The following is a 144,179-nucleotide window of genomic DNA, read 5'->3' on the forward strand; positions in this document are numbered from 1 at the left end:
TCTGGCCAATTAACAGAAACTCGGGCTAACGGACAGAAACTCTGGTCAACTAACAGAAAATGTGGCTAACTAACAGAAACGTTGGCTACATGACAGAAACTCTGGCCAACTAACAGAAACTCTGGCCAACTAACAGAAACTCTGGCCAACTAACAGAAACTCTGGCCAACTAACAGAAACTCTGGCTAACGGACAGAAACTCTGGTCAACTAACAGAAAATGTGGCTAACTAACAGAAACTTTGGCTACATGACAGAAACTCTGGCTAACAGAAACTCTGTTCAACTAACAGAAACTCTGGCTACATGACAGAAACTCTGGCTAACTAACAGAAACGTTGGCTACATGACAGAAACTTTGGCTACATGACAGAAACTCTGGCTAACAGAAACTCTGTTCAACTAACAGAAACTCTGGCTAACAGAAACTCTGGCTACATGACAGAAACTCTGGCTAACTAAAAGAAACGTTGGCTACATGACAGAAACTCTGGCTAACTAACAAACGTTGGCTACATGACAGAAACTCTGGCTAACTAACAGAAACGTTGGCTCCATGACAAAAACTCTGGCTAACTAACAGAAACGTTGGCTACATGACAGAAACTCTGGCTAACTAACAGAAACATTGGCTACATGACAGAAACTCTGGCTAACTAACAGAAACGTTGGCTCCATGACAAAAACTCTGGCTAACTAACAGAAACTATGGCCAACTAACAGAAACGTTGGCTACATGACAGAAACTCTGGCTAACAGAAACGTTGGCTACATGACAGAAACTCTGGCTAACTAACAGAAACATTGGCTACAAAACAGAAACTCTGGCCAACTAACAGAAACTCTGGCTAACTAACAAACGTTGGCTACATGACAGAAACTCTGGCCAACTAACAAAAAATCTGGCTAACTAACAGAAACGTTGGCTACATGACAGAAACTCTGGCTAACTAACAGAAACGTTGGCTACATGACAGAAACTCTGGCCAACTAACAGAAACTCTGGCCAACTAACAGAAACTCTGGCTAACGGACAAAAACTCTAGTCAACTAACGGAAAATGTGGCTAACTAACAGAAACTTTGGCTACATGACAGAAACTCTGGATAACTAACAGAAACGTTGGCTCCATGACAGAAACGTTGGCTACATGACAGAAACTCTGGCTAACTAACAGAAACGTTGGCTACATGACAGAAACTTTGGTCAACTAACAGAAAATGTGGCTAAGTAACAGAAACTTTGGCTACATGACAGAAACTCTGGCTAACTAACAAAAAATCTGGCTAACTAACAGAAACGTTGGCTACATGACAGAAACTCTGGCTAACTAACAGAAACGTTGGGTACATGACAGAAACTCTGGCCAACTAACAGAAACTCTGGCCAACTAACAGAAACGTTGGCTACATGACAGAAACTCTGGCTAACAGAAACGTTGGCTACATGACAGAAACTCTGGCTAACTAACAGAAACATTGGCTCCATGACAGAAACTCTGGCTAACTAACAGAAACGTTGGCTACATGACAGAAACTCTGGCTAACTAACAGAAACGTTGGCTACATGACAGAAACTCTGGCTAACTAACAAACGTTGGCTACATGACAGAAACTCTGGCCAACTAACAGAAAATGTGGCTACATGACAGAAACTCTGGCTAACAGAAACTCTGTTCAACTAACAGAAACTCTGGCTACATGACAGAAACTCTGGCTAACTAACAGAAACGTTGGCTACATGACAGAAACTCTGGCTAACTAACAGAAACGTTGGCTACATGACAGAAACTCTGGCCAACTAACAGAAACGTTGGCTACATGACAGAAACTCTGGCTAACAGAAACTCTGTTCAACTAACAGAAACTCTGGATACATGACAGAAACTCTGGCCAACTAACAGAAACGTTGGCTACATGACAGAAACTCTGGCTAACAGAAACTCTGTTCAACTAACAAAAAATGTGGCTAACAGAAACTTTGGCTACATGACAGAAACTCTGGCTAACAGAAACTCTGTTCAACTTACAGAAACGTTGGCTACATGACAGAAACTCTGGTCAACTAACAGAAAATGTGGATAAGTAACAGAAACTTTGGCTACATGACAGAAACTCTGGCTAACAGAAATTCTGTTCAACTAATAGAAACTCTGGCTACATGACTGAAACTCTGGCTAACTAACAGAAACTCTGGCTACATGACAGAAACTCTGGCTAACTAACAGAAACGTTGGCTACATGACAGAAACTCTGGCTAACAGAAACTCTGTTCAACTAACAGAAACTCTGGATACATGACAGAAACTCTGGCTAACTAACAGAAACGTTGGCTACATGACAGAAACTCTGGCCAATTAACAGAAACTCGGGCTAACGGACAGAAACTCTGGTCAACTAACAGAAAATGTGGCTAACTAACAGAAACGTTGGCTACATGACAGAAACTCTGGCCAACTAACAGAAACTCTGGCCAACTAACAGAAACGTTGGCTACATGACAGAAACTCTGGCCAATTAACAGAAACTCGGGCTAACGGACAGAAACTCTGGTCAACTAACAGAAAATGTGGCTAACTAACAGAAACGTTGGCTACATGACAGAAACTCTGGCCAACTAACAGAAACTCTGGCCAACTAACAGAAACTCTGGCCAACTAACAGAAACTCTGGCTAACGGACAGAAACTCTGGTCAACTAACAGAAAATGTGGCTAACTAACAGAAACTTTGGCTACATGACAGAAACTCTGGCTAACAGAAACTCTGTTCAACTAACAGAAACTCTGGCTACATGACAGAAACTCTGGCTAACTAACAGAAACGTTGGCTACATGACAGAAACTTTGGCTACATGACAGAAACTCTGGCTAACAGAAACTCTGTTCAACTAACAGAAACTCTGGCTAACAGAAACTCTGGCTACATGACAGAAACTCTGGCTAACTAAAAGAAACGTTGGCTACATGACAGAAACTCTGGCTAACTAACAAACGTTGGCTACATGACAGAAACTCTGGCTAACTAACAGAAACGTTGGCTCCATGACAAAAACTCTGGCTAACTAACAGAAACGTTGGCTACATGACAGAAACTCTGGCTAACTAACAGAAACATTGGCTACATGACAGAAACTCTGGCTAACTAACAGAAACGTTGGCTCCATGACAAAAACTCTGGCTAACTAACAGAAACTATGGCCAACTAACAGAAACGTTGGCTACATGACAGAAACTCTGGCTAACAGAAACGTTGGCTACATGACAGAAACTCTGGCTAACTAACAGAAACATTGGCTACAAAACAGAAACTCTGGCCAACTAACAGAAACTCTGGCTAACTAACAAACGTTGGCTACATGACAGAAACTCTGGCCAACTAACAAAAAATCTGGCTAACTAACAGAAACGTTGGCTACATGACAGAAACGTTGGCTACATGACAGAAACTCTGGCCAACTAACAGAAACTCTGGCCAACTAACAGAAACTCTGGCTAACGGACAAAAACTCTAGTCAACTAACGGAAAATGTGGCTAACTAACAGAAACTTTGGCTACATGACAGAAACTCTGGATAACTAACAGAAACGTTGGCTCCATGACAGAAACGTTGGCTACATGACAGAAACTCTGGCTAACTAACAGAAACGTTGGCTACATGACAGAAACTTTGGTCAACTAACAGAAAATGTGGCTATGTAACAGAAACTTTGGCTACATGACAGAAACTCTGGCTAACTAACAAAAAATCTGGCTAACTAACAGAAACGTTGGCTACATGACAGAAACTCTGGCTAACTAACAGAAACGTTGGGTACATGACAGAAACTCTGGCCAACTAACAGAAACTCTGGCCAACTAACAGAAACGTTGGCTACATGACAGAAACTCTGGCTAACAGAAACGTTGGCTACATGACAGAAACTCTGGCTAACTAACAGAAACATTGGCTCCATGACAGAAACTCTGGCTAACTAACAGAAACGTTGGCTACATGACAGAAACTCTGGCTAACTAACAGAAACGTTGGCTACATGACAGAAACTCTGGCTAACTAACAAACGTTGGCTACATGACAGAAACTCTGGCCAACTAACAGAAAATGTGGCTACATGACAGAAACTCTGGCTAACAGAAACTCTGTTCAACTAACAGAAACTCTGGCTACATGACAGAAACTCTGGCTAACTAACAGAAACGTTGGCTACATGACAGAAACTCTGGCTAACTAACAGAAACGTTGGCTACATGACAGAAACTCTGGCCAACTAACAGAAACGTTGGCTACATGACAGAAACTCTGGCTAACAGAAACTCTGTTCAACTAACAGAAACTCTGGATACATGACAGAAACTCTGGCCAACTAACAGAAACGTTGGCTACATGACAGAAACTCTGGCTAACAGAAACTCTGTTCAACTAACAAAAAATGTGGCTAACAGAAACTTTGGCTACATGACAGAAACTCTGGCTAACAGAAACTCTGTTCAACTTACAGAAACGTTGGCTACATGACAGAAACTCTGGTCAACTAACAGAAAATGTGGATAAGTAACAGAAACTTTGGCTACATGACAGAAACTCTGGCTAACAGAAATTCTGTTCAACTAATAGAAACTCTGGCTACATGACTGAAACTCTGGCTAACTAACAGAAACTCTGGCTACATGACAGAAACTCTGGCTAACTAACAGAAACGTTGGCTACATGACAGAAACTCTGGCTAACTAACAGAAACGTTGGCTACATGACAGAAACTCTGGCTAACAGAAACTCTGTTCAACTAACAGAAACTCTGGATACATGACAGAAACTCTGGCTAACTAACAGAAACGTTGGCTACATGACAGAAACTCTGGCCAATTAACAGAAACTCGGGCTAACGGACAGAAACTCTGGTCAACTAACAGAAAATGTGGCTAACTAACAGAAACGTTGGCTACATGACAGAAACTCTGGCCAACTAACAGAAACTCTGGCCAACTAACAGAAACGTTGGCTACATGACAGAAACTCTGGCCAATTAACAGAAACTCGGGCTAACGGACAGAAACTCTGGTCAACTAACAGAAAATGTGGCTAACTAACAGAAACGTTGGCTACATGACAGAAACTCTGGCCAACTAACAGAAACTCTGGCCAACTAACAGAAACTCTGGCTAACGGACAGAAACTCTGGTCAACTAACAGAAAATGTGGCTAACTAACAGAAACTTTGGCTACATGACAGAAACTCTGGCTAACTAACAGAAACGTTGGCTACATGACAGAAACTTTGGCTACATGACAGAAACTCTGGCTAACAGAAACTCTGTTCAACTAACAGAAACTCTGGCTAACAGAAACTCTGGCTACATGACAGAAACTCTGGCTAACTAAAAGAAACGTTGGCTACATGACAGAAACTCTGGCTAACTAACAAACGTTGGCTACATGACAGAAACTCTGGCTAACTAACAGAAACGTTGGCTCCATGACAAAAACTCTGGCTAACTAACAGAAACGTTGGCTACATGACAGAAACTCTGGCTAACTAACAGAAACATTGGCTACATGACAGAAACTCTGGCTAACTAACAGAAACGTTGGCTCCATGACAAAAAGTCTGGCTAACTAACAGAAACTATGGCCAACTAACAGAAACGTTGGCTACATGACAGAAACTCTGGCTAACAGAAACGTTGGCTACATGACAGAAACTCTGGCTAACTAACAGAAACATTGGCTACAAAACAGAAACTCTGGCCAACTAACAGAAACTCTGGCTAACTAACAAACGTTGGCTACATGACAGAAACTCTGGCCAACTAACAAAAAATCTGGCTAACTAACAGAAACGTTGGCTACATGACAGAAACGTTGGCTACATGACAGAAACTCTGGCCAACTAACAGAAACTCTGGCCAACTAACAGAAACTCTGGCTAACGGACAAAAACTCTAGTCAACTAACGGAAAATGTGGCTAACTAACAGAAACTTTGGCTACATGACAGAAACTCTGGATAACTAACAGAAACGTTGGCTCCATGACAGAAACGTTGGCTACATGACAGAAACTCTGGCTAACTAACAGAAACGTTGGCTACATGACAGAAACTTTGGTCAACTAACAGAAAATGTGGCTAAGTAACAGAAACTTTGGCTACATGACAGAAACTCTGGCTAACTAACAAAAAATCTGGCTAACTAACAGAAACGTTGGCTACATGACAGAAACTCTGGCTAACTAACAGAAACGTTGGGTACATGACAGAAACTCTGGCCAACTAACAGAAACTCTGGCCAACTAACAGAAACGTTGGCTACATGACAGAAACTCTGGCTAACAGAAACGTTGGCTACATGACAGAAACTCTGGCTAACTAACAGAAACATTGGCTCCATGACAGAAACTCTGGCTAACTAACAGAAACGTTGGCTACATGACAGAAACTCTGGCTAACTAACAGAAACGTTGGCTACATGACAGAAACTCTGGCTAACTAACAAACGTTGGCTACATGACAGAAACTCTGGCCAACTAACAGAAAATGTGGCTACATGACAGAAACTCTGGCTAACAGAAACTCTGTTCAACTAACAGAAACTCTGGCTACATGACAGAAACTCTGGCTAACTAACAGAAACGTTGGCTACATGACAGAAACTCTGGCTAACTAACAGAAACGTTGGCTACATGACAGAAACTCTGGCCAACTAACAGAAACGTTGGCTACATGACAGAAACTCTGGCTAACAGAAACTCTGTTCAACTAACAGAAACTCTGGATACATGACAGAAACTCTGGCCAACTAACAGAAACGTTGGCTACATGACAGAAACTCTGGCTAACAGAAACTCTGTTCAACTAACAAAAAATGTGGCTAACAGAAACTTTGGCTACATGACAGAAACTCTGGCTAACAGAAACTCTGTTCAACTTACAGAAACGTTGGCTACATGACAGAAACTCTGGTCAACTAACAGAAAATGTGGATAAGTAACAGAAACTTTGGCTACATGACAGAAACTCTGGCTAACAGAAATTCTGTTCAACTAATAGAAACTCTGGCTACATGACTGAAACTCTGGCTAACTAACAGAAACTCTGGCTACATGACAGAAACTCTGGCTAACTAACAGAAACGTTGGCTACATGACAGAAACGTTGGCTACATGACAGAAACTCTGGCCAACTAACAGAAACTCTGGCCAACTAACAGAAACTCTGGCTAACGGACAAAAACTCTAGTCAACTAACGGAAAATGTGGCTAACTAACAGAAACTTTGGCTACATGACAGAAACTCTGGATAACTAACAGAAACGTTGGCTCCATGACAGAAACGTTGGCTACATGACAGAAACTCTGGCTAACTAACAGAAACGTTGGCTACATGACAGAAACTTTGGTCAACTAACAGAAAATGTGGCTAAGTAACAGAAACTTTGGCTACATGACAGAAACTCTGGCTAACTAACAAAAAATCTGGCTAACTAACAGAAACGTTGGCTACATGACAGAAACTCTGGCTAACTAACAGAAACGTTGGGTACATGACAGAAACTCTGGCCAACTAACAGAAACTCTGGCCAACTAACAGAAACGTTGGCTACATGACAGAAACTCTGGCTAACAGAAACGTTGGCTACATGACAGAAACTCTGGCTAACTAACAGAAACATTGGCTCCATGACAGAAACTCTGGCTAACTAACAGAAACGTTGGCTACATGACAGAAACTCTGGCTAACTAACAGAAACGTTGGCTACATGACAGAAACTCTGGCTAACTAACAAACGTTGGCTACATGACAGAAACTCTGGCCAACTAACAGAAAATGTGGCTACATGACAGAAACTCTGGCTAACAGAAACTCTGTTCAACTAACAGAAACTCTGGCTACATGACAGAAACTCTGGCTAACTAACAGAAACGTTGGCTACATGACAGAAACTCTGGCTAACTAACAGAAACGTTGGCTACATGACAGAAACTCTGGCCAACTAACAGAAACGTTGGCTACATGACAGAAACTCTGGCTAACAGAAACTCTGTTCAACTAACAGAAACTCTGGATACATGACAGAAACTCTGGCCAACTAACAGAAACGTTGGCTACATGACAGAAACTCTGGCTAACAGAAACTCTGTTCAACTAACAAAAAATGTGGCTAACAGAAACTTTGGCTACATGACAGAAACTCTGGCTAACAGAAACTCTGTTCAACTTACAGAAACGTTGGCTACATGACAGAAACTCTGGTCAACTAACAGAAAATGTGGATAAGTAACAGAAACTTTGGCTACATGACAGAAACTCTGGCTAACAGAAATTCTGTTCAACTAATAGAAACTCTGGCTACATGACTGAAACTCTGGCTAACTAACAGAAACTCTGGCTACATGACAGAAACTCTGGCTAACTAACAGAAACGTTGGCTACATGACAGAAACTCTGGCTAACTAACAGAAACGTTGGCTACATGACAGAAACTCTGGCTAACAGAAACTCTGTTCAACTAACAGAAACTCTGGATACATGACAGAAACTCTGGCTAACTAACAGAAACGTTGGCTACATGACAGAAACTCTGGCCAATTAACAGAAACTCGGGCTAACGGACAGAAACTCTGGTCAACTAACAGAAAATGTGGCTAACTAACAGAAACGTTGGCTACATGACAGAAACTCTGGCCAACTAACAGAAACTCTGGCCAACTAACAGAAACGTTGGCTACATGACAGAAACTCTGGCCAATTAACAGAAACTCGGGCTAACGGACAGAAACTCTGGTCAACTAACAGAAAATGTGGCTAACTAACAGAAACGTTGGCTACATGACAGAAACTCTGGCCAACTAACAGAAACTCTGGCCAACTAACAGAAACTCTGGCTAACGGACAGAAACTCTGGTCAACTAACAGAAAATGTGGCTAACTAACAGAAACTTTGGCTACATGACAGAAACTCTGGCTAACTAACAGAAACGTTGGCTACATGACAGAAACTTTGGCTACATGACAGAAACTCTGGCTAACAGAAACTCTGTTCAACTAACAGAAACTCTGGCTAACAGAAACTCTGGCTACATGACAGAAACTCTGGCTAACTAAAAGAAACGTTGGCTACATGACAGAAACTCTGGCTAACTAACAAACGTTGGCTACATGACAGAAACTCTGGCTAACTAACAGAAACGTTGGCTCCATGACAAAAACTCTGGCTAACTAACAGAAACGTTGGCTACATGACAGAAACTCTGGCTAACTAACAGAAACATTGGCTACATGACAGAAACTCTGGCTAACAGAAACGTTGGCTCCATGACAAAAACTCTGGCTAACTAACAGAAACTATGGCCAACTAACAGAAACGTTGGCTACATGACAGAAACTCTGGCTAACAGAAACGTTGGCTACATGACAGAAACTCTGGCTAACTAACAGAAACATTGGCTACAAAACAGAAACTCTGGCCAACTAACAGAAACTCTGGCTAACTAACAAACGTTGGCTACATGACAGAAACTCTGGCCAACTAACAAAAAATCTGGCTAACTAACAGAAACGTTGGCTACATGACAGAAACTCTGGCTAACTAACAGAAACGTTGGCTACATGACAGAAACTCTGGCCAACTAACAGAAACTCTGGCCAACTAACAGAAACTCTGGCTAACGGACAAAAACTCTAGTCAACTAACGGAAAATGTGGCTAACTAACAGAAACTTTGGCTACATGACAGAAACTCTGGATAACTAACAGAAACGTTGGCTCCATGACAGAAACGTTGGCTACATGACAGAAACTCTGGCTAACTAACAGAAACGTTGGCTACATGACAGAAACTTTGGTCAACTAACAGAAAATGTGGCTAAGTAACAGAAACTTTGGCTACATGACAGAAACTCTGGCTAACTAACAAAAAATCTGGCTAACTAACAGAAACGTTGGCTACATGACAGAAACTCTGGCTAACTAACAGAAACGTTGGGTACATGACAGAAACTCTGGCCAACTAACAGAAACTCTGGCCAACTAACAGAAACGTTGGCTACATGACAGAAACTCTGGCTAACAGAAACGTTGGCTACATGACAGAAACTCTGGCTAACTAACAGAAACATTGGCTCCATGACAGAAACTCTGGCTAACTAACAGAAACGTTGGCTACATGACAGAAACTCTGGCTAACTAACAGAAACGTTGGCTACATGACAGAAACTCTGGCTAACTAACAAACGTTGGCTACATGACAGAAACTCTGGCCAACTAACAGAAACTCTGGCCAACTAACAGAAACTCTGGCTAACGGACAGAAACTCTAGTCAACTAACAGAAAATGTGGCTAACTAACAGAAACGTTGGCTCCATGACAGAAATGTTGGCTACATGACAGAAACTCTGGCTAACTAACAGAAACTTTGGCTACATGACAGAAACTCTGGCTAACTAACAAAAAATCTGGCTAACTAACAGAAACGTTGGCTACATGACAGAAACTCTGGCTAACTAACAGAAACGTTGGCTACATGAAAGAAACTCTGGTCAAATAACAGAAAATGTGGCTACATGACAGAAACTCTGGCTAACAGAAACTCTGTTCAACTAACAGAAACTCTGGCTACATGACAGAAACTCTGGCTAACTAACAGAAACGTTGGCTACATGACAGAAACTCTGGCTAACTAACAGAAACGTTGGCTACATGACAGAAACTCTGGCCAACTAACAGAAACGTTGGCTACATGACAGAAACTCTGGCTAACAGAAACTCTGTTCAACTAACAGAAACTCTGGATACATGACAGAAACTCTGGCTAACTAACAGAAATGTTGGCTACATGACAGAAACTCTGGCTAACTTACAGAAATGTTGGCTACATGACAGAAACTCTGGCCAACTAACAGAAACGTTGGCTACATGACAGAAACTCTGGCTAACAGAAACTCTGTTCAACTAACAAAAAATGTGGCTAACAGAAACTTTGGCTACATGACAGAAACTCTGGCTAACAGAAACTCTGTTCAACTTACAGAAACGTTGGCTACATGACAGAAACTCTGGTCAACTAACAGAAAATGTGGATAAGTAACAGAAACTTTGGCTACATGACAGAAACTCTGGCTAACAGAAATTCTGTTCAACTAATAGAAACTCTGGCTACATGACAGAAACTCTGGCTAACTAACAGAAACTCTGGCTACATGACAGAAACTCTGGCTAACTAACAGAAACGTTGGCTACATGACAGAAACTCTGGCTAACTAACAGAAACGTTGGCTACATGACAGAAACTCTGGCTAACTAACAGAAACGTTGGCTACATGAGAGAAACTCTGGCCAACTAACAGAAACTCTGGCCAACTAACAGAAACTCTGGCTAACGGACAGAAACTCTGGTCAACTAACAGAAAATGTGGCTACATGACAGAAACTCTGGCTAACAGAAACTCTGTTCAACTAACAGAAACTCTGGCTAACAGAAACTCTGGCTACATGACAGAAACTCTGGCTAATTAACAGAAACGTTGGCTACATGACAGAAACTCTGGCTAACTAACAAACGTTGGCTACATGACAGAAACTCTGGCTAACTAACAGAAACGTTGGCTACATGACAGAAACTCTGGCTAACTAACAGAAACGTTGGCTACATGACAGAAACTCTGGCTAACTAACAAACGTTGGCTACATAACAGAAACTCTGGCCAACTAACAGAAAATCTGGCCAACTAACAGAAACTCTGGTCAACTAACAAAAAATGTGGCTAACTAACAGAAACTTTGGCTACATGACAGATACTCTGGCTAACAGAAACTCTGTTCAACTAACAGAAACTCTGGCTACATGACAGAAACTCTGGCTAACTAACAGAAACGTTGGCTACATGACAGAAATTCTGGCTAACTAACAGAAACGTTGGCTACATGACGGAAACTTTGGCTACATGACAGAAACTCTGGCTAGCAGAAACTCTGTTCAACTAACAGAAACTCTGGCTAACTAACAGAAACGTTGGCTACATAACAGAAACTCTGGCTAACTAACAAACGTTGGCTACATGACAGAAACTCTGGCCAACTAACAAAAAATCTGGCTAACTAACAGAAACGTTGGCTACATGACAGAAACTCTGGTTAACTAACAAACGTTGGCTACATGACAGAAACTCTGGTCAACTAACAGAAAATGTGGCTAAGTAACAGAAACTTTGGCTACATGACAGAAACTCTGGCTAACTAACAAACGTTGGCTACATGACAGAAACTCTGGCCAACTAACAAAAAATCTGGCTAACTAACAGAAACGTTGGCTACATGACAGAAACTCTGGCTAACTGACAGAAACTCTGGCTACATGACAGAAACTCTGGCTAACTAACAGAAACGTTGGCTACATGACAGAAACTCTGGCTAACTAACAGAAACGTTGGCTACATGACAGAAACTCTGGCTAACTAAAAGAAACGTTGGCTACATAACAGAAACTCTGGCTAACTAACAGAAACGTTGGCTACAAAACAGAAACTCTGGCCAACTAACAGAAACTCTGGCTAACTAACAAACGTTGGCTACATGACAGAAACTCTGGCTAACTAACAAACGTTGGCTACATGACAGAAACTCTGGCCAACTAACAGAAACTCTGGCCAACTAACAGAAACTCTGGCTAACGGACAGAAACTCCTGTCAACTAACAGAAAATGTGGCTAACTAACAGAAACTTTGGCTACATGACAGAAACTCTGGCTAACTAACAGAAACGTTGGCTCCATGACAGAAACGTTGGCTCCATGACAGAAACGTTGGCTACATGACAGAAACTCTGGCTAACTAACAAAAAATCTGGCTAACTAACAGAAACGTTGGCTACATGACAGAAACTCTGGCTAACTAACAGAAACGTTGGCTACATGACAGAAACTCTGGCTAACAGAAACTCTGTTCAACTAACAGAAACTCTGGCTACATGACAGAAACTCTGGCTAACTAACAGAAACGTTGGCTACATGACAGAAACTCTGGCTAACTAACAGAAACGTTGGCTACATGACAGAAACTCTGGCTAACTAACAAACGTTGGCTACATGACAGAAACTCTGGTCAACTAACAGAAAATGTGGCTAAGTAACAGAAACTTTGGCTACATGACAGAAACTCTGGCTAACAGAAACTCTGTTCAACTAACAGAAACTCTGGCTAACAGAAACTCTGGCCAACTAACAGAAACTCTGGCTAACGGACTAAAACTCTGGTCAACTAGTAGAAAATGTGGCTAACTAACAGAAACTTTGGCTACATGACAGAAACTCTGGCTAACTAACAGAAACGTTGGCTCCATGACAGAAACTCTGGCTAACTAACAGAAACGTTGGCTACATGACAGAAACTCTGGCTAACAGAAACTCTGTTCAACTAACAGAAACTCTGGCTACATGACAGAAACTCTGGCTAACTAACAGAAACGTTGGCTACATGACAGAAACTCTGGTCAACTAACAGAAAATGTGGCTAAGTAACAGAAACTTTGGCTACATGACAGAAACTCTGGCTAAAAGAAACTGTTCAACTAACAGAAACTCTGGCTACATGACAGAAACTCTGGCTAACAGAAACTCTGGCTACATGACAGAAACTCTGGCTAACTAACAGAAACGTTGGCTACATGACAGAAACTCTGGCTAACTAACAGAAACGTTGGCTACATGACAGAAACTCTGGCTAACCAACAGAAACGTTGGCTACATGACAGAAACTCTGGCCAACTAACAGAAACTCTGGCTAACGGACAGAAACTCTGGTCAACTAACAGAAAATGTGGCTAACTAACAGAAACGTTGGCTACATGACAGAAACTCTGGCCAACTAACAGAAACTCTGGCCAACTAACAGAAACTCTGGCCAACTAACAGAAACTCTGGCTAACGGACAGAAACTCTGGTCAACTAACAGAAAATGTGGCTAACTAACAGAAACTTTGGCTACATGACAGAAACTCTGGCTAACAGAAACTCTGTTCAACTAACAGAAACTCTGGCTACATGACAGAAACTCTGGCTAACTAACAGAAACGTTGGCTACATGACAGAAACTTTGGCTACATGACAGAAACTCTGGCTAACAGAAACTCTGTTCAACTAACAGAAACTCTGGCTAACAGAAACTCTGGCTACATGACAGAAACTCTGGCTAACTAAAAGAAACGTTGGCTACATGACAGAAACTCTGGCTAACTAACAAACGTTGGCTACATGACAGAAACTCTGGCTAACTAACAGAAACGTTGGCTCCATGACAAAAACTCTGGCTAACTAACAGAAACGTTGGCTACATGACAGAAACTCTGGCTAACTAACAGAAACATTGGCTACATGACAGAAACTCTGGCTAACTAACAGAAACGTTGGCTCCATGACAAAAACTCTGGCTAACTAACAGAAACTCTGGCCAACTAACAGAAACGTTGGCTACATGACAGAAACTCTGGCTAACAGAAACGTTGGCTACATGACAGAAACTCTGGCTAACTAACAGAAACATTGGCTACAAAACAGAAACTCTGGCCAACTAACAGAAACTCTGGCTAACTAACAAACGTTGGCTACATGACAGAAACTCTGGCCAACTAACAAAAAATCTGGCTAACTAACAGAAACGTTGGCTAACGGACAGAAACTCTGGTCAACTAGTAGAAAATGTGGCTAACTAACAGAAACTTTGGCTACATGACAGAAACTCTGGCTAACTAACAGAAACGTTGGCTCCATGACAGAAACTCTGGCTAACTAACAGAAACGTTGGCTACATGACAGAAACTCTGGCTAACAGAAACTCTGTTCAACTAACAGAAACTCTGGCTACATGACAGAAACTCTGGCTAACTAACAGAAACGTTGGCTACATGACAGAAACTCTGGCTAACTAACAGAAACGTTGGCTACATGACAGAAACTCTGGCTAACAGAAACTCTGTTCAACTAACAGAAACTCTGGCTACATGACAGAAACTCTGGCTAACTAACAGAAACGTTGGCTACATGACAGAAACTCTGGCTAACTAACAGAAACGTTGGCTACATGACAGAAACTCTGGCCAACTAACAGAAACGTTGGCTACATGACAGAAACTCTGGCTAACCAACAGAAACGTTGGCTACATGACAGAAACTCTGGCCAACTAACAGAAACTCTGGCTAACGGACAGAAACTCTGGTCAACTAACAGAAAATGTGGCTAACTAACAGAAACGTTGGCTACATGACAGAAACTCTGGCCAACTAACAGAAACTCTGGCCAACTAACAGAAACTCTGGCTACATGACAGAAACTTTGGCTACATGACAGAAACTCTGGCTAACAGAAACTCTTTTCAACTAACAGAAACTCTGGCTAACAGAAACTCTGGCCAACCAACAGAAACTCTGGCCAACTAACAGAAACTCTGGCTAACGGACTAAAACTCTGGTCAACTAGTAGAAAATGTGGCTAACTAACAGAAACTTTGGCTACATGACAGAAACTCTGGCTAACTAACAGAAACGTTGGCTCCATGACAGAAACTCTGGCTAACTAACAGAAACGTTGGCTACATGACAGAAACTCTGGCTAACAGAAACTCTGTTCAACTAACAGAAACTCTGGCTACATGACAGAAACTCTGGCTAACTAACAGAAACGTTGGCTACATGACAGAAACTCTGGTCAACTAACAGAAAATGTGGCTAAGTAACAGAAACTTTGGCTACATGACAGAAACTCTGGCTAACAGAAACTCTGTTCAACTAACAGAAACTCTGGCTAACAGAAACTCTGGCCAACTAACAGAAACTCTGGCCAACTAACAGAAACTCTGGCTAACGGACTAAAACTCTGGTCAACTAGTAGAAAATGTGGCTAACTAACAGAAACTTTGGCTACATGACAGAAACTCTGGCTAACTAACAGAAACGTTGGCTCCATGACAGAAACTCTGGCTAACTAACAGAAACGTTGGCTACATGACAGAAACTCTGGCTAACAGAAACTCTGTTCAACTAACAGAAACTCTGGCTACATGACAGAAACTCTGGCTAACTAACAGAAACGTTGGCTACATGACAGAAACTCTGGTCAACTAACAGAAAATGTGGCTAAGTAACAGAAACTTTGGCTACATGACAGAAACTCTGGCTAACTAACAGAAACGTTGGCTACATGACAGAAACTCTGGCTAACTAACAGAAACGTTGGCTACATGACAGAAACTCTGGCTAACCAACAGAAACGTTGGCTACATGACAGAAACTCTGGCCAACTAACAGAAACTCTGGCTAACGGACAGAAACTCTGGTCAACTAACAGAAAATGTGGCTAACTAACAGAAACGTTGGCTACATGACAGAAACTCTGGCCAACTAACAGAAACTCTGGCCAACTAACAGAAACGTTGGCTACATGACAGAAACTCTGGCTAACAGAAACGTTGGCTACATGACAGAAACTCTGGCTAACTAACAGAAACATTGGCTCCATGACAGAAACTCTGGCTAACTAACAGAAACGTTGGCTACATGACAGAAACTCTGGCTAACTAACAGAAACGTTGGCTACATGACAGAAACTCTGGCTAACTAACAAACGTTGGCTACATGACAGAAACTCTGGCCAACTAACAGAAACTCTGGTCAACTAACAGAAAAGGTGGCTAACTAACAGAAACGTTGGCTACATGACAGAAACTCTGGCCAACTAACAGAAACTCTGGCCAACTAACAGAAACTCTGGCTAACGGACAGAAACTCTGGTCAACTAGTAGAAAATGTGGCTAACTAACAGAAACTTTGGCTACATGACAGAAACTCTGGCTAACTAACAGAAACGTTGGCTCCATGACAGAAACTCTGGCTAACTAACAGAAACGTTGGCTACATGACAGAAACTCTGGCTAACAGAAACTCTGTTCAACTAACAGAAACTCTGGCTACATGACAGAAACTCTGGCTAACTAACAGAAACGTTGGCTACATGACAGAAACTCTGGCTAACTAACAGAAACGTTGGCTACATGACAGAAACTCTGGCTAACTAACAGAAACGTTGGCTACATGACAGAAACTCTGGCTAACTAACAGAAACGTTGGCTACATGACAGAAACTCTGGCCAACTAACAGAAACTCTGTTCAACTAACAGAAACTCTGGCTAACAGAAACTCTGGCCAACTAACAGAAACTCTGGCTAACGGACTAAAACTCTGGTCAACTAGTAGAAAATGTGGCTAACTAACAGAAACTTTGGCTACATGACAGAAACTCTGGCTAACTAACAGAAACGTTGGCTACATGACAGAAACTCTGGCTAACTAACAGAAACGTTGGCTACATGACAGAAACTCTGGCTAACCAACAGAAACGTTGGCTACATGACAGAAACTCTGGCCAACTAACAGAAACTCTGGCTAACGGACAGAAACTCTGGTCAACTAACAGAAAATGTGGCTAACTAACAGAAACGTTGGCTACATGACAGAAACTCTGGCCAACTAACAGAAACTCTGGCCAACTAACAGAAACTCTGGCCAACTAACAGAAACTCTGGCTAACGGACAGAAACTCTGGTCAACTAACAGAAAATGTGGCTAACTAACAGAAACTTTGGCTACATGACAGAAACTCTGGCTAACAGAAACTCTGTTCAACTAACAGAAACTCTGGCTACATGACAGAAACTCTGGCTAACTAACAGAAACGTTGGCTACATGACAGAAACTTTGGCTACATGACAGAAACTCTGGCTAACAGAAACTCTGTTCAACTAACAGAAACTCTGGCTAACAGAAACTCTGGCTACATGACAGAAACTCTGGCTAACTAAAAGAAACGTTGGCTACATGACAGAAACTCTGGCTAACTAACAAACGTTGGCTACATGACAGAAACTCTGGCTAACTAACAGAAACGTTGGCTCCATGACAAAAACTCTGGCTAACTAACAGAAACGTTGGCTACATGACAGAAACTCTGGCTAACTAACAGAAACATTGGCTACATGACAGAAACTCTGGCTAACTAACAGAAACGTTGGCTCCATGACAAAAACTCTGGCTAACTAACAGAAACTCTGGCCAACTAACAGAAACGTTGGCTACATGACAGAAACTCTGGCTAACAGAAACGTTGGCAACATGACAGAAACTCTGGCTAACTAACAGAAACATTGGCTACAAAACAGAAACTCTGGCCAACTAACAGAAACTCTGGCTAACTAACAAACGTTGGCTACATGACAGAAACTCTGGCCAACTAACAAAAAATCTGGCTAACTAACAGAAACGTTGGCTACATGACAGAAACTCTGGCTAACTAACAGAAACGTTGGCTACATGACAGAAACTCTGGCCAACTAACAGAAACTCTGGCCAACTAACAGAAACTCTGGCTAACGGACAAAAACTCTAGTCAACTAACAGAAAATGTGGCTAACTAACAGAAACTTTGGCTACATGACAGAAACTCTGGATAACTAACAGAAACGTTGGCTCCATGACAGAAACGTTGGCTACATGACAGAAACTCTGGCTAACTAACAGAAACGTTGGCTACATGACAGAAACTTTGGTCAACTAACAGAAAATGTGGCTAAGTAACAGAAAGTTTGGCTACATGACAGAAACTCTGGCTAACTAACAAAAAATCTGGCTAACTAACAGAAACGTTGGCTACATGACAGAAACTCTGGCTAACTAACAGAAACGTTGGCTACATGACAGAAACTCTGGCCAACTAACAGAAACTCTGGCCAACTAACAGAAACGTTGGCTACATGACAGAAACTCTGGCTAACAGAAACGTTGGCTACATGACAGAAACTCTGGCTAACTAACAGAAACATTGGCTCCATGACAGAAACTCTGGCTAACTAACAGAAACGTTGGCTACATGACAGAAACTCTGGCTAACTAACAGAAACGTTGGCTACATGACAGAAACTCTGGCTAACTAACAAACGTTGGCTACATGACAGAAACTCTGGCCAACTAACAGAAACTCTGGCCAACTAACAGAAACTCTGGCTAACGGACAGAAACTCTAGTCAACTAACAGAAAATGTGGCTAACTAACATAAAACTTTGGCTACATGACAGAAACTCTGGCTAACTAACAGAAACGTTGGCTCCATGACAGAAACGTTGGCTACATGACAGAAACTCTGGCTAACTAACAGAAACGTTGGCTACATGACAGAAACTTTGGTCAACTAACAGAAAATGTGGCTAAGTAACAGAAACTTTGGCTACATGACAGAAACTCTGGCTAACTAACAAAAAATCTGGCTAACTAACAGAAACGTTGGCTACATGACAGAAACTCTGGCTAACTAACAGAAACGTTGGCTACATGAAAGAAACTCTGGTCAAATAACAGAAAATGTGGCTACATGACAGAAACTCTGGCTAACAGAAACTCTGTTCAACTAACAGAAACTCTGGCTACATGACAGAAACTCTGGCTAACTAACAGAAACGTTGGCTACATGACAGAAACTCTGGCTAACTAACAGAAACGTTGGCTACATGACAGAAACTCTGGCCAACTAACAGAAACGTTGGCTACATGACAGAAACTCTGGCTAACAGAAACTCTGTTCAACTAACAGAAACTCTGGAAACATGACAGAAACTCTGGCTAACTAACAGAAATGTTGGCTACATGACAGAAACTCTGGCTAACTAACAGAAACGTTGGCTACATGACAGAAACTCTGGCCAATTAACAGAAACTCGGGCTAACGGACAGAAACTCTGGTCAACTAACAGAAAATGTGGCTAACTAACAGAAACGTTGGCTACATGACAGAAACTCTGGCTAACTAACAGAAACGTTGGCTCCATGACAGAAACTCTGGCTAACTAACAGAAACGTTGGCTACATGACAGAAACTCTGGTCAACTAACAGAAAATGTGGCTAACTAACAGAAACGTTGGCTACATGACAGAAACTCTGGCTAACTAACAGAAACGTTGGCTCCATGACAGAAACTCTGGCTAACTAACAGAAACGTTGGCTACATGACAGAAACTCTGGCTAACTAACAGAAACGTTGGCTACATGACAGAAACTCTGGCCAACTAACAGAAACTCTGGCTAACAGAAACTCTGTTCAACTAACAGAAACTCTGGCTACATGACAGAAACTCTGGCTAACTAACAGAAACGTTGGCTACATGACAGAAACTCTGGCTAACAGAAACTCTGTTCAACTAACAGAAACTCTGGCTACATGACAGAAACTCTGGCTAACTAACAGAAATGTTGGCTACATGACAGAAACTCTGGCCAACTAACAGAAACGTTGGCTACATGACAGAAACTCTGGCTAACAGAAACTCTGTTCAACTAACAGAAACTCTGGATACATGACAGAAACTCTGGCTAACTAACAGAAACGTTGGCTACATGACAGAAACTCTGGCCAATTAACAGAAACTCGGGCTAACGGACAGAAACTCTGGTCAACTAACAGAAAATGTGGCTAACTAACAGAAACGTTGGCTACATGACAGAAACTCTGGCCAACTAACAGAAACTCTGGCCAACTAACAGAAACGTTGGCTACATGACAGAAACTCTGGCTAACAGAAACGTTGGCTACATGACAGAAACTCTGGCTAACTAACAGAAACATTGGCTCCATGAGAGAAACTCTGGCTAACTAACAGAAACGTTGGCTACATGACAGAAACTTTGGCTAACTAACAGAAACGTTGGCTACATGACAGGAACTCTGGCCAACTAACAGAAACTCTGGCTAACAGAAACTCTGTTCAACTAACAGAAATTCTGGCTACATGACAGAAACTCTGGCTAACTAACAGAAACGTTGGCTACATGACAGAAACTCTTGCTAACTAACAAACGTTGGCTACATGACAGAAACTCTGGCCAACTAACAGAAACGTTGGCTACATGACAGAAACTCTGGCCAACTAACAGAAACTCTGGCCAACTAACAGAAACTCTGGCTAACGGACAGGAACTCTGGTCAACTAACAAAAAATGTGGCTAACAGAAACTTTGGCTACATGACAGAAACTCTGGCTAACAGAAACTCTGTTCAACTTACAGAAACTCTGGCTACATGACAGAAACTCTGGCTAACTAACAGAAACGTTGGCTCCATGAAAGAAACTCTGGCTAACTAACAGAAACGTTGGCTACATGACAGAAACTCTGGCTAACTAACAGAAACGTTGGCTACATGACAGAAACTCTGGCCAACTAACAGAAACTCTGGCTAACAGAAACTCTGTTCAACTAACAGAAACTCTGGCTAACAGAAACTCTGTTCAACTAACAGAAACTTTGGCTACATGACAGAAACTCTGGCTAACTAACAGAAACGTTGGTTCCATGACAGAAACGTTGGCTACATGACAGAAACTCTGGCTAACAGAAACTCTGTTCAACTAACAGAAACTCTGGCTAACAGAAACTCTGGCTACATGACAGAAACTCTGGCTAACTAAAAGAAACGTTGGCTACATGACAGAAACTCTGGCTAACTAACAAACGTTGGCTACATGACAGAAACTCTGGCTAACTAACAGAAACGTTGGCTCCATGACAAAAACTCTGGCTAACTAACAGAAACGTTGGCTACATGACAGAAACTCTGGCTAACTAACAGAAACATTGGCTACATGACAGAAACTCTGGCTAACTAACAGAAACGTTGGCTCCATGACAAAAACTCTGGCTAACTAACAGAAACTATGGCCAACTAACAGAAACGTTGGCTACATGACAGAAACTCTGGCTAACAGAAACGTTGGCTACATGACAGAAACTCTGGCTAACTAACAGAAACATTGGCTACAAAACAGAAACTCTGGCCAACTAACAGAAACTCTGGCTAACTAACAAACGTTGGCTACATGACAGAAACTCTGGCCAACTAACAAAAAATCTGGCTAACTAACAGAAACGTTGGCTACATGACAGAAACTCTGGCTAACTAACAGAAACGTTGGCTACATGACAGAAACTCTGGCCAACTAACAGAAACTCTGGCCAACTAACAGAAACTCTGGCTAACGGACAAAAACTCTAGTCAACTAACGGAAAATGTGGCTAACTAACAGAAACTTTGGCTACATGACAGAAACTCTGGATAACTAACAGAAACGTTGGCTCCATGACAGAAACGTTGGCTACATGACAGAAACTCTGGCTAACTAACAGAAACGTTGGCTACATGACAGAAACTTTGGTCAACTAACAGAAAATGTGGCTAAGTAACAGAAACTTTGGCTACATGACAGAAACTCTGGCTAACTAACAAAAAATCTGGCTAACTAACAGAAACGTTGGCTACATGACAGAAACTCTGGCTAACTAACAGAAACGTTGGGTACATGACAGAAACTCTGGCCAACTAACAGAAACTCTGGCCAACTAACAGAAACGTTGGCTACATGACAGAAACTCTGGCTAACAGAAACGTTGGCTACATGACAGAAACTCTGGCTAACTAACAGAAACATTGGCTCCATGACAGAAACTCTGGCTAACTAACAGAAACGTTGGCTACATGACAGAAACTCTGGCTAACTAACAGAAACGTTGGCTACATGACAGAAACTCTGGCTAACTAACAAACGTTGGCTACATGACAGAAACTCTGGCCAACTAACAGAAACTCTGGCCAACTAACAGAAACTCTGGCTAACGGACAGAAACTCTAGTCAACTAACAGAAAATGTGGCTAACTAACAGAAACGTTGGCTCCATGACAGAAATGTTGGCTACATGACAGAAACTCTGGCTAACTAACAGAAACTTTGGCTACATGACAGAAACTCTGGCTAACTAACAAAAAATCTGGCTAACTAACAGAAACGTTGGCTACATGACAGAAACTCTGGCTAACTAACAGAAACGTTGGCTACATGAAAGAAACTCTGGTCAAATAACAGAAAATGTGGCTACATGACAGAAACTCTGGCTAACAGAAACTCTGTTCAACTAACAGAAACTCTGGCTACATGACAGAAACTCTGGCTAACTAACAGAAACGTTGGCTACATGACAGAAACTCTGGCTAACTAACAGAAACGTTGGCTACATGACAGAAACTCTGGCCAACTAACAGAAACGTTGGCTACATGACAGAAACTCTGGCTAACAGAAACTCTGTTCAACTAACAGAAACTCTGGATACATGACAGAAACTCTGGCTAACTAACAGAAATGTTGGCTACATGACAGAAACTCTGGCCAACTAACAGAAACGTTGGCTACATGACAGAAACTCTGGCTAACTAACAGAAACGTTGGCTACATGACAGAAACTCTGGCCAACTAACAGAAACGTTGGCTACATGACAGAAACTCTGGCTAACAGAAACTCTGTTCAACTAACAGAAACTCTGGATACATGACAGAAACTCTGGCTAACTAACAGAAATGTTGGCTACATGACAGAAACTCTGGCTAACTAACAGAAACGTTGGCTACATGACAGAAACTCTGGCTAACAGAAACTCTGTTCAACTAACAAAAAATGTGGCTAACAGAAACTTTGGCTACATGACAGAAACTCTGGCTAACAGAAACTCTGTTCAACTTACAGAAACGTTGGCTACATGACAGAAACTCTGGTCAACTAACAGAAAATGTGGATAAGTAACAGAAACTTTGGCTACATGACAGAAACTCTGGCTAACAGAAATTCTGTTCAACTAATAGAAACTCTGGCTACATGACAGAAACTCTGGCTAACTAACAGAAACTCTGGCTACATGACAGAAACTCTGGCTAACTAACAGAAACGTTGGCTACATGACAGAAACTCTGGCTAATTAACAGAAACGTTGGCTACATGACAGAAACTCTGGCTAACTAACAAACGTTGGCTACATGACAGAAACTCTGGCTAACTAACAGAAACGTTGGCTACATGACAGAAACTCTGGCTAACTAACAGAAACGTTGGCTACATGACAGAAACTCTGGCTAACTAACAAACGTTGGCTACATAACAGAAACTCTGGCCAACTAACAGAAAATCTGGCCAACTAACAGAAACTCTGGTCAACTAACAAAAAATGTGGCTAACTAACAGAAACTTTGGCTACATGACAGATACTCTGGCTAACAGAAACTCTGTTCAACTAACAGAAACTCTGGCTACATGACAGAAACTCTGGCTAACTAACAGAAACGTTGGCTACATGACAGAAATTCTGGCTAACTAACAGAAACGTTGGCTACATGACGGAAACTTTGGCTACATGACAGAAACTCTGGCTAGCAGAAACTCTGTTCAACTAACAGAAACTCTGGCTAACTAACAGAAACGTTGGCTACATAACAGAAACTCTGGCTAACTAACAAACGTTGGCTACATGACAGAAACTCTGGCCAACTAACAAAAAATCTGGCTAACTAACAGAAACGTTGGCTACATGACAGAAACTCTGGTTAACTAACAAACGTTGGCTACATGACAGAAACTCTGGCCAACTAACAGAAACTCTGGCTAACGGACAGAAACTCTAGTCAACTAACAGAAAATGTGGCTAAGTAACAGAAACTTTGGCTACATGACAGAAACTCTGGCTAACTAACAAACGTTGGCTACATGACAGAAACTCTGGCCAACTAACAAAAAATCTGGCTAACTAACAGAAACGTTGGCTACATGACAGAAACTCTGGCTAACTGACAGAAACTCTGGCTACATGACAGAAACTCTGGCTAACTAACAGAAACGTTGGCTACATGACAGAAACTCTGGCTAACTAACAGAAACGTTGGCTACATGACAGAAACTCTGGCTAACTAACAGAAACTTTGGCTACATAACAGAAACTCTGGCTAACTAACAGAAACGTTGGCTACAAAACAGAAACTCTGGCCAACTAACAGAAACTCTGGCTAACTAACAAACGTTGGCTACATGACAGAAACTCTGGCTAACTAACAAACGTTGGCTACATGACAGAAACTCTGGCCAACTAACAGAAACTCTGGCCAACTAACAGAAACTCTGGCTAACGGACAGAAACTCCTGTCAACTAACAGAAAATGTGGCTAACTAACAGAAACTTTGGCTACATGACAGAAACTCTGGCTAACTAACAGAAACGTTGGCTCCATGACAGAAACGTTGGCTACATGACAGAAACTCTGGCTAACTAACAAAAAATCTGGCTAACTAACAGAAACGTTGGCTACATGACAGAAACTCTGGCTAACTAACAGAAACGTTGGCTACATGACAGAAACTCTGGCTAACAGAAACTCTGTTCAACTAACAGAAACTCTGGCTACATGACAGAAACTCTGGCTAACTAACAGAAACGTTGGCTACATGACAGAAACTCTGGCTAACTAACAGAAACGTTGGCTACATGACAGAAACTCTGGCTAACTAACAAACGTTGGCTACATGACAGAAACTCTGGCCAACTAACAAAAAATCTGGCTAACTAACAGAAACGTTGGCTTCATGACAGAAACTCTGGCTAACTAACAAACGTTGGCTACATGACAGAAACTCTGGCCAACTAACGGAAACTCTGGCCAACTAACAGAAACTCTGGCTAACGGACAGAAACTCTAGTCAACTAACAGAAAATGTGGCTAACTAACAGAAACTTTGGCTACATGACAGAAACTCTGGCTAACTAACAGAAACGTTGGCTCCATGACAGAAACGTTGGCTACATGACAGAAACTCTGGCTAACTAACAGAAACGTTGGCTACATGACAGAAACGTTGGTCAACTAACAGAAAATGTGGCTAAGTAACAGAAACTTTGGCTACATGACAGAAACTCTGGCTAACTAACAAAAAATCTGGCTAGCTAACAGAAACGTTGGCTACATGACAGAAACTCTGGCTAACTAACAGAAACGTTGGCTACATGACAGAAACTCTGGTCAACTAACAGAAAATGTGGCTAAGTAACAGAAACTTTGGCTACATGACAGAAACTCTGGCTAACTAACAGAAACGTTGGCTACATGACAGAAACTCTGGCTAACTAACAGAAACGTTGGCTACATGACAGAAACTCTGGCCAACTAACAGAAACGTTGGCTACATGACAGAAACTCTGGCTAACAGAAACTCTGTTCAACTAACAGAAACTCTGGATACATGACAGAAACTCTGGCTAACTAACAGAAATGTTGGCTACATGACAGAAACTCTGGCTAACTAACAGAAACGTTGGCTACATGACAGAAACTTTGGTCAACTAACAGAAAATGTGGCTAAGTAACAGAAACTTTGGCTACATGACAGAAACTCTGGCTAACTAACAAAAAATCTGGCTAACTAACAGAAACGTTGGCTACATGACAGAAACTGGCTAACTAACAGAAACGTTGGCTACATGACAGAAACTCTGGTCAACTAACAGAAAATGTGGCTAAGTAACAGAAACTTTGGCTACATGACAGAAACTCTGGCTAACAGAAACTCTGTTCAACTAACAGAAACTCTGGCTACATGACAGAAACTCTGGCTAACTAACAGAAACGTTGGCTACATGACAGAAACTCTGGCTAACTAACAGAAACGTTGGTTACATGACAGAAACTCTGGCCAACTAACAGAAACGTTGGCTACATGACAGAAACTCTGGCTAACAGAAACTCTGTTCAACTAACAGAAACTCTGGATACATGACAGAAACTCTGGCTAACTAACAGAAATGTTGGCTACATGACAGAAACTCTGGCTAACTAACAGAAACGTTGGCTACATGACAGAAACTCTGGCCAATTAACAGAAACTCGGGCTAACGGACAGAAACTCTGGTCAACTAACAGAAAATGTGGCTAACTAACAGAAACGTTGGCTACATGACAGAAACTCTGGCTAACTAACAGAAACGTTGGCTCCATGACAGAAACTCTGGCTAACTAACAGAAACGTTGGCTACATGACAGAAACTCTGGCTAACTAACAGAAACGTTGGCTACATGACAGAAACTCTGGCCAACTAACAGAAACTCTGGCTAACAGAAACTCTGTTCAACTAACAGAAACTCTGGCTACATGACAGAAACTCTGGCTAACTAACAGAAACGTTGGCTACATGACAGAAACTCTGGCTAACAGAAACTCTGTTCAACTAACAGAAACTCTGGCTACATGACAGAAACTCTGGCTAACTTACAGAAATGTTGGCTACATGACAGAAACTCTGGCCAACTAACAGAAACGTTGGCTACATGACAGAAACTCTGGCTAACAGAAACTATGTTCAACTAACAGAAACTCTGGATACATGACAGAAACTCTGGCTAACTAACAGAAACGTTGGCTACATGACAGAAACTCTGGCCAATTAACAGAAACTCGGGCTAACGGACAGAAACTCTGGTCAACTAACAGAAAATGTGGCTAACTAACAGAAACGTTGGCTACATGACAGAAACTCTAGCCAACTAACAGAAACTCTGGCCAACTAACAGAAACGTTGGCTACATGACAGAAACTCTGGCTAACTAACAGAAACGTTGGCTACATGACAGAAACTCTGGCTAACTAACAGAAACGTTGGCTACATGACAGAAACTCTGGCCAACTAACAGAAACGTTGGCTACATGACAGAAACTCTGGCTAACAGAAACTCTGTTCAACTAACAGAAACTCTGGATACATGACAGAAACTCTGGCTAACTAACAGAAATGTTGGCTACATGACAGAAACTCTGGCTAACTAACAGAAAATGTGGCTAAGTAACAGAAACTTTGGCTACATGACAGAAACTCTGGCTAACTAACAAAAAATCTGGCTAACTAACAGAAACGTTGGCTACATGACAGAAACTGGCTAACTAACAGAAACGTTGGCTACATGACAGAAACTCTGGTCAACTAACAGAAAATGTGGCTAAGTAACAGAAACTTTGGCTACATGACAGAAACTCTGGCTAACAGAAACTCTGTTCAACTAACAGAAACTCTGGCTACATGACAGAAACTCTGGCTAACTAACAGAAACGTTGGCTACATGACAGAAACTCTGGCTAACTAACAGAAACGTTGGTTACATGACAGAAACTCTGGCCAACTAACAGAAACGTTGGCTACATGACAGAAACTCTGGCTAACAGAAACTCTGTTCAACTAACAGAAACTCTGGATACATGACAGAAACTCTGGCTAACTAACAGAAATGTTGGCTACATGACAGAAACTCTGGCTAACTAACAGAAACGTTGGCTACATGACAGAAACTCTGGCCAATTAACAGAAACTCGGGCTAACGGACAGAAACTCTGGTCAACTAACAGAAAATGTGGCTAACTAACAGAAACGTTGGCTACATGACAGAAACTCTGGCTAACTAACAGAAACGTTGGCTCCATGACAGAAACTCTGGCTAACTAACAGAAACGTTGGCTACATGACAGAAACTCTGGCTAACTAACAGAAACGTTGGCTACATGACAGAAACTCTGGCCAACTAACAGAAACTCTGGCTAACAGAAACTCTGTTCAACTAACAGAAACTCTGGCTACATGACAGAAACTCTGGCTAACTAACAGAAACGTTGGCTACATGACAGAAACTCTGGCTAACAGAAACTCTGTTCAACTAACAGAAACTCTGGCTACATGACAGAAACTCTGGCTAACTTACAGAAATGTTGGCTACATGACAGAAACTCTGGCCAACTAACAGAAACGTTGGCTACATGACAGAAACTCTGGCTAACAGAAACTATGTTCAACTAACAGAAACTCTGGATACATGACAGAAACTCTGGCTAACTAACAGAAACGTTGGCTACATGACAGAAACTCTGGCCAATTAACAGAAACTCGGGCTAACGGACAGAAACTCTGGTCAACTAACAGAAAATGTGGCTAACTAACAGAAACGTTGGCTACATGACAGAAACTCTAGCCAACTAACAGAAACTCTGGCCAACTAACAGAAACGTTGGCTACATGACAGAAACTCTGGCTAACTAACAGAAACATTGGCTCCATGACAGAAACTCTGGCTAACTAACAGAAACGTTGGCTACATGACAGAAACTCTGGCTAACTAACAGAAACGTTGGCTACATGACAGAAACTCTGGCTAACTAACAGAAACGTTGGCTACATGACAGGAACTCTGGCCAACTAACAGAAACTCTGGCTAACAGAAACTCTGTTCAACTAACAGAAACTCTGGCTACATGACAGAAACTCTGGCTAACTAACAGAAACGTTGGCTACATGACAGAAACTCTTGCTAACTAACAAACATTGGCTACATGACAGAAACTCTGGCCAACTAACAGAAACGTTGGCTACATGACAGAAACTCTGGCTAACTAACAAACGTTGGCTACATGACAGAAACTCTGGCCAACTAACGGAAACTCTGGCCAACTAACAGAAACTCTGGCTAACGGACAGAAACTCTAGTCAACTAACAGAAAATGTGGCTAACTAACAGAAACTTTGGCTACATGACAGAAACTCTGGCTAACTAACAGAAACGTTGGCTCCATGACAGAAACGTTGGCTACATGACAGAAACGTTGGCTACATGACAGAAACTTTGGTCAACTAACAGAAAATGTGGCTAAGTAACAGAAACTTTGGCTACATGACAGAAACTCTGGCTAACTAACAAAAAATCTGGCTAACTAACAGAAACGTTGGCTACATGACAGAAACTCTGGCTAACTAACAGAAACGTTGGCTACATGACAGAAACTCTGGTCAACTAACAGAAAATGTGGCTAAGTAACAGAAACTTTGGCTACATGACAGAAACTCTGGCTAACTAACAGAAACGTTGGCTACATGACAGAAACTCTGGCTAACTAACAGAAACGTTGGCTACATGACAGAAACTCTGGCCAACTAACAGAAACGTTGGCTACATGACAGAAACTCTGGCTAACAGAAACTCTGTTCAACTAACAGAAACTCTGGCTACATGACAGAAACTCTGGCTAACTAACAGAAACGTTGGCTACATGACAGAAACTCTGGCTAACTAACAGAAACGTTGGCTACATGACAGAAACTCTGGCTAACTAACAGAAACGTTGGCTACATGAAAGAAACTCTGGCCAACTAACAGAAAATGTGGCTAACTAACAGAAACGTTGGCTACATGACAGAAACTCTGGCTAACTAACAGAAACGTTGGCTCCATGACAGAAACTCTGGCTAACTAACAGAAACGTTGGCTACATGACAGAAACTCTGGCTAACTAACAGAAACGTTGGCTACACGACAGAAACTCTGGCTAACTAACAGAAATGTTGGCTACATGACAGAAACTCTGGCTAACTAACAGAAACGTTGGCTACATGACAGAAACTCTGGCCAATTAACAGAAACTCGGGATAACGGACAGAAACTCTGGTCAACTAACAGAAAATGTGGCTAACTAACAGAAACGTTGGCTACATGACAGAAACTCTGGCTAACTAACAGAAACGTTGGCTACATGACAGAAACTCTGGCCAATTAACAGAAACTCGGGCTAACGGACAGAAACTCTGGTCAACTAACAGAAAATGTGGCTAACTAACAGAAACGTTGGCTACATGAAAGAAACTCTGGCTAACTAACAGAAACGTTGGCTCCATGACAGAAACTCTGGCTAACTAACAGAAACGTTGGCTACATGACAGAAACTCTGGCTAACTAACAGAAACGTTGGCTACATGACAGAAACTCTGGCCAACTAACAGAAACTCTGGCTAACAGGAACTCTGTTCAACTAACAGAAACTCTGGCTACATGACAGAAACTCTGGCTAACTAACAGAAACGTTGGCTACATGACAGAAACTCTGGCTAACTAACAGAAACGTTGGCTACATGAAAGAAACTCTGGCTAACTAACAGAAACGTTGGCTCCATGACAGAAACTCTGGCTAACTAACAGAAACGTTGGCTCCATGACAGAAACGTTGGCTACATGACAGAAACTCTGGCTAACTAACAGAAACGTTGGCTACATGACAGAAACTTTGGTCAACTAACAGAAAATGTGGCTAAGTAACAGAAACTTTGGCTACATGACAGAAACTCTGGCTAACTAACAAAAAATCTGGCTAACTAACAGAAACGTTGGCTACATGACAGAAACTCTGGCTAACAAACAGAAACGTTGGCTACATGACAGAAACTCTGGTCAACTAACAGAAAATGTGGCTAAGTAACAGAAACTTTGGCTACATGACAGAAACTCTGGCTAACTAACAGAAACGTTGGCTACATGACAGAAACTCTGGCTAACTAACAGAAACGTTGGCTACATGACAGAAACTCTGGCCAACTAACAGAAACGTTGGCTACATGACAGAAACTCTGGCTAACAGAAACTCTGTTCAACTAACAGAAACTCTGGATACATGACAGAAACTCTGGCTAACTAACAGAAATGTTGGCTACATGACAGAAACTCTGGCTAACTAACAGAAACGTTGGCTACATGACAGAAACTTTGGTCAACTAACAGAAAATGTGGCTAAGTAACAGAAACTTTGGCTACATGACAGAAACTCTGGCTAACTAACAAAAAATCTGGCTAACTAACAGAAACGTTGGCTACATGACAGAAACTCTGGCTAACTAACAGAAACGTTGGCTACATGACAGAAACTCTGGTCAACTAACAGAAAATGTGGCTAAGTAACAGAAACTTTGGCTACATGACAGAAACTCTGGCTAACAGAAACTCTGTTCAACTAACAGAAACTCTGGCTACATGACAGAAACTCTGGCTAACTAACAGAAACGTTGGCTACATGACAGAAACTCTGGCTAACTAACAGAAACGTTGGTTACATGACAGAAACTCTGGCCAACTAACAGAAACGTTGGCTACATGACAGAAACTCTGGCCAACTAACAGAAACTCGGGCTAACGGACAGAAACTCTGGTCAACTAACAGAAAATGTGGCTAACTAACAGAAACGTTGGCTACATGACAGAAACTCTGGCTAACTAACAGAAACGTTGGCTCCATGACAGAAACTCTGGCTAACTAACAGAAACGTTGGCTACATGACAGAAACTCTGGCTAACTAACAGAAACGTTGGCTACATGACAGAAACTCTGGCCAACTAACAGAAACTCTGGCTAACAGAAACTGTGTTCAACTAACAGAAACGTTGGCTACATGACAGAAACTCTGGCTAACAGAAACTCTGTTCAACTAACAGAAACTCTGGCTACATGACAGAAACTCTGGCTAACTAACAGAAATGTTGGCTACATGACAGAAACTCTGGCCAACTAACAGAAACGTTGGCTACATGACAGAAACTCTGGCTAACAGAAACTCTGTTCAACTAACAGAAACTCTGGATACATGACAGAAACTCTGGCTAACTAATAGAAACGTTGGCTACATGACAGAAACTCTGGCCAATTAACAGAAACTCGGGCTAACGGACAGAAACTCTGGTCAACTAACAGAAAATGTGGCTAACTAACAGAAACGTTGGCTACATGACAGAAACTCTAGCCAACTAACAGAAACTCTGGCCAACTAACAGAAACGTTGACTACATGACAGAAACTCTGGCTAACAGAAACGTTGGCTACATGACAGAAACTCTGGCCAACTAACAGAAACTCTGGCTAACAGAAACTGTGTTCAACTAACAGAAACTCTGGCTACATGACAGAAACTCTGGCTAACTAACAGAAACGTTGGCTACATGACAGAAACTCTGGCTAACAGAAACTCTGTTCAACTAACAGAAACTCTGGCTACATGACAGAAACTCTGGCTAACTAACAGAAATGTTGGCTACATGACAGAAACTCTGGCCAACTAACAGAAACGTTGGCTACATGACAGAAACTCTGGCTAACAGAAACTCTGTTCAACTAACAGAAACTCTGGCTACATGACAGAAACTCTGGCTAACTAACAGAAACGTTGGCTACATGACAGAAACTCTGGCTAACTAACAGAAACGTTGGTTACATGACAGAAACTCTGGCTAACAGAAACTCTGTTCAACTAACAGAAACTCTGGCTACATGACAGAAACTCTGGCTAACTAACAGAAACGTTGGCTACATGACAGAAACTCTGGCTAACTAACAGAAACGTTGGTTACATGACAGAAACTCTGGCCAACTAACAGAAACGTTGGCTACATGACAGAAACTCTGGCCAACTAACAGAAACTCGGGCTAACGGACAGAAACTCTGGTCAACTAACAGAAAATGTGGCTAACTAACAGAAACGTTGGCTACATGACAGAAACTCTGGCTAACTAACAGAAACGTTGGCTCCATGACAGAAACTCTGGCTAACTAACAGAAACGTTGGCTACATGACAGAAACTCTGTTCAACTAACAGAAACGTTGGCTACATGACAGAAACTCTGGCCAACTAACAGAAACTCTGGCTAACAGAAACTGTGTTCAACTAACAGAAACTCTGGCTACATGACAGAAACTCTGGCTAACTAACAGAAACGTTGGCTACATGACAGAAACTCTGGCTAACAGAAACTCTGTTCAACTAACAGAAACTCTGGCTACATGACAGAAACTCTGGCTAACTAACAGAAATGTTGGCTACATGACAGAAACTCTGGCCAACTAACAGAAACGTTGGCTACATGACAGAAACTCTGGCTAACAGAAACTCTGTTCAACTAACAGAAACTCTGGATACATGACAGAAACTCTGGCTAACTAATAGAAACGTTGGCTACATGACAGAAACTCTGGCCAATTAACAGAAACTCGGGCTAACGGACAGAAACTCTGGTCAACTAACAGAAAATGTGGCTAACTAACAGAAACGTTGGCTACATGACAGAAACTCTAGCCAACTAACAGAAACTCTGGCCAACTAACAGAAACGTTGACTACATGACAGAAACTCTGGCTAACAGAAACGTTGGCTACATGACAGAAACTCTGGCCAACTAACAGAAACTCTGGCTAACAGAAACTGTGTTCAACTAACAGAAACTCTGGCTACATGACAGAAACTCTGGCTAACTAACAGAAACGTTGGCTACATGACAGAAACTCTGGCTAACAGAAACTCTGTTCAACTAACAGAAACTCTGGCTACATGACAGAAACTCTGGCTAACTAACAGAAATGTTGGCTACATGACAGAAACTCTGGCCAACTAACAGAAACGTTGGCTACATGACAGAAACTCTGGCTAACAGAAACTCTGTTCAACTAACAGAAACTCTGGATACATGACAGAAACTCTGGCTAACTAACAGAAACGTTGGCTACATGACAGAAACTCTGGCTAACAGAAACTCTGTTCAACTAACAGAAACTCTGGCTACATGACAGAAACTCTGGCTAACTAACAGAAATGTTGGCTACATGACAGAAACTCTGGCCAACTAACAGAAACGTTGGCTACATGACAGAAACTCTGGCTAACAGAAACTCTGTTCAACTAACAGAAACTCTGGCTACATGACAGAAACTCTGGCTAACTAACAGAAACGTTGGCTACATGACAGAAACTCTGGCTAACTAACAGAAACGTTGGTTACATGACAGAAACTCTGGCTAACAGAAACTCTGTTCAACTAACAGAAACTCTGGCTACATGACAGAAACTCTGGCTAACTAACAGAAACGTTGGCTACATGACAGAAACTCTGGCTAACTAACAGAAACGTTGGTTACATGACAGAAACTCTGGCCAACTAACAGAAACGTTGGCTACATGACAGAAACTCTGGCCAACTAACAGAAACTCGGGCTAACGGACAGAAACTCTGGTCAACTAACAGAAAATGTGGCTAACTAACAGAAACGTTGGCTACATGACAGAAACTCTGGCTAACTAACAGAAACGTTGGCTCCATGACAGAAACTCTGGCTAACTAACAGAAACGTTGGCTACATGACAGAAACTCTGGCTAACTAACAGAAACGTTGGCTACATGACAGAAACTCTGGCCAACTAACAGAAACTCTGGCTAACAGAAACTGTGTTCAACTAACAGAAACTCTGGCTACATGACAGAAACTCTGGCTAACTAACAGAAACGTTGGCTACATGACAGAAACTCTGGCTAACAGAAACTCTGTTCAACTAACAGAAACTCTGGCTACATGACAGAAACTCTGGCTAACTAACAGAAATGTTGGCTACATGACAGAAACTCTGGCCAACTAACAGAAACGTTGGCTACATGACAGAAACTCTGGCTAACAGAAACTCTGTTCAACTAACAGAAACTCTGGATACATGACAGAAACTCTGGCTAACTAATAGAAACGTTGGCTACATGACAGAAACTCTGGCCAATTAACAGAAACTCGGGCTAACGGACAGAAACTCTGGTCAACTAACAGAAAATGTGGCTAACTAACAGAAACGTTGGCTACATGACAGAAACTCTAGCCAACTAACAGAAACTCTGGCCAACTAACAGAAACGTTGACTACATGACAGAAACTCTGGCTAACAGAAACGTTGGCTACATGACAGAAACTCTGGCCAACTAACAGAAACTCTGGCTAACAGAAACTGTGTTCAACTAACAGAAACTCTGGCTACATGACAGAAACTCTGGCTAACTAACAGAAACGTTGGCTACATGACAGAAACTCTGGCTAACAGAAACTCTGTTCAACTAACAGAAACTCTGGCTACATGACAGAAACTCTGGCTAACTAACAGAAATGTTGGCTACATGACAGAAACTCTGGCCAACTAACAGAAACGTTGGCTACATGACAGAAACTCTGGCTAACAGAAACTCTGTTCAACTAACAGAAACTCTGGATACATGACAGAAACTCTGGCTAACTAACAGAAACGTTGGCTACATGACAGAAACTCTGGCCAATTAACAGAAACTCGGGCTAACGGACAGAAACTCTGGTCAACTAACAGAAAATGTGGCTAACTAACAGAAACGTTGGCTACATGACAGAAACTCTAGCCAACTAACATAAACTCTGGCCAACTAACAGAAACGTTGGCTACATGACAGAAACTCTGGCTAACAGAAACGTTGGCTACATGACAGAAACTCTGGCTAACTAACAGAAACATTGGCTCCATGACAGAAACTCTGGCTAACTAATAGAAACGTTGGCTACATGACAGAAACTCTGGCTAACTAACAGAAACGTTGGCTACATGACAGGAACTCTGGCCAACTAACAGAAACTCTGGCTAACAGAAACTCTGTTCAACTAACAGAAACTCTGGCTACATGACAGAAACTCTGGCTAACTAACAGAAACGTTGGCTACATGACAGAAACTCTTGCTAACTAACAAACGTTGGCTACATGACAGAAACTCTGGCCAACTAACAGAAACGTTGGCTACATGACAGAAACTCTGGCTAACTAACAGAAACGTTGGCTACATGACAGAAACTCTGGCCAACTAACAGAAACTCTGGCTAACAGAAACTCTGTTCAACTAACAGAAACTCTGGCTAACAGAAACTTTGTTCAACTAACAGAAACTCTGGCCAACTAACAGAAAGTCTGGCTAACTAACAGAAACGTTGGCTCCATGACAGAAACGTTGGCTACATGACAGAAACTCTGGCTAACTAACAGAAACGTTGGCTCCATGACAGAAACGTTGGCTACATGACAGAAACTCTGGCTAACTAACAGAAACGTTGGCTACATGACAGAAACTTTGGTCAACTAACAGAAAATGTGGCTAACTAACAGAAACGTTGGCTACATGACAGAAACTCTGGCTAACTAACAGAAACGTTGGCTACATGACAGAAACTCTGGTCAACTAACAGAAAATGTGGCTAAGTAACAGAAACTTTGGCTACATGAAAGAAACTCTGGCTAACAGAAACTCTGTTCAACTAACAGAAACTCTGGCTACATGACAGAAACTCTGGCTAACTAACAGAAACGTTGGCTACATGACAGAAACTCTGGCCAACTAACAGAAACGTTGGCTACATGACAGAAACTCTGGCTAACAGAAACTCTGTTCAACTAACAGAAACTCTGGCTACATGACAGAAACTCTGGCTAACTAACAGAAATGTTGGCTACATGACAGAAACTCTGGCCAACTAACAGAAACGTTGGCTACATGACAGAAACTCTGGCTAACAGAAACTCTGTTCAACTAACAGAAACTCTGGCTACATGACAGAAACTCTGGCTAACTAACAGAAACGTTGGCTACATGACAGAAACTCTGGCTAACTAACAGAAACGTTGGTTACATGACAGAAACTCTGGCTAACAGAAACTCTGTTCAACTAACAGAAACTCTGGCTACATGACAGAAACTCTGGCTAACTAACAGAAACGTTGGCTACATGACAGAAACTCTGGCTAACTAACAGAAACGTTGGTTACATGACAGAAACTCTGGCCAACTAACAGAAACGTTGGCTACATGACAGAAACTCTGGCCAACTAACAGAAACTCGGGCTAACGGACAGAAACTCTGGTCAACTAACAGAAAATGTGGCTAACTAACAGAAACGTTGGCTACATGACAGAAACTCTGGCTAACTAACAGAAACGTTGGCTCCATGACAGAAACTCTGGCTAACTAACAGAAACGTTGGCTACATGACAGAAACTCTGGCTAACTAACAGAAACGTTGGCTACATGACAGAAACTCTGGCCAACTAACAGAAACTCTGGCTAACAGAAACTGTGTTCAACTAACAGAAACTCTGGCTACATGACAGAAACTCTGGCTAACTAACAGAAACGTTGGCTACATGACAGAAACTCTGGCTAACAGAAACTCTGTTCAACTAACAGAAACTCTGGCTATATGACAGAAACTCTGGCTAACTAACAGAAATGTTGGCTACATGACAGAAACTCTGGCCAACTAACAGAAACGTTGGCTACATGACAGAAACTCTGGCTAACAGAAACTCTGTTCAACTAACAGAAACTCTGGATACATGACAGAAACTCTGGCTAACTAATAGAAACGTTGGCTACATGACAGAAACTCTGGCCAATTAACAGAAACTCGGGCTAACGGACAGAAACTCTGGTCAACTAACAGAAAATGTGGCTAACTAACAGAAACGTTGGCTACATGACAGAAACTCTAGCCAACTAACAGAAACTCTGGCCAACTAACAGAAACGTTGACTACATGACAGAAACTCTGGCTAACAGAAACGTTGGCTACATGACAGAAACTCTGGCCAACTAACAGAAACTCTGGCTAACAGAAACTGTGTTCAACTAACAGAAACTCTGGCTACATGACAGAAACTCTGGCTAACTAACAGAAACGTTGGCTACATGACAGAAACTCTGGCTAACAGAAACTCTGTTCAACTAACAGAAACTCTGGCTACATGACAGAAACTCTGGCTAACTAACAGAAATGTTGGCTACATGACAGAAACTCTGGCCAACTAACAGAAACGTTGGCTACATGACAGAAACTCTGGCTAACAGAAACTCTGTTCAACTAACAGAAACTCTGGATACATGACAGAAACTCTGGCTAACTAACAGAAACGTTGGCTACATGACAGAAACTCTGGCCAATTAACAGAAACTCGGGCTAACGGACAGAAACTCTGGTCAACTAACAGAAAATGTGGCTAACTAACAGAAACGTTGGCTACATGACAGAAACTCTAGCCAACTAACATAAACTCTGGCCAACTAACAGAAACGTTGGCTACATGACAGAAACTCTGGCTAACAGAAACGTTGGCTACATGACAGAAACTCTGGCTAACTAACAGAAACATTGGCTCCATGACAGAAACTCTGGCTAACTAATAGAAACGTTGGCTACATGACAGAAACTCTGGCTAACTAACAGAAACGTTGGCTACATGACAGGAACTCTGGCCAACTAACAGAAACTCTGGCTAACAGAAACTCTGTTCAACTAACAGAAACTCTGGCTACATGACAGAAACTCTGGCTAACTAACAGAAACGTTGGCTACATGACAGAAACTCTTGCTAACTAACAAACGTTGGCTACATGACAGAAACTCTGGCCAACTAACAGAAACGTTGGCTACATGACAGAAACTCTGGCCAACTAACAGAAACTCTGGCTAACAGAAACTCTGTTCAACTAACAGAAACTCTGGCTAACAGAAACTCTGTTCAACTAACAGAAACTCTGGCCAACTAACAGAAACTCTGGCTAACTAACAGAAACGTTGGCTCCATGACAGAAACGTTGGCTACATGACAGAAACTCTGGCTAACTAACAGAAACGTTGGTTCCATGACAGAAACGTTGGCTACATGACAGAAACTCTGGCTAACTAACAGAAACGTTGGCTACATGACAGAAACTTTGGTCAACTAACAGAAAATGTGGCTAACTAACAGAAACGTTGGCTACATGACAGAAACTCTGGCTAACTAACAGAAACGTTGGCTACATGACAGAAACTCTGGTCAACTAACAGAAAATGTGGCTAAGTAACAGAAACTTTGGCTACATGAAAGAAACTCTGGCTAACAGAAACTCTGTTCAACTAACAGAAACTCTGGCTACATGACAGAAACTCTGGCTAACTAACAGAAACGTTGGCTACATGACAGAAACTCTGGCCAACTAACAGAAACGTTGGCTACATGACAGAAACTCTGGCTAACAGAAACTCTGTTCAACTAACAGAAACTCTGGATACATGACAGAAACTCTGGCTAACTAACAGAAATGTTGGCTACATGACAGAAACTCTGGCTAACTAACAGAAACGTTGGCTACATGACAGAAACTCTGGCCAATTAACAGAAACTCGGGCTAACGGACAGAAACTCTGGTCAACTAACAGAAAATGTGGCTAACTAACAGAAACGTTGGCTACATGACAGAAACTTTGGCTAACTAACAGAAACGTTGGCTCCATGACAGAAACTCTGGCTAACTAACAGAAACGTTGGCTACATGACAGAAACTCTGGCTAACTAACAGAAACGTTGGCTACATGACAGAAACTCTGGCTAACAGAAACTCTGTTCAACTAACAGAAACTCTGGCTACATGACAGAAACTCTGGCTACATGACAGAAACTCTGGCTAACTAACAGAAACGTTGGCTACATGACAGAAACTCTGGCTAACAGAAACTCTGTTCAACTAACAGAAACTCTGGCTACATGACAGAAACTCTGGCTAACTAACAGAAACGTTGGCTACATGACAGAAACTCTGGCTAACAGAAACTCTGTTCAACTAACAGAAACTCTGGCTACATGACAGAAACTCTGGCTACATGACAGAAACTCTGGCTAACTAACAGAAACGTTGGCTACATGACAGAAACTCTGGCTAACAGAAACTCTGTTCAACTAACAGAAACTCTGGCTACATGACAGAAACTCTGGCTAACTAACAGAAACGTTGGCTACATGACAGAAACTCTGGCCAACTAACAGAAACGTTGGCTACATGACAGAAACTCTGGCTAACAGAAACTCTGTTCAACTAACAGAAACTCTGGCTACATGACAGAAACTCTGGCCAACTAACAGAAACTCTGGCCAACTAACAGAAACGTTGGCTACATGACAGAAACTCCGGCTAACAGAAATGTTGGGTACATGACAGAAACTCTGGCTAACTAACAGAAACGTTGGCTACATGACAGAAACTCTGGCTAACTAACAGAAACGTTGGCTACATGACAGAAACTCTGGCTAACTAACAGAAACTCTGGCTGACAGAAACTCTGTTCAACTAACAGAAACTCTGGCTACATGACAGAAACTCTGGCTAACTAACAGAAACGTTGGCTACATGACAGAAACTCTTGCTAACTAACAAACGTTGGCTACATGACTGAAACTCTGGCCAACTAACAGAAACTCTGGCCAACTAACAGAAACTCTGGCCAACTAACAGAAACTCTGGCTAACGGACAGGAACTCTGGTCAACTAACAGAAAATGTGGCTAACAGAAACTTTGGCTACATGACAGAAACTCTGGCTAACAGAAACTCTGTTCAACTAACAGAAACTCTGGCTACATGACAGAAACTCTGGCTAACTAACAGAAACGTTGGCTACATGACAGAAACTTTGGCTACATGACAGAAACTCTGGCTAACAGAAACTCTGTTCAACTAAAAGAAACTCTGGCTACATGAGAGAAACTCTGGCTAACAGAAACGTTGGCTACATGACAGAAACTCTGGCTAACTAACAGAAACGTTGGCTCCATGACAGAAACTCTGGCTAACTAACAGAAACGTTGGCTCCATGACAGAAACTCTGGCTAACTAACAGAAACGTTGGCTACATGACAGAAACTCTGGCTAACTAACAGAAACGTTGGCTACATGACAGAAACTCTGGCTAACAGAAACTCTGTTCAACTAACAGAAACTCTGGCTACATGACAGAAACTCTGGCTACATGACAGAAACTCTGGCTAACTAACAGAAACGTTGGCTACATGACAGAAACTCTGGCTAACAGAAACTCTGTTCAACTAACAGAAACTCTGGCTACATGACAGAAACTCTGGCTAACTAACAGAAACGTTGGCTACATGACAGAAACTCTGGCCAACTAACAGAAACGTTGGCTACATGACAGAAACTCTGGCTAACAGAAACTCTGTTCAACTAACAGAAACTCTGGCTACATGACAGAAACTCTGGCCAACTAACAGAAACTCTGGCCAACTAACAGAAACGTTGGCTACATGACAGAAACTCCGGCTAACAGAAATGTTGGGTACATGACAGAAACTCTGGCTAACTAACAGAAACGTTGGCTACATGACAGAAACTCTGGCTAACTAACAGAAACGTTGGCTACATGACAGAAACTCTGGCTAACTAACAGAAACTCTGGCTGACAGAAACTCTGTTCAACTAACAGAAACTCTGGCTACATGACAGAAACTCTGGCTAACTAACAGAAACGTTGGCTACATGACAGAAACTCTTGCTAACTAACAAACGTTGGCTACATGACTGAAACTCTGGCCAACTAACAGAAACTCTGGCCAACTAACAGAAACTCTGGCCAACTAACAGAAACTCTGGCTAACGGACAGGAACTCTGGTCAACTAACAGAAAATGTGGCTAACAGAAACTTTGGCTACATGACAGAAACTCTGGCTAACAGAAACTCTGTTCAACTAACAGAAACTCTGGCTACATGACAGAAACTCTGGCTAACTAACAGAAACGTTGGCTACATGACAGAAACTCTGGCAAACTAACAGAAACGTTGGCTACATGACAGAAACTTTGGCTACATGACAGAAACTCTGGCTAACAGAAACTCTGTTCAACTAAAAGAAACTCTGGCTACATGAGAGAAACTCTGGCTAACAGAAACGTTGGCTACATGACAGAAACTCTGGCTAACTAACAAATGTTGGCTACATGACAGAAACTCTGGCTAACTAACAGAAACGTTGACTCCATGACAGAAACTCTGGCTAACTAACAGAAACGTTGGCTACATGACAGAAACTCTGGCTAACTAACAGAAACGTTGGCTACATGACAGAAACTCTGGCTAACTAACAGAAACTCTGGCTAACAGAGACTCTGTTCAACTAACAGAAACTCTGGCTACATGACAGAAACTCTGGCTAACTAACAGAAACGTTGGCTACATGACAGAAACTCTGGCTAACTAACAAACGTTGGCTACATGACCGAAACTCTGGCCAACTAACAGAAACTCTGGCTAACGGACAGAAACTCTGGTCAACTAACAGAAAATGTTGCTAACTAACAGAAACTTTGGCTACATGACAGAAACTCTGGCCAATTAACAAACTCGGGCTAACGGACAGAAACTCTGGTCAACTAACAGAAAATGTGGCTAACTAACAGAAACGTTGGCTACATGACAGAAACTCTGGCCAACTAACAGAAACTCTGGCTAACAGAAACTCTGTTCAACTAACAGAAACTCTGGCTAACTAACAGAAACGTTGGCTACATGACAGAAACTCTGGCTAACTAACAAACGTTGGCTACATGACAGAAACTCTGGCCAACTAACAAAAAATCTGGCTAACTAAGACAAACGTTGGCTACATGACAGAAACTCTGGCTAACTAACAAACGTTGGCTACATGACAGAAACTCTGTCCAACTAACAGAAACTCTGGCCAACTAACAGAAACTCTGGCTAACGGACAGAAACTCTAGTCAACTAACAGAAAATGTGGCTAACTAACAGAAACTTTGGCTACATGACAGAAACTCTGGCTAACTAACAGAAACGTTGGCTACATGACAGAAACTTTGGTCAACTAACAGAAAATGTGTCTAAGTAACAGAAACTTTGGCTACATGACAGAAACTCTGGCTAACTAACAAAAAATCTGGCTAACTAAATGAAACGTTGGCTACATGACAGAAACTCTGGCTAACTAACAGAAACGTTGGCTACATGACAGAAACTCTGGCTAACTAACAGAAACGTTGGCTACATGACAGAAACTTTGGCTACATGACAGAAACTCTGGCTAACAGAAACTCTGTTCAACTAAAAGAAACTCTGGCTACATGAGAGAAACTCTGGCTAACAGAAACGTTGGCTACATGACAGAAACTCTGGCTAACTAACAAATGTTGGCTACATGACAGAAACTCTGGCTAACTAACAGAAACGTTGACTCCATGACAGAAACTCTGGATAACTAACAGAAACGTTGGCTACATGACAGAAACTCTGGCTAACTAACAGAAACGTTGGCTACATGACAGAAAGTCTGGCTAACTAACAGAAACTCTGGCTAAGAGAAACTCTGTTCAACTAACAGAAACTCTGGCTACATGACAGAAACTCTGGCTAACTAACAGAAACGTTGGCTCCATGACAGAAACTCTGGCTAACTAACAGAAACGTTGGCTACATGACAGAAACTCTGGCTAACAGAAACGTTGGCTACATGACACAAACTCTTGCCAACTAACAGAAACTCTGGCTAACAGAAACTCTGTTCAACTAACAGAAACTCTGGCTAACTAACAGAAACGTTGGCTACATGACAGAAACTCTGGCTAACAGAAACGTTGGCTACATGACACAAACTCTTGCCAACTAACAGAAACTCTGGCTAACAGAAACTCTGTTCAACTAACAGAAACTCTGGCTAACTAACAGAAACGTTGGCTACATGACAGAAACACTGGCTAACTAACAAACGTTGGCTACATGACAGAAACTCTGGCCAACTAACAAAAAATCTGGCTAACTAACAGAAACGTTGGCTACATGACAGAAACTCTGGCTAACTAACAAACGTTGGCTACATGACAGAAACTCTGTCCAACTAACAGAAACTCTGGCCAACTAACAGAAACTCTGGCTAACGGACAGAAACTCTAGTCAACTAACAGAAAATGTGGCTAACTAACAGAAACTTTGGCTACATGACAGAAACTCTGGCTAACTAACAGAAACGTTGGCTCCATGACAGAAACGTTGGCTACATGACAGAAACTCTGGCTAACTAACAGAAACGTTGGCTACATGACAGAAACTTTGGTCAACTAACAGAAAATGTGTCTAAGTAACAGAAACTTTGGCTACATGACAGAAACTCTGGCTAACTAACAAAAAATCTGGCTAACTAACAGAAACGTTGGCTACATGACAGAAACTCTGGCTAACTAACAGAAACGTTGGCTACATGACAGAAACTTTGGCTACATGACAGAAACTCTGGCTAACAGAAACTCTGTTCAACTAAAAGAAACTCTGGCTACATGAGAGAAACTCTGGCTAACAGAAACGTTGGCTACATGACAGAAACTCTGGCTAACTAACAAATGTTGGCTACATGACAGAAACTCTGGCTAACTAACAGAAACGTTGACTCCATGACAGAAACTCTGGATAACTAACAGAAACGTTGGCTACATGACAGAAACTCTGGATAACTAACAGAAACGTTGGCTACATGACAGAAAGTCTGGCTAACTAACAGAAACTCTGGCTAACAGAAACTCTGTTCAACTAACAGAAACTCTGGATACATGACAGAAACTCTGGCTAACTAACAGAAACGTTGGCTCCATGACAGAAACTCTGGCTAACTAACAGAAACGTTGGCTACATGACAGAAACTCTGGCTAACTAACAGAAACGTTGGCTACATGACACAAACTCTTGCCAACTAACAGAAACTCTGGCTAACAGAAACTCTGTTCAACTAACAGAAACTCTGGCTAACTAACAGAAACGTTGGCTACATGACAGAAACTCTGGCTAACTAACAAACATTGGCTACATGACAGAAACTCTGGCCAACTAACAAAAAATCTGGCTAACTAACAGAAACGTTGGCTACATGACAGAAACTCTGGCTAACTAACAAACGTTGGCTACATGACAGAAACTCTGGCCAACTAACATAAACTCTGGCTAACGGACAGAAACTCTAGTCAACTAACAGAAAATGTGGCTAACTAACAGAAACTTTGGCTACATGACAGAAACTCTGGCTAACTAACAGAAACGTTGGCTCCATGACAGAAACGTTGGCTACATGACAGAAACTCTGGCTAACTAACAGAAACGTTGGCTACATGACAGAAACTTTGGTCAACTAACAGAAAATGTGGCTAAGTAACAGAAACTTTGGCTACATGACAGAAACTCTGGCTAACTAACAAAAAATCTGGCTAACTAACAGAAACGTTGGCTACATGACAGAAACTCTGGCTAACTAACAGAAACGTTGGCTACATGACAGAAACTCTGGTCAACTAACAGAAAATGTGGCTAAGTAACAGAAACGTTGGCTACATGACAGAAACTCTGGCTAACTAACAGAAACGTTGGCTACATGACAGAAACTCTGGCTAACTAACAGAAACGTTGGCTACATGACAGAAACTTTGGTCAACTAACAGAAAATGTGTCTAAGTAACAGAAACTTTGGCTACATGACAGAAACTCTGGCTAACTAACAAAAAATCTGGCTAACTAACAGAAACGTTGGCTACATGGCAGAAACTCTGGCTAACTAACAGAAACGTTGGCTACATGACAGAAACTTTGGCTACATGACAGAAACTCTGGCTAACAGAAACTCTGTTCAACTAAAAGAAACTCTGGCTACATGAGAGAAACTCTGGCTAACAGAAACGTTGGCTACATGACAGAAACTCTGGCTAACTAACAAATGTTGGCTACATGACAGAAACTCTGGCTAACTAACAGAAACGTTGACTCCATGACAGAAACTCTGGATAACTAACAGAAACGTTGGCTACATGACAGAAACTCTGGCTAACTAACAGAAACGTTGGCTACATGACAGAAAGTCTGGCTAACTAACAGAAACTCTGGCTAACAGAAACTCTGTTCAACTAACAGAAACTCTGGCTACATGACAGAAACTCTGGCTAACTAACAGAAACGTTGGCTCCATGACAGAAACTCTGGCTAACTAACAGAAACGTTGGCTACATGACAGAAACTCTGGCTAACAGAAACGTTGGCTACATGACACAAACTCTTGCCAACTATCAGAAACTCTGGCTAACAGAAACTCTGTTCAACTAACAGAAACTCTGGCTAACTAACAGAAACGTTGGCTACATGACAGAAACTCTGGCTAACTAACAAACGTTGGCTACATGACAGAAACTCTGGCCAACTAACAAAAAATCTGGCTAACTAACAGAAACGTTGGCTACATGACAGAAACTCTGGCTAACTAACAAACGTTGGCTACATGACAGAAACTCTGTCCAACTAACAGAAAATGTGTCTAAGTAACAGAAACTTTGGCTACATGACAGAAACTCTGGCTAACTAACAAAAAATCTGGCTAACTAACAGAAACGTTGGCTACATGACAGAAACTCTGGCTAACTAACAGAAACGTTGGCTACATGACAGAAACTCTGGCTAACTAACAGAAACGTTGGCTACATGACAGAAACTTTGGCTACATGACAGAAACTCTGGTTAACAGAAACTCTGTTCAACTAAAAGAAACTCTGGCTACATGAGAGAAACTCTGGCTAACAGAAACGTTGGCTACATGACAGAAACTCTGGCTAACTAACAAATGTTGGCTACATGACAGAAACTCTGGCTAACTAACAGAAACGTTGACTCCATGACAGAAACTCTGGATAACTAACAGAAACGTTGGCTACATGACAGAAACTCTGGCTAACTAACAGAAACGTTGGCTACATGACAGAAAGTCTGGCTAACTAACAGAAACTCTGGCTAACAGAAACTCTGTTCAACTAACAGAAACTTTGGCTACATGACAGAAACTCTGGCTAACTAACAGAAACGTTGGCTCCATGACCGAAACGTTGGCTACATGACAGAAACTCTGGCTAACTAACAGAAACGTTGGCTACATGACAGAAACTTTGGTCAACTAACAGAAAATGTGTCTAAGTAACAGAAACTTTGGCTAACTAACAAAAAATCTGGCTAACTAACAGAAACGTTGGCTACATGACAGAAACTCTGGCTAACTAACAGAAACGTTGGCTACATGACAGAAACTTTGGTCAACTAACAGAAAATGTGTCTAAGTAACAGAAACTCTGGCTAACTAACAAAAAATCTGGCTAACTAACAGAAACGTTGGCTACATGACAGAAACTCTGGCTAACTAACAGAAACGTTGGCTACATGACAGAAACTCTGGCTAACTAACAAACGTTGGCTACATGACAGAAACTCTGGCCAACTAACAAAAAATCTGGCTAACTAACAGAAACGTTGGCTACATGACAGAAACTCTGGCTAACTAACAAACGTTGGCTACATGACAGAAACTCTGGCCAACTAACAGAAACTCTGGCCAACTAACAGAAACTCTGGCTAACGGACAGAAACTCTAGTCAACTAACAGAAAATGATGCTAACTAACAGAAACTTTGGCTACATGACAGAAACTCTGGCTAACTAACAGGAACGTTGGCTCCATGACAGAAACTCTGGCTAACTAACAGAAACGTTGGCTACATGACAGAAACTCTGGCTAACTAACAGAAACGTTGGCTACATGACAGAAACTCTGGCTAACTAACAGAAACGTTGGCTACATGACAGAAACTTTGGCTACATGACAGAAACTCTGGTTAACAGAAACTCTGTTCAACTAAAAGAAACTCTGGCTACATGAGAGAAACTCTGGCTAACAGAAACGTTGGCTACATGACAGAAACTCTGGCTAACTAACAAATGTTGGCTACATGACAGAAACTCTGGCTAACTAACAGAAACGTTGACTCCATGACAGAAACTCTGGATAACTAACAGAAACGTTGGCTACATGACAGAAACTCTGGCTAACTAACAGAAACGTTGGCTCCATGACCGAAACGTTGGCTACATGACAGAAACTTTGGTCAACTAACAGAAAATGTGTCTAAGTAACAGAAACTTTGGCTACATGACAGAAACTCTGGCTAACTAACAAAAAATCTGGCTAACTAACAGAAACGTTGGCTACATGACAGAAACTCTGGCTAACTAACAGAAACGTTGGCTACATGACAGAAACTCTGGCTAACTAACAGAAACGTTGGCTACATGACAGAAACTTTGGCTACATGACAGAAACTCTGGCTAACAGAAACTCTGTTCAACTAAAAGAAACTCTGGCTACATGAGAGAAACTCTGGCTAACAGAAACGTTGGCTACATGACAGAAACTCTGGCTAACTAACAAATGTTGGCTACATGACAGAAACTCTGGCTAACTAACAGAAACGTTGACTCCATGACAGAAACTCTGGATAACTAACAGAAACGTTGGCTACATGACAGAAACTCTGGCTAACTAACAGAAACGTTGGCTACATGACAGAAAGTCTGGCTAACTAACAGAAACTCTGGCTAACAGAAACTCTGTTCAACTAACAGAAACTCTGGCTACATGACAGAAACTCTGGCTAACTAACAGAAACGTTGGCTCCATGACAGAAACTCTGGCTAACTAACAGAAACGTTGGCTACATGACAGAAACTCTGGCTAACAGAAACGTTGGCTACATGACACAAACTCTTGCCAACTATCAGAAACTCTGGCTAACAGAAACTCTGTTCAACTAACAGAAACTCTGGCTAACTAACAGAAACGTTGGCTACATGACAGAAACTCTGGCTAACTAACAAACGTTGGCTACATGACAGAAACTCTGGCCAACTAACAAAAAATCTGGCTAACTAACAGAAACGTTGGCTACATGACAGAAACTCTGGCTAACTAACAAACGTTGGCTACATGACAGAAACTCTGGCCAACTAACAGAAACTCTGGCCAACTAACAGAAACTCTGGCTAACGGACAGAAACTCTAGTCAACTAACAGAAAATGATGCTAACTAACAGAAACTTTGGCTACATGACAGAAACTCTGGCTAACTAACAGGAACGTTGGCTCCATGACAGAAACGTTGGCTACATGACAGAAACTCTGGCTAACTAACAGAAACGTTGGCTACATGACAGAAACTTTGGTCAACTAACAGAAAATGTGTCTAAGTAACAGAAACTTTGGCTACATGACAGAAACTCTGGCTAACTAACAAAAAATCTGGCTAACTAACAGAAACGTTGGGTACATGACAGAAACTCTGGCTAACTAACAGAAACGTTGGCTACATGACAGAAACTCTGGCTAACTAACAGAAACGTTGGCTACATGACAGAAACTTTGGCTACATGACAGAAACTCTGGTTAACAGAAACTCTGTTCAACTAAAAGAAACTCTGGCTACATGAGAGAAACTCTGGCTAACAGAAACGTTGGCTACATGACAGAAACTCTGGCTAACTAACAAATGTTGGCTACATGACAGAAACTCTGGCTAACTAACAGAAACGTTGACTCCATGACAGAAACTCTGGATAACTAACAGAAACGTTGGCTACATGACAGAAACTCTGGCTAACTAACAGAAACGTTGGCTACATGACAGAAAGTCTGGCTAACTAACAGAAACTCTGGCTAACAGAAACTCTGTTCAACTAACAGAAACTTTGGCTACATGACAGAAACTCTGGCTAACTAACAGAAACGTTGGCTCCATGACAGAAACGTTGGCTACATGACAGAAACTCTGGCTAACTAACAGAAACGTTGGCTACATGACAGAAACTTTGGTCAACTAACAGAAAATGTGTCTAAGTAACAGAAACTTTGGCTACATGACAGAAACTCTGGCTAACTAACAAAAAATCTGGCTAACTAACAGAAACGTTGGCTACATGACAGAAACTCTGGCTAACTAACAGAAACGTTGGCTACATGACAGAAACTCTGGCTAACTAACAGAAACGTTGGCTACATGACAGAAACTTTGGCTACATGACAGAAACTCTGGCTAACAGAAACTCTGTTCAACTAAAAGAAACTCTGGCTACATGAGAGAAACTCTGGCTAACAGAAACGTTGGCTACATGACAGAAACTCTGGCTAACTAACAAATGTTGGCTACATGACATAAACTCTGGCTAACTAACAGAAACTTTGACTCCATGACAGAAACTCTGGATAACTAACAGAAACGTTGGCTACATGACAGAAACTCTGGCTAACTAACAGAAACGTTGGCTACATGACAGAAACTCTGGCTAACAGAAACGTTGGCTACATGTCACAAACTCTTGCCAACTAACAGAAACTCTGGCTAACAGAAACTCTGTTCAACTAACAGAAACTCTGGCTAACTAACAGAAACGTTGGCTACATGACAGAAACTCTGGCTAACTAACAAACGTTGGCTACATGACAGAAACTCTGGCTAACTAACAGAAACGTTGGCTACATGACAGAAAGTCTGGCTAACTAACAGAAACTCTGGCTAACAGAAACTCTGTTCAACTAACAGAAACTTTGGCTACATGACAGAAACTCTGGCTAACTAACAGAAACGTTGGCTCCATGACCGAAACGTTGGCTACATGACAGAAACTCTGGCTAACTAACAGAAACGTTGGCTACATGACAGAAACTTTGGTCAACTAACAGAAAATGTGTCTAAGTAACAGAAACTTTGGCTACATGACAGAAACTCTGGCTAACTAACAAAAAATCTGGCTAACTAACAGAAACGTTGGCTACATGACAGAAACTCTGGCTAACTAACAGAAACGTTGGCTACATGACAGAAACTCTGGCTAACTAACAAACGTTGGCTACATGACAGAAACTCTGGCCAACTAACAAAAAATCTGGCTAACTAACAGAAACGTTGGCTACATGACAGAAACTCTGGCTAACTAACAAACGTTGGCTACATGACAGAAACTCTGGCCAACTAACAGAAACTCTGGCCAACTAACAGAAACTCTGGCTAACGGACAGAAACTCTAGTCAACTAACAGAAAATGATGCTAACTAACAGAAACTTTGGCTACATGACAGAAACTCTGGCTAACTAACAGGAACGTTGGCTCCATGACAGAAACTCTGGCTAACTAACAGAAACGTTGGCTACATGACAGAAACTCTGGCTAACTAACAAAAAATCTGGCTAACTAACAGAAACGTTGGCTACATGACAGAAACTCTGGCTAACTAACAGAAACGTTGGCTACATGACAGAAACTCTGGCTAACTAACAGAAACGTTGGCTACATGACAGAAACTTTGGCTACATGACAGAAACTCTGGTTAACAGAAACTCTGTTCAACTAAAAGAAACTCTGGCTACATGAGAGAAACTCTGGCTAACAGAAACGTTGGCTACATGACAGAAACTCTGGCTAACTAACAAATGTTGGCTACATGACAGAAACTCTGGCTAACTAACAGAAACGTTGACTCCATGACAGAAACTCTGGATAACTAACAGAAACGTTGGCTACATGACAGAAACTCTGGCTAACTAACAGAAACGTTGGCTCCATGACCGAAACGTTGGCTACATGACAGAAACTTTGGTCAACTAACAGAAAATGTGTCTAAGTAACAGAAACTTTGGCTACATGACAGAAACTCTGGCTAACTAACAAAAAATCTGGCTAACTAACAGAAACGTTGGCTACATGACAGAAACTCTGGCTAACTAACAGAAACGTTGGCTACATGACAGAAACTCTGGCTAACTAACAGAAACGTTGGCTACATGACAGAAACTTTGGCTACATGACAGAAACTCTGGCTAACAGAAACTCTGTTCAACTAAAAGAAACTCTGGCTACATGAGAGAAACTCTGGCTAACAGAAACGTTGGCTACATGACAGAAACTCTGGCTAACTAACAAATGTTGGCTACATGACAGAAACTCTGGCTAACTAACAGAAACGTTGACTCCATGACAGAAACTCTGGATAACTAACAGAAACGTTGGCTACATGACAGAAACTCTGGCTAACTAACAGAAACGTTGGCTACATGACAGAAAGTCTGGCTAACTAACAGAAACTCTGGCTAACAGAAACTCTGTTCAACTAACAGAAACTCTGGCTACATGACAGAAACTCTGGCTAACTAACAGAAACGTTGGCTCCATGACAGAAACTCTGGCTAACTAACAGAAACGTTGGCTACATGACAGAAACTCTGGCTAACAGAAACGTTGGCTACATGACACAAACTCTTGCCAACTATCAGAAACTCTGGCTAACAGAAACTCTGTTCAACTAACAGAAACTCTGGCTAACTAACAGAAACGTTGGCTACATGACAGAAACTCTGGCTAACTAACAAACGTTGGCTACATGACAGAAACTCTGGCCAACTAACAAAAAATCTGGCTAACTAACAGAAACGTTGGCTACATGACAGAAACTCTGGCTAACTAACAAACGTTGGCTACATGACAGAAACTCTGGCCAACTAACAGAAACTCTGGCCAACTAACAGAAACTCTGGCTAACGGACAGAAACTCTAGTCAACTAACAGAAAATGATGCTAACTAACAGAAACTTTGGCTACATGACAGAAACTCTGGCTAACTAACAGGAACGTTGGCTCCATGACAGAAACGTTGGCTACATGACAGAAACTCTGGCTAACTAACAGAAACGTTGGCTACATGACAGAAACTTTGGTCAACTAACAGAAAATGTGTCTAAGTAACAGAAACTTTGGCTACATGACAGAAACTCTGGCTAACTAACAAAAAATCTGGCTAACTAACAGAAACGTTGGGTACATGACAGAAACTCTGGCTAACTAACAGAGACGTTGGCTACATGACAGAAACTCTGGCTAACTAACAGAAACGTTGGCTACATGACAGAAACTTTGGCTACATGACAGAAACTCTGGTTAACAGAAACTCTGTTCAACTAAAAGAAACTCTGGCTACATGAGAGAAACTCTGGCTAACAGAAACGTTGGCTACATGACAGAAACTCTGGCTAACTAACAAATGTTGGCTACATGACAGAAACTCTGGCTAACTAACAGAAACGTTGACTCCATGACAGAAACTCTGGATAACTAACAGAAACGTTGGCTACATGACAGAAACTCTGGCTAACTAACAGAAACGTTGGCTACATGACAGAAAGTCTGGCTAACTAACAGAAACTCTGGCTAACAGAAACTCTGTTCAACTAACAGAAACTTTGGCTACATGACAGAAACTCTGGCTAACTAACAGAAACGTTGGCTCCATGACAGAAACGTTGGCTACATGACAGAAACTCTGGCTAACTAACAGAAACGTTGGCTACATGACAGAAACTTTGGTCAACTAACAGAAAATGTGTCTAAGTAACAGAAACTTTGGCTACATGACAGAAACTCTGGCTAACTAACAAAAAATCTGGCTAACTAACAGAAACGTTGGCTACATGACAGAAACTCTGGCTAACTAACAGAAACGTTGGCTACATGACAGAAACTCTGGCTAACTAACAGAAACGTTGGCTACATGACAGAAACTTTGGCTACATGACAGAAACTCTGGCTAACAGAAACTCTGTTCAACTAAAAGAAACTCTGGCTACATGAGAGAAACTCTGGCTAACAGAAACGTTGGCTACATGACAGAAACTCTGGCTAACTAACAAATGTTGGCTACATGACATAAACTCTGGCTAACTAACAGAAACTTTGACTCCATGACAGAAACTCTGGATAACTAACAGAAACGTTGGCTACATGACAGAAACTCTGGCTAACTAACAGAAACGTTGGCTACATGACAGAAACTCTGGCTAACAGAAACGTTGGCTACATGTCACAAACTCTTGCCAACTAACAGAAACTCTGGCTAACAGAAACTCTGTTCAACTAACAGAAACTCTGGCTAACTAACAGAAACGTTGGCTACATGACAGAAACTCTGGCTAACTAACAAACGTTGGCTACATGACAGAAACTCTGGCCAACTAACAAAAAATCTGGCTAACTAACAGAAACGTTGGCTACATGACAGAAACTCTGGCTAACTAACAAACGTTGGCTACATGACAGAAACTCTGGCTAACTAACAGAAACGTTGACTCCATGACAGAAACTCTGGATAACTAACAGAAACGTTGGCTACATGACAGAAACTCTGGCTAACTAACAGAAACGTTGGCTACATGACAGAAAGTCTGGCTAACTAACAGAAACTCTGGCTAACAGAAACTCTGTTCAACTAACAGAAACTTTGGCTACATGACAGAAACTCTGGCTAACTAACAGAAACGTTGGCTCCATGACAGAAACGTTGGCTACATGACAGAAACTCTGGCTAACTAACAGAAACGTTGGCTACATGACAGAAACTTTGGTCAACTAACAGAAAATGTGTCTAAGTAACAGAAACTTTGGCTACATGACAGAAACTCTGGCTAACTAACAAAAAATCTGGCTAACTAACAGAAACGTTGGCTACATGACAGAAACTCTGGCTAACTAACAGAAACGTTGGCTACATGACAGAAACTCTGGCTAACTAACAGAAACGTTGGCTACATGACAGAAACTTTGGCTACATGACAGAAACTCTGGCTAAAAGAAACTCTGTTCAACTAAAAGAAACTCTGGCTACATGAGAGAAACTCTGGCTAACAGAAACGTTGGCTACATGACAGAAACTCTGGCTAACTAACAAATGTTGGCTACATGACAGAAACTCTGGCTAACTAACAGAAACGTTGACTCCATGACAGAAACTCTGGATAACTAACAGAAACGTTGGCTACATGACAGAAACTCTGGCTAACTAACAGAAACGTTGGCTACATGACAGAAAGTCTGGCTAACTAACAGAAACTCTGGCTAACAGAAACTCTGTTCAACTAACAGAAACTTTGGCTACATGACAGAAACTCTGGCTAACTAACAGAAACGTTGGCTCCATGACAGAAACGTTGGCTACATGACAGAAACTCTGGCTAACTAACAGAAACGTTGGCTACATGACAGAAACTTTGGTCAACTAACAGAAAATGTGTCTAAGTAACAGAAACTTTGGCTACATGACAGAAACTCTGGCTAACTAAGAAAAATCTGGCTAACTAACAGAAACGTTGGCTACATGACAGAAACTCTGGCTAACTAACAGAAACGTTGGCTACATGACAGAAACTTTGGCTACATGACAGAAACTCTGGCTAACAGAAACTCTGTTCAACTAAAAGAAACTCTGGCTACATGAGAGAAACTCTGGCTAACAGAAACGTTGGCTACATGACAGAAACTCTGGCTAACTAACAAATGTTGGCTACATGACAGAAACTCTGGCTAACTAACAGAAACGTTGACTCCATGACAGAAACTCTGGATAACTAACAGAAACGTTGGCTACATGACAGAAACTCTGGCTAACTAACAGAAACGTTGGCTACATGACAGAAAGTCTGGCTAACTAACAGAAACTCTGGCTAACAGAAACTCTGTTCAACTAACAGAAACTCTGGCTACATGACAGAAACTCTGGCTAACTAACAGAAACGTTGGCTCCATGACTGAAACTCTGGCTAACTAACAGAAACGTTGGCTACATGACAGAAACTCTGGCTAACAGAAACTCTGTTCAACTAACAGAAACTCTGGCTAACTAACAGAAACGTTGGCTACATGACAGAAACTCTGGCTAACTAACAAACGTTGGCTACATGACAGAAACTCTGGCCAACTAACAAAAAATCTGGCTAACTAACAGAAACGTTGGCTACATGACAGAAACTCTGGCTAACTAACAAACGTTGGCTACATGACAGAAACTCTGGATAACTAACAGAAACGTTGGCTACATGACAGAAACTCTGGCTAACTAACAGAAACGTTGGCTACATGACAGAAAGTCTGGCTAACTAACAGAAACTCTGGCTAACAGAAACTCTGTTCAACTAACAGAAACTTTGGCTACATGACAGAAACTCTGGCTAACTAACAGAAACGTTGGCTCCATGACAGAAACGTTGGCTACATGACAGAAACTCTGGCTAACTCACAGAAACGTTGGCTACATGACAGAAACTCTGGCTAACTAACAGAAACGTTGGCTACATGACACAAACTCTTGCCAACTAACAGAAACTCTGGCTAACAGAAACTCTGTTCAACTAACAGAAACTCTGGCTAACTAACAGAAACGTTGGCTACATGACAGAAACTCTGGCTAACTAACAAACGTTGGCTACATGACAGAAACTCTGGCCAACTAACAAAAAATCTGGCTAACTAACAGAAACGTTGGCTACATGACAGAAACTCTGGCTAACTAACAAACGTTGGCTACATGACAGAAACTCTGGCTAACTAACAGAAACGTTGACTCCATGACAGAAACTCTGGATAACTAACAGAAACGTTGGCTACATGACAGAAACTCTGGCTAACTAACAGAAACGTTGGCTACATGACAGAAAGTCTGGCTAACTAACAGAAACTCTGGCTAACAGAAACTCTGTTCAACTAACAGAAACTTTGGCTACATGACAGAAACTCTGGCTAACTAACAGAAACGTTGGCTCCATGAGAGAAACGTTGGCTACATGACAGAAACTCTGGCTAACTCACAGAAACGTTGGCTACATGACAGAAACTCTGGCTAACTAACAGAAACGTTGGCTACATGACACAAACTCTTGCCAACTAACAGAAACTCTGGCTAACAGAAACTCTGTTCAACTAACAGAAACTCTGGCTAACTAACAGAAACGTTGGCTACATGACAGAAACTCTGGCTAACTAACAAACGTTGGCTACATGACAGAAACTCTGGCCAACTAACAAAAAATCTGGCTAACTAACAGAAACGTTGGCTACATGACAGAAACTCTGGCTAACTAACAAACGTTGGCTACATGACAGAAACTCTGGCTAACTAACAGAAACGTTGACTCCATGACAGAAACTCTGGATAACTAACAGAAACGTTGGCTACATGACAGAAACTCTGGCTAACTAACAGAAACGTTGGCTACATGACAGAAAGTCTGGCTAACTAACAGAAACTCTGGCTAACAGAAACTCTGTTCAACTAACAGAAACTTTGGCTACATGACAGAAACTCTGGCTAACTAACAGAAACGTTGGCTCCATGACAGAAACGTTGGCTACATGACAGAAACTCTGGCTAACTCACAGAAACGTTGGCTACATGACAGAAACTTTGGTCAACTAACAGAAAATGTGTCTAAGTAACAGAAACTTTGGCTACATGACAGAAACTCTGGCTAACTAACAAAAAATCTGGCTAACTAACAGAAACGTTGGCTACATGACAGAAACTCTGGCTAACTAACAGAAACGTTGGCTACATGACAGAAACTCTGGCTAACTAACAGAAACGTTGGCTACATGACAGAAACTTTGGCTACATGACAGAAACTCTGGCTAAAAGAAACTCTGTTCAACTAAAAGAAACTCTGGCTACATGAGAGAAACTCTGGCTAACAGAAACGTTGGCTACATGACAGAAACTCTGGCTAACTAACAAATGTTGGCTACATGACAGAAACTCTGGCTAACTAACAGAAACGTTGACTCCATGACAGAAACTCTGGATAACTAACAGAAACGTTGGCTACATGACAGAAACTCTGGCTAACTAACAGAAACGTTGGCTACATGACAGAAACTTTGGCTACATGACAGAAACTCTGGCTAACAGAAACTCTGTTCAACTAAAAGAAACTTTGGCTACATGACAGAAACTCTGGCTAACTAACAGAAACGTTGGCTCCATGACAGAAACGTTGGCTACATGACAGAAACTCTGGCTAACTCACAGAAACGTTGGCTACATGACAGAAACTTTGGTCAACTAACGGAAAATGTGTCTAAGTAACAGAAACTTTGGCTACATGACAGAAACTCTGGCTAACTAACAAAAAATCTGGCTAACTAACAGAAACGTTGGCTACATGACAGAAACTCTGGCTAACTAACAGAAACGTTGGCTACATGACAGAAACTCTGGCTAACTAACAGAAACGTTGGCTACATGACAGAAACTTTGGCTACATGACAGAAACTCTGGCTAAAAGAAACTCTGTTCAACTAAAAGAAACTCTGGCTACATGAGAGAAACTCTGGCTAACAGAAACGTTGGCTACATGACAGAAACTCTGGCTAACTAACAAATGTTGGCTACATGACAGAAACTCTGGCTAACTAACAGAAACGTTGACTCCATGACAGAAACTCTGGATAACTAACAGAAACGTTGGCTACATGACAGAAACTCTGGCTAACTAACAGAAACGTTGGCTACATGACAGAAAGTCTGGCTAACTAACAGAAACTCTGGCTAACAGAAACTCTGTTCAACTAACAGAAACTTTGGCTACATGACAGAAAGTCTGGCTAACTAACAGAAACGTTGGCTCCATGACAGAAACGTTGGCTACATGACAGAAACTCTGGCTAACTAACAGAAACGTTGGCTACATGACAGAAACTTTGGTCAACTAACAGAAAATGTGTCTAAGTAACAGAAACTTTGGCTACATGACAGAAACTCTGGCTAACTAACAAAAAATCTGGCTAACTAACAGAAACGTTGGCTACATGACAGAAACTCTGGCTAACTAACAGAAACGTTGGCTACATGACAGAAACTCTGGCTAACTAACAGAAACGTTGGCTACATGACAGAAACTTTGGCTACATGACAGAAACTCTGGCTAACAGAAACTCTGTTCAACTAAAAGAAACTCTGGCTACATGAGAGAAACTCTGGCTAACAGAAACATTGGCTACATGACAGAAACTCTGGCTAACTAACAAATGTTGGCTACATGACAGAAACTCTGGATAACTAACAGAAACGTTGGCTACATGACAGAAACTCTGGCTAACTAACAGAAACGTTGGCTACATGACAGAAAGTCTGGCTAACTAACAGAAACTCTGGCTAACAGAAACTCTGTTCAACTAACAGAAACTCTGGCTACATGACAGAAACTCTGGCTAACTAACAGAAACGTTGGCTACATGACAGAAACTCTGGCTAACTAACAAACGTTGGCTACATGACCGAAACTCTGGCCAACTAACAGAAACTCTGGCTAACGGACAGAAACTCTGGTCAACTAACAGAAAATGTTGCTAACTAACAGAAACTTTGGCTACATGACAGAAACTCTGGCTAACAGAGACTCTGTTCAACTAACAGAAACTCTGGATACATGACAGAAACTCTGGCTAACTAACAGAAATGTTGGCTACATGACAGAAACTCTGGCTAACTAACAGAAACGTTGGCTACATGACAGAAACTCTGGCCAATTAACAAACTCGGGCTAACGGACAGAAACTCTGGTCAACTAACAGAAAATGTGGCTAACTAACAGAAACGTTGGCTACATGACAGAAACTCTGGCCAACTAACAGAAACTCTGGCCAACTAACAGAAACGTTGGCTACATGACAGAAACTCTGGCTAACAGAAACGTTGGCTACATGACAGAAACTCTGGCTAACTAACAGAAACGTTGGCTCCATGACAGAAACTCTGGCTAACTAACAGAAACGTTGGCTACATGACAGAAACTCTGGCTAACTAACAGAAACGTTGGCTACATGACACAAACTCTGGCCAACTAACAGAAACTCTGGCTAACAGAAACTCTGTTCAACTAACAGAAACTCTGGCTAACTAACAGAAACGTTGGCTCCATGACAGAAACGTTGGCTACATGACAGAAACTCTGGCTAACTAACAGAAACGTTGGCTACATGACAGAAACTTTGGTCAACTAACAGAAAATGTGGCTAAGTAACAGAAACTTTGGCTACATGACAGAAACTCTGGCTAACTAACAAAAAATCTGGCTAACTAACAGAAACGTTGGCTACATGACAGAAACTCTGGCTAACAGAAACTCTGTTCAACTAACAGAAACTCTGGCTACATGACAGAAACTCTGGCTAACTAACAGAAACGTTGGCTACATGACAGAAACTCTGGCTAACTAACAGAAACGTTGGCTACGTGACAGAAACTCTGGCCAACTAACAGAAACGTTGGCTACATGACAGAAACTGGCTAACAGAAACTCTGTTCAACTAACAGAAACTCTGGATACATGACAGAAACTCTGGCTAACTAACAGAAATGTTGGCTACATGACAGAAACTCTGGCTAACTAACAGAAACGTTGGCTACATGACAGAAACTCTGGCCAATTAACAGAAACTCGGGCTAACGGACAGAAACTCTGGTCAACTAACAGAAAATGTGGCTAACTAACAGAAACGTTGGCTACATGACAGAAACTCTGGCCAACTAACAGAAACTCTGGCTAACAGAAACTCTGTTCAACTAACAGAAACTCTGGCTACATGACAGAAACTCTGGCTAACTAACAGAAATGTTGGCTACATGACAGAAACTCTGGCTAACAGAAACTCTGTTCAACTAACAGAAACTCTGGCTACATGACAGAAACTCTGGCTAACTAACAGAAACGTTGGCTACATGACAGAAACTCTGGCCAACTAACAAAAAATCTGGCTAACTAACAGAAACGTTGGCTACATGACAGAAACTCTGGCTAACTAACAGAAACGTTGGCTACATGACAGAAACTCTGGCTAACTAACAGAAACGTTGGCTACATGACAGAAACTCTGGCTAACAGAAACTCTGTTCAACTAACAGAAACTCTGGATACATGACAGAAACTCTGGCCAATTAACAGAAACTCGGGCTAACGGAAAGAAACTCTGGTCAACTAACAGAAAATGTGGCTAACTAACAGAAACGTTGGCTACATGACAGAAACTCTGGCTAACTAACAGAAACATTGGCTCCATGACAGAAACTCTGGCTAACTAACAGAAACGTTGGCTACATGACAGAAACTCTGGCTAACTAACAGAAACGTTGGCTACATGACAGAAACTCTGGCCAACTAACAGAAACTCTGGCTAACAGAAACTCTGTTCAACTAACAGAAACTCTGGCTACATGACAGAAACTCTGGCTAACTAACAGAAACGTTGGCTACATGACAGAAACTCTGGCTAACTAACAAACGTTGGCTACATGACCGAAACTCTGGCCAACTAACAGAAACTCTGGCTAACGGACAGGAACTCTGGTCAACTTACAGAAAATGTGGCTAACAGAAACTTTGGCTACATGACAGAAACTCTGGCTAACAGAAACTCTGTTCAACTAACAGAAACTCTGGCTACATGACAGAAACTCTGGCTAACTAACAGAAACGTTGGCTACATGACAGAAACTCTGGCTAACTAACAGAAACGTTGGCTACATGACAGAAACTTTGGCTACATGACAGAAACTCTGGCTAACAGAAACTCTGTTCAACTAAAAGAAACGTTGGCTACATGACAGAAACTCTGGCCAATTAACAGAAACTCGGGCTAACGGACAGAAACTCTGGTCAACTAACAGAAAATGTGGCTAACTAACAGAAACGTTGGCTACATGACAGAAACTCTGGCTAACAGAAACGTTGGCTACATGACAGAAACTCTGGCTAACTAACAGAAACATTGGCTCCATGACAGAAACTCTGGCTAACTAACAGAAACGTTGGCTACATGACAGAAACTTTGGCTACATGACAGAAACTCTGGCTAACAGAAACTCTGTTCAACTAAAAGAAACTCTGGCTACATGACAGAAACTCTGGCTAACTAACAGAAACGTTGACTCCATGACAGAAACTCTGGATAACTAACAGAAACGTTGGCTACATGACAGAAACTCTGGCTAACTAACAGAAACGTTGGCTACATGACAGAAACTCTGGCTAACTAACAGAAACGTTGGCTCCATGACAGAAACGTTGGCTACATGACAGAAACTCTGGCTAACTAACAGAAACGTTGGCTACATGACAGAAACTTTGGTCAACTAACAGAAAATGTGGCTAAGTAACAGAAACTTTGGCTACATGACAGAAACTCTGGCTAACTAACAAAAAATCTGGCTAACTAACAGAAACGTTGGCTACATGACAGAAACTCTGGCTAACTAACAGAAACGTTGGCTACATGACAGAAACTCTGGTCAACTAACAGAAAATGTGGCTAAGTAACAGAAACTTTGGCTACATGACAGAAACTCTGGCTAACAGAAACTCTGTTCAACTAACAGAAACTCTGGCTACATGACAGAAACTCTGGCTAACTAACAGAAACGTTGGCTACATGACAGAAACTCTGGCTAACTAACAGAAACGTTGGCTACATGACAGAAACTCTGGCCAACTAACAGAAACGTTGGCTACATGACAGAAACTGGCTAACAGAAACTCTGTTCAACTAACAGAAACTCTGGATACATGACAGAAACTCTGGCTACCTAACAGAAATGTTGGCTACATGACAGAAACTCTGGCTAACTAACAGAAACGTTGAATACATGACAGAAACTCTGGCCAATTAACAGAAACTCGGGCTAACGGACAGAAACTCTGGTCAACTAACAGAAAATGTGGCTAACTAACAGAAACGTTGGCTACATGACAGAAACTCTGGCTAACTAACAGAAACGTTGGCTCCATGACAGAAACTCTGTTCAACTAACAGAAACTCTGGCTACATGACAGAAACTCTGGCTAACTAACAGAAACGTTGGCTACATGACAGAAACTCTGGCTAACAGAAACTCTGTTCAACTAACAGAAACTCTGGATACATGACAGAAACTCTGGCTAACTAACAGAAACGTTGGCTACATGACAGAAACTCTGGCCAATTAACAGAAACTCGGGCTAACGGACAGAAACTCTGGTCAACTAACAGAAAATGTGGCTAACTAACAGAAACGTTGGCTACATGACAGAAACTCTGGCCAACTAACAGAAACTCTGGCCAACTAACAGAAACGTTGGCTACATGACAGAAACTCTGGCTAACAGAAACGTTGGCTACATGACAGAAACTCTGGCTAACTAACAGAAACATTGGCTCCATGACAGAAACTCTGGCTAACTAACAAACGTTGGCTACATGACAGAAACTCTGGCTAACGGAAACTCTGTTCAACTAACAGAAACTCTGGCTACATGACAGAAACTCTGGCTAACTAACAGAAATGTTGGCTACATGACAGAAACTCTGGCTAACTAACAGAAACGTTGGCTACATGATAGAAACTTTTGCTACATGACAGAAACTCTGGCTAACAGAAACTCTGTTCAACTAAAAGAAACTCTGGCTACATGAGAGAAACTCTGGCTAACTAACAGAAACGTTGGCTACATGACAGAAACTCTGGCTAACTAACAAATGTTGGCTACATGACAGAAACTCTGGCTAACTAACAGAAACGTTGACTCCATGACAGAAACTCTGGATAACTAACAGAAACGTTGGCTACATGACAGAAACTCTGGCTAACTAACAGAAACGTTGGCTACATGACAGAAACTCTGGCTAACTAACAGAAACTCTGGCTAACAGAAACTCTGTTCAACTAACAGAAACTCTGGCTACATGACAGAAACTCTGGCTAACTAACAGAAACGTTGGCTACATGACAGAAACTCTGGCTAACTAACAGAAACTCTGGCTAACAGAAACTCTGTTCAACTAACAGAAACTCTGGCTACATGACAGAAACTCTGGCTAACTAACAGAAACGTTGGCTACATGACAGAAACTCTGGCTTACTAACAAACGTTGGCTACATGACCGAAACTCTGGCCAACTAACAGAAACTCTGGCTAACGGACAGAAAGTTTGGTCAACTAACAGAAAATGTTGCTAACTAACAGAAACTCTGGCTACATGACAGAAACTCTGGCTAACTAGCAAAAACGTTGGCTACATGACAGAAACTCTGGCTAACTAACAGAAACGTTGGCTACATGACAGAAACTTTGGCTACATGACAGAAACTCTGGCTAACAGAAACTCTGTTCAACTAACAGAAACTCTGGCTACATGACAGAAACTCTGGTCAACTAACAGAAAATGTGGCTAAGTAACAGAAACTTTGGCTACATGACAGAAACTCTGGCTAACAGAAACTCTGTTCAACTAACAGAAACTCTGGCTACATGACAGAAACTCTGGCTAACTAACAGAAACGTTGGCTACATGACAGAAACTCTGGCTAACTAACAGAAACGTTGGCTACATGACAAACTCTGGCTAACAGAAACTCTGTTCAACTAAAAGAAACTCTGGATACATGACAGAAACTCTGGCTAACTAACAGAAATGTTGGCTACATGACAGAAACTCTGGCTAACTAACAGAAACGTTGGCTACATGACAGAAACTTTGGCTACATGACAGAATCTCTGGCTAACAGAAACTCTGTTCAACTAAAAGAAACTCTGGCTACATGAGAGAAACTCTGGCTAACTAACAGAAACGTTGGCTACATGACAGAAACTCTGGCTAACTAACAAACGTTGGCTACATGACAGAAACTCTGGCTAACTAACAGAAACGTTGGCTCCATGACAGAAACTCTGGCTAACTAACAGAAACGTTGGCTACATGACAGAAACTCTGGCTAACTAACAGAAACGTTGGCTACATGACAGAAACTCTGGCTAACTCACAGAAACTCTGGCTAACAGAAACTCTGTTCAACTAACAGAAACTCTGGCTAGATGACAGAAACTCTGGCTAAGTAACAGAAACGTCGGCTACATGACAGAAACTCTGGCCAACAAACAGAAACTCTGGCCAACTAACAGAAACTCTGGCTAACGGACAGAAACTCTGGTCAACTAACAGAAACTTTGGCTACATGACAGAAACTCTGGCTAACAGAAACTCTGTTCAACTAACAGAAACGTTGGCTACATGACAGAAACTCTGGCTAACAGAAACGTTGGCTACATGACAGAAACTCTGGCTAACTAACAGAAACGTTGGCTACATGACAGAAACTCTGGCTAACTAACATAAACGTTGGCTACATGACAGAAACTCTGGCCAACTAACAGAAACTCTGGCTAACAGAAACTCTGTTCAACTAACAGAAACTCTGGCTACATGACAGAAACTCTGGCTTACTAACAGAAACGTTGGCTACATGACAGAAACTCTGGCAAACTAACAGAAACTCTGGCCAACTAACAGAAACTCTGGCTAATGGACAGGAACTCTGGTCAACTAACAGAAAATGTGGCTAAGTAACAGAAACTTTGGCTACATGACAGAAACTCTGGCTAACAGAAACTCTGTTCAACTAACAGAAACTCTGGCTACATGACAGAAACTCTGGCTAACTAACAGAAACGTTGGCTACATGACAGAAACTCTGGCTAACTAACAAACGTTGGCTACATGACCGAAACTCTGGCCAACTAACAGAAACTCTGGCTAACGGACAGAAAGTTTGGTCAACTAACAGAAAATGTTGCTAACTAACAGAAACTCTGGCTACATGACAGAAACTCTGGCTAACTAGCAAAAACGTTGGCTACATGACAGAAACTCTGGCTAACTAAAAGAAACGTTGGCTACATGACAGAAACTTTGGCTACATGACAGAAACTCTGGCTAACAGAAACTCTGTTCAACTAACAGAAACTCTGGCTACATGACAGAAACTCTGGTCAACTAACAGAAAATGTGGCTAAGTAACAGAAACTTTGGCTACATGACAGAAACTCTGGCTAACAGAAACTCTGTTCAACTAACAGAAACTCTGGCTACATGACAGAAACTCTGGCTAACTAACAGAAACGTTGGCTACATGACAGAAACTCTGGCTAACTAACAGAAACGTTGGCTACATGACAAACTCTGGCTAACAGAAACTCTGTTCAACTAAAAGAAACTCTGGATACATGACAGAAACTCTGGCTAACTAACAGAAATGTTGGCTACATGACAGAAACTCTGGCTAACTAACAGAAACGTTGGCTACATGACAGAAACTTTGGCTACATGACAGAATCTCTGGCTAACAGAAACTCTGGTCAACTAAAAGAAACTCTGGCTACATGAGAGAAACTCTGGCTAACTAACAGAAACGTTGGCTACATGACAGAAACTCTGGCTAACTAACAAACGTTGGCTACATGACAGAAACTCTGGCTAACTAACAGAAACGTTGGCTCCATGACAGAAACTCTGGCTAACTAACAGAAACGTTGGCTACATGACAGAAACTCTGGCTAACTAACAGAAACGTTGGCTACATGACAGAAACTCTGGCTAACTCACAGAAACTCTGGCCAACTAACAGAAACTCTGGCTAACGGACAGAAACTCTGGTCAACTAACAGAAACTTTGGCTACATGACAGAAACTCTGGCTAACAGAAACTCTGTTCAACTAACAGAAACGTTGGCTACATGACAGAAACTCTGGCTAACAGAAACGTTGGCTACATGACAGAAACTCTGGCTAACTAACAGAAACGTTGGCTACATGACAGAAACTCTGGCTAACTAACAGAAACGTTGGCTACATGACAGAAACTCTGGCTAATGGATAGGAACTCTGGTCAACTAACAGAAAATGTGGCTAAGTTACAGAAACTTTGGCTACATGACAGAAACTCTGGCTAACAGAAACTCTGTTCAACTAACAGAAACTCTGGCTACATGACAGAAACTCTGGCTAACTAACAAAAACGTTGGCTACATGACAGAAACTCTGGCTAACTAACAGAAACGTTGGCTACATGACAGAAACTTTGGCTACATGACAGAATCTCTGGCTAACAGAAACTCTGTTCAACTAACAGAAACTCTGGCTACATGACAGAAACTCTGGTCAACTAACAGAAAATGTGGCTAAGTAAAAGAAACTTTGGCTACATGACAGAAACTCTGGCTAACAGAAACTCTGTTCAACTAACAGAAACTCTGGCTACATGACAGAAACTCTGGCTAACTAACAGAAACGTTGGCTACATGACAGAAACTCTGGCTAACTAACAGAAACGTTGGCTACATGACAGAAACTCTGGCTAACTCACAGAAACTCTGGCTAACAGAAACTCTGTTCAACTAACAGAAACTCTGGCTAGATGACAGAAACTCTGGCTAAGTAACAGAAACGTTGGCTACATGACAGAAACTCTGGCCAACTAACAGAAACTCTGGCCAACTAACAGAAACTCTGGCTAACGGACAGAAACTCTGGTCAACTAACAGAAACTTTGGCTACATGACAGAAACTCTGGCTAACAGAAACTCTGTTCAACTAACAGAAACGTTGGCTACATGACAGAAACTCTGGCTAACAGAAACGTTGGCTACATGACAGAAACTCTGGCTAACTAACAGAAACATTGGCTCCATGACAGAAACTCTGGCTAACTAACAGAAACGTTGGCTACATGACAGAAACTCTGGCTAACTAACAGAAACGTTGGCTACATGACAGAAACTCTGGCCAACTAACAGAAACTCTGGCTAACAGAAACTCTGTTCAACTAACAGAAACTCTGGCTACATGACAGAAACTCTGGCTAACTAACAGAAACGTTGGCTACATGACAGAAACTCTGGCAAACTAACAGAAACTCTGGCCAACTAACAGAAACTCTGGCTAACGGACAGAAACTCTGGTCAACTAACAGAAAATGTGGCTAACTAACAGAAACGTTGGCTACATGACAGAAACGTTGGCTACATGACAGAAACGTTGGCTACATGACAGAAACTCTGGCTACATGACAGAAACTCTGGCTAACTAACAGAAACGTTGGCTACATGACAGAAACTTTGGCTACATGACAGAATCTCTGGCTAACAGAAACTCTGTTCAACTAAAAGAAACTCTGGCTACATGAGAGAAACTCTGGCTAACTAACAGAAACGTTGGCTACATGACAGAAACTCTGGCTAACTAACAAACGTTGGCTACATGACAGAAACTCTGGCTAACTAACAGAAACGTTGGCTCCATGACAGAAACTCTGGCTAACTAACAGAAACGTTGGCTACATGACAGAAACTCTGGCTAACTAACAGAAACGTTGGCTACATGACAGAAACTCTGGCTAACTCACAGAAACTCTGGCTAACAGAAACTCTGTTCAACTAACAGAAACTCTGGCTAGATGACAGAAACTCTGGCTAAGTAACAGAAACGTTGGCTACATGACAGAAACTCTGGCCAACTAACAGAAACTCTGGCCAACTAACAGAAACTCTGGCTAACGGACAGAAACTCTGGTCAACTAACAGAAAATGTGGCTAACTAACAGAAACTTTGGCTACATGACAGAAACTCTGGCTAACAGAAACTCTGTTCAACTAACAGAAACTCTGGCTACATGACAGAAACTCTGGCTAACAGAAACGTTGGCTACATGACAGAAACTCTGGCTAACTAACAGAAACATTGGCTCCATGACAGAAACTCTGGCTAACTAACAGAAACGTTGGCTACATGACAGAAACTCTGGCTAACTAACAGAAACGTTGGCTACATGACAGAAACTCTGGCCAACTAACAGAAACTCTGGCTAACAGAAACTCTGTTCAACTAACAGAAACTCTGGCTACATGACAGAAACTCTGGCTAACTAACAGAAACGTTGGCTACATGACAGAAGCTCTGGCTAACTAACAGAAACGTTGGCTACATGACAGAAACTCTGGCTAACTCACAGAAACTCTGGCTAACAGAAACTCTGGCTAACTAACAGAAACGTTGGCTCCATGACAGAAACTCTGGCTAACTAACAGAAACGTTGGCTACATGACAGAAACTCTGGCTAACTAACAGAAACGTTGGCTACATGACAGAAACTTTGGCTACATGACAGAAACTCTGGCTAACAGAAACTCTGTTCAACTAACAGAAACTCTAGCTACATGACAGAAACTCTGGCTAACTAACAGAAACGTTGGCTACATGACAGAAACTCTGGTCAACTAACAGAAAATGTGGCTAAGTAACAGAAACTTTGGCTACATGACAGAAACTCTGGCTAACAGAAACTCTGGCTACATGACAGAAACTCTGGCTAACTAACAGAAACTCTGGCTACATGACAGAAACTCTGGCTAACTAACAGAAACGTTGGCTACATGACAGAAACTCTGGCTAACTAACAAACGTTGGCTACATAACAGAAACTCTGGCCAACTAACAGAAACTCTGGCCAAATAACAGAAACTCTGGCTAACGGACAGAAACTCTGGTCAACTAACAGAAAATGTGGCTAACAGAAACTTTGGCTACATGACAGAAACTCTGGCTTACAGAAACTCTGTTCAACTAACAGAAACTCTGGCTACATGACAGAAACGCTGGCTAACTAACAAACCTTGGCTACATGACAGAAACTCTGGCTAACTAACAGAAAATGTGGCTAACTAACAGAAACTTTGGCTACATGACAGAAACTCTGGCTAACTAACAGAAACGTTGGCTCCATGACAGAAACTCTGGCTACATGACAGAAACGTTGGCTACATGACAGAAACTCTGGCTAACTAACAGAAACGTTGGCTACATGACAGAAACTTTGGCTACATGACAGAAACTCTGGCTAACTAACAGAAACGTTGGCTCCATGACAGAAACTCTGGCTAACTAACAGAAACGTTGGCTACATGACAGAAACTCTGGCTAACTAACAAAAACGTTGGCTACATGACAGAAACTTTGGCTACATGACAGAAACTCTGGCTAAAAGAAACTCTGTTCAACTAACAGAAACTCTAGCTACATGAAAGAAACTCTGGCTAACTAACAGAAACGTTGGCTACATGACAGAAACTCTGGTCAACTAACAGAAAATGTGGCTAAGTAACAGAAACTTTGGCTACATGACAGAAACTCTGGCTAACAGAAACTCTGTTCAACTAACAGAAACTCTGGCTACATGACAGAAACTCTGGCTAACTAACAGAAACTCTGGCTACATGACAGAAACTCTGGCTAACTAACAGAAACGTTGGCTACATGACAGAAACTCTGGCTAACTAACAAACGTTGGCTACATAACAGAAACTCTGGCCAACTAACAGAAACATTGGCTACATGACAGAAACTCTGGCCAACTAACAGAAACTCTGGCCAACTAACAGAAACTCTGGCCAACTTACAGAAACTCTGGCCAACTTACAGAAACTCTGGCTAACGGACAGAAATCTGGCTAACTAACAGAAACTTTGGCTACATGACAGAAACTCTGGCTAACTAACAGAAACTTTGGCTACATGACAGAAACTGGCTAACTAACAGAAACGTTGGCTACATGATAGAAACTCTGGCTAACAGAAACGTTGGCTCCATGACAGAAACTCTGGCTAACTCACAAAAACGTTGGCTACATGACAGAAACTCTGGCTACCTAACAGAAACGTTGGCTACATGACAGAAACTCTGGCTAACTAACAAACGTTGGCTACATAACAGAAACTCTGGCTAACTAACAGAAACTCTGGCTACATGACAGAAACTCTGGCTAACTAACAGAAACGTTGGCTACATGACAGAAACTCTGGCTAACTAACAAACCTTGGCTACATGACAGAAACTCTGGCCAACTAACAGAAAATGTGGCTAACTAACAGAAACTTTGGCTACATGACAGAAACTCTGGCTAACTAACAGAAACGTTGGCTCCATGACAGAAACTCTGGCTAACTAACAGAAACGTTGGCTACATGACAGAAACTCTGGTCAACTAACAGAAAATGTGGCTAAGTAACAGAAACTTTGGCTACATGACAGAAACTCTGGCTAACAGAAACTCTGTTCAACTAACAGAAACTCTGGCTACATGACAGAAACTCTGGCTAACTAACAGAAACTCTGGCTACATGACAGAAACTCTGGCTAACTAACAGAAACGTTGGCTACATGACAGAAACTCTGGCTAACTAACAAACGTTGGCTACATAACAGAAACTCTGGCCAACTAACAGAAACTCTGGCCAAATAACAGAAACTCTGGCTAACGGACAGAAACTCTGGTCAACTAACAGAAAATGTGGCTAACAGAAACTTTGGCTACATGACAGAAACTCTGGCTTACAGAAAGTCTGTTCAACTAACAGAAACTCTGGCTACATGACAGAAACTCTGGCTAACTAACAAACCTTGGCTACATGACAGAAACTCTGGCCAACTAACAGAAAATGTGGCTAACTAACAGAAACTTTGGCTACATGACAGAAACTCTGGCTAACTAACAGAAACGTTGGCTCCATGATAGAAACTCTGGCTAACTAACAGAAACGTTGGCTACATGACAGAAACTCTGGCTAACTAACAGAAACGTTGGCTACATGACAGAAACTTTGGCTACATGACAGAAACTCTGGCTAAAAGAAACTCTGTTCAACTAACAGAAACTCTAGCTACATGACAGAAACTCTGGCTAACTAACAGAAACGTTGGCTACATGACAGAAACTCTGGTCAACTAACAGAAAATGTGGCTAAGTAACAGAAACTTTGGCTACATGACAGAAACTCTGGCTAACAGAAACTCTGTTCAACTAACAGAAACTCTGGCTACATGACAGAAACTCTGGCTAACTAACAGAAACTCTGGCTACATGACAGAAACTCTGGCTAACTAACAGAAACGTTGGCTACATGACAGAAACTCTGGCTAACTAACAAACGTTGGCTACATAACAGAAACTCTGGCCAACTAACAGAAACTCTGGCCAAATAACAGAAACTCTGGCTAACGGACAGAAACTCTGGTCAACTAACAGAAAATATGGCTAACAGAAACTTTGGCTACATGACAGAAACTCTGGCTTACAGAAACTCTGTTCAACTAACAGAAACTCTGGCTACATGACAGAAACTCTGGCTAACTAACAAACCTTGGCTACATGACAGAAACTCTGGCCAACTAACAGAAAATGTGGCTAACTAACAGAAACTTTGGCTACATGACAGAAACTCTGGCTAACTAACAGAAACTTTGGCTACATGACAGAAACGTTGGCTACATGACAGAAGCTCTGGCTAAAAGAAACTCTGTTCAACTAACAGAAACTCTAGCTACATGACAGAAACTCTGGCTAACTAACAGAAACTTTGGCTACATGAAAGAAACTCTGGCTAACAGAAACTCTGTTCAACTAACAGAAACTCTGGCTACATGACAGAAACTCTGGCTAACTAACAGAAACTCTGGCTACATGACAGAAACTCTGGCTAACTAACAGAAACGTTGGCTACATGACAGAAACTCTGGCTAACTAACAAACGTTGGCTACATAACAGAAACTCTGGCCAACTAACAGAAACTCTGGCCAACTAACAGAAACTCTGGCTAACGGACAGAAACTCTGGTCAACTAACAGAAAATGTGGCTAACAGAAACTTTGGCTACATGACAGAAACTCTGGCTAACAGAAACTCTGTTCAACTAACAGAAACTCTGGCTACATGACAGAAGCTCTGGCTAACTAACAGAAACGTTGGCTACATGACAGAAACTCTGGCTAACAGAAACTCTGTTCAACTAAAAGAAACTCTGGCTACATGAGAGAAACTCTGGCTAACTAACAGAAACGTTGGCTACATGACAGAAACTCTGGCTAACTAACAAACGTTGGCTACATGACAGAAACTCTGGCTAACTAACAGAAACGTTGACTCCATGACAGAAACTCTGGCTAACTAACAGAAACGTTGGCTACATGACAGAAACTCTGGCAAACTAACAGAAACGTTGGCTACATGACAGAAACTCTGGCTAACTAACAGAAACTCTGTTCCACTAACAGAAACTCTGGCTACATGACAGAAACTCTGGCTAACTAACAGAAACGTTGGCTACATGACAGAAACTCTGGCTAACTAACAAACGTTGGCTACATGACAGAAACTTTGGCTACATGACAGAATGTCTGGCTAACAGAAATTCTGTTCAACTAACAGAAACTCTGGCTACTTGAAAGAAACTCTGGCTAACTAACAGAAACGTTGGCTACATGACAGAAACTCTGGTCAACTAACAGAAAATGTGGCTAAGTAACAGAAACTTTGGCTACATGACAGAAACTCTGGCTAACAGAAACTCTGTTCAACTAACAGAAACTCTGGCTAACTAACAGAAACGTTGGCTACATGACAGAAACTCTGGCTAACAGAAACTCTGGTCAACTAACAGAAAATATGGCTAACAGAAACTTTGGCTACATGACAGAAACTCTGGCTTACAGAAACTCTGTTCAACTAACAGAAACTCTGGCTACATGACAGAAACTCTGGCTAACTAACAAACCTTGGCTACATGACAGAAACTCTGGCCAACTAACAGAAAATGTGGCTAACTAACAGAAACTTTGGCTACATGACAGAAACTCTGGCTAACTAACAGAAACTTTGGCTACATGACAGAAACTTTGGCTACATGACAGAAGCTCTGGCTAAAAGAAACTCTGTTCAACTAACAGAAACTCTAGCTACATGACAGAAACTCTGGCTAACTAACAGAAACTTTGGCTACATGAAAGAAACTCTGGCTAACAGAAACTCTGTTCAACTAACAGAAACTCTGGCTACATGACAGAAACTCTGGCTAACTAACAGAAACTCTGGCTACATGACAGAAACTCTGGCTAACTAACAGAAACGTTGGCTACATGACAGAAACTCTGGCTAACTAACAAACGTTGGCTACATAACAGAAACTCTGGCCAACTAACAGAAACTCTGGCCAACTAACAGAAACTCTGGCTAACGGACAGAAACTCTGGTCAACTAACAGAAAATGTGGCTAACAGAAACTTTGGCTACATGACAGAAACTCTGGCTAACAGAAACTCTGTTCAACTAACAGAAACTCTGGCTACATGACAGAAGCTCTGGCTAACTAACAGAAACGTTGGCTACATGACAGAAACTCTGGCTAACAGAAACTCTGTTCAACTAAAAGAAACTCTGGCTACATGAGAGAAACTCTGGCTAACTAACAGAAACGTTGGCTACATGACAGAAACTCTGGCTAACTAACAAACGTTGGCTACATGACAGAAACTCTGGCTAACTAACAGAAACGTTGACTCCATGACAGAAACTCTGGCTAACTAACAGAAACGTTGGCTACATGACAGAAACTCTGGCAAACTAACAGAAACGTTGGCTACATGACAGAAACTCTGGCTAACTAACAGAAACTCTGTTCCACTAACAGAAACTCTGGCTACATGACAGAAACTCTGGCTAACTAACAGAAACGTTGGCTACATGACAGAAACTCTGGCTAACTAACAAACGTTGGCTACATGACAGAAACTTTGGCTACATGACAGAATGTCTGGCTAACAGAAATTCTGTTCAACTAACAGAAACTCTGGCTACTTGAAAGAAACTCTGGCTAACTAACAGAAACGTTGGCTACATGACAGAAACTCTGGTCAACTAACAGAAAATGTGGCTAAGTAACAGAAACTTTGGCTACATGACAGAAACTCTGGCTAACAGAAACTCTGTTCAACTAACAGAAACTCTGGCTAACTAACAGAAACGTTGGCTACATGACAGAAACTCTGGCTAACAGAAACTCTGTTCAACTAACAGAAACGTTGGCTACATGACAGAAACTCTGGCTAACTAACAAACGTTGGCTACATAACAGAAACTCTGGCCAACTAACAGAAACTCTGGCCAACTAACAGAAACTCTGGCTAACGGACAGAAACTCTGGTCAACTAACAGAAAATGTGGCTAACAGAAACTTTGGCTACATGACAGAAACTCTGGCTAACAGAAACTCTGTTCAACTAACAGAAACTCTGGCTACATGACAGAAGCTCTGGCTAACTAACAGAAACGTTGGCTACATGACAGAAACTCTGGCTAACAGAAACTCTGTTCAACTAAAAGAAACTCTGGCTACATGAGAGAAACTCTGGCTAACTAACAGAAACGTTGGCTACATGACAGAAACTCTGGCTAACTAACAAACGTTGGCTACATGACAGAAACTCTGGCTAACTAACAGAAACGTTGACTCCATGACAGAAACTCTGGCTAACTAACAGAAACGTTGGCTACATGACAGAAACTCTGGCAAACTAACAGAAACGTTGGCTACATGACAGAAACTCTGGCTAACTAACAGAAACTCTGTTCCACTAACAGAAACTCTGGCTACATGACAGAAACTCTGGCTAACTAACAGAAACGTTGGCTACATGACAGAAACTCTGGCTAACTAACAAACGTTGGCTACATGACAGAAACTTTGGCTACATGACAGAATGTCTGGCTAACAGAAATTCTGTTCAACTAACAGAAACTCTGGCTACTTGAAAGAAACTCTGGCTAACTAACAGAAACGTTGGCTACATGACAGAAACTCTGGTCAACTAACAGAAAATGTGGCTAAGTAACAGAAACTTTGGCTACATGACAGAAACTCTGGCTAACAGAAACTCTGTTCAACTAACAGAAACTCTGGCTAACTAACAGAAACGTTGGCTACATGACAGAAACTCTGGCTAACAGAAACTCTGTTCAACTAACAGAAACTCTGGATACATGACAGAAACTCTGGCTAACTAACAGAAACGTTGGCTACATGACAGAAACTCTGGCTAACTAACAGAAACGTTGGCTACATGACAGAAACTCTGGCCAATTAACAGAAACTCTGGCTAACGGACAGAAACTCTGGTCAACTAACAGAAAATGTGGCTAACTAACAGAAACGTTGGCTACATGACAGAAACTCTGGCCAACTAACAGAAACGTTGGCTACATGACAGAAACTCTGGCTAACAGAAACTCTGTTCAACTAACAGAAACTCTGGCTACATGACAGAAACTCTGGCTAACTAACAGAAACGTTGGCTACATGACAGAAACTCTGGCTAACTAACAGAAACGTTGGCTACATGACAGAAACTTTGGCTATATGACAGAATCTCTGGCTAACAGAAACTCTGTTCAACTAAAAGAAACTCTGGCTACATGAGAGAAACTCTGGCTAACTAACAGAAACGTTGGCTCCATGACAGAAACTCTGGCCAACTAACAGAAACTGTGGCCAACTAACAGAAACTCTGGCTAATGGACAGAAACTCTGGTCAACTAACAGAAAATGTGGCTAACTAACAGAAACTTTGGCTCCATGACAGAAACTCTGGCCAACTAACAGAAACTCTGTTCAACTAACAGGAACTCTGGCTACATGACAGAAACTCTGGCTAACTAACAGAAACGTTGGCTACATGACAGAAACTCTGGCTAACTAACAGAAACGTTGGCTACATGACAGAAACTTTGGCTACATGACAGAAACTCTGGCTAACAGAAACTCTGTTCAACTAACAGAAACTCTAGCTACATGACAGAAACTCTGGCTAACTAACAGAAACGTTGGCTACATGACAGAAACTCTGGTCAACTAACAGAAACTCTGGCCAACTAACAGAAACTCTAGCTACATGACAGAAACTCTGGCTAAGTAACAGAAACTTTGGCTACATGACAGAAACTCTGGCTAACAGAAACTCTGTTCAACTAACAGAAACTCTGGCTACATGACAGAAACTCTGGCTAACTAACAGAAACTCTGGCTACATGACAGAAACTCTGGCTAACTAACAGAAACTCTGGCTACATGACAGAAACTCTGGCTAACAGAAACGTTGGCTACATGACAGAAACTCTGGCTAACAGAAACGTTGGCTACATGACAGAAACTCTGGCTAACTAACAGAAACGTTGGCTCCATGACAGAAACTCTGGCTAACTAACAGAAACGTTGGCTACATGACAGAAACTCTGGCTAACTAACAGAAACTTTGGCTACATGACAGAAACTCATGCTACATGACAGAAACTCTGGCTAACTAACAGAAACTCTGGCTAACAGAAACTCTGGCTAATTAACAGAAACTCTGGCTAACAGAAACTCTGTTCAACTAACAGAAACTCTGGCTACATGACAGAAACTCTGGCTAAATAACAGAAACGTTGGCTACATGACAGAAACTCTGGCCAACTAACAGAAAATGTGGCTAACTAACAGAAACTTTGGCTACATGACAGAAACTCTGGCTAACAGAAACTCTGTTCAACTAACAGAAACTCTGGCTACATGACAGAAACTCTGGCTAACTAACAGAAACGTTGGCTACATGACAGAAACTCTGGCTAACTAACAGAAACGTTGGCTACATGACAGAAACTTTGGCTACATGACAGAATCTCTGGCTGACAGAAACTCTGTTCAACTAACAGAAACTCTGGCTACATGACAGAAACTCTGGCTAACTAACAGAAACGTTGGCTACATGACAGAAACTCTGGCTACCTAACAGAAACGTTGGCTACATGACAGAAACTCTGGCTAACAGAAACTCTGGCTACATGACAGAAACTCTGGCTAACTAACAGAAACGTTGGCTACATGACAGAAACTCTGGCTAACTAACAAACGTTGGCTACATGACAGAAACTCTGGCCAACTAACAGAAACTCTGGCTAACGGACAGAAACTCTGGTCAACTAACAGAAAATGTGGCAAACTAACAGAAACTTTGGCTACATGACAGAAACTCTGGCTAACAGAAACTCTGTTCAACTAACAGAAACTCTGGCTACATGACAGAAACTCTGGCTAACTAACAGAAACGTTGGCTACATGACAGAAACTCTGGCTAACTAACAGAAACGTTGGCTACATGACAGAAACTTTGGCTACATGACAGAATCTCTGGCTAACAGAAACTCTGTTCAACTAACAGAAACTCTGGCTACATGACAGAAACTCTGGCTAACTAACAGAAACGTTGGCTACATGACAGAAACTCTGGCTAACTAACAAACGTTGGCTACATGACAGAAACTCTGGCCAACTAATAGAAACTCTGGCTAACGGACAGAAACTCTGGTCAACTAAAAGAAAATGTGGCAAACTAACAGAAACTTTGGCTACATGACAGAAACTCTGGCTAACAGAAACTCTGTTCAACTAACAGAAACTCTGGCTACATGACAGAAACTCTGGCTAACTAACAGAAACGTTGGCTACATGACAGAAACTCTGGCTAACTAACAGAAACGTTGGCTACATGACAGAAACTTTGGCTACATGACAGAATCTCTGGCTAACAGAAACTCTGTTCAACTAACAGAAACTCTGGCTACATGACAGAAACTCTGGCTAAACTAACAGAAACCTTGGCTACATGACAGAAACTCTGGCCAACTAACAGAAACTCTGGCTAACAGAAACTCTGTTCAACTAACAGAAACTCTGGCTACATGACAGAAACTCTGGCTAACTAACAGAAACGTTGGCTACATGACAGAAACTCTGGCTAACTAACAAACGTTGGCTACATGACAGAAACTCTGGCCAACTAACAGAAACTCTGGCTAACGGACAGAAACTCTGGTCAACTAACAGAAAATGTGGCAACCTAACAGAAACTTTGGCTACATGACAGAAACTCTGGCTAACAGAAAGTCTGGCTACATGACAGAAACTCTGGCTAACTAACAGAAACGTTGGCTACATGACAGAAACTCTGGCTACCTAACAGAAACGTTGGCTACATGACAGAAACTCTGGCTAACAGAAACTCTGTTCAACTAACAGAAACTCTGGCTACATGACAGAAACTCTGGCTAACTAACAGAAACGTTGGCTACATGACAGAAACTCTGGCTAACTAACAAACGTTGGCTACATGACAGAAACTCTGGCCAACTAACAGAAACTCTGGCTAAAGGACAGAAACTCTGGTCAACTAAAAGAAAATGTGGCAAACTAACAGAAACTTTGGCTACTTGACAGAAACTCTGGCTAACAGAAACTCTGTTCAACTAACAGAAACTCTGGCTACATGACAGAAACTCTGGCTAACTAACAGAAACGTTGGCTACATGACAGAAACTCTGGCTAACTAACAGAAACGTTGGCTACATGACAGAAACTTTGGCTACATGACAGAATCTCTGGCTAACAGAAACTCTGTTCAACTAACAGAAACTCTGGCTACATGACAGAAACTCTGGCTAACTAACAGAAACGTTGGCTACATGACAGAAACTCTGGCTAACAGAAACTCTGTTCAACTAACAGAAACTCTGGCTACATGACAGAAACTCTGGCTAACTAACAGAAACGTTGGCTACATGACAGAAACTCTGGCTAACTAACAAACGTTGGCTACATGACAGAAACTCTGGCCAACTAACAGAAACTCTGGCTAACGGACAGAAACTCTGGTCAACTAACAGAAAATGTGGCAAACTAACAGAAACTTTGGCTACATGACAGAAACTCTGGCTAACAGAAAGTCTGGCTACATGACAGAAACTCTGGCTAACTAACAGAAACGTTGGCTACATGACAGAAACTCTGGCTAACTAACAGAAACGTTGGCTACATGACAGAAACTTTGGCTACATGACAGAATCTCTGGCTAACAGAAACTCTGTTCAACTAACAGAAACTCTGGCTACATGACAGAAACTCTGGCTAACTAACAGAAACGTTGGCTACATGACAGAAACTCTGGCTAAAAGAAACTCTGTTCAACTAACAGAAACTCTAGCTACATGACAGAAACTCTGGCTAACTAACAGAAACGTTGGCTACATGACAGAAACTCTGGTCAACTAACAGAAAATGTGGCTAAGTAACAGAAACTTTGGCTACATGACAGAAACTCTGGCTAACAGAAACTGTTCAACTAACAGAAACTCTGGCTACATGACAGAAACTCTGGCTAACTAACAGAAACGTTGGCTACATGACAGAAACTCTGGCTACCTAACAGAAACGTTGGCTACATGACAGAAACTCTGGCTAACAGAAACTCTGTTCAACTAACAGAAACTCTGGCTACATGACAGAAACTCTGGCTAACTAACAGAAACGTTGGCTACATGACAGAAACTCTGGCTAACTAACAAACGTTGGCTACATGACAGAAACTCTGGCCAACTAACAGAAACTCTGGCTAACGGACAGAAACTCTGGTCAACTAATAGAAAATGTGGCAAACTAACAGAAACTTTGGCTACATGACAGAAACTCTGGCTAACAGAAACTCTGTTCAACTAACAGAAACTCTGGCTACATGACAGAAACTCTGGCTAACTAACAGAAACGTTGGCTACATGACAGAAACTCTGGCTAACTAACAGAAACGTTGGCTACATGACAGAAACTTTGGCTACATGACAGAATCTCTGGCTAACAGAAACTCTGTTCAACTAACAGAAACTCTGGCTACATGACAGAAACTCTGGCTAACTAACAGAAACGTTGGCTACATGACAGAAACTCTGGCTAACAGAAACTCTGTTCAACTAACAGAAACTCTGGCTACATGACAGAAACTCTGGCTAACTAACAGAAACGTTGGCTACATGACAGAAACTCTGGCTAACTAACAAACGTTGGCTACATGACAGAAACTCTGGCCAACTAACAGAAACTCTGGCTAACGGACAGAAACTCTGGTCAACTAACAGAAAATGTGGCAAACTAACAGAAACTTTGGCTACATGACAGAAACTCTGGCTAACAGAAACTCTGTTCAACTAACAGAAACTCTGGCTACATGACAGAAACTCTGGCTAACTAACAGAAACGTTGGCTACATGACAGAAACTCTGGCTAACTAACAGAAACGTTGGCTACATGACAGAAACTTTGGCTACATGACAGAATCTCTGGCTAACAGAAACTCTGTTCAACTAACAGAAACTCTGGCTACATGACAGAAACTCTGGCTAACTAACAGAAACGTTGGCTACATGACAGAAACTCTGGCTAACTAACAAACGTTGGCTACATGACAGAAACTCTGGCCAACTAACAGAAACTCTGGCTAACGGACAGAAACTCTGGTCAACTAAAAGAAAATGTGGCAAACTAACAGAAACTTTGGCTACATGACAGAAACTCTGGCTAACAGAAACTCTGTTCAACTAACAGAAACTCTGGCTACATGACAGAAACTCTGGCTAACTAACAGAAACGTTGGCTACATGACAGAAACTCTGGCTAACTAACAGAAACGTTGGCTACATGACAGAAACTTTGGCTACATGACAGAATCTCTGGCTAACAGAAACTCTGTTCAACTAACAGAAACTCTGGCTACATGACAGAAACTCTGGCTAAACTAACAGAAACCTTGGCTACATGACAGAAACTCTGGCCAACTAACAGAAACTCTGGCTAACAGAAACTCTGTTCAACTAACAGAAACTCTGGCTACATGACAGAAACTCTGGCTAACTAACAGAAACGTTGGCTACATGACAGAAACTCTGGCTAACTAACAAACGTTGGCTACATGACAGAAACTCTGGCCAACTAACAGAAACTCTGGCTAACGGACAGAAACTCTGGTCAACTAACAGAAAATGTGGCAACCTAACAGAAACTTTGGCTACATGACAGAAACTCTGGCTAACAGAAAGTCTGGCTACATGACAGAAACTCTGGCTAACTAACAGAAACGTTGGCTACATGACAGAAACTCTGGCTACCTAACAGAAACGTTGGCTACATGACAGAAACTCTGGCTAACAGAAACTCTGTTCAACTAACAGAAACTCTGGCTACATGACAGAAACTCTGGCTAACTAACAGAAACGTTGGCTACATGACAGAAACTCTGGCTAACTAACAAACGTTGGCTACATGACAGAAACTCTGGCCAACTAACAGAAACTCTGGCTAACGGACAGAAACTCTGGTCAACTAAAAGAAAATGTGGCAAACTAACAGAAACTTTGGCTACATGACAGAAACTCTGGCTAACAGAAACTCTGTTCAACTAACAGAAACTCTGGCTACATGACAGAAACTCTGGCTAACTAACAGAAACGTTGGCTACATGACAGAAACTCTGGCTAACTAACAGAAACGTTGGCTACATGACAGAAACTTTGGCTACATGACAGAATCTCTGGCTAACAGAAACTCTGTTCAACTAACAGAAACTCTGGCTACATGACAGAAACTCTGGCTAACTAACAGAAACGTTGGCTACATGACAGAAACTCTGGCTAACAGAAACTCTGTTCAACTAACAGAAACTCTGGCTACATGACAGAAGCTCTGGCTAACTAACAGAAACGTTGGCTACATGACAGAAACTCTGGCTAACAGAAACTCTGTTAAACTAAAAGAAACTCTGGCTACATGAGAGAAACTCTGGCTAACTAACAGAAACGTTGGCTACATGACAGAAACTCTGGCTAACTAACAAACGTTGGCTACATGACAGAAACTCTGGCTAACTAACAGAAACGTTGACTCCATGACAGAAACTCTGGCTAACTAACAGAAACGTTGGCTACATGACAGAAACTCTGGCAAACTAACAGAAACGTTGGCTACATGACAGAAACTCTGGCTAACTAACAGAAACTCTGTTCCACTAACAGAAACTCTGGCTACATGACAGAAACTCTGGCTAACTAACAGAAACGTTGGCTACATGACAGAAACTCTGGCTAACTAACAGAAACGTTGGCTACATGACAGAAACTCTGGCCAATTAACAGAAACTCTGGCTAACGGACAGAAACTCTGGTCAACTAACAGAAAATGTGGCTAACTAACAGAAACGTTGGCTACATGACAGAAACTCTGGCCAACTAACAGAAACGTTGGCTACATGACAGAAACTCTGGCTAACAGAAACTCTGTTCAACTAACAGAAACTCTGGCTACATGACAGAAACTCTGGCTAACTAACAGAAACGTTGGCTACATGACAGAAACTCTGGCTAACTAACAGAAACGTTGGCTACATGACAGAAACTTTGGCTATATGACAGAATCTCTGGCTAACAGAAACTCTGTTCAACTAAAAGAAACTCTGGCTACATGAGAGAAACTCTGGCTAACTAACAGAAACGTTGGCTCCATGACAGAAACTCTGGCCAACTAACAGAAACTGTGGCCAACTAACAGAAACTCTGGCTAATGGACAGAAACTCTGGTCAACTAACAGAAAATGTGGCTAACTAACAGAAACTTTGGCTCCATGACAGAAACTCTGGCCAACTAACAGAAACTCTGTTCAACTAACAGGAACTCTGGCTACATGACAGAAACTCTGGCTAACTAACAGAAACGTTGGCTACATGACAGAAACTCTGGCTAACTAACAGAAACGTTGGCTACATGACAGAAACTCTGGCTAACAGAAACTCTGTTCAACTAACAGAAACTCTAGCTACATGACAGAAACTCTGGCTAACTAACAGAAACGTTGGCTACATGACAGAAACTCTGGTCAACTAACAGAAACTCTGGCCAACTAACAGAAACTCTAGCTACATGACAGAAACTCTGGCTAAGTAACAGAAACTTTGGCTACATGACAGAAACTCTGGCTAACAGAAACTCTGTTCAACTAACAGAAACTCTGGCTACATGACAGAAACTCTGGCTAACTAACAGAAACTCTGGCTACATGACAGAAACTCTGGCTAACTAACAGAAACTCTGGCTACATGACAGAAACTCTGGCTAACAGAAACGTTGGCTACATGACAGAAACTCTGGCTAACAGAAACGTTGGCTACATGACAGAAACTCTGGCTAACTAACAGAAACGTTGGCTCCATGACAGAAACTCTGGCTAACTAACAGAAACGTTGGCTACATGACAGAAACTCTGGCTAACTAACAGAAACGTTGGCTACATGACAGAAACTCATGCTACATGACAGAAACTCTGGCTAACTAACAGAAACTCTGGCTAACAGAAACTCTGGCTAACTAACAGAAACTCTGGCTAACAGAAACTCTGTTCAACTAACAGAAACTCTGGCTACATGACAGAAACTCTGGCTAAATAACAGAAACGTTGGCTACATGACAGAAACTCTGGCCAACTAACAGAAAATGTGGCTAACTAACAGAAACTTTGGCTACATGACAGAAACTCTGGCTAACAGAAACTCTGTTCAACTAACAGAAACTCTGGCTACATGACAGAAACTCTGGCTAACTAACAGAAACGTTGGCTACATGACAGAAACTCTGGCTAACTAACAGAAACGTTGGCTACATGACAGAAACTTTGGCTACATGACAGAATCTCTGGCTGACAGAAACTCTGTTCAACTAACAGAAACTCTGGCTACATGACAGAAACTCTGGCTAACTAACAGAAACGTTGGCTACATGACAGAAACTCTGGCTACCTAACAGAAACGTTGGCTACATGACAGAAACTCTGGCTAACAGAAACTCTGTTCAACTAACAGAAACTCTGGCTACATGACAGAAACTCTGGCTAACTAACAGAAACGTTGGCTACATGACAGAAACTCTGGCTAACTAACAAACGTTGGCTACATGACAGAAACTCTGGCCAACTAACAGAAACTCTGGCTAATGGACAGAAACTCTGGTCAACTAAAAGAAAATGTGGCAAACTAACAGAAACTTTGGCTACATGACAGAAACTCTGGCTAACAGAAACTCTGTTCAACTAACAGAAACTCTGGCTACATGACAGAAACTCTGGCTAACTAACAGAAACGTTGGCTACATGACAGAAACTCTGGCTAACTAACAGAAACGTTGGCTACATGACAGAAACTTTGGCTACATGACAGAATCTCTGGCTAACAGAAACTCTGTTCAACTAACAGAAACTCTGGCTACATGACAGAAACTCTGGCTAACTAACAGAAACGTTGGCTACATGACAGAAACTCTGGCTAACTAACAAACGTTGGCTACATGACAGAAACTCTGGCCAACTAACAGAAACTCTGGCTAACGGACAGAAACTCTGGTCAACTAAAAGAAAATGTGGCAAACTAACAGAAACTTTGGCTACATGACAGAAACTCTGGCTAACAGAAACTCTGTTCAACTAACAGAAACTCTGGCTACATGACAGAAACTCTGGCTAACTAACAGAAACGTTGGCTACATGACAGAAACTCTGGCTAACTAACAGAAACGTTGGCTACATGACAGAAACTTTGGCTACATGACAGAATCTCTGGCTAACAGAAACTCTGTTCAACTAACAGAAACTCTGGCTACATGACAGAAACTCTGGCTAAACTAACAGAAACCTTGGCTACATGACAGAAACTCTGGCCAACTAACAGAAACTCTGGCTAACAGAAACTCTGTTCAACTAACAGAAACTCTGGCTACATGACAGAAACTCTGGCTAACTAACAGAAACGTTGGCTACATGACAGAAACTCTGGCTAACTAACAAACGTTGGCTACATGACAGAAACTCTGGCCAACTAACAGAAACTCTGGCTAACGGACAGAAACTCTGGTCAACTAACAGAAAATGTGGCAACCTAACAGAAACTTTGGCTACATGACAGAAACTCTGGCTAACAGAAAGTCTGGCTACATGACAGAAACTCTGGCTAACTAACAGAAACGTTGGCTACATGACAGAAACTCTGGCTACCTAACAGAAACGTTGGCTACATGACAGAAACTCTGGCTAACAGAAACTCTGTTCAACTAACAGAAACTCTGGCTACATGACAGAAACTCTGGCTAACTAACAGAAACGTTGGCTACATGACAGAAACTCTGGCTAACTAACAAACGTTGGCTACATGACAGAAACTCTGGCCAACTAACAGAAACTCTGGCTAACGGACAGAAACTCTGGTCAACTAAAAGAAAATGTGGCAAACTAACAGAAACTTTGGCTACTTGACAGAAACTCTGGCTAACAGAAACTCTGTTCAACTAACAGAAACTCTGGCTACATGACAGAAACTCTGGCTAACTAACAGAAACGTTGGCTACATGACAGAAACTCTGGCTAACTAACAGAAACGTTGGCTACATGACAGAAACTTTGGCTACATGACAGAATCTCTGGCTAACAGAAACTCTGTTCAACTAACAGAAACTCTGGCTACATGACAGAAACTCTGGCTAACTAACAGAAACGTTGGCTACATGACAGAAACTCTGGCTAACAGAAACTCTGTTCAACTAACAGAAACTCTGGCTACATGACAGAAACTCTGGCTAACTAACAGAAACGTTGGCTACATGACAGAAACTCTGGCTAACTAACAAACGTTGGCTACATGACAGAAACTCTGGCCAACTAACAGAAACTCTGGCTAACGGACAGAAACTCTGGTCAACTAACAGAAAATGTGGCAAACTAACAGAAACTTTGGCTACATGACAGAAACTCTGGCTAACAGAAAGTCTGGCTACATGACAGAAACTCTGGCTAACTAACAGAAACGTTGGCTACATGACAGAAACTCTGGCTAACTAACAGAAACGTTGGCTACATGACAGAAACTTTGGCTACATGACAGAATCTCTGGCTAACAGAAACTCTGTTCAACTAACAGAAACTCTGGCTACATGACAGAAACTCTGGCTAACTAACAGAAACGTTGGCTACATGACAGAAACTCTGGCTAAAAGAAACTCTGTTCAACTAACAGAAACTCTAGCTACATGACAGAAACTCTGGCTAACTAACAGAAACGTTGGCTACATGACAGAAACTCTGGTCAACTAACAGAAAATGTGGCTAAGTAACAGAAACTTTGGCTACATGACAGAAACTCTGGCTAACAGAAACTGTTCAACTAACAGAAACTCTGGCTACATGACAGAAACTCTGGCTAACTAACAGAAACGTTGGCTACATGACAGAAACTCTGGCTACCTAACAGAAACGTTGGCTACATGACAGAAACTCTGGCTAACAGAAACTCTGTTCAACTAACAGAAACTCTGGCTACATGACAGAAACTCTGGCTAACTAACAGAAACGTTGGCTACATGACAGAAACTCTGGCTAACTAACAAACGTTGGCTACATGACAGAAACTCTGGCCAACTAACAGAAACTCTGGCTAACGGACAGAAACTCTGGTCAACTAAAAGAAAATGTGGCAAACTAACAGAAACTTTGGCTACATGACAGAAACTCTGGCTAACAGAAACTCTGTTCAACTAACAGAAACTCTGGCTACATGACAGAAACTCTGGCTAACTAACAGAAACGTTGGCTACATGACAGAAACTCTGGCTAACTAACAGAAACGTTGGCTACATGACAGAAACTTTGGCTACATGACAGAATCTCTGGCTAACAGAAACTCTGTTCAACTAACAGAAACTCTGGCTACATGACAGAAACTCTGGCTAACTAACAGAAACGTTGGCTACATGACAGAAACTCTGGCTAACTAACAAACGTTGGCTACATGACAGAAACTCTGGCCAACTAACAGAAACTCTGGCTAACGGACAGAAACTCTGGTCAACTAAAAGAAAATGTGGCAAACTAACAGAAACTTTGGCTACATGACAGAAACTCTGGCTAACAGAAACTCTGTTCAACTAACAGAAACTCTGGCTACATGACAGAAACTCTGGCTAACTAACAGAAACGTTGGCTACATGACAGAAACTCTGGCTAACTAACAGAAACGTTGGCTACATGACAGAAACTTTGGCTACATGACAGAATCTCTGGCTAACAGAAACTCTGTTCAACTAACAGAAACTCTGGCTACATGACAGAAACTCTGGCTAAACTAACAGAAACCTTGGCTACATGACAGAAACTCTGGCCAACTAACAGAAACTCTGGCTAACAGAAACTCTGTTCAACTAACAGAAACTCTGGCTACATGACAGAAACTCTGGCTAACTAACAGAAACGTTGGCTACATGACAGAAACTCTGGCTAACTAACAAACGTTGGCTACATGACAGAAACTCTGGCCAACTAACAGAAACTCTGGCTAACGGACAGAAACTCTGGTCAACTAAAAGAAAATGTGGCAAACTAACAGAAACTTTGGCTACATGACAGAAACTCTGGCTAACAGAAACTCTGTTCAACTAACAGAAACTCTGGCTACATGACAGAAACTCTGGCTAACTAACAGAAACGTTGGCTACATGACAGAAACTCTGGCTAACTAACAGAAACGTTGGCTACATGACAGAAACTTTGGCTACATGACAGAATCTCTGGCTAACAGAAACTCTGTTCAACTAACAGAAACTCTGGCTACATGACAGAAACTCTGGCTAAACTAACAGAAACCTTGGCTACATGACAGAAACTCTGGCCAACTAACAGAAACTCTGGCTAACAGAAACTCTGTTCAACTAACAGAAACTCTGGCTACATGACAGAAACTCTGGCTAACTAACAGAAACGTTGGCTACATGACAGAAACTCTGGCTAACTAACAAACGTTGGCTACATGACAGAAACTCTGGCCAACTAACAGAAACTCTGGCTAACGGACAGAAACTCTGGTCAACTAACAGAAAATTTGGCAACCTAACAGAAACTTTGGCTACATGACAGAAACTCTGGCTAACAGAAAGTCTGGCTACTTGACAGAAACTCTGGCTAACTAACAGAAACGTTGGCTACATGACAGAAACTCTGGCTACCTAACAGAAACGTTGGCTACATGACAGAAACTCTGGCTAACAGAAACTCTGTTCAACTAACAGAAACTCTGGCTACATGACAGAAACTCTGGCTAACTAACAGAAACGTTGGCTACATGACAGAAACTCTGGCTAACTAACAAACGTTGGCTACATGACAGAAACTCTGGCCAACTAACAGAAACTCTGGCTAACGGACAGAAACTCTGGTCAACTAAAAGAAAATGTGGCAAACTAACAGAAACTTTGGCTACATGACAGAAACTCTGGCTAACAGAAACTCTGTTCAACTAACAGAAACTCTGGCTACATGACAGAAACTCTGGCTAACTAACAGAAACGTTGGCTACATGACAGAAACTCTGGCTAACTAACAGAAACGTTGGCTACATGACAGAAACTTTGGCTACATGACAGAATCTCTGGCTAACAGAAACTCTGTTCAACTAACAGAAACTCTGGCTACATGACAGAAACTCTGGCTAACTAACAGAAACGTTGGCTACATGACAGAAACTCTGGCTAACAGAAACTCTGTTCAACTAACAGAAACTCTGGCTACATGACAGAAACTCTGGCTAACTAACAGAAACGTTGGCTACATGACAGAAACTCTGGCTAACTAACAAACGTTGGCTACATGACAGAAACTCTGGCCAACTAACAGAAACTCTGGCTAACGGACAGAAACTCTGGTCAACTAAAAGAAAATGTGGCAAACTAACAGAAACTTTGGCTACATGACAGAAACTCTGGCTAACAGAAACTCTGTTCAACTAACAGAAACTCTGGCTACATGACAGAAACTCTGGCTAACTAACAGAAACGTTGGCTACATGACAGAAACTCTGGCTAACTAACAGAAACGTTGGCTACATGACAGAAACTTTGGCTACATGACAGAATCTCTGGCTAACAGAAACTCTGTTCAACTAACAGAAACTCTGGCTACATGACAGAAACTCTGGCTAACTAACAGAAACGTTGGCTACATGACAGAAACTCTGGCTAACTAACAAACGTTGGCTACATGACAGAAACTCTGGCCAACTAACAGAAACTCTGGCTAACGGACAGAAACTCTGGTCAACTAAAAGAAAATGTGGCAAACTAACAGAAACTTTGGCTACATGACAGAAACTCTGGCTAACAGAAACTCTGTTCAACTAACAGAAACTCTGGCTACATGACAGAAACTCTGGCTAACTAACAGAAACGTTGGCTACATGACAGAAACTCTGGCTAACTAACAGAAACGTTGGCTACATGACAGAAACTTTGGCTACATGACAGAATCTCTGGCTAACAGAAACTCTGTTCAACTAACAGAAACTCTGGCTACATGACAGAAACTCTGGCTAAACTAACAGAAACCTTGGCTACATGACAGAAACTCTGGCCAACTAACAGAAACTCTGGCTAACAGAAACTCTGTTCAACTAACAGAAACTCTGGCTACATGACAGAAACTCTGGCTAACTAACAGAAACGTTGGCTACATGACAGAAACTCTGGCTAACTAACAAACGTTGGCTACATGACAGAAACTCTGGCCAACTAACAGAAACTCTGGCTAACGGACAGAAACTCTGGTCAACTAAAAGAAAATGTGGCAAACTAACAGAAACTTTGGCTACATGACAGAAACTCTGGCTAACAGAAACTCTGTTCAACTAACAGAAACTCTGGCTACATGACAGAAACTCTGGCTAACTAACAGAAACGTTGGCTACATGACAGAAACTCTGGCTAACTAACAGAAACGTTGGCTACATGACAGAAACTTTGGCTACATGACAGAATCTCTGGCTAACAGAAACTCTGTTCAACTAACAGAAACTCTGGCTACATGACAGAAACTCTGGCTAAACTAACAGAAACCTTGGCTACATGACAGAAACTCTGGCCAACTAACAGAAACTCTGGCTAACAGAAACTCTGTTCAACTAACAGAAACTCTGGCTACATGACAGAAACTCTGGCTAACTAACAGAAACGTTGGCTACATGACAGAAACTCTGGCTAACTAACAAACGTTGGCTACATGACAGAAACTCTGGCCAACTAACAGAAACTCTGGCTAACGGACAGAAACTCTGGTCAACTAACAGAAAATGTGGCAACCTAACAGAAACTTTGGCTACATGACAGAAACTCTGGCTAACAGAAAGTCTGGCTACTTGACAGAAACTCTGGCTAACTAACAGAAACGTTGGCTACATGACAGAAACTCTGGCTACCTAACAGAAACGTTGGCTACATGACAGAAACTCTGGCTAACAGAAACTCTGTTCAACTAACAGAAACTCTGGCTACATGACAGAAACTCTGGCTAACTAACAGAAACGTTGGCTACATGACAGAAACTCTGGCTAACTAACAAACGTTGGCTACATGACAGAAACTCTGGCCAACTAACAGAAACTCTGGCTAACGGACAGAAACTCTGGTCAACTAAAAGAAAATGTGGCAAACTAACAGAAACTTTGGCTACATGACAGAAACTCTGGCTAACAGAAACTCTGTTCAACTAACAGAAACTCTGGCTACATGACAGAAACTCTGGCTAACTAACAGAAACGTTGGCTACATGACAGAAACTCTGGCTAACTAACAGAAACGTTGGCTACATGACAGAAACTTTGGCTACATGACAGAATCTCTGGCTAACAGAAACTCTGTTCAACTAACAGAAACTCTGGCTACATGACAGAAACTCTGGCTAACTAACAGAAACGTTGGCTACATGACAGAAACTCTGGCTAACAGAAACTCTGTTCAACTAACAGAAACTCTGGCTACATGACAGAAACTCTGGCTAACTAACAGAAACGTTGGCTACATGACAGAAACTCTGGCTAACTAACAAACGTTGGCTACATGACAGAAACTCTGGCCAACTAACAGAAACTCTGGCTAACGGACAGAAACTCTGGTCAACTAACAGAAAATGTGGCAAACTAACAGAAACTTTGGCTACATGACAGAAACTCTGGCTAACAGAAAGTCTGGCTACATGACAGAAACTCTGGCTAACTAACAGAAACGTTGGCTACATGACAGAAACTCTGGCTAACTAACAGAAACGTTGGCTACATGACAGAAACTTTGGCTACATGACAGAATCTCTGGCTAACAGAAACTCTGTTCAACTAACAGAAACTCTGGCTACATGACAGAAACTCTGGCTAACTAACAGAAACGTTGGCTACATGACAGAAACTCTGGCTAAAAGAAACTCTGTTCAACTAACAGAAACTCTAGCTACATGACAGAAACTCTGGCTAACTAACAGAAACGTTGGCTACATGACAGAAACTCTGGTCAACTAACAGAAAATGTGGCTAAGTAACAGAAACTTTGGCTACATGACAGAAACTCTGGCTAACAGAAACTGTTCAACTAACAGAAACTCTGGCTACATGACAGAAACTCTGGCTAACTAACAGAAACGTTGGCTACATGACAGAAACTCTGGCTAACTAACAGAAACGTTGGCTACATGACAGAAACTTTGGCTACATGACAGAATCTCTGGCTAACAGAAACTCTGTTCAACTAACAGAAACTCTGGCTACATGACAGAAACTCTGGCTAACTAACAGAAACGTTGGCTACATGACAGAAACTCTGGCTAACAGAAACTCTGTTCAACTAACAGAAACTCTGGCTACATGACAGAAACTCTGGCTAACTAACAGAAACGTTGGCTACATGACAGAAACTCTGGCTAACTAACAAACGTTGGCTACATGACAGAAACTCTGGCCAACTAACAGAAACTCTGGCTAACGGACAGAAACTCTGGTCAACTAACAGAAAATGTGGCAAACTAACAGAAACTTTGGCTACATGACAGAAACTCTGGCTAACAGAAAGTCTGGCTACATGACAGAAACTCTGGCTAACTAACAGAAACGTTGGCTACATGACAGAAACTCTGGCTAACTAACAGAAACGTTGGCTACATGACAGAAACTTTGGCTACATGACAGAATCTCTGGCTAACAGAAACTCTGTTCAACTAACAGAAACTCTGGCTACATGACAGAAACTCTGGCTAACTAACAGAAACGTTGGCTACATGACAGAAACTCTGGTCAACTAACAGAAAATGTGGCTAAGTAACAGAAACTTTGGCTACATGACAGAAACTCTGGCTAACAGAAACTCTGTTCAACTAACAGAAACTCTGGCTACATGACAGAAACTCTGGCTAACTAACAGAAACTCTGGCTACATGACAGAAACTCTGGCTAACTAACAGAAACGTTGGCTACATGACAGAAACTCTGGCTAACTAAAAAACGTTGGCTACATAACAGAAACTCTGGCCAACTAACAGAAACTCTGGCCAAATAACAGAAACTCTGGCTAACGGACAGAAACTCTGGTCAACTAACAGAAACTCTGGCTACATGACAGAAACTCTGGCTAACTAACAAACCTTGGCTACATGACAGAAACTCTGGCCAACTAACAGAAAATGTGGCTAACTAACAGAAACTTTGGCTACATGACAGAAACTCTGGCTAACTAAAAGAAACGTTGGCTACATGACAGAAACTTTGGCTACATGACAGAAGCTCTGGCTAAAAGAAACTCTGTTCAACTAACAGAAACTCTAGCTACATGACAGAAACTCTGGCTAACTAACAGAAACTTTGGCTACATGACACAAACTCTGGCCAACAGAAACTCTGTTCAACTAACAGAAACTCTGGCTACATGACAGAAACTCTGGCTAACTAACAGAAACGTTGGCTACATGACAGAAACTCTGGCTAACTAACAAACGTTGGCTACATAACAGAAACTCTGGCCAACTAACAGAAACTCTGGCCAACTAACAGAAACTCTGGCTAACGGACAGAAACTCTGGTCAACTAACAGAAAATGTGGCTAACAGAAACTTTGGCTACATGACAGAAACTCTGGCTAACAGAAACTCTGTTCAACTAACAGAAACTCTGGCTACATGACAGAAGCTCTGGCTAACTAACAGAAACGTTGGCTACATGACAGAAACTCTGGCTAACAGAAACTCTGTTCAACTAAAAGAAACTCTGGCTACATGAGAGAAACTCTGGCTAACTAACAGAAACGTTGGCTACATGACAGAAACTCTGGCTAACTAACAAACGTTGGCTACATGACAGAAACTCTGGCTAACTAACAGAAACGTTGACTCCATGACAGAAACTCTGGCTAACTAACAGAAACGTTGGCTACATGACAGAAACTCTGGCAAACTAACAAACGTTGGCTACATGACAGAAACTTTGGCTACATGACAGAATCTCTGGCTAACAGAAATTCTGTTCAACTAACAGAAACTCTGGCTACTTGACAGAAACTCTGGCTAACTAACAGAAACGTTGGCTACATGACAGAAACTCTGGTCAACTAACAGAAAATGTGGCTAAGTAACAGAAACTTTGGCTACATGACTGAAACTCTGGCTAACAGAAACTCTGTTCAACTAACAGAAACTCTGGCTACATGACAGAAACTCTGGCTAACTAACAGAAACGTTGGCTACATGACAGAAACTCTGGCTAACTAACAGAAACGTTGGCTACATGACAGAAACTCTGGCTAACAGAAACTCTGTTCAACTAACAGAAACTCTGGATACATGACAGAAACTCTGGCTAACTAACAGAAACGTTGGCTACATGACAGAAACTCTGGCTAACTAACAGAAACGTTGGCTACATGACAGAAACTCTGGCAAATTAACAGAAACTCTGGCTAACGGACAGAAACTCTGGTCAACTAACAGAAAATGTGGCTAACTAACAGAAACGTTGGCTACATGACAGAAACTCTGGCCAACTAACAGAAACGTTGGCTACATGACAGAAACTCTGGCTAACAGAAACTCTGTTCAACTAACAGAAACGTTGGCTACATGACAGAAACTCTGGTCAACCAACAGAAAATGTGGCTAAGTAACAGAAACTCTGGCTAATGGACAGAAACTCTGGTCAACTAACAGAAACGTTGGCTACATGACAGAAACTCTGGCTAACTAACAGAAACGTTGGCTACATGACAGAAACTTTGGCTACATGACAGAAACTCTGGCTAACAGAAACTCTGTTCAACTAACAGAAACTCTGGCTACATGACAGAAACTCTGGCTAACTAACAGAAACGTTGGCTACATGACAGAAACTCTGGTCAACTAACAGAAACTCTGTTCAACTAACAGAAACTCTGGCTACATGACAGAAACTCTGGCTAACTAACAGAAACTCTGGCTACATGACAGAAACTCTGGCTAACTAACAGAAACTCTGGCTACATGACAGAAACTCTGGCTACATGACAGAAACTCTGGCTAACTAACAGAAACTCTGGCTACATGACAGAAACTCTGGCTAACAGAAACGTTGGCTACATGACAGAAACTCTGGCTAACTAACAGAAACGTTGGCTCCATGACAGAAACTCTGGCTAACTAACAGAAACGTTGGCTACATGACAGAAACTCTGGCTAACTAACAGAAACGTTGGCTACATGACAGAAACTCATGCTACATGACAGAAACTCTGGCTAACTAACATAAACTCTGGCTAACAGAAACTCTGGCTAACTAACAGAAACTCTGGCTAACAGAAACTCTGTTCAACTAACAGAAACTCTGGCTACATGACAGAAACTCTGGCTAAATAACAGAAACGTTGGCTACATGACAGAAACTCTGGCCAACTAACAGAAACTCTGGCCAACTAACAGAAACTCTGGCTAACGGACAGAAACTCTGGTCAACTAACAGAAAATGTGGCTAACTAACAGAAACTTTGGCTACATGACAGAAACTCTGGCTAACAGAAACTCTGTTCAACTAACAGAAACTCTGGCTACATGACAGAAACTCTGGCTAACTAACAGAAACGTTGGCTACATGACAGAAACTCTGGCTAACTAACAGAAACGTTGGCTACATGACAGAAACTCTGGTCAACTAACAGAAAATGTGGCTAAGTAACAGAAACTTTGGCTACATGACAGAAACTCTGGCTAACAGAAACTCTGTTCAACTAACAGAAACTCTGGCTACATGACAGAAACTCTGGCTAACTAACAGAAACGTTGGCTACATGACAGAAACTCTGGCTAACTAACAGAAACGTTGGCTACATGACAGAAACTCTGGCTAACAGAAACTCTGTTCAACTAACAGAAACTCTGGATACATGACAGAAACTCTGGCTAACTAACAGAAACGTTGGCTACATGACAGAAACTCTGGCTAACTAACAGAAACGTTGGCTACATGACAGAAACTCTGGCAAATGAACAGAAACTCTGGCTAACGGACAGAAACTCTGGTCAACTAACAGAAAATGTGGCTAACTAACAGAAACGTTGGCTACATGACAGAAACTCTGGCCAACTAACAGAAACGTTGGCTACATGACAGAAACTCTGGCTAACAGAAACTCTGTTCAACTAACAGAAACTCTGGCTACATGACAGAAACTCTGGCTAACTAACAGAAACGTTGGCTACATGACAGAAACTCTGGCTAACTAACAGAAACGTTGGCTACATGACAGAAACTTTGGCTATATGACAGAATCTCTGGCTAACAGAAACTCTGTTCAACTAAAAGAAACTCTGGCTACATGAGAGAAACTCTGGCTAACTAACAGAAACGTTGGCTCCATGACAGAAACTCTGGCTAACTAACAGAAACGTTGGCTCCATGACAGAAACTCTGGCTAACTAACAGAAACGTTGGCTACATGACAGAAACTCTGGTTAACTAACAGAAACGTTGGCTACATGACAGAAACTCTGGCTAACTAACAGAAACTCTGGCTAACAGAAACTCTGTTCAACTAACAGAAACTCTGGCTACATGACAGAAACTCTGGCTAAGTAACAGAAACGTTGGCTACATGACAGAAACTCTGGCCAACTAACAGAAACTGTGGCCAACTAACAGAAACTCTGGCTAATGGACAGAAACTCTGGTCAACTAACAGAAAATGTGGCTAACTAACAGAAACTTTGGCTACATGACAGAAACTCTGGCTAACAGAAACTCTGTTCAACTAACAGGAACTCTGGCTACATGACAGAAACTCTGGCTAACTAACAGAAACGTTGGCTACATGACAGAAACTCTGGCTAACTAACAGAAACGTTGGCTACATGACAGAAACTTTGGCTACATGACAGAAACTCTGGCTAACAGAAACTCTGTTCAACTAACAGAAACTCTAGCTACATGACAGAAACTCTGGCTAACTAACAGAAACGTTGGCTACATGACAGAAACTCTGGTCAACTAACAGAAACTCTGTTCAACTAACAGAAACTCTGGCTACATGACAGAAACTCTGGCTAACTAACAGAAACTCTGGCTACATGACAGAAACTCTGGCTAACTAACAGAAACTCTGGCTACATGACAGAAACTCTGGCTAACAGAAACGTTGGCTACATGACAGAAACTCTGGCTAACTAACAGAAACGTTGGCTCCATGACAGAAACTCTGGCTAACTAACAGAAACGTTGGCTACATGACAGAAACTCTGGCTAACTAACAGAAACGTTGGCTACATGACAGAAACTCATGCTACATGACAGAAACTCTGGCTAACTAACAGAAACTCTGGCTAACAGAAACTCTGGCTAACTAACAGAAACTCTGGCTACATGACAGAAACTCTGGCTAACTAACAGAAACGTTGGCTACATGACAGAAACTCTGGCTAACTAACAGAAACGTTGGCTACATGACAGAAACTTTGGCTACATGACAGAAACTCTGGCTAACAGAAACTCTGTTCAACTAACAGAAACTCTAGCTACATGACAGAAACTCTGGCTAACTAACAGAAACGTTGGCTACATGACAGAAACTCTGGCTAACTAACAGAAACGTTGGCTACATGACAGAAACTTTGGCTACATGACAGAAACTCTGGCTAACAGAAACTCTGTTCAACTAACAGAAACTCTAGCTACATGACAGAAACTCTGGCTAACTAACAGAAACGTTGGCTACATGACAGAAACTCTGGTCAACTAACAGAAACTCTGTTCAACTAACAGAAACTCTGGCTACATGACAGAAACTCTGGCTAACTAACAGAAACTCTGGCTACATGACAGAAACTCTGGCTAACTAACAGAAACTCTGGCTACATGACAGAAACTCTGGCTAACAGAAACGTTGGCTACATGACAGAAACTCTGGCTAACTAACAGAAACGTTGGCTCCATGACAGAAACTCTGGCTAACTAACAGAAACGTTGGCTACATGACAGAAACTCTGGCTAACTAACAGAAACGTTGGCTACATGACAGAAACTCATGCTACATGACAGAAACTCTGGCTAACTAACAGAAACTCTGGCTAACAGAAACTCTGGCTAACTAACAGAAACTCTGGCTAACAGAAACTCTGTTCAACTAACAGAAACTCTGGCTACATGACAGAAACTCTGGCTAAATAACAGAAACGTTGGCTACATGACAGAAACTCTGGCCAACTAACAGAAACTCTGGCCAACTAACAGAAACTCTGGCTAACGGACAGAAACTCTGGTCAACTAACAGAAAATGTGGCTAACTAACAGAAACTTTGGCTACATGACAGAAACTCTGGCTAACAGAAACTCTGTTCAACTAACAGAAACTCTGGCTACATGACAGAAACTCTGGCTAACTAACAGAAACGTTGGCTACATGACAGAAACTCTGGCTAACTAACAGAAACGTTGGCTACATGACAGAAACTTTGGCTACATGACAGAATCTCTGGCTGACAGAAACTCTGTTCAACTAACAGAAACTCTGGCTACATGACAGAAACTCTGGCTAACTAACAGAAACGTTGGCTACATGACAGAAACTCTGGCTACCTAACAGAAACGTTGGCTACATGACAGAAACTCTGGCTAACAGAAACTCTGTTCAACTAACAGAAACTCTGGCTACATGACAGAAACTCTGGCTAACTAACAGAAACGTTGGCTACATGACAGAAACTCTGGCTAACTAACAAACGTTGGCTACATGACAGAAACTCTGGCCAACTAACAGAAACTCTGGCTAACGGACAGAAACTCTGGTCAACTAACAGAAAATGTGGCAAACTAACAGAAACTTTGGCTACATGACAGAAACTCTGGCTAACAGAAACTCTGTTCAACTAACAGAAACTCTGGCTACATGACAGAAACTCTGGCTAACTAACAGAAACGTTGGCTACATGACAGAAACTCTGGCTAACTAACAGAAACGTTGGCTACATGACAGAATCTCTGGCTAACAGAAACTCTGTTCAACTAACAGAAACTCTGGCTACATGACAGAAACTCTGGCTAACTAACAGAAACGTTGGCTACATGACAGAAACTCTGGTCAACTAACAGAAAATGTGGCTAAGTAACAGAAACTTTGGCTACATGACAGAAACTCTGGCTAACAGAAACTGTTCAAGTAACAGAAACTCTGGCTACATGACAGAAACTCTGGCTAACTAACAGAAACGTTGGCTACATGACAGAAACTCTGGCTACCTAACAGAAACGTTGGCTACATGACAGAAACTCTGGCTAACAGAAACTCTGTTCAACTAACAGAAACTCTGGCTACATGACAGAAACTCTGGCTAACTAACAGAAACGTTGGCTACATGACAGAAACTCTGGCTAACTAACAAACGTTGGCTACATGACAGAAACTCTGGCCAACTAACAGATACTCTGGCTAACGGACAGAAACTCTGGTCAACTAAAAGAAAATGTGGCAAACTAACAGAAACTTTGGCTACATGACAGAAACTCTGGCTAACAGAAACTCTGTTCAACTAACAGAAACTCTGGCTACATGACAGAAACTCTGGCTAACTAACAGAAACGTTGGCTACATGACAGAAACTCTGGCTAACTAACAGAAACGTTGGCTACATGACAGAAACTTTGGCTACATGACAGAATCTCTGGCTAACAGAAACTCTGTTCAACTAACAGAAACTCTGGCTACATGACAGAAACTCTGGCTAACTAACAGAAACGTTGGCTACATGACAGAAACTCTGGTCAACTAACAGAAAATGTGGCTAAGTAACAGAAACTTTGGCTACATGACAGAAACTCTGGCTAACAGAAACTGTTCAACTAACAGAAACTCTGGCTACATGACAGAAACTCTGGCTAACTAACAGAAACGTTGGCTACATGACAGAAACTCTGGCTACCTAACAGAAACGTTGGCTACATGACAGAAACTCTGGCTAACAGAAACTCTGTTCAACTAACAGAAACTCTGGCTACATGACAGAAACTCTGGCTAACTAACAGAAACGTTGGCTACATGACAGAAACTCTGGCTAACTAACAAACGTTGGCTACATGACAGAAACTCTGGCCAACTAACAGAAACTCTGGCTAACGGACAGAAACTCTGGTCAACTAACAGAAAATGTGGCAAACTAACAGAAACTTTGGCTACATGACAGAAACTCTGGCTAACAGAAAGTCTGGCTACATGACAGAAACTCTGGCTAACTAACAGAAACGTTGGCTACATGACAGAAACTCTGGCTAACTAACAGAAACGTTGGCTACATGACAGAAACTTTGGCTACATGACAGAATCTCTGGCTAACAGAAACTCTGTTCAACTAACAGAAACTCTGGCTACATGACAGAAACTCTGGCTAACTAACAGAAACGTTGGCTACATGACAGAAACTCTGGTCAACTAACAGGAAATGTGGCTAAGTAACAGAAACTTTGGCTACATGACAGAAACTCTGGCTAACAGAAACTCTGGCCAACTAACAGAAACTCTGGCTAACGGACAGAAACTCTGGTCAACTAACAGAAAATGTGGCTAACTAACAGAAACTTTGGCTACATGACAGAAACTCTGGCTAACAGAAACTCTGTTCAACTAACAGAAACTCTGGCTACATGACAGAAACTCTGGCTAACTAACAGAAACGTTGGCTACATGACAGAAACTCTGGCTAACTAACAGAAACGTTGGCTACATGACAGAAACTTTGGCTACATGACAGAATCTCTGGCTGACAGAAACTCTGTTCAACTAACAGAAACTCTGGCTACATGACAGAAACTCTGGCTAACTAACAGAAACGTTGGCTACATGACAGAAACTCTGGCTACCTAACAGAAACGTTGGCTACATGACAGAAACTCTGGCTAACAGAAACTCTGTTCAACTAACAGAAACTCTGGCTACATGACAGAAACTCTGGCTAACTAACAGAAACGTTGGCTACATGACAGAAACTCTGGCTAACTAACAAACGTTGGCTACATGACAGAAACTCTGGCCAACTAACAGAAACTCTGGCTAACGGACAGAAACTCTGGTCAACTAACAGAAAATGTGGCAAACTAATAGAAACTTTGGCTACATGACAGAAACTCTGGCTAACAGAAACTCTGTTCAACTAACAGAAACTCTGGCTACATGACAGAAACTCTGGCTAACTAACAGAAACGTTGGCTACATGACAGAAACTCTGGCTAACTAACAGAAACGTTGGCTACATGACAGAAACTTTGGCTACATGACAGAATCTCTGGCTAACAGAAACTCTGTTCAACTAACAGAAACTCTGGCTACATGACAGAAACTCTGGCTAATTAACAGAAACGTTGGCTACATGACAGAAACTCTGGTCAACTAACAGAAAATGTGGCTAAGTAACAGAAACTTTGGCTACATGACAGAAACTCTGGCTAACAGAAACTGTTCAACTAACAGAAACTCTGGCTACATGACAGAAACTCTGGCTAACTAACAAAAACGTTGGCTACATGACAGAAACTCTGGCTACCTAACAGAAACGTTGGCTACATGACAGAAACTCTGGCTAACAGAAACTCTGTTCAACTAACAGAAACTCTGGCTACATGACAGAAACTCTGGCTAACTAACAGAAACGTTGGCTACATGACAGAAACTCTGGCTAACTAACAAACGTTGGCTACATGACAGAAACTCTGGCCAACTAACAGAAACTCTGGCTAACGGACAGAAACTCTGGTCAACTAACAGAAAATGTGGCAAACTAACAGAAACTTTGGCTACATGACAGAAACTCTGGCTAACAGAAACTCTGTTCAACTAACAGAAACTCTGGCTACATGACAGAAACTCTGGCTAACTAACAGAAACGTTGGCTACATGACAGAAACTCTGGCTAACTAACAGAAACGTTGGCTACATGACAGAAACTTTGGCTACATGACAGAATCTCTGGCTAACAGAAACTCTGTTCAACTAACAGAAACTCTGGCTACATGACAGAAACTCTGGCTAACTAACAGAAACGTTGGCTACATGACAGAAACTCTGGCTAACAGAAACTCTGTTCAACTAACAGAAACTCTGGCTACATGACAGAAACTCTGGCTAACTAACAGAAACGTTGGCTACATGACAGAAACTCTGGCTAACTAACAGAAACGTTGGCTACATGACAGAAACTTTGGCTACATGACAGAATCTCTGGCTAACAGAAACTCTGTTCAACTAACAGAAACTCTGGCTACATGACAGAAACTCTGGCTAACTAACAGAAACTTTGGCTACATGACAGAAACTCTGGCTAACAGAAACTCTGTTCAACTAACAGAAACTCTGGCTACATGACAGAAACTCTGGCTAACTAACAGAAACGTTGGCTACATGACAGAAACTCTGGCTAACTAACAGAAACGTTGGCTACATGACAGAAACGTTGGCTACATGAAAGAATCTCTGGCTAACAGAAACTCTGTTCAACTAACAGAAACTCTGGCTAACAGAAACTCTGTTCAACTAACAGAAACTCTGGCTACATGACAGAAACTCTGGCTACATGACAGAAACTCTGGCTAACTAACAGAAACGTTGGCTACATGACAGAAACTCTGGCTAACTAACAGAAACGTTGGCTACATGACAGAAACTCTGGCCAATTAACAGAATCTCTGGCTAAAGGACAGAAACTCTGGTCAACTAACAGAAAATGTGGCTAACTAACAGAAACGTTGGCTACATGACAGAAACTCTGGCCAACTAACAGAAACGTTGGCTACATGACAGAAACTCTGGCCAACTAACAGAAACTCTGGCTAACGGACAGAAATCTGGCTAACTAACAGAAACTCTGGCTACATGACAGAAACTCTGGCTAACTAACAAACCTTGGCTACATGACAGAATCTCTGGCCAACTAAAAGAAAATGTGGCTAACTAACAGAAACGTTGGCTCCATGACAGAAACTCTGTTCAACTAACAGAAACTCTAGCTACATGACAGAAACTCTGGCTAACTAACAGAAACTCTGGCTACATGACAGAAACTCTGGCTAACTAACAGAAACGTTGGCTACATGACAGAAACTCTGGCTAACTAACAGAAACGTTGGCTACATGACAGAAACTTTGGCTACATGACCGAATCTCTGGCTGACAGAAACTCTGTTCAACTAACAGAAACTCTGGCTACATGACAGAAACTCTGGCTAACTAACAGGAACGTTGGCTACATGACAGAAACTCTGGTCAACTAACAGAAAATGTGGCTAAGTAACAGAAACTTTGGCTACATGACAGAAACTCTGGCTAACTAACAGAAACGTTGGCTACATGACAGAAACTCTGGCTACCTAACAGAAACGTTGGCTACATGACAGAAACTCTGGCTAACTAACAGAAACGTTGGCTACATGACAGAAACTCTGGCTAACTAACAGAAACGTTGGCTACATGACAGAAACTTTGGCTACATGACAGAAACTCTTGCTAACAGAAACTCTGTTCAACTAACAGAAACTCTGTTCAACTAACAGGAACTCTGGCTACATGACAGAAACTCTGGCTAACTAACAGAAACGTTGGCTACATGACAGAAACTCTGGCTAACTAACAAACGTTGGCTACATGACAGAAACTCTGGCCAACTAACAGAAACTCTGGCCAACTAACAGAAACTCTGGCTAACGGACAGAAATCTGGCTAACTAACAGAAACTCTGGCCAACTAACAGAAACTCTGGCCAACTAACAGAAACTCTGGCCAACTTACAGAAACTCTGGCCAACTTACAGAAACTCTGGCTAACGGACAGAAATCTGGCTAACTAACAGAAACTCTGGCTACATGACAGAATCTCTGGCCAACTAACAGAAAATGTGGCTAACTAACAGAAACTTTGGCTACATGACAGAAACTCTGGCTAACTAACAGAAACGTTGGCTCCATGACAGAAACTCTGGCTAACTAACAGAAACGTTGGCTACATGACAGAAACTCTGGCTAACTAACAAACGTTGGCTACATGACAGAAACTCTGGCCAACTAACAGAAACTCTGGCTACATGACAGAAACTCTGGCTAACTAACAGAAACGTTGGCTACATGACAGAAACTCTGGCTAACTAACAGAAACGTTGGCTACATGACAGAAACTCTGGTCAACTAACAGAAAAAGTGGCTAAGTAACAGAAACTTTGGCTACATGACAGAAACTCTGGCTAACTAACAGAAACGTTGGCTACATGACAGAAACTCTGGCTACCTAACAGAAACTCTGGCCAACTAACAGAAACTCTGGCTAACGGACAGAAACTCTGGTCAACTAACAGAAAATGTGGCTAACTAACAGAAACTTTGGCTACATGACAGAAACTCTGGCTAACAGAAACTCTGTTCAACTAACAGAAACTCTGGCTACATGAAAGAAACTCTGGCTAACTAACAGAAACGTTGGCTACATGACAGAAACTCTGGCTAACTAACAGAAACGTTGGCTACATGACAGAAACTTTGGCTACATGACAGAATCTCTGGCTAACAGAAACTCTGTTCAACTAACAGAAAGTCTGGCTAAAAGAAACTCTGTTCAACTAACAGAAACTCTGGCTACATGACAGAAACTCTGGCTACATGACAGAACCTCTGGCTAACTAACAGAAACGTTGGCTACATGACAGAAACCCTGGCTACGTAACAGAAACGTTGGCTACATGACAGAAACTCTGGCTAACTAACAGAAACGTTGGCTACATGACAGAAACTTTGGCTACATGACCGAATCTCTGGCTGACAGAAACTCTGTTCAACTAACAGAAACTCTGGCTACATGACAGAAACTCTGGCTAACTAACAGAAACGTTGGCTACATGACAGAAACTCTGGTCAACTAACAGAAAATGTGGCTAAGTAACAGAAACTTTGGCTACATGACAGAAACTCTGGCTAACTAACAGAAACGTTGGCTACATGACAGAAACTCTGGCTAACAGAAACTCTGTTCAACTAACAGAAACTCTGGCTACATGACAGAAACTCTGGCTAACTAACAGAAACGTTGGCTACATGACAGAAACTCTGGCTAACTAACAAACGTTGGCTACATGACAGAAACTCTGGCCAACTAACAGAAACTCTGGCCAACTAACAGAAACTCTGGCTAACGGACAGAAATCTGGCTAACTAACAGAAACTCTGGCCAACTAACAGAAACTCTGTCCAACTAACAGAAACTCTGGCCAACTTACAGAAACTCTGGCCAACTTACAGAAACTCTGGCTAACGGACAGAAATCTGGCTAACTAACAGAAACTCTGGCTACATGACAGAATCTCTGGCCAACTAACAGAAAATGTGGCTAACTAACAGAAACTTTGGCTACATGACAGAAACTCTGGCTAACTAACAGAAACGTTGGCTCCATGACAGAAACTCTGGCTAACTAACAGAAACGTTGGCTACATGACAGAAACTCTGGCTAACTAACAGAAACGTTGGCTACATGACAGAAACTTTGGCTACATGACAGAAACTCTTGCTAACAGAAACTCTGTTCAACTAACAGAAACTCTGTTCAACTAACAGGAACTCTGGCTACATGACAGAAACTCTGGCTAACTAACAGAAACGTTGGCTACATGACAGAAACTCTGGCTAACTAACAAACGTTGGCTACATGACAGAAACTCTGGCCAACTAACAGAAACTCTGGCCAACTAACAGAAACTCTGGCTAACGGACAGAAATCTGGCTAACTAACAGAAACTCTAGCCAACTAACAGAAACTCTGGCCAACTAACAGAAACTCTGGCCAACTTACAGAAACTCTGGCCAACTTACAGAAACTCTGGCTAACGGACAGAAATCTGGTTAACTAACAGAAACTCTGGCTACATGACAGAATCTCTGGCCAACTAACAGAAAATGTGGCTAACTAACAGAAACTTTGGCTACATGACAGAAACTCTGGCTAACTAACAGAAACGTTGGCTCCATGACAGAAACTCTGGCTAACTAACAGAAACGTTGGCTCCATGACAGAAACTCTGGCTAACTAACAGAAACGTTGGCTACATGACAGAAACTCTGGCTAACTAACAAACGTTGGCTACATGACAGAAACTCTGGCCAACTAACAGAAACTCTGGCTACATGACAGAAACTCTGGCTAACTAACAGAAACGTTGGCTACATGACAGAAACTCTGGCTAACTAACAGAAACGTTGGCTACATGACAGAAACTCTGTTCAACTAACAGAAAAAGTGGCTAAGTAACAGAAACTTTGGCTACATGACAGAAACTCTGGCTAACTAACAGAAACGTTGGCTACATGACAGAAACTCTGGCTAACTAACAGAAACGTTGGCTACATGACAGAAACTCTGGCTAACTAACAGAAACTCTGGCTAACAGAAACTCTGTTCAACTAACAGAAACTCTGGCTACATGACAGAAACTCTGGCTAACTAACAGAAACGTTGGCTACATGACAGAAACTCTGGCTAACTAACAAACGTTGGCTACATGACAGAAACTCTGGCCAACAAACAGAAACTCTGGCCAACTAACAGAAACTCTGGCTAACGGACAGAAATCTGGCTAACTAACAGAAACTCTGGCCAACTAACAGAAACTCTGGCCAACTAACAGAAACTCTGGCCAACTTACAGAAACTCTGGCCAACTTACAGAAACTCTGGCTAACGGACAGAAATCTGGCTAACTAACAGAAACTCTGGCTACATGACAGAATCTCTGGCCAACTAACAGAAAATGTGGCTAACTAACAGAAACTTTGGCTACATGACAGAAACTCTGGCTAACTAACAGAAACGTTGGCTCCATGACAGAAACTCTGGCTAACTAACAGAAACGTTGGCTACATGACAGAAACTCTGGCTAACTAACAGAAACGTTGGCTACATGACAGAACCTTTGGCTACATGACAGAAACTCTTGCTAACAGAAACTCTGTTCAACTAACAGAAAAAGTGGCTAAGTAACAGAAACTTTGGCTACATGACAGAAACTCTGGCTAACTAACAGAAACGTTGGCTACATGACAGAAACTCTGGCTACCTAACAGAAACTCTGGCTACCTAACAGAAACGTTGGCTACATGACAGAAACTCTGGTCAACTAACAGAAAATGTGGCTAACTAACAGAAACTTTGGCTACATGACAGAAACTCTGGCTAACAGAAACTCTGTTCAACTAACAGAAACTCTAGCTACATGACAGAAACTCTGGCTAACTAACAGAAACTCTGGCTACATGACAGAAACTCTGGCTAACTAACAGAAACGTTGGCTACATGACAGAAACTCTGGCTAACTAACAGAAACGTTGGCTACATGACAGAAACTTTGGCTACATGACAGAATCTCTGGCTGACAGAAACTCTGTTCAACTAACAGAAACTCTGGCTACATGACAGAAACTCTGGCTAACTAACAGAAACGTTGGCTACATGACAGAAACTCTGGCTACCTAACAGAAACTTTGGCTACATGACAGAAACTCTGGCTACCTAACAGAAACGTTGGCTACATGACAGAAACTCTGGCTAACAGAAACTCTGGCCAACTAACAGTAACTCTGGCCAACTAACAGAAACTCTGGCTAACGGACAGAAATCTGGCTAACTAACAGAAACTCTGGCCAACTAACAGAAACTCTGGCCAACTAACAGAAACTCTGGCCAACTTACAGAAACTCTGGCCAACTTACAGAAACTCTGGCTAACGGACAGAAATCTGGCTAACTAACAGAAACTCTGGCTACATGACAGAGTCTCTGGCCAACTAACAGAAAATGTGGCTAACTAACAGAAACTTTGGCTACATGACAGAAACTCTGGCTAACTAACAGAAACGTTGGCTCCATGACAGAAACTCTGGCTAACTAACAGAAACGTTGGCTACATGACAGAAACTCTGGCTAACTAACAGAAACGTTGGCTACATGACAGAACCTTTGGCTACATGACAGAAACTCTTGCTAACAGAAACTCTGTTCAACTAACAGAAAAAGTGGCTAAGTAACAGAAACTTTGGCTACATGACAGAAACTCTGGCTAACTAACAGAAACGTTGGCTACATGACAGAAACTCTGGCTACCTAACAGAAACTCTGGCTACCTAACAGAAACGTTGGCTACATGACAGAAACTCTGGTCAACTAACAGAAAATGTGGCTAACTAACAGAAACTTTGGCTACATGACAGAAACTCTGGCTAACAGAAACTCTGTTCAACTAACAGAAACTCTAGCTACATGACAGAAACTCTGGCTAACTAACAGAAACTCTGGCTACATGACAGAAACTCTGGCTAACTAACAGAAACGTTGGCTACATGACAGAAACTCTGGCTAACTAACAGAAACGTTGGCTACATGACAGAAACTTTGGCTACATGACAGAATCTCTGGCTGACAGAAACTCTGTTCAACTAACAGAAACTCTGGCTACATGACAGAAACTCTGGCTAACTAACAGAAACGTTGGCTACATGACAGAAACTCTGGCTACCTAACAGAAACTTTGGCTACATGACAGAAACTCTGGCTACCTAACAGAAACGTTGGCTACATGACAGAAACTCTGGCTAACAGAAACTCTGGCCAACTAACAGAAACTCTGGCCAACTAACAGAAACTCTGGCTAACGGACAGAAATCTGGCTAACTAACAGAAACTCTGGCCAACTAACAGAAACTCTGGCCAACTAACAGAAACTCTGGCCAACTTACAGAAACTCTGGCCAACTTACAGAAACTCTGGCTAACGGACAGAAATCTGGCTAACTAACAGAAACTCTGGCTACATGACAGAATCTCTGGCCAACTAACAGAAAATGTGGCTAACTAACAGAAACTTTGGCTACATGACAGAAACTCTGGCTAACTAACAGAAACGTTGGCTCCTAGACAGAAACTCTGGCTAACTAACAGAAACGTTGGCTACATGACAGAAACTCTGGCTAACTAACAGAAACGTTGGCTACATGACAGAAACTTTGGCTACATGACAGAAACTCTTGCTAACAGAAACTCTGTTCAACTAACAGAAACTCTAGCTACATGACAGAAACTCTGGCTAACTAACAGAAACGTTGGCTACATGACAGAAACTCTGGCTAACTAACAAACGTTGGCTACATGACAGAAACTCTGGCCAACTAACAGAAACTTTGGCTACATGACAGAAACTCTGGCTAACAGAAACTCTGTTCAACTAACAGAAACTCTGGCTACATGACAGAAACTCTGGCTAACTAACAGAAACGTTGGCTACATGACAGAAACTCTGGCTAACTAACAGAAACGTTGGCTACATGACAGAAACTTTGGCTACATGACAGAATCTCTGGCTAACAGAAACTCTGTTCAACTAACAGAAAGTCTGGCTAAAAGAAACTCTGTTCAACTAACAGAAACTCTGGCTACATGACAGAAACTCTGGCTACATGACAGAACCTCTGGCTAACTAACAGAAACGTTGGCTACATGACAGAAACTCTGGCTACGTAACAGAAACGTTGGCTACATGACAGAAACTCTGGCTAACAGAAACTCTGTTCAACTAACAGAAACTCTGGCTAACGGACAGAAACTCTGGTCAACTAACAGAAAATGTGGCTAACTAACAGAAACGTTGGCTACATGACAGAAACTCTGGCCAACTAACAGAAACGTTGGCTACATGACAGAAACTCTGGCCAACTAACAGAAACTCTGGCCAACTTACAGAAACTCTGGCCAACTTACAGAAACTCTGGCTAACGGACAGAAATCTGGCTAACTAACAGAAACTCTGGCTACATGACAGAAACTCTGGCTAACTAACAAACCTTGGCTACATGACAGAATCTCTGGCCAACTAACAGAAAATGTGGCTAACTAACAGAAACTTTGGCTACATGACAGAAACTCTGGCTAACAAACAGAAACGTTGGCTCCATGACAGAAACTCTGGCTAACTAACAGAAACGTTGGCTACATGACAGAAACTCTGGCTAACTAACAGAAACGTTGGCTACATGACAGAAACTTTGGCTACATGACAGAAACTCTGGCTAACAGAAACTCTGTTCAACTAACAGAAACTCTAGCTACATGACAGAAACTCTGGCTAACTAACAGAAACTCTGGCTACATGACAGAAACTCTGGCTAACTAACAGAAACGTTGGCTACATGACAGAAACTCTGGCTAACTAAAAGAAACGTTGGCTACATGACAGAAACTTTGGCTACATGACAGAATCTCTGGCTGACAGAAACTGGGTTCAACTAACAGAAACTCTGGCTACATGACAGAAACTCTGGCTAACTAACAGAAACGTTGGCTACATGACAGAAACTCTGGTCAACTAACAGAAAATGTGGCTAAGTAACAGAAACGTTGGCTACATGACAGAAACTCTGGCTACCTAACAGAAACTTTGGCTACATGACAGAAACTCTGGCTACCTAACAGAAACTTTGGCTACATGACAGAAACTCTGGCTACCTAACAGCAACGTTGGCTACATGACAGAAACTCTGGCTAACAGAAACTCTGGCTAACTAACAGAAACTCTGGCTACATGACAGAAACTCTGGCTAACTAACAAACGTTGGCTACATGACAGAAACTCTGGCCAACTAACAGAAACTCTGGCCAACTAACAGAAACTCTGGCTAACGGACAGAAATCTGGCTAACTAACAGAAACTCTGGCCAACTAACAGAAACTCTGGCCAACTAACAGAAACTCTGGCTAACGGACAGAAACTCTGGTCAACTAACAGAAAATGTGGCTAACTAACAGAAACGTTGGCTACATGACAGAAACTCTGGCCAACTAACAGAAACGTTGGCTACATGACAGAAACTCTGGCCAACTAACAGAAACTCTGGCCAACTTACAGAAACTCTGGCAAACTTACAGAAACTCTGGCTAACGGACAGAAATCTGGCTAACTAACAGAAACTCTGGCTACATGACAGAAACTCTGGCTAACTAACAAACCTTGGCTACATGACAGAATCTCTGGCCAACTAACAGAAAATGTGGCTAACTAACAGAAACTTTGGCTACATGACAGAAACTCTGGCTAACAAACAGAAACGTTGGCTCCATGACAGAAACTCTGGCTAACTAACAGAAACGTTGGCTACATGACAGAAACTGTGGCTAACTAACAGAAACGTTGGCTACATGACAGAAACTTTGGCTACATGACAGAAACTCTGGCTAACAGAAACTCTGTTCAACTAACAGAAACTCTAGCTACATGACAGAAACTCTGGCTAACTAACAGAAACTCTGGCTACATGACAGAAACTCTGGCTAACTAACAGAAACGTTGGCTACATGACAGAAACTCTGGCTAACTAACAGAAACGTTGGCTACATGACAGAAACTTTGGCTACATGACAGAATCTCTGGCTGACAGAAACTCTGTTCAACTAACAGAAACTCTGGCTACATGACAGAAACTCTGGCTAACTAACAGAAACGTTGGCTACATGACAGAAACTCTGGTCAACTAACAGAAAATGTGGCTAAGTAACAGAAACGTTGGCTACATGACAGAAACTCTGGCTACCTAACAGAAACTTTGGCTACATGACAGAAACTCTGGCTACCTAACAGAAACTTTGGCTACATGACAGAAACTCTGGCTACCTAACAGAAACGTTGGCTACATGACAGAAACTCTGGCTAACAGAAACTCTGGCTAACTAACAGAAACTCTGGCTACATGACAGAAACTCTGGCTAACTAACAAACGTTGGCTACATGACAGAAACTCTGGCTAACTAACAGAAACGTTGGCTACATGACAGAAACTTTGGCTACATGACAGAATCTCTGGCTGACAGAAACTCTGTTCAACTAACAGAAACTCTGGCTACATGACAGAAACTCTGGCTAACTAACAGAAACGTTGGCTACATGACAGAAACTCTGGTCAACTAACAGAAAATGTGGCTAAGTAACAGAAACGTTGGCTACATGACAGAAACTCTGGCTACCTAACAGAAACTTTGGCTACATGACAGAAACTCTGGCTACCTAACAGAAACTTTGGCTACATGACAGAAACTCTGGCAACCTAACAGAAACGTTGGCTACATGACAGAAACTCTGGCTAACAGAAACTCTGGCTAACTAACAGAAACTCTGGCTACATGACAGAAACTCTGGCTAACTAACAAACGTTGGCTACATGACAGAAACTCTGGCCAACTAACAGAAACTCTGGCCAACTAACAGAAACTCTGGCTAACGGACAGAAATCTGGCTAACTAACAGAAACTCTGGCCAACTAACAGAAACTCTGGCCAACTAACAGAAACTCTGGCCAACTTACAGAAACTCTGGCCAACTTACAGAAACTCTGGCTAACGGACAGAAATCTGGCTAACTAACAGAAACTCTGGCTACATGACAGAATCTCTGGCCAACTAACAGAAAATGTGGCTAACTAACAGAAACTTTGGCTACATGACAGAAACTCTGGCTAACTAACAGAAACGTTGGCTCCATGACAGAAACTCTGGCTAACTAACAGAAACGTTGGCTACATGACAGAAACTCTGGCTAACTAACAGAAAATGTGGCTAACTAACAGAAACTTTGGCTACATGACAGAAACTCTGGCTAACAGAAACTCTGTTCAACTAACAGAAACTCTGGCTACATGACAGAAACTCTGGCTAACTAACAGAAACGTTGGCTACATGACAGAAACTCTGGCTAACTAACAGAAACGTTGGCTACATGACAGAAACTTTGGCTACATGACAGAATCTCTGGCTAACAGAAACTCTGTTCAACTAACAGAAAGTCTGGCTAAAAGAAACTCTGTTCAACTAACAGAAACTCTGGCTACATGACAGAAACTCTGGCTACATGACAGAACCTCTGGCTAACTAACAGAAACGTTGGCTACATGACAGAAACTCTGGCTACGTAACAGAAACGTTGGCTACATGACAGAAACTCTGGCCAACTAACAGAAACGTTGGCTACATGACAGAAACTCTGGCCAACTAACAGAAACTCTGGCCAACTTACAGAAACTCTGGCCAACTTACAGAAACTCTGGCTAACGGACAGAAATCTGGCTAACTAACAGAAACTCTGGCTACATGACAGAAACTCTGGCTAACTAACAAACCTTGGCTACATGACAGAATCTCTGGCCAACTAACAGAAAATGTGGCTAACTAACAGAAACTTTGGCTACATGACAGAAACTCTGGCTAACTAACAGAAACGTTGGCTACATGACAGAAACTCTGGCTAACTAACAGAAATGTTGGCTACATGACAGAAACTCTGGCTAACTAACAGAAACGTTGGCTACATGACAGAAACTTTGGCTACATGACAGAAACTCTGGCTAACAGAAACTCTGTTCAACTAACAGAAACTCTAGCTACATGACAGAAACTCTGGCTAACTAACAGAAACTCTGGCTACATGACAGAAACTCTGGCTAACTAACAGAAACGTTGGCTACATGACAGAAACTCTGGCTAACTAACAGAAACGTTGGCTACATGACAGAAACTTTGGCTACATGACAGAATCTCTGGCTGACAGAAACTCTGTTCAACTAACAGAAACTCTGGCTACATGACAGAAACTCTGGCTAACTAACAGAAACGTTGGCTACATGACAGAAACTCTGGTCAACTAACAGAAAATGTGGCTAAGTAACAGAAACTTTGGCTACATGACAGAAACTCTGGCTAACAGAAACTCTGTTCAACTAACAGAAAGTCTGGCTAAAAGAAACTCTGTTCAACTAACAGAAACTCTGGCTACATGACAGAAACTCTGGCTACATGACAGAACCTCTGGCTAACTAACAGAAACGTTGGCTACATGACAGAAACTCTGGCTACGTAACAGAAACGTTGGCTACATGACAGAAACTCTGGCTAACAGAAACTCTGTTCAACTAACAGAAACTCTGGCTAACGGACAGAAACTCTGGTCAACTAACAGAAAATGTGGCTAACTAACAGAAACGTTGGCTACATGACAGAAACTCTGGCCAACTAACAGAAACGTTGGCTACATGACAGAAACTCTGGCCAACTAACAGAAACTCTGGCCAACTTACAGAAACTCTGGCCAACTTACAGAAACTCTGGCTAACGGACAGAAATCTGGCTAACTAACAGAAACTCTGGCTACATGACAGAAACTCTGGCTAACTAACAGAAACGTTGGCTACATGACAGAAACTCTGGTCAACTAACAGAAAATGTGGCTAAGTAACAGAAACTTTGGCTACATGACAGAAACTCTGGCTAACTAACAGAAACGTTGGCTACATGACAGAAACTCTGGCTACCTAACAGAAACGTTGGCTACATGACAGAAACTCTGGCTAACAGAAACTCTGTTCAACTAACAGAAACTCTGGCTACATGACAGAAACTCTGGCTAACTAACAGAAACGTTGGCTACATGACAGAAACTCTGGCTAACTAACAAACGTTGGCTACATGACAGAAACTCTGGCCAACTAACAGAAACTCTGGCCAACTAACAGAAACTCTGGCTAACGGACAGAAATCTGGCTAACGAACAGAAACTCTGGCCAACTAACAGAAACTCTGGCCAACTAACAGAAACTCTGGCCAACTTACAGAAACTCTGGCCAACTTACAGAAACTCTGGCTAACGGACAGAAATCTGGCTAACTAACAGAAACTCTGGCTACATGACAGAAACTCTGGCTAACTAACAAACCTTGGCTACATGACAGAATCTCTGGCCAACTAACAGAAAATGTGGCTAACTAACAGAAACTTTGGCTACATGACAGAAACTCTGGCTAACTAACAGAAACGTTGGCTCCATGACAGAAACTCTGGCTAACTAACAGAAACGTTGGCTACATGACAGAAACTCTGGCTAACTAACAGAAACGTTGGCTACATGACAGAAACTTTGGCTACATGACAGAAACTCTTGCTAACAGAAACTCTGTTCAACTAACAGAAACTCTAGCTACATGACAGAAACTCTGGCTAACTAACAGAAACGTTGGCTACATGACAGAAACTCTGGCTAACTAACAAACGTTGGCTACATGACAGAAACTCTGGCCAACTAACAGAAACTCTGGCTACATGACAGAAACTCTGGCTAACTAACAGAAACGTTGGCTACATGACAGAAACTCTGGCTAACTAACAGAAACGTTGGCTACATGACAGAAACTCTGGTCAACTAACAGAAAAAGTGGCTAAGTAACAGAAACTTTGGCTACATGACAGAAACTCTGGCTAACTAACAGAAACGTTGGCTACATGACAGAAACTCTGGCTACCTAACAGAAACGTTGGCTACATGACAGAAACTCTGGCTAACAGAAACTCTGTTCAACTAACAGAAACTCTGGCTACATGACAGAAACTCTGGCTAACTAACAGAAACGTTGGCTACATGACAGAAACTCTGGCTAACTAACAGAAACGTTGGCTACATGACAGAAACTTTGGCTACATGACAGAATCTCTGGCTAACAGAAACTCTGTTCAACTAACAGAAAGTCTGGCTAAAAGAAACTCTGTTCAACTAACAGAAACTCTGGCTACATGACAGAAACTCTGGCTAACTAACAGAAACGTTGGCTACATGACAGAAACTCTGGCTACGTAACAGAAACGTTGGCTACATGACAGAAACTCTGGCTAACAGAAACTCTGTTCAACTAACAGAAACTCTGGCTACATGACAGAAACTCTGGCTAACTAACAGAAACGTTGGCTACATGACAGAAACTCTGGCTAACTAACAAACGTTGGCTACATGACAGAAACTCTGGCCAACTAACAGAAACTCTGGCTAACGGACAGAAACTCTGGCTAACGGACAGAAACTCTGGTCAACTAACAGAAAATGTGGCTAACTAACAGAAACGTTGGCTACATGACAGAAACTCTGGCTAACTAACAGAAACGTTGGCTACATGACAGAAACTCTGGCTAACTAACAAACGTTGGCTACATGACAGAAACTCTGGCCAACTAACAGAAACTCTGGCCAACTAACAGAAACTCTGGCTAACGGACAGAAATCTGGCTAACGAACAGAAACTCTGGCCAACTAACAGAAACTCTGGCCAACTAACAGAAACTCTGGCCAACTTACAGAAACTCTGGCCAACTTACAGAAACTCTGGCTAACGGACAGAAATCTGGCTAACTAACAGAAACTCTGGCTACATGACAGAAACTCTGGCTAACTAACAAACCTTGGCTACATGACAGAATCTCTGGCCAACTAACAGAAAATGTGGCTAACTAACAGAAACTTTGGCTACATGACAGAAACTCTGGCTAACTAACAGAAACGTTGGCTCCATGACAGAAACTCTGGCTAACTAACAGAAACGTTGGCTACATGACAGAAACTCTGGCTAACTAACAGAAACGTTGGCTACATGACAGAAACTTTGGCTACATGACAGAAACTCTTGCTAACAGAAACTCTGTTCAACTAACAGAAACTCTAGCTACATGACAGAAACTCTGGCTAACTAACAGAAACGTTGGCTACATGACAGAAACTCTGGCTAACTAACAAACGTTGGCTACATGACAGAAACTCTGGCCAACTAACAGAAACTCTGGCTACATGACAGAAACTCTGGCTAACTAACAGAAACGTTGGCTACATGACAGAAACTCTGGCTAACTAACAGAAACGTTGGCTACATGACAGAAACTCTGGTCAACTAACAGAAAAAGTGGCTAAGTAACAGAAACTTTGGCTACATGACAGAAACTCTGGCTAACTAACAGAAACGTTGGCTACATGACAGAAACTCTGGCTACCTAACAGAAACTTTGGCTACATGACAGAAACTCTGGCTAACAGAAACTCTGTTCAACTAACAGAAACTCTGGCTACATGACAGAAACTCTGGCTAACTAACAGAAACGTTGGCTACATGACAGAAACTCTGGCTAACTAACAGAAACGTTGGCTACATGACAGAAACTTTGGCTACATGACAGAATCTCTGGCTAACAGAAACTCTGTTCAACTAACAGAAAGTCTGGCTAAAAGAAACTCTGTTCAACTAACAGAAACTCTGGCTACATGACAGAAACTCTGGCTAACTAACAGAAACGTTGGCTACATGACAGAAACTCTGGCTACGTAACAGAAACGTTGGCTACATGACAGAAACTCTGGCTAACAGAAACTCTGTTCAACTAACAGAAACTCTGGCTACATGACAGAAACTCTGGCTAACTAACAGAAACGTTGGCTACATGACAGAAACTCTGGCTAACTAACAAACGTTGGCTACATGACAGAAACTCTGGCCAACTAACAGAAACTCTGGCTAACGGACAGAAACTCTGGCTAACGGACAGAAACTCTGGTCAACTAACAGAAAATGTGGCTAACTAACAGAAACGTTGGCTACATGACAGAAACTCTGGCTAACAGAAACTCTGTTCAACTAACAGAAACTCTTGCTACATGACAGAAACTCTGGCTAACTAACAGAAACGTTGGCTACATGACAGAAACTCTGGCTAACTAACAGAAACGTTGGCTACATGACAGAAACTTTGGCTACATGACAGAAACTCTGGCTAACTAACAAACGTTGGCTACATGACAGAAACTCTGGCCAACTAACAGAAACTCTGGCTAACGGACAGAAACTCTGGCTAACGGACAGAAACTCTGGTCAACTAACAGAAAATGTGGCTAACTAACAGAAACTTTGGCTACATGACAGAAACTCTGGCTAACAGAAACTCTGTTCAACTAACAGAAACTCTGGCTACATGACAGAAACTCTGGCTAACTAACAGAAACGTTGGCTACATGACAGAAACTCTGGCTAACTAACAGAAACGTTGGCTACATGACAGAAACTTTGGCTACATGACAGAAACTCTGGCTAACTAACAAACGTTGGCTACATGACAGAAACTCTGGCCAACTAACAGAAACTCTGGCTAACGCACAGAAACTCTGGCTAACGGACAGAAACTCTGGTCAACTAACAGAAAATGTGGCTAACTAACAGAAACTTTGGCTACATGACAGAAACTCTGGCTAACAGAAACTCTGTTCAACTAACAGAAACTCTGGCTACATGACAGAAACTCTGGCTAACTAACAGAAACGTTGGCTACATGACAGAAACTCTGGCTAACTAACAGAAACGTTGGCTACATGACAGAAACTTTGGCTACATGACAGAATCTCTGGCTAACAGAAACTCTGTTCAACTAACAGAAACTCTGGCTAACAGAAACTCTGTTCAACTAATAGAAACTCTGGCTACATGACAGAAACTCTGGCTACATGACAGAAACTCTGGCTAACTAACAGAAACGTTGGCTACATGACAGAAACTCTGGCTAACTAACAGAAACGTTGGCTACATGACAGAAACTCTGGCTAACTAACAGAAACGTTGGCTACATGACAGAAACTCTGGCCAATTAACAGAAACTCTGGCTAACGGACAGAAACTCTGGTCAACTAACAGAAAATGTGGCTAACTAACAGAAACGTTGGCTACATGACAGAAACTCTGGCCAACTAACAGAAACGTTGGCTACATGACAGAAACTCTGGCCAACTAACAGAAACTCTGGCCAACTTACAGAAACTCTGGCCAACTTACAGAAACTCTGGTTAACGGACACAAATCTGGCTAACTAACAGAAACTCTGGCTACATGACAGAAACTCTGGCTAACTAACAAACCTTGGCTACATGACAGAATCTCTGGCCAACTAACAGAAAATGTGGCTAACTAACAGAAACTTTGGCTACATGACAGAAACTCTGGCTAACTATCAAACGTTGGCTACATGACAGAAACTCTGGCTAACTAACAGAAATGTTGACTCCATGACAGAAACTCTGGCTAACTAACAGAAACGTTGGCTACATGACAGAAACTCTGGCTAACTAACAGAAACGTTGGCTACATGACAGAAACTCTGGCTAACTAACAGAAACTCTGGCTAACAGAAACTCTGTTCAACTAACAGAAACTCTGGCTAACGGACAGAAACTCTGCTCAACTAACAGAAAATGTTGCTAACTAACAGAAACTTTGGCTAAATGACAGAAACTCTGGCTAACTAACAGAAACGTTGGCTACATGACAGAAACTCTGGCTAACTAACAGAAACGTTGGCTACATGACAGAAACTCTGGCTAACTAACAGAAACGTTGGCTACATGACAGAAACTTTGGCTACATGACAGAATCTCTGGCTAACAGAAACTCTGTTCAACTAACAGAAACTCTGGCTACATGACAGAAACTCTGGCTAACTAACAGAAACGTTGGCTACATGACAGAAACTCTGGTCAACTAACAGAAAATGTGGCTAAGTAACAGAAACTTTGGCTACATGACAGAAACTCTGGCTAACAGAAACTCTGTTCAACTAACAGAAACGTTGGCTACATGACAGAAACTCTGGCCAATTAACAGAAACTCTGGCTAACAGACAGAAACTCTGGTCGACTAACAGAAAATGTGGCTAACTAACAGAAACGTTGGCTACATGACAGAAACTCTGGCCAACTAACAGAAACGTTGGCTACATGACAGAAACTCTGGCCAACTAACAGAAACTCTGGCCAACTTACAGAAACTCTGCTAACGGACAGAAATCTGGCTAACTAACAGAAACTCTGGCTACATGACAGAAACTCTGGCTAACTAACAAACCTTGGCTACATGACACAAACTCTGGCCAACTAACAGAAAATGTGGCTAACTAACAGAAACTTTGGCTACATGACAGAAACTCTGGCTAACTAACAGAAACGTTGGCTCCATGACAGAAACTCTGGCTAACTAACAGAAACGTTGGCTACATGACAGAAACTTTGGCTACATGACAGAAACTCTGGCTAACAGACACTCTGTTCAACTAACAGAAACTCTAGCTACATGACAGAAACTCTGGCTAACTAACAGAAACGTTGGCTACATGACAGAAACTCTGGTCAACTAACAGAAAATGTGGCTAAGTAACAGAAACTTTGGCTACATGACAGAAACTCTGGCTAACAGAAACTCTGTTCAACTAACAGAAACTCTGGCTACATGACAGAAACTCTGGCTAACTAACAGAAACTCTGGCTACATGACAGAAACTCTGGCTAACTAACAGAAACGTTGGCTACATGACAGAAACTCTGGCTAACTAACAAACGTTGGCTACATAACAGAAACTCTGGCCAACTAACAGAAACTCTGGCCAACTAACAGAAACTCTGGCTAACGGACAGAAACTCTGGTCAACTAACAGAAAATGTGGCTAAAAGAAACTTTGGCTACATGACAGAAACTCTGGCTAACTAACAGAAACGTTGGCTACATGACAGAAACTCTGGCTAACAGAAACTCTGTTCAACTAACAGAAACTCTGGCTACATGACAGAAACTCTGGCTAACTAACAGAAACGTTGGCTACATGACAGAAACTCTGGCTAACTAACAGAAACGTTGGCTACATGACAGAAACTCTGTTCAACTAAAAGAAACTCTGGCTACATGAGAGAAACTCTGGCTAACTAACAGAAACGTTGGCTACATGAGAGAAACTCTGGCTAACTAACAAACGTTGGCTACATGACAGAAACTCTGGCTAACTAACAGAAAGGTTGACTCCATGACAGAAACTCTGGCTAACTAACAGAAACGTTGGCTACATGACAGAAACTCTGGCTAACTAACAGAAACGTTGGCTACATGACAGAAACTCTGGCTAACTAACAGAAACTCTGGCTAACAGAAACTCTGTTCAACTAAAAGAAACTCTGGCTAAAAGAAACTCTGTTCAACTAACAGAAACTCTGGCTAACTAACAGAAACGTTGGCTACATGACAGAAACTCTGGCTAACTAACAAACGTTGGCTACATGACCGAAACTCTGGCCAACTAACAGAAACTCTGGCTAACGGACAGAAACTCTGGTCAACTAACAGAAAATGTTGCTAACTAACAGAAACTTTGGCTACATGACAGAAACTCTGGCTAACAGAAACTCTGTTCAACTAACAGAAACTCTGGCTACATGACAGAAACTCTGGCTAACTATCAAACGTTGGCTACATGACAGAAACTCTGGCTAACTAACAGAAATGTTGACTCCATGACAGAAACTCTGGCTAACTAACAGAAACGTTGGCTACATGACAGAAACTCTGGCTAACTAACAGAAACGTTGGCTACATGACAGAAACTCTGGCTAACTAACAGAAACTCTGGCTAACAGAAACTCTGTTCAACTAACAGAAACTCTGGCTACATGACAGAAACTCTGGCTAACTAACAGAAACGTTGGCTACATGACAGAAACTCTGGCTAACTAACAAACGTTGGCTACATGACCGAAACTCTGGCCAACTAACAGAAACTCTGGCTAACGGACAGAAACTCTGCTCAACTAACAGAAAATGTTGCTAACTAACAGAAACTTTGGCTAAATGACAGAAACTCTGGCTAACTAACAGAAACGTTGGCTACATGACAGAAACTCTGGCTAACTAACAGAAACGTTGGCTACATGACAGAAACTCTGGCTAACTAACAGAAACGTTGGCTACATGACAGAAACTTTGGCTACATGACAGAATCTCTGGCTAACAGAAACTCTGTTCAACTAACAGAAACTCTGGCTACATGACAGAAACTCTGGCTAACTAACAGAAACGTTGGCTACATGACAGAAACTCTGGTCAACTAACAGAAAATGTGGCTAAGTAACAGAAACTTTGGCTACATGACAGAAACTCTGGCTAACAGAAACTCTGTTCAACTAACAGAAACGTTGGCTACATGACAGAAACTCTGGCTAACTAACAGAAACGTTGGCTACATGACAGAAATTCTGGCTAACAGAAACTCTGTTCAACTAACAGAAACTCTGGATACATGACAGAAACTCTGGCTAACTAACAGAAACGTTGGCTACATGACAGAAACTCTGGCTAACTAACAGAAACGTTGGCTACATGACAGAAACTCTGGCCAATTAACAGAAACTCTGGCTAACGGACAGAAACTCTAGTCAACTAACAGAAAATGTGGCTAACTAACAGAAACGTTGGCTACATGACAGAAACTCTGGCCAACTAACAGAAACGTTGGCTACATGACAGAAACTCTGGCTAACAGAAACTCTGTTCAACTAACAGAAACTCTGGCTACATGACAGAAACTCTGGCTAACTAACAGAAACGTTGGCTACATGACAGAAACTCTGGCTAACTAACAGAAACGTTGGCTACATGACAGAAACTCTGGCTAACTAACAGAAACGTTGGCTACATGACAGAAACTTTGGCTACATGACAGAATCTCTGGCTAACAGAAACTCTGTTCAACTAAAAGAAACTCTGGCTACATGACAGAAACTCTGGCTAACTAACAAACGTTGGCTACATGACAGAAACTCTGGCTAACTAACAGAAACGTTGGCTCCATGACAGAAACTCTGGCTAACTAACAGAAACGTTGGCTACATGACAGAAACTCTGGCTAACTAACAGAAACGTTGGCTACATGACAGAAACTCTGGCTAACTAACAGAAACTCTGGCTAACAGAAACTCTGTTCAACTAACAGAAACTCTGGCTACATGACAGAAACTCTGGATAAGTAACAGAAACGTTGGCTACATGACAGAAACTCTGGCCAACTGACAGAAACTCTGGCCAACTAACAGAAACTCTGGCTAACGGACAGAAACTCTGGTCAACTAACAGAAAATGTGGCTAACTAACAGAAACTTTGGCTACATGACAGAAACTCTGGCTAACAGAAACTCTGGCTACATGACAGAAACTCTGGCTAACTAACAGAAACGTTGGCTACATGACAGAAACTTTGGCTGCATGACAGAATCTCTGGCTGACAGAAACTCTGTTCAACTAACAGAAACTCTGGCTACATGACAGAAACTCTGGCTAACTAACAGAAACGTTGGCTACATGACAGAAACTCTGGTCAACTAACAGAAAATGTGGCTAAGTAACAGAAACTTTGGCTACATGACAGAAACTCTGGCTAACAGAAACTCTGTTCAACTAACAGAAACTCTGGCTACATGACAGAAACTCTGGCTAACTAACAGAAACGTTGGCTACATGACAGAAACTCTGGCTACCTAACAGAAACGTTGGCTACATGACAGAAACTCTGGCTAACAGAAACTCTGTTCAACTAACAGAAACTCTGGCTACATGACAGAAACTCTGGCTAACTAACAGAAACGTTGGCTACATGACAGAAACTCTGGCTAACTAACAAACGTTGGCTACATGACAGAAACTCTGGCCAACTAACAGAAACTCTGGCCAACTAACAGAAACTCTGGCTAACGGACCGAAACTCTGGTCAACTAACAGAAAATGTGGCTAACTAACAGAAACTTTGGCTACATGACAGAAACTCTTGCTAACAGAAACTCTGTTCAACTAACAGAAACTCTGGCTACATGACAGACACTCTGGCTAACTAACAGAAACGTTGGCTACATGACAGAAACTCTGGCTAACTAACAGAAACGTTGGCTACATGACAGAAACTTTGGCTACATGACAGAATCTCTGGCTAACAGAAACTCTGTTCAACTAACAGAAACTCTGGCTACATGACAGAAACTCTGGCTAACTAACAGAAACGTTGGCTACATGACAGAAACTCTGGTCAACTAACAGAAAATGTGGCTAAGTAACAGAAACTTTGGCTACATGACAGAAACTCTGGCTAACAGAAACTCTGTTCAACTAACAGAAACTCTGTCTACATGACAGAAACTCTGGCTAACAGAAACGTTGGCTACATGACAGAAACTCTGGCTAACCAACAGAAACGTTGGCTACATGACAGAAACTCTGGCTAACTAACAGAAACGTTGGCTACATGACAGAAACTCTGGCTAACTAAAAGAAACGTTGGCTACATGACAGAAACTCTGGCCAATTAACAGAAACTCTGGCTAACGGACAGAAACTCTGGTCAACTAACAGAAAATGTGGCTAACTAACAGAAACTTTGGCTACATGACAGAAACTCTAACTTACTGAAACTCTGTTCAACTAACAGAAACTCTGGCTACATGACAGAAACTCTGGCTAACAGAAACGTTGGCTACATGACAGAAACTCTGGTTAACTAACAGAAACGTTGGCTCCATGACAGAAACTCTGGCTAACTGACAAAAACGTTGGCTACATAACAGAAACTCTGGCTAACTAACAGAAACTCTGGCTACATGACAGAAACTCTGGCTAACTAACAGAAACGTTGGCTACATGACAGAAACTCTGGCTAACTAACAAACCTTGGCTACATGACAGAAACTCTGGCCAACTAACAGAAAATGTGGCTAACTAACAGAAACTTTGGCTACATGACAGAAACTCTGGCTAACTAACAGAAACGTTGGCTCCATGACAGAAACTCTGGCTAACTAACAGAAACGTTGGCTACATGACAGAAACTCTGGCTAACTAACAGAAACTGGCTACATGACAGAAACTCTGGCTAACTAACAGAAACGTTGGCTACATGACAGAAACTCTGGCTAACTAACAAACGTTGGCTACATAACAGAAACTCTGGCCAACTAACAGAAACTCTGGCCAACTAACAGAAACTCTGGCTAACGGACAGAAACTCTGGTCAACTAACAGAAAATGTGGCTAACTAACAGAAACTTTGGCTACATGACAGAAACTCTGGCTAACAGAAACTCTGTTCAACTAACAGAAACTCTGGCTACATGACAGAAACTCTGGCTAACTAACAGAAACGTTGGCTACGTGAAAGAAACTCTGGCTAACTAACAGAAACGTTGGCTACATGACGGAAACTTTGGCTACATGACAGAAACTCTGCTTAGCAGAAACTCTGTTCAACTAACAGAAACTCTGGCTACATGACAGAAACTCTGGCTAACAGAAACGTTGGCTACATGACAGAAACTCTGGCCAACTAACAGAAACTCTGGCCAACTAACAGAAACTCTGGCTAACGGACAGAAACTCTAGTCAACTAACAGAAAATGTGGCTAACTAACAGAAACGTTGGCTACATGACAGAAACTCTGGCTAACTAACAGAAACGTTGGCTCCATGACAGAAACTCTGGCTAACTAACAGAATCGTTGGCTACATGACAGAAACTCTGGCTAACTAACAGAAACGTTGGCTACATGACAGAAACTTTGGCTACATGACAGAAACTCTGGCTAACAGAAACTCTGTTCAACTAACAGAAACTCTGGCTACATGACAGAAACTCTGGCTAACTAACAGAAACGTTGGCTACATGACAGAAACTCTGGTCAACTAACAGAAAATGTGGCTAAGTAACAGAAACTTTGGCTACATGACAAACTCTGGCTAACAGAAACTCTGTTCAACTAACAGAAACTCTGGCTACATGACAGAAACTCTGGCTAACTAACAGAAACTCTGGCTACATGACAGAAACTCTGGCTAACTAACAGAAACGTTGGCTACATGACAGAAACTCTGGCTAACTAACAGAAACGTTGGCTACATGACAGAAACTCTGGCTAACTTACAGAAACGTTGGCTACATGACAGAAACTCTGGCCAACTAACAGAGACTCTGGCCAACTAACAGAAACTCTGGCTAACGGACAGAAACTCTGGTCAACTAACAGAAAATGTGGCTAACTAACCGAAACGTTGGCTACATGACAGAAACTCTGGCCAACTAACAGAAACTCTGGCCAACTAACAGAAACTCTGGCTAAAAGAAACTCTGTTCAACTAACAGAAACTCTGGCTAACTAACAGAAACGTTGGCTACATGACAGAAACTCTGGCTAACTAACAAACGTTGGCTACATGACAGAAACTCTGGCCAACTAACAGAAACTCTGGCTAACGGACAGAAACTCTGTTCAACTAACAGAAACTCTGGCTACATGACAGAAACTCTGGCTAACTAACAGAAACGTTGGCTACATGACAGAAACTCTGGCCAACTAACAGAAACTCTGGCTACATGACAGAAACTCTGGCTAACTAACAAACGTTGGCTACATGACCGAAACTCTGGCCAACTAACAGAAACTCTGGCTAACGGACAGAAACTCTGCTCAACTAACAGAAAATGTTGCTAACTAACAGAAACTTTGGCTAAATGACAGAAACTCTGGCTAACTAACAGAAACATTGGCTACATGACAGAAACTCTGGCTAACTAACAGAAACGTTGGCTACATGACAGAAACTCTGGCTAACTAACAGAAACGTTGGCTACATGACAGAAACTTTGGCTACATGACAGAATCTCTGGCTAACAGAAACTCTGTTCAACTAACAGAAACTCTGGCTACATGACAGAAACTCTGGCTAACTAACAGAAACGTTGGCTACATGACAGAAACTCTGGTCAACTAACAGAAAATGTGGCTAAGTAACAGAAACTCTGCTTAGCAGAAACTCTGTTCAACTAACAGAAACTCTGGCTACATGACAGAAACTCTGGCTAACTAACAGAAACGTTGGCTACATGACAGAAACTCTGGCCAACTAACAGAAACTCTGGCCAACTAACAAAAAATCTGGCTTACTAACAGAAACGTTGGCTACATGACAGAAACTCTGGCTAACCAACAGAAACGTTGGCTACATGACAGAAACTCTGGCCAACTAACAGAAACTCTGGCCAACTAACAAAAAATCTGGCTTACTAACAGAAACGTTGGCTACATGACAGAAACTCTGGCTAACTAACAAACGTTGGCTACATGACAGAAACTCTGGCTAACAGAAACTCTGTTCAACTAAAAGAAACTCTGGCTACATGACAGAAACTCTGGCTAACTAACAGAAACGTTGGCTACATGACAGAAACTCTGGTCAACTAACAGAAAATGTGGCTAAGTAACAGAAACTTTGGCTACATGACAAACTCTGGCTAACAGAAACTCTGTTCAACTAACAGAAACTCTGGCTACATGACAGAAACTCTGGCTAACTAACAGAAACTCTGGCTACATGACAGAAACTCTGGCTAACTAACAGAAACGTTGGCTACATGACAGAAACTCTGGCTAACTAACAGAAACGTTGGCTACATGACAGAAACTCTGGCTAACTTACAGAAACGTTGGCTACATGACAGAAACTCTGGCCAACTAACAGAGACTCTGGCCAACTAACAGAAACTCTGGCTAACGGACAGAAACTCTGGTCAACTAACAGAAAATGTGGCTAACTAACCGAAACGTTGGCTACATGACAGAAACTCTGGCCAACTAACAGAAACTCTGGCCAACTAACAGAAACTCTGGCTAAAAGAAACTCTGTTCAACTAACAGAAACTCTGGCTAACTAACAGAAACGTTGGCTACATGACAGAAACTCTGGCTAACTAACAAACGTTGGCGACATGACAGAAACTCTGGCCAACTAACAGAAACTCTGGCTAACGGACAGAAACTCTGTTCAACTAACAGAAACTCTGGCTACATGACAGAAACTCTGCTCAACTAACAGAAAATGTTGCTAACTAACAGAAACTTTGGCTAAATGACAGAAACTCTGGCTAACTAACAGAAACATTGGCTACATGACAGAAACTCTGGCTAACTAACAGAAACGTTGGCTACATGACAGAAACTCTGGCTAACTAACAGAAACGTTGGCTACATGACAGAAACTTTGGCTACATGACAGAATCTCTGGCTAACAGAAACTCTGTTCAACTAACAGAAACTCTGGCTACATGACAGAAACTCTGGCTAACTAACAGAAACGTTGGCTACATGACAGAAACTCTGGTCAACTAACAGAAAATGTGGCTAAGTAACAGAAACTCTGCTTAGCAGAAACTCTGTTCAACTAACAGAAACTCTGGCTACATGACAGAAACTCTGGCTAACTAACAGAAACGTTGGCTACATGACAGAAACTCTGGCCAACTAACAGAAACTCTGGCCAACTAACAAAAAATCTGGCTTACTAACAGAAACGTTGGCTACATGACAGAAACTCTGGCTAACCAACAGAAACGTTGGCTACATGACAGAAACTCTGGCCAACTAACAGAAACTCTGGCCAACTAACAAAAAATCTGGCTTACTAACAGAAACGTTGGCTACATGACAGAAACTCTGGCTAACTAACAAACGTTGGCTACATGACAGAAACTCTGGCCAACTAACAGAAAATTTGGCTAACTAACAGAAACGTTGGCTACATGACAGAAACTCTGGCCAACTAACAGAAACTCTGGCCAACTAACAAAAAATCTGGCTTACTAACAGAAACGTTGGCTACATGACAGAAACTCTGGCTAACTAACAGAAACTCTGGCTACATGACAGAAACTCTGGCTAACAGAAACTCTGTTCAACTAACAGAAACTCTGGCTAACAGAAACTCTGTTCAACTAACAGAAACTCTGGCTAACTAACAGAAACGTTGGCTACATGACAGAAACTCTGGCTAACTAACAAACGTTGGCTACATGACAGAAACTCTGGCTAACTAACAGAAACGTTGGCTACATGACAGAAACTCTGGCTAACTAACAGAAACTTTGGCTACATGACAGAAACTCTGGCTAACAGAAACTCTGTTCAACTAACAGAAACTCTGGCTACATGACAGAAACTCTGGCTAACTAACAGAAACGTTGGCTACATGACAGAAACTCTGGCTAACTAACAGAAACGTTGGCTACATGACAGAAACTCTGGCTAACTAACAAAAAATCTGGCTTACTAACAGAAACGTTGGCTACATGACAGAAACTCTGGCTAACTAACAAACGTTGGCTACATGACAGAAACTCTGGCCAACTAACAGAAAATTTGGCTAACTAACAGAAACGTTGGCTACATGACAGAAACTCTGGCCAACTAACAGAAACTCTGGCCAACTTACAGAAACTCTGGCTAACGGACAGAAACTCTGGTCAACTAACAGAAAATGTGGCTAACTAACAGAAACTCTGGCTACATGACAGAAACTCTGGCTAACTAACAGAAACGTTGGCTACATGACAGAAACTCTGGCTAACTAACAAACGTTGGCTACATAACAGACACTCTGGCCAACTAACAGAAACTCTGGCTAACGGAAAGAAACTCTGGTCAACTAACAGAAAATGTGGCTACATGACAGAAACTCTGGCTAACTAACAGAAACGTTGGCTACATGACAGAAACTCTGGCTAACTAACAAACGTTGGCTACATGACAGAAACTCTGGCCAACTAACAGAAAATGTGGCTACATGACAGAAACTCTGGCTAACTAACAGAAACGTTGGCTACATGACAGAAACTCTGGCTAACTAACAAACTTTGGCTACATGACAGAAACTCTGGCTAACAGAAACTCTGTTCAACTAACAGAAACTCTGGCTACATGACAGAAACTCTGGCTAACTAACAGAAACGTTGGCTACATGACAGAAACTCTGGCTAACTAACAGAAACGTTGGCTACATGACAGAAACTCTGCTTAGCAGAAACTCTGTTCAACTAACAGAAACTCTGGCTACATGACAGAAACTCTGGCTAACTAACAGAAACGTTGGCTACATGACAGAAACTCTGGCTAACTAACAAACGTTGGCTACATGACAGAAACTCTGGCCAACTAACAGAAACTCTGGCCAACTAACAGAAACTCTGGCTAACGGACAGAAACTCTGGTCAACTAACAGAAAATGTGGCTAACTAACAGAAACTTTGGCTACATGACAGAAACTCTGGCTAACTAACAGAAACTTTGGCTCCATGACAGAAACTCTGGCTAACTAACAGAAACGTTGGCTACATGACAGAAACTCTGGCTAACTAACAGAAACGTTGGCTACATGACAGAAACTCTGGCCAATTAACAGAAACTCTGGCTAACGGACAGAAACTCTGGTCAACTAACAGAAAATGTGGCTAACTAACAGAAACGTTGGCTACATGACAGAAACTCTGGCCAACTAACAGAAACTTTGGCTACATGACAGAAACTCTGGCTAACAGAAACTCTGTTCAACTAACAGAAACTCTGGCTACATGACAGAAACTCTGGCTAACTAACAGAAACGTTGGCTACATGACAGAAACTCTGGTCAACTAACAGAAAATGTGGCTAAGTAACAGAAACTTTGGCTACATGACAGAAACTCTGGCTAACTAACAGAAACGTTGGCTACATGACAGGAACTCTGGCTAACTAACAGAAACGTTGGCTACATGACAGAAACTCTGGCCAATTAACAGAAACTCTGGCTAACAGAAACTCTGTTCAACTAACAGAAACGTTGGTTACATGACAGAAACTCTGGCTAACTAACAGAAACGTTGGTTACATGACAGAAACTCTGGCTAACTAACAGAAACGTTGGCTACATGACAGAAACTCTGGCTAACTAACAGAAACGTTGGCTAGATGACAGAAACTCTGGCCAACTAACAGGAACTCTGGCTAACGGACAGAAACTCTGGTCAACTAACAGAAAATGTGGCTAACTAACAGAAACGTTGGCTACATGACAGAAACTCTGGCCAACTAACAGAAACTCTGGCCAACTAACAGAAACTCTGGCTAACGGACAGAAACTCTGGTCAACTAGTGGAAAATGTGGCTAACTAACAGAAACGTTGGCTCCATGACAGAAACTCTGGCTAACTAACAGAAACGTTGGCTCCATGACAGAAACTCTGGCTAACTAACAGAAACGTTGGCTACATGACAGAAACTTTGGCTACATGACACAAACTCTGGCTAACAGAAACTCTGTTCAACTAACAGAAACTCTGGCTACATGACAGAAACTCTGGCTAACTAACAGAAACGTTGGCTACATGACAGAAACTCTGGTCAACTAACAGAAAATGTGACTAAGTAACAGAAACTTTGGCTACATGACAGAAACTCTGGCTAACAGAAACTCTGTTCAACTAACAGAAACTCTGGCTACATGACAGAAACTCTGGCTAACTAACAGAAACTCTGGCTAACTAACAGAAACGTTGGCTACATGACAGAAACTCTGGCTAACTAACAGAAACGTTGGCTACATGACAGAAACTCTGGCTAACTAACAGAAACGTTGGCTACATGACAGAAACTCTGGCTAACGGACAGAAACTCTGGTCAACTAACAGAAAATGTGGCCAACTAACAGAAACTCTGGCTAACGGACAGAAACTCTGTTCAACTAACAGAAACTCTGGCTAACTAACAGAAACTTTGGCTACATGACAGAAACTCTGGCTAACAGAAACTCTGTTCAACTAACAGAAACTCTGGCTAACAGAAACTCTGTTCAACTAACAGAAACTCTGGCTAACTAACAGAAACGTTGGCTACATGACAGAAACGTTGGCTACATGACAGAAACTTTGGCTACATGACAGAAACTCTGGCTAACAGAAACTCTGTTCAACTAACAGAAACTCTGGCTAACAGAAACTCTGTTCAACTAACAGAAACTCTGGCTACATGACAGAAACTCATGCTAACTAACAGAAACTTTGGCTACATGACAGAAACTCTGGCTAACTAACAAACGTTGGCTACATGACAGAAACTCTGGCCAACTAACAAAAAATCTGGCTTACTAACAGAAACGTTGGCTACATGACAGAAACTCTGGCTAACTAACAAACGTTGGCTACATGACAGAAACTCTGGCCAACTAACAGAAACTCTGTTCAACTAACAGAAACTCTGGCTACATGACAGAAACTCTGACTAACTAACAAACGTTGGCTACATAACAGAAACTCTGGCGAACTAACAGAAACTCTGGCCAACTAACAGAAACTCTGGCTAACGGACAGAAACTCTGGCCAACTAACAGAAACTCTGGCCAACTAACAGAAACTCTGGCTAACGGACAGAAACTCTGGTCAACTAAAAGAAAATGTGGCTAACTAACCGAAACTTTGGCTACATGACAGAAACTCTGGCTAACTAACAGAAACGTTGGCTCCATGACAGAAACGTTGGCTACATGACAGAAACTCTGGCTAACTAACAGAAACGTTGGCTACATGACAGAAACTTTGCCTACATGACAGAAACTCTGGCTAACAGAAACTGTGTTCAACTAACCGAAACTCTGGCTACATGACAGAAACTCTGGCTAACTAACAGAAACGTTGGCTACATGACAGAAACTCTGGTCAACTAACAGAAAATGTGGCTAAGTAACAGAAACTTTGCTTACATGACAGAAACTCTGGCTAACAGAAACTCTGTTCAACTAACAGAAACTCTGGCTACATGACAGAAACTCTGGCTAACTAACAGAAACTCTGGCTACATGACAGAAACTCTGGCTAACTAACAGAAACGTTGGCTACATGACAGAAACTCTGGCTAACTAACAGAAACGTTGGCTACATGACAGAAACTCTGGCTAACTAACAGAAACGTTGGCCAACTAACAGAAACTCTGGCCAACTAACAGAAACTCTGGCTAACGGACAGAAACTCTGGTCAACTAACAAAAAATGTGGCTAACTAACAGAAACTTTGGCTACATGACAGAAACTCTGGCTAACAGAAACTCTGTTCAACTAACAGAAACTCTGGCTACATGACAGAAACTCTAGCTAACTAACAGAAATGTTGGCTACATGACAGAAACTCTGGCTAACTAACAGAAACGTTGGCTACATGACGGAAACTTTGGCTACATGACAGAAACTCTGGCTAGCAGAAACTCTGTTCAACTAACAGAAACTCTGGCTACATGACAGAAACTCTGGCTAACTAATAGAAACGTTGACTACATGACAGAAACTCTGGCTAACTAACAAACGTTGGCTACATGACAGAAACTCTGGCCAACTAACAAAAAATCTGGCTTACTAACAGAAACGTTGGCTACATGACAGAAACTCTGGCTAACTAACAAACGTTGGCTACATGACAGAAACTCTGGCCAACTAACAGAAACTCTGGCCAACTAACAGAAACTCTGGCTAACGGACAGAAACTCTGGTCAACTAACAGAAAATGTGGCTAACTAACCGAAACTTTGGCTACATGACAGAAACTCTGGCTAACTAACAGAAACGTTGGCTCCATGACAGAAATGTTGGCTACATGACAGAAACTCTGGCTAACTAACAGAAACGTTGGCTACATGACAGAAACTTTGCCTACATGACAGAAACTCTGGCTAACAGAAACTCTGTTCAACTAACAGAAACTCTGGCTACATGACAGAAACTCTGGCTAACTAACAGAAACGTTGGCTACATGACAGAAACTCTGGTCAACTAACAGAAAATGTGGCTAAGTAACAGAAACTTTGCTTACATGACAGAAACTCTGGCTAACAGAAACTCTGTTCAACTAACAGAAACTCTGGCTACATGACAGAAACTCTGGCTAACTAACAGAAACTCTGGCTACATGACAGAAACTCTGGCTAACTAACAGAAACGTTGGCTACATGACAGAAACTCTGGCTAACTAACAGAAACGTTGGCTCCATGACAGAAACTCTGGCTAACTAACAGAAACGTTGGCCAACTAACAGAAACTCTGGCCAACTAACAGAAACTCTGGCTAACGGACAGAAACTCTGGTCAACTAACAGAAAATGTGGCTAACTAACAGAAACTTTGGCTACATGACAGAAACTCTGGCTAACAGAAACTCTGTTCAACTAACAGAAACTCTGGCTACATGACAGAAACTCTGGCTAACTAACAGAAACGTTGGCTACATGACAGAAACGTTGGCTACATGACAGAAACTTTGGCTACATGACAGAAACTCTGGCTAACAGAAACTCTGTTCAACTAACAGAAACTCTGGCTAACAGAAACTCTGTTCAACTAACAGAAACTCTGGCTACATGACAGAAACTCTGGCTAACTAACAGAAACGTTGGCTACATGACAGAAACTCTGGCTAACTAACAGAAACGTTGGCTCCATGACAGAAACTCTGGCTAACTAACAGAAACGTTGGCTACATGACAGAAACTCTGGCTAACTAACAGAAACGTTGGCTACATGACAGAAACTCTGGCTAACTAACAGAAACTCTGGCTAACAGAAACTCTGTTCAACTAACAGAAACTCTGGCTACATGACAGAAACTCTGGCTAACTAACAAACGTTGGCTATATAACAGAAACTCTGGCCAACTAACAGAAACTCTGGCTAACGGACAGAAACTCTGGTCAACTAACAAAAAATGTGGCTAACTAACAGAAACTTTGGCTACATGACAGATACTCTGGCTAACAGAAACTCTGTTCAACTAACAGAAACTCTGGCTACATGACAGAAACTCTGGCTAACTAACAGAAACGTTGGCTACATGACAGAAACTCTGGCTAACTAACAGAAACGTTGGCTACATGACGGAAACTTTGGCTACATGACAGAAACTCTGGCTAGCAGAAACTCTGTTCAACTAACAGAAACTCTGGCTACATGACAGAAACTCTGGCTAACTAACAGAAATGTTGGCTACATGACAGAAACTCTGGCTAACTAACAAACGTTGGCTACATGACAGAAACTCTGGCCAACTAACAAAAATTCTGGATAACTAACAGAAACGTTGGCTACATGACAGAAACTCTGGCTAACTAACAGAAACGTTGGCTACATGACAGAAACTCTGGCCAACTAACAAAAAATCTGGCTAACTAACCGAGACTTTGGCTACATGACAGAAACTCTGGCTAACTAACAGAAACGTTGGCTCCATGACAGAAATGTTGGCTACATGACAGAAACTCTGGCTAGCTAACAGAAACGTTGGCTACATGACAGAAACTTTGCCTACATGACAGAAACTCTGGCTAACAGAAACTCTGTTCAACTAACAGAAACTCTGGCTACATGACAGAAACTCTGGCTAACTAACAGAAACGTTGGCTACATGACAGAAACTCTGGTCAACTAACAGAAAATGTGGCTAAGTAACAGAAACTTTGCTTACATGACAGAAACTCTGGCTAACAGAAACTCTGTTCAACTAACAGAAACTCTGGCTACATGACAGAAACTCTGGCTAACTAACAGAAACGTTGGCTACATGACAGAAACTCTGGCTAACTAACAGAAACGTTGGCTACATGACAGAAACTCTGGCTAACTAACAGAAACGTTGGCCAACTAACAGAAACTCTGGCCAACTAACAGAAACTCTGGCTAACGGACAGAAACTCTGGTCAACTAACAGAAAATGTGGCTAACTAACAGAAACTTTGGCTACATGACAGAAACTCTGGCTAACAGAAACTCTGTTCAACTAACAGAAACTCTGGCTACATGACAGAAACTCTGGCTAACTAACAGAAACGTTGGCTACATGACAGAAACGTTGGCTACATGACAGAAACTTTGGCTACATGACAGAAACTCTGGCTAACAGAAACTCTGTTCAACTAACAGAAACTCTGGCTAACAGAAACTCTGTTCAACTAACAGAAACTCTGGCTACATGACAGAAACTCTGGCTAACTAACAGAAACGTTGGCTACATGACAGAAACTCTGGCTAACTAACAGAAACATTGGCTCCATGACAGAAACTCTGGCTAACTAACAGAAACTTTGGCTACATGACAGAAACTCTGGCTAACTAACAGAAACGTTGGCTCCATGACAGAAACTCTGGCTAACTAACAGAAACGTTGGCTACATGACAGAAACTCTGGCTAACTAACAGAAACGTTGGCTACATGACAGAAACTCTGGCTAACTAACAGAAACTCTGGCTAACAGAAACTCTGTTCAACTAACAGAAACTCTGGCTACATGACAGAAACTCTGGCTAACTAACAAACGTTGGCTATATAACAGAAACTCTGGCCAACTAACAGAAACTCTGGCTAACGGACAGAAACTCTGGTCAACTAACAAAAAATGTGGCTAACTAACAGAAACTTTGGCTACATGACAGATACTCTGGCTAACAGAAACTCTGTTCAACTAACAGAAACTCTGGCTAACAGAAACTCTGTTCAACTAACAGAAACTCTGGCTACATGACAGAAACTCTGGCTAACTAACAGAAACGTTGGCTACATGACAGAAACTCTGGCTAACTAACAGAAACATTGGCTCCATGACAGAAACTCTGGCTAACTAACAGAAACGTTGGCTACATGACAGAAACTCTGGCTAACTAACAGAAACGTTGGCTACATGACAGAAACTCTGGCTAACTAACAGAAACTCTGGCTAACAGAAACTCTGTTCAACTAACAGAAACTCTGGCTACATGACATAAACTCTGGCTAACTAACAAACGTTGGCTATATAACAGAAACTCTGGCCAACTAACAGAAACTCTGGCCAACTAACAGAAACTCTGGCTAACGGACAGAAACTCTGGTCAACTAACAAAAAATGTGGCTAACTAACAGAAACTTTGGCTACATGACAGATACTCTGGCTAACAGAAACTCTGTTCAACTAACAGAAACTCTGGCTACATGACAGAAACTCTGGCTAACTAACAGAAACGTTGGCTACATGACAGAAACTCTGGCTAACTAACAGAAACGTTGGCTACATGACGGAAACTTTGGCTACATGACAGAAACTCTGGCTAGCAGAAACTCTGTTCAACTAACAGAAACTCTGGCTACATGACAGAAACTCTGGCTAACTAACAGAAACGTTGGCTACATGACAGAAACTCTGGCCAATTAACAGAAACTCGGGCTAACGGACAGAAACTCTGGTCAACTAACAGAAAATGTGGCTACATGACAGAAACTCTGGCTAACTAACAGAAACGTTGGCTACATGACAGAAACTCTGGCCAACTAACAAAAAATCTGGCTAACTAACAGAAACGTTGGCTACATGACAGAAACTCTGGCTAACTAACAGAAACGTTGGCTACATGACAGAAACTCTGGTCAACTAACAGAAAATGTGGCTAACTAACAGAAACGTTGGCTACATGACAGAAACTCTGGCCAACTAACAGAAACGTTGGCTACATGACAGAAACTCTGGCTAAAAGAAACGTTGGCTACATGACAGAAACTCTGGCTAACTAACAGAAACGTTGGCTCCATGACAGAAACTCTGGCTAACTAACAGAAACGTTGGCTACATGACAGAAACTCTGGCTAACTAACAGAAACGTTGGCTACATGACAGAAACTCTGGCCAACTAACAGAAACTCTGGCTAACAGAAACTCTGTTCAACTAACAGAAACTCTGGCTACATGACAGAAACTCTGGCTAACTAACAGAAACGTTGGCTACATGACAGAAACTCTGGCTAACTAACAGAAACGTTGGCTACATGACAGAAACTTTGGCTACATGACAGAAACTCTGGCTAACAGAAACTCTGTTCAACTAACAGAAACTCTGGCTACATGACAGAAACTCTGGCTAACTAACAGAAACGTTGGCTACATGACAGAAACTCTGGTCAACTAACAGAAAATGTGGCTAACTAACAGAAACTTTGGCTACATGACAGAAACTCTGGCCAACTAACAGAAACTCTGGCCAACTAACAGAAACGTTGGCTACATGACAGAAACTCTGGCTAACAGAAACGTTGGCTACATCACAGAAACTCTGGCTAACTAACAGAAACGTTGGCTCCATGACAGAAACTCTGGCTAACTAACAGAAACGTTGGCTACATGACAGAAACTCTGGACAATTAACAGAAACTCGGGCTAACGGACAGAAACTCTGGTCAACTAACAGAAAATGTGGCTAACTAACAGAAACGTTGGCTACATGACAGAAACTCTGGCCAACTAACAGAAACTCTGGCCAACTAACAGAAACGTTGGCTACATGACAGAAACTCTGGCTAACAGAAACGTTGGCTACATGACAGAAACTCTGGCTGACTAACAGAAACGTTGGCTCCATGACAGAAACTCTGGCTAACTAACAGAAACGTTGGCTACATGACAGAAACTCTGGCTAACTAACAGAAACGTTGGCTCCATGACAGAAACTCTGGCTAACAGAAACGTTGGCTACATGACAGAAACTCTGGTTAACTAACAGAAACGTTGGCTCCATGACAGAAACTCTGGCTAACTGACAGACACGTTGGCTACATGACAGAAACTCTGGCTAACTAACAGAAACGTTGGCTACATGACAGAAACTCTGGCCAACTAACAGAAACTCTGGCTAACAGAAACTCTGTTCAACTAACAGAAACTCTGGCTACATGACAGAAACTCTGGCTAACTAACAGAAACGTTGGCTACATGACAGAAACTCTGGCTAACTAACAGAAACGTTGGCTACATGACAGAAACTCTGGCCAATTAACAGAAACTCGGGATAACGGACAGAAACTCTGGTCAACTAACAGAAAATGTGGCTAACTAACAGAAACGTTGGCTACATGACAGAAACTCTGGCCAACTAACAGAAACTCTGGCCAACTAACAGAAACGTTGGCTACATGACAGAAACTCTGGCTAACATAAACGTTGGCTACATGACAGAAACTCTGGCTAACTAACAGAAACGTTGGCTCCATGACAGAAACTCTGGCTAACTAACAGAAACGTTGGCTACATGACAGAAACTCTGGCTAACTAACAGAAACGTTGGCTACATGACAGAAACTCTGGCCAACTAACAGAAACTCTGGCTAACAGAAACTCTGTTCAACTAACAGAAACTCTGGCTACATGACAGAAACTCTGGCTAACTAACAGAAACGTTGGCTACATGACAGAAACTCTGGCCAATTAACAGAAACTCGGGCTAACGGACAGAAACTCTGGTCAACTAACAGAAAATGTGGCTACATGACAGAAACTCTGGCTAACTAACAGAAACGTTGGCTACATGACAGAAACTCTGGCCAACTAACAAAAAATCTGGCTAACTAACAGAAACGTTGGCTACATGACAGAAACTCTGGCTAACTAACAGAAACGTTGGCTACATGACAGAAACTCTGGTCAACTAACAGAAAATGTGGCTAACTAACAGAAACGTTGGCTACATGACAGAAACTCTGGCCAACTAACAGAAACGTTGGCTACATGACAGAAACTCTGGCTAACAGAAACGTTGGCTACATGACAGAAACTCTGGCTGACTAACAGAAACGTTGGCTCCATGACAGAAACTCTGGCTAACTAACAGAAACGTTGGCTACATGACAGAAACTCTGGCTAACTAACAGAAACGTTGGCTCCATGACAGAAACTCTGGCTAACAGAAACGTTGGCTACATGACAGAAACTCTGGTTAACTAACAGAAACGTTGGCTCCATGACAGAAACTCTGGCTAACTGACAGACACGTTGGCTACATGACAGAAACTCTGGCTAACTAACAGAAACGTTGGCTACATGACAGAAACTCTGGCCAACTAACAGAAACTCTGGCTAACAGAAACTCTGTTCAACTAACAGAAACTCTGGCTACATGACAGAAACTCTGGCTAACTAACAGAAACGTTGGCTACATGACAGAAACTCTGGCTAACTAACAGAAACGTTGGCTACATGACAGAAACTCTGGCTAACTAACAGAAACGTTGGCCAACTAACAGAAACTCTGGCCAACTAACAGAAACTCTGGCTAACGGACAGAAACTCTGGTCAACTAACAGAAAATGTGGCTAACTAACAGAAACTTTGGCTACATGACAGAAACTCTGGCTAACAGAAACTCTGTTCAACTAACAGAAACTCTGGCTACATGACAGAAACTCTGGCTAACTAACAGAAACGTTGGCTACATGACAGAAACGTTGGCTACATGACAGAAACTTTGGCTACATGACAGAAACTCTGGCTAACAGAAACTCTGTTCAACTAACAGAAACTCTGGCTAACAGAAACTCTGCTCAACTAACAGAAACTCTGGCTACATGACAGAAACTCTGGCTAACTAACAGAAACGTTGGCTACATGACAGAAACTCTGGCTAACTAACAGAAACATTGGCTCCATGACAGAAACTCTGGCTAACTAACAGAAACTTTGGCTACATGACAGAAACTCTGGCTAACTAACAGAAACGTTGGCTCCATGACAGAAACTCTGGCTAACTAACAGAAACGTTGGCTACATGACAGAAACTCTGGCTAACTAACAGAAACGTTGGCTACATGACAGAAACTCTGGCTAACTAACAGAAACTCTGGCTAACAGAAACTCTGTTCAACTAACAGAAACTCTGGCTACATGACAGAAACTCTGGCTAACTAACAAACGTTGGCTATATAACAGAAACTCTGGCCAACTAACAGAAACTCTGGCCAACTAACAGAAACTCTGGCTAACGGACAGAAACTCTGGTCAACTAACAAAAAATGTGGCTAACTAACAGAAACTTTGGCTACATGACAGATACTCTGGCTAACAGAAACTCTGTTCAACTAACAGAAACTCTGGCTAACAGAAACTCTGTTCAACTAACAGAAACTCTGGCTACATGACAGAAACTCTGGCTAACTAACAGAAACGTTGGCTACATGACAGAAACTCTGGCTAACTAACAGAAACATTGGCTCCATGACAGAAACTCTGGCTAACTAACAGAAACGTTGGCTACATGACAGAAACTCTGGCTAACTAACAGAAACGTTGGCTACATGACAGAAACTCTGGCTAACTAACAGAAACTCTGGCTAACAGAAACTCTGTTCAACTAACAGAAACTCTGGCTACATGACAGAAACTCTGGCTAACTAACAAACGTTGGCTATATAACAGAAACTCTGGCCAACTAACAGAAACTCTGGCCAACTAACAGAAACTCTGGCTAACGGACAGAAACTCTGGTCAACTAACAAAAAATGTGGCTAACTAACAGAAACTTTGGCTACATGACAGATACTCTGGCTAACAGAAACTCTGTTCAACTAACAGAAACTCTGGCTACATGACAGAAACTCTGGCTAACTAACAGAAACGTTGGCTACATGACAGAAACTCTGGCTAACTAACAGAAACGTTGGCTACATGACGGAAACTTTGGCTACATGACAGAAACTCTGGCTAGCAGAAACTCTGTTCAACTAACAGAAACTCTGGCTACATGACAGAAACTCTGGCTAACTAACAGAAACGTTGGCTACATGACAGAAACTCTGGCCAATTAACAGAAACTCGGGCTAACGGACAGAAACTCTGGTCAACTAACAGAAAATGTGGCTACATGACAGAAACTCTGGCTAACTAACAGAAACGTTGGCTACATGACAGAAACTCTGGCCAACTAACAAAAAATCTGGCTAACTAACAGAAACGTTGGCTACATGACAGAAACTCTGGCTAACTAACAGAAACGTTGGCTACATGACAGAAACTCTGGTCAACTAACAGAAAATGTGGCTAACTAACAGAAACGTTGGCTACATGACAGAAACTCTGGCCAACTAACAGAAACGTTGGCTACATGACAGAAACTCTGGCTAAAAGAAACGTTGGCTACATGACAGAAACTCTGGCTAACTAACAGAAACGTTGGCTACATGACAGAAACTCTGGTCAACTAACAGAAAATGTGGCTAACTAACAGAAACGTTGGCTACATGACAGAAACTCTGGCCAACTAACAGAAACGTTGGCTACATGACAGAAACTCTGGCTAAAAGAAACGTTGGCTACATGACAGAAACTCTGGCTAACTAACAGAAACGTTGGCTCCATGACAGAAACTCTGGCTAACTAACAGAAACGTTGGCTACATGACAGAAACTCTGGCTAACTAACAGAAACGTTGGCTACATGACAGAAACTCTGGCCAACTAACAGAAACTCTGGCTAACAGAAACTCTGTTCAACTAACAGAAACTCTGGCTACATGACAGAAACTCTGGCTAACTAACAGAAACGTTGGCTACATGACAGAAACTCTGGCTAACTAACAGAAACGTTGGCTACATGACAGAAACTTTGGCTACATGACAGAAACTCTGGCTAACAGAAACTCTGTTCAACTAACAGAAACTCTGGCTACATGACAGAAACTCTGGCTAACTAACAGAAACGTTGGCTACATGACAGAAACTCTGGTCAACTAACAGAAAATGTGGCCAACTAACAGAAACTCTGGCCAACTAACAGAAACGTTGGCTACATGACAGAAACTCTGGCTAACAGAAACGTTGGCTACATCACAGGAACTCTGGCTAACTAACAGAAACGTTGGCTCCATGACAGAAACTCTGGCTAACTAACAGAAACGTTGGCTACATGACAGAAACTCTGGACAATTAACAGAAACTCGGGCTAACGGACAGAAACTCTGGTCAACTAACAGAAAATGTGGCTAACTAACAGAAACGTTGGCTACATGACAGAAACTCTGGCCAACTAACAGAAACTCTGGCCAACTAACAGAAACGTTGGCTACATGACAGAAACTCTGGCTAACAGAAACGTTGGCTACATGACAGAAACTCTGGCTAACTAACAGAAACGTTGGCTCCATGACAGAAACTCTGGCTAACTAACAGAAACGTTGGCTACATGACAGAAACTCTGGCTAACTAACAGAAACGTTGGCTCCATGACAGAAACTCTGGCCAACTAACAGAAACTCTGGCTAACAGAAACTCTGTTCAACTAACAGAAACTCTGGCTACATGACAGAAACTCTGGCTAACTAACAGAAACGTTGGCTACATGACAGAAACTCTGGCTAACAGAAACTCTGTTCAACTAACAGAAACTCTGGCTACATGACAGAAACTCTGGCTAACTAACAGAAACGTTGGCTACATGACAGAAACTCTGGTCAACTAACAGAAAATGTGGCTAAGTTACAGAAACTTTGGCTACATGACAGAAACTCTGGCTAACAGAAACTCTGTTCAACTAACAGAAACTCTGGCTACATGACAGAAACTATGGCTAACTAACAGAAACGTTGGCTACATGACAGAAACTCTGGCTAACTAACAGAAACGTTGGCTACATGACAGAAACTCTGGCCAACTAACAGAAACGTTGGCTACATGACAGAAACTCTGGCTAACAGAAACTCTGTTCAACTAACAGAAACTCTGGATACATGACAGAAACTCTGGCTAACTAACAGAAACTCTGGATACATGACAGAAACTCTGGCTAACTAACAGAAACGTTGGCTACATGACAGAAACTCTGGCCAATTAACAGAAACTCGGGATAACGGACAGAAACTCTGGTCAACTAACAGAAAATGTGGCTAACTAACAGAAACGTTGGCTACATGACAGAAACTCTGGCCAACTAACAGAAACTCTGGCCAACTAACAGAAACGTTGGCTACATGACAGAAACTCTGGCTAACATAAACGTTGGCTACATGACAGAAACTCTGGCTAACTAACAGAAACGTTGGCTCCATGACAGAAACTCTGGCTAACTAACAGAAACGTTGGCTACATGACAGAAACTCTGGCTAACTAACAGAAACGTTGGCTACATGACAGAAACTCTGGCCAACTAACAGAAACTCTGGCTAACAGAAACTCTGTTCAACTAACAGAAACTCTGGCTACATGACAGAAACTCTGGCTAACTAACAGAAACGTTGGCTACATGACAGAAACTCTGGCTAACAGAAACTCTGTTCAACTAACAGAAACTCTGGCTACATGACAGAAACTCTGGCTAACAGAAACTCTGTTCAACTAACAGAAACTCTGGCTACATGACAGAAACTCTGGCTAACTAACAGAAACGTTGGCTACATGACAGAAACTCTGGCTAACAGAAACTCTGTTCAACTAACAGAAACTCTGGATACATGACAGAAACTCTGGCTAACTAACAGAAACGTTGGCTACATGACAGAAACTCTGGCTAACTAACAGAAACGTTGGCTACATGACAGAAACTCTGGCCAATTAACAGAAACTCGGGCTAACGGACAGAAACTCTGGTCAACTAACAGAAAATGTGGCTAACTAACAGAAACGTTGGCTACATGACAGAAACTCTGGCCAACTAACAGAAAATGTGGCTAACTAACAGAAACGTTGGCTACATGACAGAAACTCTGGCCAACTAACAGAAACTCTGGCCAACTAACAGAAACGTTGGCTACATGACAGAAACTCTGGCTAACAGAAACGTTGGCTACATGACAGAAACTCTGGCTAACTAACAGAAACGTTGGCTCCATGACAGAAACTCTGGCTAACTAACAGAAACGTTGGCTCCATGACAGAAACTCTGGCTAACTAACAGAAACGTTGGCTACATGACAGAAACTCTGGC

The sequence above is a fragment of the Telmatherina bonti genome, assembly GCF_933228915.1.
Source record: "Telmatherina bonti genome assembly, chromosome: 2".
Taxonomy (NCBI): Eukaryota; Metazoa; Chordata; class Actinopteri; order Atheriniformes; family Telmatherinidae; genus Telmatherina; species Telmatherina bonti.